The 120727-nt window shown below is 41.0% G+C and overlaps 5 protein-coding genes across 10 annotated transcripts; 3 read left to right on the forward strand and 2 right to left on the reverse strand.

Annotated features, from left to right (window-relative positions):
- Positions 1–4085: 4085 nt before the first annotated feature.
- znf385a (zinc finger protein 385A) lies at positions 4086–58250 on the forward strand. Of its 3 annotated transcripts, none has more exons than XM_071476188.1 (8): positions 4086–4826; positions 31456–31607; positions 38369–38479; positions 43717–43891; positions 50360–50719; positions 54018–54202; positions 54387–54479; positions 54843–58250. In XM_071476188.1, the coding sequence occupies exons 1-8, from the start codon at positions 4817–4819 to the stop codon at positions 55089–55091; spliced, it is 1335 nt and encodes a 444-aa protein (XP_071332289.1). In that variant the 5' UTR covers positions 4086–4816; the 3' UTR covers positions 55092–58250. The 3 variants fall into 3 exon arrangements, with proteins under 3 accessions (XP_071332289.1, XP_071332288.1, XP_071332290.1); XM_071476187.1 differs by lacking the exon at positions 4086–4826 and adding an exon at positions 23067–23191; XM_071476189.1 differs by lacking the exons at positions 4086–4826; positions 31456–31607 and adding an exon at positions 35176–35601.
- A 14903-nt stretch (positions 58251–73153) lies between these two features.
- tac3a (tachykinin precursor 3a) lies at positions 73154–75239 on the forward strand. 2 transcript variants are annotated; one of them, XM_071476193.1, is made up of 8 exons: positions 73200–73288; positions 73357–73438; positions 73864–73979; positions 74067–74166; positions 74370–74399; positions 74492–74545; positions 74683–74749; positions 75093–75239. In XM_071476193.1, exons 3-8 carry the CDS (start codon positions 73878–73880, stop codon positions 75109–75111), a joined length of 372 nt encoding a protein of 123 aa, XP_071332294.1. In that variant the 5' UTR covers positions 73200–73288; positions 73357–73438; positions 73864–73877; the 3' UTR covers positions 75112–75239. The 2 variants fall into 2 exon arrangements, with proteins under 2 accessions (XP_071332293.1, XP_071332294.1); XM_071476192.1 differs by having other exon boundaries at positions 73154–73438.
- A 54-nt stretch (positions 75240–75293) lies between these two features.
- On the reverse strand, positions 75294–82129 carry c1galt1la (core 1 synthase, glycoprotein-N-acetylgalactosamine 3-beta-galactosyltransferase 1, like a). Of its 2 annotated transcripts, XM_071476190.1 has the most exons (5): positions 81891–82128; positions 81268–81374; positions 80434–80688; positions 79084–79748; positions 75352–76696 (listed from the first exon to the last, which is right to left on the reverse strand). In XM_071476190.1, the coding sequence occupies exons 3-5, from the start codon at positions 80642–80644 to the stop codon at positions 76352–76354; spliced, it is 1221 nt and encodes a 406-aa protein (XP_071332291.1). In that variant the 5' UTR covers positions 80645–80688; positions 81268–81374; positions 81891–82128; the 3' UTR covers positions 75352–76351. The 2 variants fall into 2 exon arrangements, with proteins under 2 accessions (XP_071332292.1, XP_071332291.1); XM_071476191.1 differs by lacking the exon at positions 81268–81374 and having other exon boundaries at positions 75294–76696; positions 81891–82129.
- Positions 82130–83555: 1426 nt separating this feature from the next.
- Positions 83556–95938, forward strand: b4galnt1a (beta-1,4-N-acetyl-galactosaminyl transferase 1a). The gene is made up of 12 exons (XM_071476194.1): positions 83556–83672; positions 87520–87734; positions 87842–88024; positions 89411–89517; positions 89682–89719; positions 89833–90013; positions 90716–90808; positions 90906–91093; positions 91510–91650; positions 93725–93962; positions 94119–95322; positions 95394–95938. Exons 2-11 carry the CDS (start codon positions 87520–87522, stop codon positions 94328–94330), a joined length of 1596 nt encoding a protein of 531 aa, XP_071332295.1. The 5' UTR covers positions 83556–83672; the 3' UTR covers positions 94331–95322; positions 95394–95938.
- Positions 95939–97876: 1938 nt separating this feature from the next.
- Positions 97877–104331, reverse strand: slc26a10 (solute carrier family 26 member 10). Of its 2 annotated transcripts, XM_071476196.1 has the most exons (19): positions 104218–104331; positions 103848–104119; positions 103422–103532; positions 103065–103222; positions 102799–102963; positions 102540–102692; positions 102366–102448; positions 102133–102280; positions 101927–102040; positions 101272–101349; positions 101089–101184; positions 100356–100462; positions 99974–100043; positions 99623–99805; positions 99447–99501; positions 99169–99257; positions 99009–99063; positions 98725–98831; positions 98445–98632 (listed from the first exon to the last, which is right to left on the reverse strand). In XM_071476196.1, the coding sequence occupies exons 2-19, from the start codon at positions 104110–104112 to the stop codon at positions 98594–98596; spliced, it is 2076 nt and encodes a 691-aa protein (XP_071332297.1). In that variant the 5' UTR covers positions 104113–104119; positions 104218–104331; the 3' UTR covers positions 98445–98593. The 2 variants fall into 2 exon arrangements, with proteins under 2 accessions (XP_071332296.1, XP_071332297.1); XM_071476195.1 differs by having other exon boundaries at positions 97877–98632; positions 103848–104319.
- Between the last annotated feature and the right edge of the window lie 16396 nt (positions 104332–120727).

Raw genomic sequence — 120727 nt, forward strand, 5'->3', positions numbered from 1 at the left:
ATATGACCTAGGTGCAAATCATGCAAGAAGACTCTGAGTAAAAGGGAAAACTAACATTTCTGGACAGCCACAAAGTGCCTGCACGCCCAGGCTCATGAAATATGACCAGAATTTATGATCAACGAAAGTTTTAACAAAAAGTTTTTTAAAAATGTAACACTTCCCTCGAGCTGTTGTAAGGAAGTGAGTTAGAGTCTATCTGGCAGACTATAGTGAGTGTAGATTTACTGCGTGTTTCCCCTGTAGGAACGAATGAGGAAGATAGATCATAGCATTGTATGACTGGTGGAGTTTGATGTGCTCTCTTCCTCAGGTTTGATATATCTCGCACAGACTATTGCACATCAGCTGGCTAAGCCCTTATAAGTCCTTCATACTCAGCAGTCATTCCTTCCATCTGACCTGCTGCACCATTCTGCCACTAAAACATTTCCAGTACAACACTGGCATCAGCTGCTTTGTCAAGTTTGTTGTGGACTGTAGACAGCTTTATGCTTGAGTAAGGTTTTTCTGATACAGTCTGACAGGCCATCAATACTATACCAGCTGTGCCTCGTGTCTGTTTGGTTCCCTCATTTACCCCTGTGTGTTGACATGGCTCTGGGAACATACTAGCCTCTCAGTTTACATGGGATCATTTTTCATTATGTGACTTCCTATCTAGTAACAGGGTCACTAATGCTGGAGTATGTTGAAAGACTCCCAGTGTCTGTTTATAGGGAATTATCCAGTGCTGACAGGTTTACACCAGTAGAGGGCAGCATAGATTAACCAGTGGTCACTATTCAGGCTCAGCAGTGGTGTTCTGAATCCTCTCTTAGCTTCATACTGTTTTTGTACAATTGTATTTATCACCTTCAATCACCTCACAAGATCAACCATTTATTTTACAGTTAAACTTGGTTTGATTGGTAATGTCAGAGTTAGGCTGAGGTTAAAGTTAGGGTAAGGGTTGGTGTTGGGCATCTGGAAGTCAAGGTCAAAGTTGGAATAATCCTCCAGAGAGTGAGTGTGAGTCAAGAAAAATATGAGTAAGAAAAATCTGTGTGGGTGGAAAGGTGGTTGACTGGTAATGTAATGCTCATACAGATAGGAGGAGTACAAAAGTTAAGTATGTTGGTTGAATCCAGTGATCTTCCTCCATGTCACCATCATCTTATAAGGTGTCCTGAGGTGCAAAACACAATAACATTTGACAGAACACTATGACAAAACAGAAAACACAACAATAAACCATAAAATATAACAACATTACAGAAAACAACAATATCATAGAAAACTCAAATGAATTAAAAGGCCTTTTCACTTTTCCTATAGACAATGCCATGTGACCCACTGCTGGAGCACTTCTGCGGCTTGAAACTTTCCTGGTTAATAGTTAGTCTGTTTTATTTCATTATTTTGGTTAGTCAAGTGTTGTGTTTTTCATCTCTGTGGCTTCTTATCTTTGGCATCATGTAGATAATGCACCTATCTGATTCCCTCTCTTTCTCCTATGCATTGCAGGAACTTGTTCTGTTTATTATGTTACTGTAGAGTGGAACAATTCTTCTTAAGTGACTTTATTTTGCATGGAGTGTCTGACAATCAGTAGAAAAACCGCCAGAGGAAAGCTAATTTCAATCGCTTTATTTTACTTACTTAATTATTTAATTTACTTATTTTTACTTTTATTGTAAAATGGTTTACTGAATAATATCCTGATCATTTCTGAACATTTCCTGAAAATAATTACAAAAACAGGTCAGATGAAAATGCAAAAATAGCAAAGCATCAAGCATACAGTTCAACATATATATATATTTTTTAAAGAAAATCCCATTTTGCCTATAATTGTTCCTCAAATCTACATTTCTTCAAAAGTTTCTAAGGAAACAATTTGGAAACTATGGAGCTGTTTGCTCATTTCTTTTGTAGAAGCATTTGTGAGTGAAACAACTCTAACAATTCAAGTAGATGGGAAATGAAATAATGACACTTCATTATTCATTTAAGATCTTCCCCTAGTGGCCACTTAACATGTGTCCCGTGATGCCCTCCCATCCAGAGGTGATAGGGGTCAGCACATCATCTTCAGAATGATTGATGTGTAGCCAGTGGCAAACAAAAGGACCTAATAACCCAATTTCCTACCCACTTTCCTCTGTCTTCTTTCCGTTTCTCTCCATCACTCCTCTGCTCACATACCTGCCCAAAAATACCATCTGTCCTCCCCTCTGGTGACCCTCACCCCACCCCCGGCTCCCCTCTCCTCCCCTCTGCCCTGTCCCTCCCTCCTTCTTCTTTCCTATGGATGATACAGGATCTCCCTGCTCCGATTTCACCCTCTCATCATGACATCCATTAAAGTGGCGCTGGGCCCTGGGCCCCCGTTGGCCTGACAGCACATTAGCACTCGGCCCATTGAACGCCAACAAGGACCGGGTCTGAATTATTGATAACAACACAACTAATGAGGAAACCCTATCTCAGCTCTTTTGCTGACACACAAACACACACACAGGTCCTCATGGAAGGACCGACATGCATAGCTGTATTGGTGATAACTTTTGTGTCCCTTTTTTAGAAACTAATAAGTCCATTTCCTGCAGACATGATGTGGGTTAGAGCCAAGAACTCACTGGGTCAAATTCCTTTTCTAATTTGTCCGTAGGTCATTTTGCATTGTAAGATGTTTGGCCCTCATCTTTCTTAGCTCATTATTTAGTGTGTATGATAAACTACTTACCAGGTGTTTGATCTTGGTGGCGGTTGTGAAAGCAGGATGATTTTTGTGCACCTTAGCTAAGAGCTACCATATGTTTTTATAATAGCAGCAGCTTTTAGTCAATGGATTGTTCCCAGACTTACAATCTGTAAGAATTTCTGTGGGTGTTTGTGGCCCCTAAGTCTGCCAGTGTTTACATACAATGGATTAAATGTGTGCAACAGAGCTGCTGTGCAGAGAGGTATTGGAGGTGTCAGCCAGCCTTCTTAGTATTCACTCCAACACCCTGTGACTCACAGCCTCAGCCTGAGAGCGTGAGAAGGGTGGAGGGGGTAGAGATAGACAAGAAAGAGGAAGAGAAAGCGAGAGAAGAAGAGGCACTATGAACATCAGGCAGCATTTTCTGTAGCCCCAGGCTCACGTGTTTGTATCTGTGTGTTTGCAAGCATGCCTGCCCAAGGGGATTAATTTTTTGACAGCTTTGTTAAGCCCTCTCTTAAGCGCTGAGCTTCTCAATAACATTGTGGCTGTATGATTTTTAAAAGGTCTCTCTCTCCTCTGATTCCTCTATACAGGGGAAACTAGAGAAAGAGAGAGAAGCAGAGAGTGGTCCTCGGATATGGCAGCAGACGTGCTTTGAGGCTTCTTGGTGTGAAGGAAGTGGACCATAAGAAGCTGGCTGCGAAGCTCCTTTTCAATTAGTGACTGCATTGCTACGGTCCACAGTTTAATTCTCTGCAGCCCTTCTTCTGTGTCCAACTCTGTCTGTCTTTGTCTCTGTATTTCATCCTCCCGGTCGTCTCTTCTTGTCACTCCATGTCTCTTCATCCCTCTGTCAGTTTGTATTTAGTTTAATCTCTGCCCTTCCTTCTTCTGCTTCCTCCGCTCTGTCGCTTTCTATTTCATCTCTCCTTTTTTGCTGCCCCCCCCCCCCCCCCCCCGTTACCCACTCCACTCCCAGTCTAAATTCCACCCCTTTGACGAAAACACAGAGGTTGATAAAATGTGTAACCTTGCCTGGGCAGGTTAAGAGATGGAGAGAGAAAAAGGGTAGAGAGACAGAGCCACATAGATAAAAGGTTAATCCTTTAACAAGTCCACATACACATGGAGTCAAGAGGACAGAGAGGGGGAGGGGTAATAGACAACAAACGCAATAAACAGATCTGACAATTAGGCTGTCTGTGTGGGGGAGATGGGTGAGGGAAATGTGGGAAATGAAAGGGAGAAACAGTGGATGGGGGAGACGGCATTTTCAGTCAAGCTCTGTCTCTCCTTCATGACTTCCACTCTGCATGATGACAAGTGTCTGCCGCTGTTTCCATTGGTCGAGGCTGCCACCAATCAGAGCAGAGGCATGTAAGGTGCCTTTAGGTTATACCCAACCCCAAAAACAAGAAGCAGAGAGAGGGAGAGAAAGCCAGAGTGGAAAAGGGAGTGTGTGTTTTACAGAGAGAGACCAAAGCAGGCGCCGACTTTACAGTGCATTGAAGACCTTCTCTCTGAAGCTCCTTTTGAAATGATACAGTTGAGAAGAAACTGCTTGTCAGCTGTTTGTTGAAGACCACTGCAATTCCTCCTGGCTGCTGTGGAGAAGAAGCTCTTGGCTCTGTAGCCTCCCCCTGTGATTGGCTGTCACACTTTAGGCTCCCCCTCCTCTCTCTGACTCCCCTCTTCTCTCTCTCTCTCTCTACCCTCTGTTTCTAACCCCCTCTGTACTGTCCTCAGGCTTACCTGAGCCACAACTGCAGAAACGCCGGACCCCCTCCTCCACACACACACGCACGCACACGCTCTCTCTCTCTCTCTTTCTCTCTCTCTCTCTCTCTCTCACAAACACACACACACACACACACACACACACACACACTCAGCTTTTCACCTGGAGAGGGCAGGCGCAAGGGACGACATGTGCAGCAGCAGCAGCAACAGCAACAGCAGCAGTCTCTCCTCACATCTAGCGCTGCCTCTCTGAGTTGCCTCTTTCTGGAGAGTGGAGAGGAACTCTGAAAAGAGATTTTGGAGCCATTGTTCCTTGGCCAAAGCAGGAGAGACAGGGGCAGTGAGGGATCACTTGTCAACCCAGGGATACCAAAGGCAACACACAGCATGATTTTGGGTGAGTTGTCGCTTTTTGGTGCATGGGATTTTGGAGAGGTCAGTCATGTTGTTGAATCACTAATCCCTACTTAAACTTGGCCACCAGCAGCTCAGCTTGGTTTCTATTCCACACAGACATCTGTCACTACTAAGCACTGGCTGGGATGAACCCTTAAATCATGGCTAGCGTGTGTAATTACAATAATAGTGTGCCATTAATATGGCAGGTGTGAGTGATGACAGGGAAGGTCAAAGTGTTTCTAGCTGGACTGTGTCATTATTGGCTGTTTGATCACATGACCAGGCTCTACCATTCTCACATCCTACCAGTAGAGGTGAAGTGACAAATCTAGGTTCATACCAGCCAACTGATAACTAATGAAATGCAATTCAATCAAGCACATATTTATTTCGTAGGAATTTGTTACACTACTGCCCAGTTTCTATGTAACCTGTTCATATAACCATCTTAATTATTAATGAGCAAACAGGTCATCACACAAGGGGCCTTTAATAAAGAAAAACATGCAAAGATTCAGTCCTTTGCTTGAAGCACAGCACAGCTTTTAGTTATTATACAGTGTTGATCTGTTCTGAGTCAGCCAGCTCTTTCTTCTTTAGTATTCTGGTCTCATATTGGTCATGTCTGAGAGAGGGGATTCTGTGTGGTCTCTGTGCTCTACATAGTCAGCTTCCACATTCATGTAGAGGATGGGAGCTTGCCTCTAGCCCAGTGTAATGACCCATCCTGGATGTAACTGCTGTATGGATATGATAGGAAGAATGTGTGTGTGTGTGTGTGTGTGTGTGTGTGTGTGTGTGTGTAATAAGTAACGCACTACATGTCAGCTTGGGAAAGTGTTCTAGAGTCTTCCAATATGTGTACGGTGCTGTCTGTGAGACTGTTTGTGCTTATTGTGTGTGCATTTGTTTTAAGTGTGTATGTGTTGCTATGTGCTCTGCCAGAGAGGCCACTTTGTTTTAACGCATGCCTGGGCTGATTCAGGCGCAGCTCTGCTCCTCTGCTCTCCCGGCAGGCATGTTTTTCAAGCAGACATCTCTAATGATTATAGGGAGTCATGTAGTCTGAGGTGTGCGAGTTTGAAGTGCAAGTGCGCCTTGAAGAAAATGTATTCCACTGAGCTAAAGGCTCTAAGCAAGTTATTAAAGTGTTCATTGAGCAACTTTCACACTTTCTGAAGTTTTTCTTTTGTTTGTTTTGTATTGAGCTTCGTGTCATTTTGTGTCTGTGTGGGCTTCATTTCCAGTTATTGCAGCTGGTCAAAAGTGACTTCAGCCTCATTTAACACCTGGGCATGCACCGTCTTGATCAGGTTGCAGGTGGTAGCAGCTCCCGTAAATGATATTTGGTCAGGACATGTTAACAGAAGCATTAACTCCTTAACTAGAGCTTTACCACAGTAACAAACAGTGGGTAAACTCGCTCAACAGGACAATGGTTTGAGTTAAGGGTAGTTATTACAGTGGGTCTTTCTTTTAAACTTCTTGGCACAACAATTGCGGCACAAGTAATAAACATGGAATGTGACTTCTGTTTTCTGCCGTTGTAGGAACACAGGCTCCTGTCAGTGTCAGTTCACTGCATGTGTGACAGCTATTTATTCCAGACTGAGTGGTGTTGAAACAGTGATCATGCTCTCTATGTTTTTCATCTCATCTAATGCTCTGTAAAAATCTTCTCCCTTTACAGCAGCCAAAAAAAAGACAAACTGACATAGACTCCTCCTCCTTAAGTTCTCGGTCAGATAAGAATCTTCCATTATTTCTGTCTGAACATTGAGATTTTCTAGTGTCTAACATTCTGCTCCATTTGCATGATGATGTGGCTGCTGAGTGATTTGACATTTCTGGTTTCTTCCTCTGAAAAGGGCAATGTCATTGTAATGACCTTTGCAATTCTGGTACTGGTTGATCTGGACCTTCAATCAGCAAATTTCCTGATTCACCTCAGCGATATAAATCTGCGTGGTTGTGATAACATATCTCTGATGAACGGCAATATAAGTCATTTAAAAAACGTTCTATGTGAAATGTGAATAGTGTGCCTCTGTCTGTGTAAACCGAATGCATCACCAGCTGTGTCTGTATGGCTATTAGTCCATTCCTATCCTTTGTGTTGTATGACCTTGAGCAAACGACCTTTCTCAGTGCTGCTCTGTCCTTGATATTGTATTCACAAATCCATGATAACTAGCTACGTAGGCAATCCGTGGCCCTGGCAGAGGTCTTTGGCCGCTGTGATAGTGATGACAGTCCTGATGCTGATAATGGCTATGGATGTGTGGTTGTGCTCTATACAAAGCCGCGGGCAGCCAGCTTAGCTCTGCCTGACATGGGCTCTGCACCAAGTTAGGGGTATGGGGCTGCTGCTGATGCTGTGTGTGTTTGTGTGTTAAAATGTGAGTGTGACATCTGGACAGAGAACAGAGCGACGTGGCCTGAGAACAATGGCAAGCTAATAGAGAACATGATCGCTGGACTCCTGTTGATGTAGAGCTTCTCGGTTGGCTTTGGTGTCATCGTGATCAGCCGCCATTTTATGTAAAATAAAAACCTCCTACGCTTCCAGCTCACTGATGCCTGGAGGGAGCTTCTGGAATGGAATCTGCTTTTAGATAAGAAATGTCTGCAACGTCCTCTCACTGTCACCCAAAATGCTGCTGCATGATGACTGTCTGACAAGCATTACAGTTTGTTAGCTTCATCTCACAGTGTTTTGGGGGACCCTCAGTCACAGTCGGTTCATGTTTGGATGTTATTTCATGTCTCATCTGTCTTGTCTGTTTGAGTCAGAACTGACCTCCTGAGCTCAGGGCCATGCAGTCTATCTGTCTCTTTGTCTTTGTGTTTGTGCGCCTACTCCGGCCTCATCTGTCTTAATAAAATGTGCCTCTCTGTTGACCTGTCTGCATAGCTATTGCTCATTCCATTCTAGCCCTCCACCCTCCACCACCCCCCTCCACCTTCCTCTAACTGCCTGCACACACTCACCTGGTTCCAGAGGTCAACTCAAAGAGATACCTGAGAATATGTCTTTGAGCAGATCAGCAGTTTTTTTTCTCCCCTCCATTTTCTCCATGACTGCTCTACTCTCTTTGTTTATGTCAAAGTGACACAGTAATTATAACTCCTTAATGAGCCAGATATTTGGTATGCATAGCACAGTTAGTCCCTTTAGGCTTCTTTGCATATCCAAGATAAAACAGGAACGCCTTATTGCAGCTGAAACTTGAGAATTCTGCAGTGAAACATGCTGAACAAACCATGCATGGCTACTTCTTGATGTTTTGGCTATAATGAGTTCTAAACTTTCATAAGTGAGTAGCACCTGTGAACGATAAATCTCCCTAAATCCCTGTGTAAACTCACTGCTTAATCAGATACTCCGTAACATTTTTTTCTTGGAAGTGGGACACTGGCTTCAAATTCCATTATGTTGTTTTGCAGAATATCCCATTTCCTTTCACCGGGAATATTTTTTTCTGGCAAGTGGGGGGATGGTTGTTAAATAGTAGTGTGTGATGAGATAGTCTACTGCACTTGACCCAGTTCACCTTTTAATACTTCCTCCATGTGGCAAGGCACTCATTGATAAGACTTATTCCCATAATCATAATTAGAATAGGGCACATATCTTGGGAATGACCAGAGATGCAAGATTAATGTGACACTGTATTGTGTGTGTGTGTGTGTGTGTGTGTGTCTGTGCGTCTCAGATTATGGGGGTTTATATATGCGGATGTATAGAAGCAGCAGAAGTCTCTTCGTCTTGTCTCACTTTTGGTTTGTGGAGAGGACTCCTCAGTCAAAAAGCCACTATAACAGGTCTCTTCCCTGCCCTCCTGCCCTCCCTTGCTCTTCTCTATTGCTCCATTTGTTTATGCTGGAGTGACTCTCTGTCAGCAGGTTGTCAATATTGTCTGTAAGAGACTCTAATGAATAGGCCTGCTATTGGACTGGTGGGAAGGCAACCCATTGTGTCTGTGAGTGAGCGTGTGAGTGTCTGATCGTGTGTGTGTGTGTGTGGCCTATCAGCATGTGTAGCACTGCAGAGCAGAGGGAGGTGGAGGTGTCTGTTCCTCTGACTCCCACTGCTTCATTGGCCTCACTGCAGTGCCCTCTGTCAGTGACCATTCATTAAAAGAAAAGGCCACAACGGCACAGGAGTACGCATGGTTTCATTCGGTGAATTAGAGTGATGAGGTCTTTTTTACTCAGAACACACACAGAATGTAAACATGATGCAGTTTTTCAGTATGCACTTGAATAAAATGTGCAGTTTACACACACACACACACACACACACACACACACACACACACACACACACACACGCTCACACACCAGTGCCGGCACCTGCCACCACCAACAGCTCGGTGCTGTTGCTCTGTGAAGCACAAAAATGCACCTGTGTGTGATTATGGTGTCACATTAGTGCATTCACCAAGGCAGTCTGGCTGACTACTTACTGGGAATCCTGGGGCTACAAGACACCTGGGAGTTGAAGCCTGGGAAATGCTCTGCAAGCTTCAACAGTCACTCTGATCACAAAGTGGAAAGATGTACAGATGAATCTTCATACTGCAGCTCTCTAGAGTTCGCAAAGTCGCACTGTTGCCTTTATCATGTAGAATATAAATTGTCATCTACTTTCCTCATGTCTTCGCACAATTTAAACTCTAAATTTCTACTCAAATTTTGATATAACTTATTGATCTTTTGATTATCAGCTGCCAGTTGTTGTGATCAATGCTTTGTGAGATGCTATACTTTAGTACTTTTATGTATTTAGAGGCTACTAATGAGCTGAATTACAATATATTTCCCATGAGTATTTTCATGATATAGCACAGGTGCATACTTCTGCCCCCGCAGTTTTGTTGGATTACCTTGTGATGACATTTGCCCTATATCAAAACTCTAATTCTATTATTAAATGCTTGCATTTCCCCTAGGTGTGCACAGCCTTCTTTCCCTCGTCTCACTATAACAGAAAGGCATTTTGAGTTAGAACAGTACAGCAAAAGTCTTAGAATTCAGTTTAAATCCCCATTTTCATGATTTCTTTTATCTTACATCTCTGAATTAGTTCTGCCTTTTATCTCATGGTTTTGGATTATTTTCCTGTGCTGTTGTAGCACACTGTAACTCGAGCTTGTTTTTAATTCGTTGCCCTGTGTGAAGCATTTTGCAACTTGAGTTTTAGAAAAATGCGTCACTAATAAAGATTATTATCATTGTTATTATTACAGTATTATTAACACCAGCAATTAAATTTTACAGAATGAATTACAGACCAGAGACCAAAAATATATACACACATGAAGGGGTTTAGTATTGTGCATATGACACATACAAGTGCAGGTGCACAATAAATATATGGAAAAACAGTTTTTTCAGTCACATTTGAATTTTTAAAAAAAAAATCAGTTACAACAGTCTGCTGCTGCAGTGCTTGGAACAGCAGAATGTTATCTCCCTCTTTATTCAAATTTATGAAAATCTATGAAATACATGTTAAATTAATCTCTGGTCCAGCCTTTGTGTTTTCTCTTTAACAATCATGCTCATCGAATGTAAAGAGTCAAACTGTTTTATTGATCAATTAACCTGATAATTCAGGAACAGTGTTAGAGGGTGCAGGAATAACAATTTCTCAAACAGCAGCCAAGCATAAAAAGGTTGAGTAAAGCTAACGTTTGGCGGCAGTAGATGTTGCATTAATCATGCCTGCTCTATTTCTGTGTGCTCAGAAGAGAAGACGGGTAGAAGAGGAGGGGGAAGAGAAAGAGAGAGAGACAGAGAGAGAAAGGCAGATGGATAAAATGCAGTGAAAAGTGTCCTCATGAAAGAGAATTACCTCCATGGAGCTCTGGGGGGGAAGAGGAAATTCCTCTGAGTGCTGTTGAGATAGGGTTTCACACAAAGACCAAAAGAGAAATCAATTCTCCTTGAGATGTAGCAAGGTCAATTCATAGGGGCACGGCTAGAGAGGAGGAAGCTGAAGGGGAAGAGGAGAAGGAGGAGGAAGAGGAAGTTGATGAAGCAACCAAAGGAATGGGATAGAGGGACTGAGTGAATAGTGTAGGAGGAGAGAGACTTAAGGGAACAGTGAAGGGATAAAGGCAGAGAGGAAATGAACAAACAGCAAGATGAGAAAGACTGGATGTGGGGTGGGGGTGACCATTTTCCAGTTAAAGCTGGCCTAGGGGGAGAAATAGATGCTTCCTCCCAATATGCATGCATTGAGCTGTAGTCTCTCTGTATCCTCTGACTCATGCAAAGAGGAAATGTGAGCGGCATATCTGACACACTGTTGGGAATGTCATGCTATAGCTGTGCCTGAACTTTACTTATAGCCACAAGGACATCTCACTCCGTGAGCTCGTCCGTCCAATGAGCTCTTCCTTTACTACCACGGGGTTCACCAGGCACACAGAGTGAACGAATAGTGCTAGCCTTTGCTTCCAAGAAGCCTTCAGCTAGCTTTTAATCCTTAATGTTACATGAACAGCTCAAAATAGCCTAAATCTCCACCCTTAACGCCTTCCTCCTGCCAACTAAATCTGTTCCAATGTGTTTTAATGGTGTGTATAATGGCTTATGGGATGCAGAACAGCGTGGTAATAAAAAGGTGGCAGTAGGCTCAGGTCGGACCTGCCCTCCCTGATGTTGACAGCTACTGTAGCTTCAGCCAGCAGAAGGGTTATTTGGAAATGTTTAGTTCAGTGTTGGATGAGAGCCGGGGAAGCCTCACTTGCAGGTAGTTACGGGATCCGCGTGGCACAGGGCTTAGTGTGGCGTCTGGTATGCACACCTGTCTCCACACAAGTTCTTCCCTGAACAAGAGGCCCTACCCCTCAGAGAGAGAGAGACAGAGAGAGGGAGGGAGAGGGTGGGAGGAGAAGGGGCTCTGCCAGGACCTGCACCACAGCTCCCTGCCCCTGCCTTGGGGAAGCAGGGGGAGGAGAAAGGGAGGATCAGGTGGGTTAGGTGCCAGAGGTGTGGATTAGAAGGCTGTAAGGGACACAGGGGTAATGTGGTATCTGAGGTCATCCATTTGCAGTATGTTACTATGTCTGTTTACTTGGTAGTGTTTATCACATGTCGTGTTCTAGGCTGTCGGTTTCCTTGAAGAGTAACTTCTAATTAAAACACACATATATTGGAGCCATTTTTGTGTTTGTCACATATAAAGATCCAACAACTGATGTTTGGAGGAAGTGTGGAGATCATAGCCTCAAATCTCAAATCTCCCACTGTCAGTTTCTCCTAATGCAGTAGCAGTGTCCGTTATGGAATACACGGATGGATGAACCCCTGCTTCTATGTTCAATGCAGCACTCAGCTAACACTGAAACCCAGACAGTGGCTGTTAACGTGGTTCAAAAGAGCATTGATGAACTGTAACAAATGGGAGGCAGAGAGGAAGGATGGAAACAAGCATTTCCATAAAATTAGCATAGTCAGGATTGGTGCAATTGGCCCGATGAGACAGGAATAACAGCATAAACATAAGCGACTTCACATTGCATTCTTCACATCTGAATAATGTTGGTTAATGTTTGGGCTTGTAATGGGTTTGCTTATTAATTTAGCATCAGGGGTTTGACAGCATGTCTGAGCACAGCAGTAGCCAGCCTATATACATTGTAACAGCAGTGCTCCTGTCTCCATCCTAAATTTTCTCATTTGCGCCTGTGATGGCTTGTGTAAATGTGAGAGATTGTATTTACAGTAGTACCGAAGATGGTTTTTGTCTCTGTGCTGGGCCAATAATCACCAGCCAGCCACCGCCACAAATCTTCATTAGAGGATTAGCCGGCGGGGAGACAGCTTGTGTTCTTTTGCTTTTATTGGTGGCCCTGCGTCCAGCGCTTTCAGCCTCTCTCCGGTATCTCCCCCTTCCCGTCTCTTCTACTGAGACCTGTGAACATGATCACGGTTTACCTGAGACTCTTACACTCACAACCACATTCACACCACATGCACACCTGTACGTATGATCTCCTCTTTGTGCCTTTTTGTTTGTCTCAGTCTTTACCCTCCTCTTTTGATCTCATTCTATCTCTGTCTTTCCCCCACATATGCTCAAACCCACATAAAGCTCACACATCCTGTCAGTTTGTTCCCTTGAGGTGCATCAGCTTCCCGGTGGGCACTCATTCTCAAGACAGAACAAATTAAGGTCACAGCAGGGAGAGCCGAGCCAGCAAAGAACAACACGATCTGCCAAGTGTGTCTGTGTGTATGTGCGTGCATATATTTTTTTGTCTCTTGCGACCTCTAAACAGTGGCATGACTCCAGAGAGAGCCATTGTCAAATGGCTCCAGTCCCACTCAAAGGAAAAACTGCCCCTCATTGCACCATTTTGCAGGATAAAAGAAGCCACCCCCTTCTTTGAATTTGGGCTAGAAAACACAGTGATGAATGCTCTTTTGAAGGCTTTTTGATATCACCTGAAGAAGACCACAGGATTAGATTCTCTCTTGTGCCTACTGGGAGCGTTGTGACTCATATAGGGCTGTTGTATTGGTCAGTGCTGCTCTGATACCTGAGGGTTCCTTTTCACACACTTTGGTGGGGAGCAAAAACCAAAGCCAGAGCACACTGGAGCACACTGATGTCTGTTTTTGTTTTCACCCACACCAAGTACAGAATAGGCACTTTTCAAAAGGAAAGATGCCTGTTCCACAGAAAATAAATGTATATTGATTTAATTACATTATTTTTTATTAATTTTGTGGACTTTCTAACCTTTGCTTTATACTTCTTTGTACCACAAGCAAGTATTTAAACGAAACTGAGAAATTTAGAGTGGAAAGGTCTCTTTAGTGGAACTGCTGACAACTGGAAATCAGATAGATTGATAGAGAGAAGATAGAACAATTTTGAAAGGACTTTTACATCTTTACATGGCTTCTTGTTCCAGCACTTGACCGGAGGTATCTACGCTATCATTCTGCCTGGCCCCGGTGGGGTCCAGAAGTTCCAGAGGGCTCATCTCTGCCACCCTGAGCCTCAGACCTCCCCTCAAGGGCAGTATCGTATTCTGCCTGACTATGCGTGCCCGTGTAATCCATAGCTGCAGGGAGGGTGACCTTCACAGCATGCAGCCTCACAACAGGCTGCGACATAGGCACTCAGGGAAGAGGACATGCTGGGCAAAAAGGGTGCTGAGGGCAGGACATGGCCATTCTAAGATAATTACCTTTTCATATTACACTCTCTCCTCGTGCAAAGGCTATGATGAATATTAAAGTGACATTAAAGCAGCCAGTGGATTCAATTTTTTCATATGTTCTCATTTTGATGAGGTTGAATTTGACTTCTCTTTTTAAACTTTAAAACATCTTGTGTATCTATTATTCTGTATGTTCTAATGGAGTATACCTCAGTTTTGAGTCAAAGTCCTGTTGGAAAGAATCCATTCACTATTAAAGCCCCGTCCTGCAGTTCTGCTCTACGTCCTGGAGAAAAATGCAATTTATCATTTAACATTTGCTGTGTGAATCCAGTGCATCCTGCTACCTGAGTAAAGGTGAAGCCAGAGCCCAAAAAAAGTTATTGACAGTTATGTGAGGAGATGACGCAGCCAAATAAGTCCCTGCTCATGAATGATGCATGTCCCCACCGGCCCTGATGGAGAAAGAGAACGAAGCTGGATGACAGCTGGGGTGCTGTGTGTGCATGGTGCAGAACAAGGTGAGACTCTTTATGGTACAGTCCAGTCCAGCTTTCTCTCTCTCTCTCTCTCTCTCTCTCTCTCTCTCTCTTTGCTCGCTCTCTCACACTCTCTCTTTTTTCTTTTCCCTCCTTTTGTTTCTCTTACTCACTCTCTCAAATATACACAATTACAGGTGTCCTTAGTGGAGCTGTTACTCTCTACAAGTCTCAGCTGAATCTGTGTAGCCACACAGTGACCTTAAAAATGGTCTGCTCTAATGCTCGCTCTCTCTCTCTCTCTCTCTCTCTCTCTCTCTCAGTGCCTTTCTTCCATTCTCTTCTCCCCCCGCGCTGTCATCCTTTGACTCCCTCTCTCTTTCGCCTGCTCTCCCTCTATTTTCGTCAGAAACAATCACTGTATTTTCCGTCTCACTGCCCTGTGCTGCCGCAGTCTGAGGCTCTGATAGCAAGAGAGAAAAGGAGAGAGATGAGAGTAAAGGGGGTGGGCGTGGAATGTGTGCAACACACAGGTCAGACGCAGGAAAGGCTACATAATGGTTTGTTGTCATCGTCACTGTAGCGACACATCTGCCTGTCCTTTTAGAAGCAGTGGAGCAGCAGCTAGCACACAAACCCACACCGTCTGCATCACCAGGGCTTTCCATCACAGTGTCAGTGGCCTCACGCACACATGCACAGTGACATGTACAAGCATGCAAACTGCATACACATTCTTCATCGCTGCTACTGAGGGGAGACGGGCAGATTTGCTGCGATGTGAGCGAATCTTTAACCCTGATGCTCACAGCTGTGGTCATATCTAGAATAGCTCCGAGAACTACAGTTACAGCCTTTAAAATAAACATGGCATTTTAGGAGTGCACATTTTCAGAATAGTAGCAACTGGGCAAAAATAAAAAGGGGGAGCGAGATGGACATGACGGCAGTAGTCTGTTTCCTCTGGCTGTTTGTATTGTTGCAGATACAAACCAGTCTGAACCTCTTTGTCCTCTATTTTGGACACATTCACAAACATGCACACAGGCATATACATATGTCAGCATTGGCCTTAGGGGCTGCATCAATATTCATTGAATCTGAAACTCTGACTTGTCCCATTTGCTTAGACCTAGACAGACAAGAGAGGGTATTACTTGGAGAATAATTGCTGGTGATAAACTACCTCTTCAGGCACGGCTACACTGATTCGGACAGAGTGTTTGTGTAAGGGAAAGTAACAGTGATAGATCTCAACACTTTACGATCAGACCCAGCAAGCATTTGAATAAAACATTGTGCACGGGAACAACATTGTTGAGGAAAGCCATTAAGTCTCAGATTAGTAGCAAGTGGCTAATGCAGTCAGTCGGTGTGTAAAGCTGTGTAGCCCCACACCACTCAAACAAACACATCAATCTGACTAACAGTGTGTGTCAACATGCTCCATGATTACCATACTAATCCCAGAGCAGCACACAGGAGACCACAGGAGATCATTACAACCAAACAACAGCTTCGAGTATAGTCTCAGCTCAAACGTAGAATTCCTCTTCACACAAACACACACTAATATTCTCCATTTTACAGACCATTGGTAAAATGATGTTTTTGACAATCAACCAAATGTAAATGGCCGCTGAGACTCCTGTTGTCCTTTGCTATCACAGAGACAAACACACATACACAAACACACAAACAATGCATCTCAGCAGTTGCTATTCAGGCACCAATTTTATAGCACTTCAGCGGTAATGTCATGTAAATGTGTTGTGAGTGTTAGAGATTTCATGGTGTGTTAGTGGAGCAAGGAGTGCCTGCGGCGTAGAGAGGAGGACGATTTTTGTGTGTGTTTGTGTGTGTGCATGTGTGTGTGTGTTTGTATATTTGGAGGGTACATAGTGTTCAGGAGCTCTGCACTTTTGGCACGATTAAGACCCCCTTTTTCATTTTTATGATAATAAATGATGGATGCATGAAGGTGGGAAAGGACAGAAGGGTAGTGGTGGGGGTGGGGGTTGTCCTGAAGATGTTTGAAGGAATTTAATGGAACTTGGTTTAAACCAGTGTTCCATATGAAATGATGGTGTGCCCATGAAATAATGTGTAATGGCTTTCATGGACAACATGTCATCGTAATAAGCAGAGTCATTGTTCTTAATGGAGGATGCTGCTGCACCTTTCTGTGTCTTTCATGTTTGAGACACACACTATACTAGATTTGTTTTTGTGGCCAATGCTAAATTATTAATATAAAGGTTTAATTCATTTTGGTTTGGTTTTATTCTGTCATTAAATAACGTAGGCATAACCCAATTATCCAAATATTCACAGTCACATTGATACACATTGAGTCCAAGAGAAGGCACGCAAAAACAGAAAATACAAAATATAGCAAAATAGAACAAGCAAAAATACCATTTAAATCATGAATGCGTAAAATTTAAACATGACTCGAGTGGTTATTTACATGATTTGTTAGCTTTGTTAGCTTTGCTACAATGAAAAGTCTCTGAGGTCAAACAGTTGGCATTTTCATGAATATGTTGGATTCCTTTCCTTAAGGTTTCTTAGATTTACTGATTTTACAATTGGCCTCTGTTACTTTAAACAAAGTTAAACTTAGAAATCCATTTTTACTTTCACAAAGCATGTCCTATGCACTCCGCCACTGAAAGCAAGCATTTTTCACTAATGAAGAAATAAGGAAGGAAGTTAATTTTTAGTTTCTCAGAGCTTTATGTGTGTGAGAGAACCCAAAATAATTCTGCATTTTCATACCAGAACTTAGCAAAGAAAAAAACAAAATCAGGGACATAGGAGAAAATATCTGTGAGAACAAGGTTGGTTAAAACACTTAATCTGTTTTTGTTTAAATAATCCACATTCATAAACCAAATAAAGCTCAGAGACTAGCCTCCTGTCATTGATGTATTAAGCTGCTTTGTTTGACAGTAAAACCTGAACGCATTAACCTGGCACATTAATTATGTCATTAGTAAATCTATCCAGTCTATTCAAAACAGACTATGACATAATGAGCTTTGTGGTTTGTCGTTTTTGATGTGGATGCTCCGTTAGTCCCACATATTTTTCTATACAAATCTTTCAGTTGCATGACACTACACTTCATTTAAATTAATCCTGATAAGTTGTCAAAAAAAAAAAAAAAATCTCATCCTCATGATAAGGCAAACAGTAGCAAATTTAATATAATGGGTCAAGATTACCTGCCCCTTTTGCAATCTTGTGCATATTTGGAATATGAGAACTACTGTGTGCTTGACATCTTTCATCATCACCTGGTCTCCTTAGGACTGGAAATGTGCTGGCACTGCACATCTGAGTCTTGCTCTCTCTCTCTCTCTCCCACACACACACACACACACACACACACACTCACACACCTCCATACACTCACTCACCATGGTGCCATTGGGCTGTCCTCCAATATTAATACACGAGGCTGATGATGCTGTGGGACTGCATGTGTGTCACACTGTCACAGCACAGCAGAGGAGAACAGAGCAAGGATGAGAGAGAAGGGGGGGGGGGGTAATTTTGGATGCATGGCATGTGGAGTTAGGATCACCATCTTTTCTGCAGCTCTTCTCCAACCACACTGTTTGTTCAATTACCATTTACTGCAGAGAAAGAGAGGGACACAGAGAAAGAGAGAGAGAGAGAGAGAGAGAGGGAAGAGCAAGGGCGATGGAGGGAGAGGAGGAGGTGGAGGGGAGGTGCTCACTGATGCAGGGGATGAGGAAGTAGATGTGAAAGAGTTGGGGAGAATAGCGTGAGTACAAAAACAGAGGGAGAGACAGGCAGCAAGCAAAAACATTCTGTATACAGAGGGAGGGAGACAGCAGAGGACATGGGGCGAGATGTGGTGCAGAGCTGACAAAAATAAGAAGATTAAACACACACTGTCACATAAAGTTGCCAGGAACAGTGTCATGTCCTCACAGTACATGTCAATGCCAGTAGCACATACGTACAACAGGATCTCATATGTGCTTTGCTCAGAGCCCCACATGAATGGAAGTAAGACAGTGCAACATTATTTACTTGTATAACAGCTCTGTACATGCAGGGCATCTGTTATGAAACACTGCCACTGTTTCTGCTTTGATTAGAGTCATGGGCTGTGAGTGTAGCTTTTAAAAAAAAAAAAAACTTATTCAAACAGACTATTCCCAGCTCTCTGCATGAGGTCCCAACCGTACCAAATTGAGATATACAGAGATATAGCTTGATCCACCAGCTCCTCTCATCAATTCTCCCCCTCTTTCCTGCATCCCCCCTCCTTAAATCCTAATCCCTCCCTCCCCATCTTTCTTCAACTCCCCTTCATCCACAATCTCTCTCTCTCTCTCTTTCTCTCTCTGTCTCTCTCTCTCTCTCTCTCTCTCTCTCTGGCTAGCTCTGGCTCCAGTATACAGAGCAATTACAGAGATGATATCCACTGTCAGTCAACGGCTCACAGATGAAGCTGGGCCTCTTTAACATGCTAATAGAACGCCAGATTCAATCAGGCCTTTGTATGGCAGAGGGGAGAGCAGCGCTGCTCATTAAAAAATAAATCATAATAACAATGAGGCCCTGGCCGCAAAGGCAAGCAGTACCTAAGCTGTCGTGTTGAACGCTGTCTTCTACTCTGCTGCTTTCAGAAAACACTCTTGGACCACCATGCCCCTTCTCTACCCATCCTCTCTTTCCCTCCGATCTTCAGACGCACCAAGCCGCCAAATGCTGGCATAGGGGGTGGGTGTGAGTGAGGAAGAGGAGGTGGAGGAAAATGGGCAGAGTGCCTGAGGGTGAAGCCCTGTAGCCTTATGTTCAACAGACATGTGATATGAGATATGAAAGTGGTATAAATCCTGTAAGATATCAAGTTCTTAGACCTTTGGCCTGTGATACACCAATGTCTTTCAAACTCCAGTCCTATCACCAAGTGTCCCTGCTACCCCTGTTATAAGTTATGAGTCTGAACATTTGTATGACAGCGTCTACGGTAAGGTGTCCTTTTCCTGTGAACTAAGGAAATGTCGGGGCATAGGACAGAATATCAGCAGTGTTGTGTGCGTATGTTTTACAGTGTTTTGATTAACAGGGGTGAACCTCTGATGTAATTCAGCTGTCACATTTAACAAGCATATTGCGCCACGTTCAGCGTCTGATATCCTCATTATTCTCATTACCATGCTGCTTTGGATAGCTTTTCAAAAGCCCAGCGCTCCTTTCATCCATGATAGGCTTTGTTTAAGATCTCTCCACGGGATGTGATTCATAGATGCCCGGTCCCTTTTTATTCATCATGCATCAACACTAGAGAATGCAAGTTTGTGCATGAGTTTGTGCGGATTAATGTCCACATGTCTATAGACCAGAGATTTATTACAGCCAAGATCAAGCAAAGCTCACTGAATAATGCATCACCTCCTATCATGGAAAAATATGCTGAATATGCCTCAGCTATGCTTGAAGGTGTGGGAGGTGGTATGAAAAAGCGTAAAGCTTGCTCTCGATTTAGCTTCAATGTATAAAACCATTGAGGGAAAACATTGCTCTCTACCTTGACAAATGAGCTCAGGTCTGGTTCAAGGAGGTTTCCCTCTTTTATATAATGAGTTATGGCAGGGGAATTAGCATCCATGGGGGATTTTTGTGTGTTTCACACACAAAGTTTCAATTAAACTGTGCTGGTGCACAATATCAGCCCCGCATTTTCAATTTCAGTTGATGTTTTAACCTTTAAAAATGCTTGGTGGCTTTCCCTGATCCTCTGAGTGTGCACACCTCCCCAGCTGCCTGCAATTCTTTACAGGGGGAGGTGATGGATGCTGATTTAAACAAAAGTGTCATTTGTGGTCACACCAATGACAAGTGACATTACAGAGAAGACCCCCCAGCACTTAAAAAGATTGGGCTGTGGTTGGACTGCCTGAGGATGAACAGAGAGCACCATGTTAGAGGACATGCTCGTTTGTTAGGCCACTCCATATTCATAGACAATATACTGCAGGGCTACAATGAAAGCAGTGGCCGTCAACCATAAAGTCTCCTCCCCCACTCTATTAGGCTGATAGCATATTGCCCTTTACCCTCCCAGGGGATGAAAGAAATGAAATGGACCTGCAAACAGTAGACGGGGTATATTAAGGCTGGTGTTTCTTCAAACAACGCAGGTTTATTTTTTTAAATCCACCAACCCACCATGCCTCCTCCTTTTCTCTTTAGCCTTTGGGCTGGTGGTCTAATCTCAGAGAGAATCTGCTGTCTTTGTTGCTCTCCGCCGAAGTGTATTTTGGTTGATCCACCTGTTTGTGGCTGAGTGATAGAATTCCATACCTGAGGGCACAGGCTTCTGGGAGGTGCATGGGAATAAAGTCACTGGCTATTGTTCCACCTGGGTGTGTGACCGCTGCCTTGTATAAGGGAAGAAGGGGAGGTGATGGGAGAGAAATGTGGGTGGGGGGAGGGGAGGGGAGGAGGGGGGGTCTGAACAGGCTGCAGAAAGGAAAACAACGGACAACAGAGGACAGGTGGAGAGAGGGGGAGAGGCAGAGAGGGTACATGTTCCGGTGTACTGCCTTCAGACGAAGAATGTCACCTTGTCCTCTTTTTTTCTGTCTCTCCCTCTTTTTCTGGTCTTCTCTCTCCATCTTCTTATCTGTCTCTTTCTGTTGCAGTGCACTGATGTACAGAAAGCATTTTCTCTCCACTTTCTACCAGTGCCATGAGTCTAATCTCCCTCCACTGCAGTGGATCACCGCCTTTCAACAGACACAACAAAGCAGTGCTCCTGTTCGTCCTCCATCGCATTCCAACAGTCCATCCATCACTGACTAAGACATTGCCCTCAGCCAGCGACATTCAGAAACATCTTCGTTCAACTCTGTGATCATCTTACAAACCTGACTGGCCGTGGGCCAGAGGAGGAGCATTCATTACAAAGGAAAAATACATAAAAAGATAGAAACCTGAGAAAGAACGAGACAGCAGGGAATTTAAAAGAGGGCAGAGGTGTTGGAAGGGAGGAATATGGAATCTGCTGTGAAGCCTTTTTAACTGCTGGATGAGAGAGAGTTTATTCCCCATTAAGGTGTGATCATGAAAACTACTGATACTGCTGAGCTTTACATAACAGTTACAGCTGACCTAAACTATCTATGTGTTATAAGGGAACTATACAGTCTTTTTTGTTTGTTCATTTGTTTGTATGTACAGTTTTCCATCTCAGTGCTCCCTATAAGTTGTTGAACAGAAATATAACTTTAGAGTCTCAAATACTTATCACCTGTAGGCAAGACAGATGGGTCAAAAACGCTGTCACATGCTGTGGATGGCATCTTATATTGTCAGTTTATATTCACAGTAGTAGCAATATATTCTGACGGTGCGTCATAGCAAAAAATCATGCTTTCTACAGCTGCTGTTGACTGTCAAAAAAAAAAACTACAAACCTTCCAAAGCGACTTTTTAAGAACAGAAATAGTGAGTATTCAATACTCTAAAGATAGGTTTTTGGTGGAGTTTTATTTAAAGGTCTGTGTTTATATTAGAACTGAGGTTACATAAAATAGGGTTAGCTATACAACCATGTGGGTCAGGATTAGTGCTAAGGGTCGAAGTTAGGGAATGAATGTAAGCCCATGCCCTGACAAGGATAGCCACACAGGGGTGTGTGTTTGCACATATTTGTGTTTGTTTTATGCACTCATTGTGACCCTCTCTGTGTGTGAACACTGTAGCAGCGCTCTATGCCTTGTCTCCACAGTCGGCCTGCGTTGAGCTGCGCTGCACTCTTCTCTCCGTGTTCCCATCATCCCTGGCTGTCCTCTCCCATTAGCCCTGACAGCTATTTGTCTGTCATTACTGACCTCAAAACAGCACAAACACTCTCCGTCACCACACACACACACACGCACACACAGACAGACTGCACACTTGCTGTGCCTTGCATTGCAAAATGATTATGTGCCTGCGCTATAGTTCAAACTTAATTATATGCTATGCTTTCATCCCACAAGGTGCTATGGAGATAAATATCACATTGGAATGTAATGAGACTCAGGCTAATTCGGACATATTTTCATTAAGTCTATTAATCCTGTCCTGAATGGGTTGGTGCAAGTTGCAACATGAAGCCCAACATATGGCTACTCTCCCAAAGTACCATCATTATCAGTGCTATCATTGATTTAAGGTGGAACCAGAGAAACACAGGATACCAGTCATGTGGGAAGGAGTAGAGGTGTATCGTTTTACCAGCCCACCTTTACTGCCCTTAGATGGATAGATAATGAAAATCCAATGTAAAAACTGAAAGGAAAATTACAGAGGCAAAGGGATTTGGCCTTGCAGAGCTGATTGGAGAGCTACAGCATATCTACAGTATGAATCAGGACGGTCGCTGTCTACTCTACAGAGATCAGCCCACTAGATCTGTGTGCATGTGTGCGCATGTCAGTGTGCTAGTGTGCAAGTCTCTGTTTGTGTGTTGTACCAGCACAAAATCCTTTACCCTACAAGTAACGAAAAACAGTCTCCTAAAGTTCAGTTGCTGTTGGATGAGGAGCCAGCAGGAGATTTATCTGAAGGATTAAACGGGCGTGCATCTGCTTCTGTGGCTCAAGCACGTGCATTGGTCCTAGTGTGTATTCTGTGCATTATGGAGCTGAAGCTAGACAGGCAAGGTAGGCAGTGGTATCAGAGGCAGACTGTCTTCACCCTCATTTCATGGCACGATTTTCTGATTTTAGCTCCTACATTTCTTCCCTCTGTCTCTCTTGGAATCCCCAGTCAGCTCCTCTGTGTCTACCAAACAGACAGACTGGCAATTAAATCCTCCCAGCCTTGATTCAACTACTTAGGAGAGATCAAGGTAGGATATTTGAGGGGGGCTTTTTGGGGCCTGCCACTGTCATATTATCTTGGTAGGGTGTCATTACCAGCCCTTTCCACTCTGTCATTATGCACAGTATTCTCCTTTGGGAGAGACTGAGGGTTGGCTCTGCCTTATATAAAGTATTTCTGTATGTGATGTGTGTGTGAGTGTGTGTCTGAGGTAAATTTGTTACAGGTGATAATATTTTGGAATAGAAGCTGTTCTTGAAATGGACCTGTGTGGAATTAAGTTCTCTGATCAGATTGCAAACGGGCAAGAGATTGACTTTCTGCCGTGTGCATGTGTGTTAGGGAGGGGAATGATGAACTCTTTTATCTAAAAATGTAAACTATGCACGTGAGACTTACGGGTTTGGAAGCTTTGATCATTCATTTGCAGCTGTTTTAACTTTGTGTGACCTTCATGTTACTGGTACTTGGGCATTTTTAAAAAAATCTAGCCGCAGAACATAATGCCATGCATGCTGCAGGCTGTTCTTTACTCATACCTTACAGTACAATGAAATTAGTAAAATTGCTGTTTTCCAAATTGGTAGGTTGGATAAGATATAAAAGACCTACAATTAGAGTAGAAAGTTTAACACCCTCCCACTGATGCAGAAAAATGCACACAGACACAAATATGTTGCCTGTGCAGTTAGGCTGCACAGATGCAAACAAAACAATTCAGAAACAAAGCTAGCATTCATTTGTAAGCCATTTAGATAACCCATAATATTCCACTACTGGCACTGCACTGTTTTAGGTTGTTTGCAGTTTTGTGAGTGCTTGTGTAGGTGTGTGTCTGTGTGTTTGTGAGTCTCACTGCAGTGCGTATATTTGGATTAAGGACCAAGACATGTTCTGACTAATACTTAGCACTGTGCTGAAGTCATGAAGAGCAACTGCTGTATCGTATCACAGTAACTAAGCTTTCATAACCTTTTTACACACATACACATGAGTGAACGCACAGTCAGGAAGACACAAACACTCACACACACACACACACACACACACACACACACACACATACACACACACACATACCTTACATGCAACACCAATGTAGACACAGAGTCCAACTGGCATTTGTGGCAATCACACAAGTTTCAGCTTTCCCAGCTTTCCCCCTGCATAATCCTCCCATTAAAGCGTAGCATAACACCAGCAGTTCCAGGCAGGAAATCAAACAGATGGTTATCTTCATCCACCTACCTTGTGTGCATGTATTAACCTTCACAGGAAGCTAGAAATTAACATTCTATGATTAGAAAACATGGGGAAGATAAAGTTTGGTAGAAACATGCAGTTTTTAGATTTCATAATCATTTTCAGGCACTAAAGTAAGAACTTGAAGTGGCTGTTTTGAAGTTTACTGAGGGGCTCGGCAGCACACTCTTGTGGTCACTTAGAGTCAAACCTGCTCAGGTTGGACTCCAGAGGCGTGATGGTGGAAAACCTCACTGTGTGTGACTCTCAGCACTATGTGAGTCTTGTTGCTTTCTCACATGGAGTGCATCACAACCAGTGAGTCAGATGCTGTGAGACCTTAATTCACTCATGGCAGAGGCTGAGGAAGTTATCTGAGGGAAAGATGGTGCTGCCACAGTTGTCTGTGAGGAGAGCATGCAGGCAGGTAAGTAGCTCAGGATACAGCCACCGGGCAAACACTCAGGACTCATGACCTGCATGGCACTCTGACTCTGTGCAGGATCTTAAGGTGACAGGTGAGGCACCAGGCTGATCCAGTGCTTTAAAAAAATATTGAGAGGCATGTGAACGAGGGCGTGTGGAGGTTAACTTCAAACAGTCAGATGCTTTATGATGGAAGTGCCAGTGAGACATGCGAGTCAGAGGAATGTTGCCTGTAATGTGTCTGACTGGATAATCCTCTATATGTTTAAAACTGAGTGCACTGAGGTGTAAGTTTGTCTTAGAGAAAAAGTGAATTCAATCTTTTGGAACACTGTGTGTGTGTGTGTGTGTGTGTGTGTGTGTGTGTGTGTGTGCACGTGCACCTGTGTCTTTTATGTGTGTGTTCATGCATTCATGCCTTTGTCCATTGTGTATGTATGTATCCACCAACCTGAGTGTGTGAGTGTGGTGTGTGTGTGTGTGTGGGGAGGGGAGGGGGGTTATTTTCATTGTATGGTTCAGCAGGGCTTTTGGCCAGGCCTGTGATCCTGTTGATTGCGCCGGTGGTCAGGTGAAAGAGAGGCACAGTGTCCTGCTGGGCCTGAGACTGGAAGGGAATACTGAATGGAACAGGACCAAATATTCTTTCTCTCTCTCTCCCTCTTGTACCCTGTCTCTGCTGCACTCCATCACGCTGCCTGTATTGCTGAAATGAATTGGCTATTCCTGTAGTCCTGGGCACAGCTGTGTACAGCGCAGAATACACACTGAGCTGATCATGGGGAAAGCAAGAAACAAATTTAGAGTGAGAGATGAGAGAGCGTTGGTAAGAAAAATGGAGAGAGACAGACAGACAGATGGCCAGCCATGCACCATACACTACAACCCATATGAAACAGTAAACCAGCAGGGATGTAACAGAAAAACTGAAACTTTTGCCTAATTACAAATGCTGTAATAATAACGATAAGCCAGTCATTCTAGGTCATGAGAATTCTCCTCCTCGGTGGTTATGAAATAGTCTGGCAATCCCAGTCTATTTCATGAGTTCGTCAGTGTGCAGACAGCCACCATCCTCTGAACTGTCAGACTGGGTCTGAGGAGCTGCTAATGGTGTTCCTACAGTATGAGGCTAGTGCACTCCACTGTGAGAGAGAGAGAGAGAGTAGAAAGAGGAGGTTTGATGAGAAACTATGTTGGGGGTTATGTTGAGGAAGCTCCCAGTGCAGCTCTCAGTCTCTTTAAATCATCTCACTGATTCAGAGTCCTCTTAATAATGTATACATAAGCTGAGGGCAGGTTTTCTCAGGCTTCGGAGCCAGCAGTTAGACTGAAATCTCAATGCACTGCACACACTAGGCCCATAAAGTAAATTAGGATCACTGCGCAGTTAATCACTAAAGCTGCTGCTTGGCAGATCATTTTGATATTCCGAAAAAATATTCCTTAGTTGTCTGTTTCATTATATAAATCCTTGTCAGGTGCTGTATTATCAAATATATTGAATCTTATCTGTGTTTCTCTTGATTATATTCCAACATCAGCTATATTGACAGCACTGACTATAAACCGTGTATGTATGGGCCATGTGGAGGACAGGTGCCCGCTTTACGGCCCTGCAGACAAGCAAGTTGGCAGTCTGACTGTTACCACCTCCTTCTCCCTGCCTCTGCTGCCAACAACCCTGGCACATCTGTGCCTGTCCAGTGTGTCTTGTGCCAACTACCCCGCTCTCATTGTTCTCTCCTGAATGCACCCAACGCCCATGGGAAAGAAGGCTGAACACAGTGCGACACAACCTACACAGCCTGTTAGATAATCTGAAGACATGAAAAGATTCTCTTAGCCTAGATTCTAGAAACAGCTTTTTGTCTTGCAGCAAAAACAAGGAAAACACCCGATGGGGATTTTATAAAATTCTTCCTCTATCAGTTTCTGTTTCTAGAGTTAAACATTCACTGGAGTGAACAAAATCTTGCATGAGCATAATAACCTTTTAATATCATATATAATAACCGTATTGCTTTTCATGTGAAAACCATCATAATTTCACTTAATTCAATTTACTGATTTATTGATTTTGATTGCGTACGTACTTGTCTGTCAGTATGGAATATTTTCCTTGTTTTAACTATCATCGTATCGCAATTATTGCAGGAAGAGGGAAACAGGCACAAGACACTCACAACATAGCCAGTGACAATATGAAAATGCTATGATCTCCCATCTGTTATTTGTACTTTCCTTGTGTGTTATTTGTCTCCACTTGTTCACACACACACACACACACACACACACATACTTGTACTTCTATCTTTGTGAGGACACTCTTTGACATAATGCATTCCCTAGCCCCTTACCCTAACCTTAACCATCACAACTGAGTGCCTAACCCTAACCCTGACCCTAACCTTAACCTAAACCTAATTCTAACCATAACTCTAAAACCAAGTCTTAACCCTCAACATGTGATTTGAAGGTGTCTCAAAAAGTGAAGACCAGCCAAAATGTCCTCACTTTCCCATAATGTCCTCACTCTGTTAGTAAAATACTTTTTTTGGTCCTTACTATGTAGCAAGTACAAGTACACACACACACACACACACACACAGACCTACACGCACAAAGTTAGGGAATTAAATGTGTCCTATGGAGAAATAGGATTGGGGAGCATTGATGATATGTATTTCCAGAGTGGAGGCGGTGATGTGGCCAATAGCAGATTTATCAGGGTCATGCAGGCTGGCGAATTATTCCAAATAGGGGAATCAGTCACCCTCTCCTTTGATCTCTCTGCTGCCTGCTCTCTATTTTTTTTTTATCCCTCCGTCTTTCCCCCCTTACACTCTGCAGATAGCCTGTTTTGTCCTTTCTTACTTTTATCTGTGTAGGTGCAACAGCAGTGTGAGCATGGGTTTTTACCTGTTTTGTCAGTATGGGTGCTGATACACACACACACACACATTTTAATATTTCTGTACTGAGGAGGACCCTCGCTGACATGCATTCCCTGGCCCTCCATGTCGACAATTACAACTACATGCCCAAGCCAAACCCTCACTCTATATTCTCATGGTCCAAAACTCACAATCGTCCTCACAAAGATAGACCCATAAAAGCTCATGCACACTTCCACATGAACTGTAACACCAAGTCTTCTGGCGGTGTCCAACAGGCTGTTTAAGAGCTCTGATTATGGGCCCTGCAAGCCTGGTAGGATTCCTGGCATGTCAGAGGGTTTAACAACATCCAAATCACTGTCCGACCGCTCTCAGCTCTTCCAGACTGGCCTGTCTGTCACTCTGTGTCACACAGACATTCACACAGATCAGTCTCCAAGAGCCGGTTTGAAGAACAGAGGGAGCAGATATGGCAATACATATGGTAACACTGTTTTGTCCTCACATTATCACACATATAAGTAATGTGCGATAATTATCTTTAGCTTTACTTAAGGCAGCAGCTTATTTTCATTTCTGAGTGTTGAGTGTTGTTTTTATTTGTCTGTTTATCAGTAATCAAAGATGACGGTACATCATAATTTCCTGAAGCCAAAGCTTATGTCTCCAAAGTGCTTGTTTTGTTCAGCCAAAAGTCTACAACCCAGAAAATTTTTTATTGCCATAATATGAAAGAGAGGAAAGCAGCTGTGCACAAAAGCTGTGTGTTTGTTGTGTGCAGAGTAGCTCATAGTGTGTATGCTGTGGTTTTATTATGTCATGTGGTTGTCTTTTTCTGTTTGAAATACTTATGACTTACTGTTTTATTAGCTCTGGCTCTAATGCAAGGTTTTGTGAATGAGTAGAGCAGAGCCTAGTGGGACTTCATACAAATATGCACTTATTCACAAACTTCACAAACCCACTTATGCACAAAATGTTGCAGGTCACACAGACACACTCCTCCACCATACAGCGATTTTTCTTTGATTTACAGTGTGAGAAGGTCCCCAAAGAGAGGTTTAAATTAATGGGGGTAATTATACTCTGGGAGAAGAAAGCAGCCACACTCACACTGACAAACACACACGTACATGCACACAGAGTCCCTGATGAGACAGTCTCTGTCTTTCCTTCAAGGACAATAGCTCCTAGCTGTCCCGTCTGATCCTCAGCTCCGGTCACTACCTCAGATTTCAGCTCCTCCTGCTGCTGCAGAGACATGTTGTGTTCCCTGGTCAGCCAGTCTCTGTCTGTCTGTCTGCCAGAGTCTGGCTGACCCACTGCCAGTAACAGTCCCCATGTTCAAGTTCAGACTCACTGGGGAGCTGCAAACATTACTACTGTGCAACTTAAGCTCTCAGTGTGTCATTCCTTCCAAACAAAACACACACAAAGCTTACACAAAGAGGCACTGACATAAGACCAGGTATCAGCATGTGGTATACTGTCATGATAAATGCAGTCAAGAGGCAGAGTATTAGTCATGTTGTTAGTGGCACAGCCCCAGAGGAGTGGCTGCTTTCATCTGTCAATGGAGGTAGAGGTTGGAGGAGAAAGCAGCATCAGAACCTCAAACCTCTCTCATCACAACAAACAGCATCGAGGATGAACTCAGCTTAAAAGACAAACTGAGGAAACTGAATGTTTGTACTTCTGAGAAGTGACTGTGTGTTACAGAATATGTGAGACATTGTAATTTGGAACAACACACAAAAACTCATCACTTCCAACTTATTAGTACTGAGACATAAACACAAATGTTTTTGTATGATAGTGGAGTCAACCTGCAATGATGAGACCAAAACAACCCACCAGCTGGAGAACCAACAGGCACGAGGCCACTAACTCGTTTCTGGTGGTGTAAGAATAGATGTGTGCGTGTGTGAGCAGCAGCTTGTGCATTCATACATGTGTATATTTTTGGTTTGTTCATTGGAAGAAACTTACAAGCCTAACTAGATGTAATGATGCAGCCCTTTTCCACCTCGAGGCCCACAGATGCGCAGCAGAAGGCAGCTGGGCTTCAGCTGAGGCAGCACTTTCCCTCAGTCTTACAAAGTCAGTCTCTCTCTCTTTCTCTCCCACTCTTTCTAATCCAAACTTTGGAGACTGCATTTCCTAACACCGTATTCCTCCATGTAGCAGCCATATTGTTTTCTCTGATCACAGGCAGTGTTGACATAAAGCTTGATTAAAATGCAGAGGTGTCAAAGAATGGCAACATTTTCATGTGAAAATGTGGAGGCAGGTAGAAACAAATTGCAGTAGGAAGCAGAGTGAGGAAACAGCAAGTAACGGGGCGAGAGAGTAGCTTAAAGCAATCCCGAAAAGGAGAGTGGCAGAGCTTTAAGTCCCGGGGGAATTTGAAAGCCACAGAAATCCAGTTGCGGATATTAAGAGGCTTAATCTAAGAGCTTGCTGAGGCTGAGTTTTGCTGTGTGGGCCCCATCACTATCATCCTTGACAGAGGTTAAAGAGGAGACGAGGGGGGATAAGGAGGAGAGGAGGAGAAGGCAGATGGGAGCAAAGACGAGAAGAGGGAACTGTGTATCATTATGACAGCCTTGCATGCTTTTATATGAGAATTAAACACTGACAGATGCACAGGTGCGTGTTTTTGTGTGTGTATATGAGCCCTCTTGTACTGCTGTTCGTAAGTGACTGTGTTTTTCCATCCAGTCCAACAGCATGTTTTTATACAGTCAAAGCCAGGGAGCATGTGTCAGATGTGAGTGGAGGAATCAGAGTCTAGGATTCATTGATTCTATAATTAGACACAACCAAGTAATCCAACTCTGGTGCACGAGTCAGGATAACATAAAGCAACACGCTGAAATGAAACTCATTATCATCAAGCTGCAGATGTCTCCCAGGAGAGGAGAAGAGAGGAGAGGAGAGGAGACTGGCAGGCAAGTGGCGGAATCCCAGCTGCCTGTGTGACATTCTTTTCTCCTCTGTTGGCATTCCTGCTTCATTTAATGTGAATGTTTTAGTTTAATGAAATGCTTCAGTGATGTAAATTCTACAAAGCCCACAAAACCATCAGTATCGCAGCATTTCCCGTTGCACTTGGGCGCTTCAGACTTCTCACCTTGTCAGGAAAACCAGAGTGTCTGTCCACAGCAGTCACTGAAGCGTCCTTATCGGCCCTAATGCTGCTTTTTCTCACAGTTTAGAGATTGTGTGTTCCACTGGGAGGGCACATAGCTTTGCTCTGTTGGAAGAGAAATAATTATTTTTGCAATGCAATTATGGCTCTTCATGCTTTTCGGATTCAGTGGCACATTCCAGGAAACAACAGCACACAATTTGTAATGAGCTACACATTTTTTGCTGCCTCTTTCTCTTTTGTTTTTATATTAATATAAGAATATTACCTCGGACATACCTACACAATTATCTTACATTGCCCAAACAAACATAGAGTATAGTACATATGAGTCATAATTAAATTACTTGTATATTTATCTATGTCTGTCTTTTTGTGTGTGTAGGAGGCATAAACCGGGCCGGGGCGGCAGTGCCGACGTTTCTGCGGACCCCCACCATGATCCAGCCCCACCTGGACATGAAGCCCTTCCTGCAGTTCCCCATGGAGACCGCACCTCCTCCACACAGCATGAGCCTCTTCCACAACTTCAACACGGTGAGAGTTAATGCAGACACACAGATACAAACAAACCATAGATCACCTACAGATTTCTGAAGGGCTGTTTTGCAGCTTAGAGTGAGCTGCTCCACCCTCGCCATCTTGGCAGTGCCTGACTTCGCCTAACTCCCGGCTAATCCAAAAATGGGCAAAGAGGTTGGGTATGTGTGGAGCCGAGACTTCGGTGCTCTCCTGTCTTGTTTAATAACTCTGGTGCGCACCAAGGCTAATTAATTTGCTTGCTGGTTAGCTTGTTAACTAAGACAACAAGCCAGGTATGAGGAGGGATACCAATACTGCTAATTAGTGCTAACATATATAAAATATAAAAATATATATATATACATACATAAAATACCAAAGAAGCAAATTTGTCCTCATGTTGTTAGTCAGTAAACTACACAAAAAGCCATATTAATGTTTGATATTTGCATGAAAACCACAACCACAAACATGGTCGTGAGGTCATGTTCAGTGACTTGAATTAGTCGACACCAAGTAGACCGAGCACCTAGCTAACTGCGACAGCACCCACCTGTCAGTCAAAGTGGCCACGCTCTCAGTTATGGATAACTTTAAGCCTTAATGAAATTTAAATGGGGGAGTAGGTATGGAGACCAAAACTGTGTTTTATACCAGGCTGTAAACATATTGATTTTTTTTTTTTTTTTTCAACATGGGAGTCCATGAGGATTTTTGAGCTGACCTCAAGTTGCATTTCAAGGAACTGCATTTTTTTGCACTTTGGTGTTGGCTGCATTTTTCATCCCTGGAGCTTGACACAAACACACACACATACTGCAGTCTTTTAACTAACCCAGGGCAAAAAAGACTGCTCCACAAAATGTGGGAGCCTTGAACAGCATGCAGGATATTAAGGTTGTCATAGTAGTGGCTGCCTATTTAACTTCATGACACTGTTAACCCACATGTAACATATACATTTTAATGCTTTAATAAGCTTTAAAGTGTGTCTTGAAATTGTTAAATTTCTGCTATACCCACTGAAATGATATATTTCTGTAAGGGAAGCAGGGCATACCTAAGACTGTATTATTTCATGTACACACACTGTCTCCTATTCCTTAAATCAAAGTCCTGAGAATTAAAGAGGAGTGCTAAGGCCATCCTCATAGCTGTGCACTTCAAACACCACAGTTTGTTTGATGTGGTATTTATTTTAACAGAGAGGGATCTTCCTGTTTCCCCAGGCCCTGACTAACATCTTACAATTCAGATTAGACTGTAGAGACATTTGGCATTTCACCAACTCAGCATAATGTGCTGCCTGCTCCTGCAGACTCCATCAGGGAATGTCAACACATTTCTCATCAGCAATATGTAAAATCAGTGAACTTTGTATGTACTGTAGGGGGGGCAATGCTATTTCTGGATCATGTCTGCACCATTGTGATTCTCTGCATGTGTCAGCCTGGTATATTTGTCTGCAGTTTGCAAACGTACGATATAGCAATCTTGTGTAATTGTAAATATCTGGCAGGTGCATTGACCATGTTTGGTACTGCAGGGATAGTAACAGGAGTCCAGACACTGTTAAACAAATTTTAACGATACAGTCATTTTAATAGCCCTCCATGGGCCATGACATAAGTGGAAGCATTCTCACTGATCTTAAAACTGCAGTGCACCCAGCAGACATGGATTAATAGAGATACTGAAATTATGCAGGCACTCACTTTCTACTATTGCGTCTGTTAGCACAGCCCTGAAATCATTCTTGCTCGCTCTTTCTTCATTTTGTCTCGCTGCCTCTGCAGCACTCCCTCTGAATCTCTCCCTCTCCTTCGTTCTGTAACGTCCCTCTGCTCCCCATTTTCCTCCTCAGAACATTAACTACGCCTGAAGGTCCACAGGGATGCTGTGAATGTTAATAACTGTTGCTGCTGATGACTGCGAGCCAGCCCTCAGTGAGGGGTGTTTTACATCCCTGTGGCCAGGAGATGGGGCCATAGGAGAGGCTTGGAGGACATTATGACCTTATAGCTCAACTGCATACTGGAACAAACATATGGACAGGACTTCAGTGTTTTTACTGCACTGCATTCAAAACAGTGGGGAAATGACTGACTGACACACTCAGTCTGATATTTTCGTCAGTATTTGACTCGGTGGCGCCTGAAGTAAAGCGCAGAGTCAGCTGTTTTATCTGCAGCATGTATTTTGGAGCCGTAAAAATGAAAAAATAAAGATACAACTTTGGCTGCTGCTAATGATGGCTCTGTCTTGATGTTTTCATAGACAGGATGGTATGGCCCTCAGCTCCCTCAGAGATGTTTTTATGTTTTGCTTAGTGTTATGTAGCTGAGTAAATTTATACAGGAAGACCTAGAGTAAGGGAGTAAATGTTTGCGGCTCTGTTTACATCACTGACGATATTTTATGGCTTGTTGGGCTTTTAGGCTGAAGCATGTTTAAACAGTCAGGGAATGGTATTCTGCTTGGATCTCATCTCTTTCACATAGCCGTGTGAATGGTGGGTGAACTACAGGATTATTTCACATTAAATATGCCATTTCTAGTGTCTTTGATGCCTCCTGGTGTCTTCCTGCACCAACGCACTGTAATAAATATGGATATGCACAATATTTCAATGAAGACACAGCATAATAGCAGCAATAACACTGAGAAATGTCTCTGCACCGAGCTGGCAGCTAGTTACTCTACCGTTCCCTTTTAATAAGTGATCTGTGCTGAGTTTGTACAGTCTTAATGAGGCTCTACTTTACGTGGAGGGTTATTAGCCCCACAGCAGAGGGATGGCCTCTCCTAAAGCCATATACAGCTTTAATGGTCCTTTAATGTGATTTGTTCTCTACCTGCTTGTCTCAGCCAATGTGCCTCCAGACAGTGACGAGGCTGAATTATTTATCTGCAGCAGCTGGTCATGATGTAGACGTACGTTTGCATACTTCCAAGCCATGCCGCCTGCCCTCATGTGGACTTGCTGCAAAGTCAGGAATATCCGATGAAGGTGTCTAATCATGCTAAACCTTGGCCAGACTTGTTGAATCTCACCTGCTGTTGGTCCTCTTTTATCTTTATTTCACTCTCTTCTTCCTAAACAACTCACTCTCCAACAGTGTGGGTCCTCCTTCATAACACTTTTATTTCAGCACTAATCTTCCCAGAGTGAATGATGCTTTTTATCGTAGCTGTTGCCGCTACAGGTTTCAGACTGAGGCTGCAAAAATAGTAACTATTTCAAATATGTTGTCCAGTTCCTCATGGGGCCTTATGTGCAATTAAGTCTGGCTGAAAGGCATCCCATCTTAAAAACCACTGTAGCAAGAAACCATTGTGTGTATGCATGTGTGGTTAGGAGGGATTGGTGGGCAGGGCGAAAGCTCCACTGGCTGATGATGACATTTGATAGATGGTGTGAACTTGGGGAAGAGGGGGAGAGTTGAGCAGGAGGAGAGTGGGACACACAATCCTGGCTGCATTTGGACAGATTGGGTATGCATGAAGAAGGGGGAGAGAGAGAGAGAACGAGAAGGGGAGGAGAAAACTGGAAAGCCGAGTGAGGGGGGGAAAAGCACTACAGGGAAGCGTGAGACGGAGCGAGAGAAAGCAGCTGAGAGGAGAGGAGGTGGAGGCTGAATAAAAGGGACAGGCACTTGTTAGGTAATGTCTCAGTGAAAAGAGAGGGTAAGGGAGAGATTTGAGAAAATCCTTAAAGCACACACTCTCTTGCAGCATCTCAAAGAGAAGCAGAGTGTGTGCCAAAAAAAGGAAAAACAAAGAAATCCTCGCTGGCAATGCATCACTAGGCAGAAGTCCTTTTTTTTTTTTTGTGAGTTAGTTTGTATTCTGCATTGATAACAGAGCAGAAGGCAAAATGAGTGAGGAAGGTGCAACACATATTCTAAGTCTCACACATGCTGAGACCCACACACACACCTCGGGCTGTAGTACACACACAGGAGGACCAATGCAGCTCCAAGCTTCTACAGACACAGAGGAGAAGAAGGTGAGTACCTTGTGTTTGGTGCTTTTTTTTTTTTTTTTTACCCAACTGTGTCTTAATTTGGGCACAACTCAGGAGAGTACTGCAGAACTTGTGCTTCAAAGGCTGTTTTTATCTGGCACAGTGCAGACTAGACTGTGACTGCCAGAGTGGTCCCACCGAGAGTCACAGAGCAGCGTGTTCCTCATTGCTTGAATTGAAACCTTCCAAATATTTCGTTGGAGGGAATTGATCAACCACGCTAGAGGAAAAGAAGAGAAACAAAGAGAAGATGAAAGACAGAAGAAAAAGAGCGAGGGGAGGGGGGGGGGGGGGGGGGGGGGGTAACGTGAGCGATAAAGAAAAAGAAAGTAAAATAAAGACCACAAAAGAGGATGCTGGTGAGCTTAGGTGCAAGCTATTGTGCAGTGCCAGGAGATGCTTGGTTTCTCCACAGAAGAGACTCTGTGGTAACAGGAGGGATTAGGGTGTTTGGGTCTTAAGGTCCTGTGGAGCTGCTGACATGACCGCTGAGTGACACTAAAGTCAGTGATCTGTGTGGTTTACTTACCTCTGCCAGAGCTCTCACCACATTCAAACATCTCCATGCTCCAATTGACGTGACAAGTTTCCAAAACTCACCCAGCTGAGGTATAAATATACGTATATATTATGTACTAACGAGATTTTCAAGATTGAATGGATTCAGCTATACAGTATTAATATAGGAAACACAGCCAATTTTAAATTCAATTGCTGATATTCTCAGAATTTGTCAAAATGAGTGAGTGAGTTTTGGAAAATCCCTCTTCAGTTGCATCATAGTGCTCTGATCCTATTTCGTGAGGACATGTTTTGGAGAGGATTTGGGTAGGAGGCTATGTGAACCGCCATCCAAAAAGGCTTGTTGGCAGCTGGACAGGGTTTTTAACAGCTGAATCAACTGGATGGATCATTGCTGACCCACACCCAGTATACTGGACTGACTGGCCAGGGAGAGGCCCATGATTTCACATGTACAGTTACTCCACCAGGTCTGTTCAGCCTCTGGATAAACTTTCCTCAGCGTGGTGGCGATGGGTCACAGCATGGACACCCACAGCATGGAGCTGCGGTGACATTTGGCAGATGTTGGAAGAATTTGATCAAAATGTTGAGTTTATTGATGATATAAATGGGTTTTTTATTGGACTCCTAGTGCTAAAGTGGTCACTTTGTTGGTTTCAGCTGGCTAATGCGTGGTCACCGCTGAGCTATTTTTGCCTTTGTTCAGACAGTTATCGTCCACCATCGTCATTGCTCAATATCATCCTCCCTCCCGCCTCCTCATATCCATCTGAATTCACAGCAACAGCAGCAGCAGAGCCGACTTTAGGCTGTTTCTGGGGAGAGTAATGGAGGGACTCATGGAATGAGGAGTAGGGTAAAGAGAGCCAAATGAGATAAGAATGTGTGATGTGAGGACGTCCGGCCTGGGCCTCTCTCTCTCTCTCTCTCTCTCTCTCTCTCTCTCTCTCTCTGTGGCTCTCTACCATTTCTCCTTTCCTTTCTCTTTCTATCTGTCCCAATTCATCTTCCTCTCCCACTCATTTGCTCCTCCAGATGGTGTGTTTCTGTCCCATCCTGTCACCCAGCTAAATGTCTTGGGTCTCCTCCCCTTTCACTGTTTACCCTGTTTCTTTGGAGTTGCCAAGTAACAAGCACTGTGCAGAAATTCTAATTGTTTAAGGTTGACTTAGGAGAATATTCATTTCAGCCTCTCTTTTCTCTTTGTCACTCCACAGGCCAGGGTCCATTTGTATAGTAGATGCGACTATGACTTAAGGTGTATAGCGTAAGGTAAATCTCAGTGATTGGTGAAATTAAATGTACAGATGAGCCAAACTGAGCCATTTTGAGTCTGTCATCCTCTCCAAACCAACAGGCTTGCATCAGCCTTGGAGGACTCTCTGGAACATTCCCTCACTGCCTTATGAATTCAAAACACACACTCACATTCATATCCATATTGTTCTTCAGGCCAGGATTTTTATTTCTCTTCATTCCTCTTGCATACCCATACAGTACCACATCACTTTCTAAATGTTGCTTGCTTTATCTGCAGACACAGTGCCAGACAGTTGTCTGTGGTGGAAATCCTCACCAACCATTGACTCCAGACTAATGCTAAGGTCAATTAACAATGATCGCTGGATAAATTCAGCTTCAAACCTAGATAAATAATTGGAATGAAGCCCTGTGAGATCAGTGCAGGCAAGGTCTTTTGTGTCTGGGACAGAGTTTAAGTGGGAGGCTTAGCCACTGACACATGCTAAAGCAAGTCAGTTAAATTTATACAAGGTGCTTAACACCACACAGATGATGGACGTCCTAGCTGAAACAATTAGCACAGGGACAGTATGAAGCTGCCTGCTGGTCTAGGAGGCAACAGGTGTTTCAGTTGTAGCAACATGCTGTCAACACTGCTGACTGCTGTTTGCTGACTATAAACACAGACATAGAGTAAACACTGGACAGACATGCAAACACTCAAGTCTGTGCACTTCATCCACCCCTGTCATGTTGTAGGTTTAGTCCTTTGGGCAGTAAAGCTGTAGGCCTCTCTCCTCCACACTGGCCTCTGCCATCACAGGGAGAGGTCATAGCACAGTGACCCCTCACCATCATTATGATAGATTGGCCTGTCAACTTTCAGCAGCAGGACTTTGGGAGTAGAGGGTTGTAGAATATGAATTATAGCTCACAGATTTCTTCTCTCCTCTCGTCTCCTCCCCTCTGTCTTGTCTGTCAGATGGACCCGGTGCAGAAGGCCGTGATCAACCACACCTTTGGAGTTCCTCTGGTCAAGACCAAGCGGCCAGTCATCTCCTGTAACGTCTGCCAGATCCGCTTCAACTCAGAGGTACCGAAACAGAAACTGAAACTAAACCCAACACGTACACAGTGTGTCTCTCCCTTCGTCTCTCATTAATGACTAGTTTTCCAACGAGGCATCAAATATGCTGAACTCTGCTCGCCATACACATACACCTTTTACAATCATATATCATACACATTTTCCCAAGGAATTTGTCTGAGGTCTCTCTATCCTATTTGCTCTTCCAAACAGCGGTTACTGACACAGAGGATGTGGTATGTTTGTTTGGGTTGTGTTTAGGCAGTTTTGACCCCGCTGGAATTTAATTTGTTTCAAGAGTGTGGAGTTAGTAGAAGCAATAATCACTGCAGCACAAAGCCTCACAGGCTGCTTCAGAGACTGGGAGCGAGAGATAGGCTTTTCTCTCTGCTTTTTCAAAGAGATTTTCTCTTGCTCATCAGCACTGACAGAGCTTGATTGAGATCTTGAACATGTGGAAAGTTAATTTCACATTAGCTTGATGTACAGTAAGAACATCTTCAGTATCAACTGCTTTTTTTCCCCTACACACCCCGCGCATAATTCTATCAATTGATATTAGCAGCATTATCATCTGTTTGTCCATGTGGTGTAGTTTATCTGCACTCATAATGTGAATTTAATGGCACGTTATACCCATGGGCAACTTGCATACATGACTGATGACAAATTAATGAAAACAAAAATCATATGGAAGTGTTTCATGTGTAGTGAAGCTAACTGAGTCTCAGTTTTTTTCTTTTTGCTGGAGAAGAATGAGGTACATACATGACAACATCAGCGCCAAATGTGTGTAGTGTATAATTTGGCTGTGATTGTCCATATTCAGTGGTGCAGACTTCAGGTCTAGGGCGTACATCCATCCACAATACACAACATTAAGGAGTGGACCGGTGCTATATATACTCCTCAGGTCTACAATCATGGTTTCCATGTGGTCAGGGAGCTGCAGGGCTGTAATCTTGAGCCTAGTCTTTGCACAGTTGTCTGCTGGATTTCTTCATAGGCACAGGAAACCGTTAGACAGAGATGTTTATACAAAGAAATACTCTGAGCACCACAGCTAGCAATCAAATAGTAACTTCTTTAGTTAAGACATATCCTGTTGGATAAAAATAGGGGGATATGCAGCAAATCTGTGTAGAATTAAAAAATTTGAATATTTAACTTAATGGTAAAATATTGTTTTGATGATGACAGCTAAAAGAAAAAAAAACAAGAGCAATGTTACCAAAGAAACCCTTAATGTCTCAGCATACATACAGAACCCAGTTTACTATTTTTGCTATATGTTGCCTAATATAAACAAAAATAATCACAATACTGTTCGTTGGAATGCAAAATAGAGCATCAGGATGTGCAGAGTGGGGTGTGAGGAATATTGTTTATACATAGCAGACTGGTCACACTCTGCCTCGCTCCTGGACAGATTCCTCCTCCTCACAGTGTTATTAACACTATGAACAATTGGACAATTGACTTGACATCTGGCTTCCTTGAGTTTTCATTTTCCTATCTTTAACCAAGTAAAATTTCAAGAGATTAAAATCATTTTTTTTCAAGCAAGACCTGGCCAACAAGGCAGCATAAAAAACTGTTACAATAATAAATGAAAATAATATGAATACACTAAGATCTGCATCATGAGGATGCCGTAGAAGAGTATATACAAAAGGCAGTTGAAATGCATAAACAGGTAAAAAAAAAAGTGAAAACATAGCTTTAGGTTTCATGAGTGTTAGTCTCCCCGGTGAGGCTAATGTTTTTTTTATGTTTATTTGTGCGCATGGGTGGAAAGGTAGCGCTAGGTGACACATACTGCAACAGTGGCTTACTGTGTGTTCTGGCTCCTGACAGATAAAAGACTCACACACACAAACACAAATCCACATCCATGTGAATCCTCAGGATTGTGATATGCAGGACTAAACCACCTTTCGAATGTCATTGTCAGTTTCACTGCCAGTGTGCTCAAAAAAAGCACACACTGCAATATACTGTCTCAGCAATGTCAAACTTGCAGCAGGCTGTGTGTAGTTTGTGGTGTCCTGCGACTGTTTTCTTTTACATAATGTGAAGTCAGGACGAATATTTCATGGATGAAAATAATACAGCATGAAACGCTTCCAAATAATCCTGCGCTGCATTTCCAGCCTCATTTTCCCAGTTCAGGCCTTGATGGCCTTGATGTTGACATTTCTCTGTCTTTATCTGCCATCTGTGAGTTGATTGGGGTGCTTAGGTCAAAGACAGCAATGGGGGCTTACCATGTAATGTCATAATCAATCCATTTGTCTTCAAAGAATCCAGTTCTGCCTTTTTGCTCCCACCCTTCATTTCACACATCGTTTTGCCATCATTCATTCTTCCCATTTGATCTTTCTCTTCTGTGCCTCTCTTTTGTCTGCCTGTCTCTCTCTCCCAGCAACCTTCTCCCCCTCTTTCTATCTGTCTCCCTCTCTCATGCTGCATTATTTACTGTGTGGAAATGCCTAAAATTGCCTGCCACTGCTTATTATAAGATGCATTTGTCAAGGGCATGGATTAGTGTCTGGTTCTGACAGCCCCAGTGCATCTTGGGAAAGTCAGGGAGAGGAGACTTGGATGGGAAGGGCAGGAGAACTTGGAAGGGGGGTGGGGAGGTTATGGCCCACTGTCCCTGTGTCGCATGGTGGTGTGAGGTGAGGTGCTAAACGGTTGTTTTATGCAGAATAACCTTGGTGGCGTGCTGCATTAGTGACATCACAGGCTCCGTCGCGCTGCATTGACCAACGTCACAGCTGCTGCAGCACGACTTGGCTGATATGCATCCCTTATTATCTTCCTCTTCCTCTCTCCTTTCTCTGCTGTCCCCCTCTATTTTCACTCCCCCTCAATCTGTGTCCTGCTTGTTTATTGTCCCAGTCTATCGGTTATTTTCTCTCACTTTTAACTTCCTCTTCCTTTTTTCTTCCCCTCTCTCTCATCTGGAGCTGCAGCTGTGGCTATGCTGTAACATCACAGCTTTCCCTTCAGAACGATAGTCATGCTGGAAAACACTTGTTCAGTTTGAAGCCTCTGCATAATGAAACACAGGCTGGTGTGGTGCAGCTTTTCCTCTCTCTGAGATTTTCTTTTTTTTTTTTTTTTTTGGTCTCTTTTACATCATTCCAACTCTCAGTCCAGCTGTTTATATCACCTTCCTTGTCTTGTAGTTCCCTGGCTATGGGCCACTGCTCCTTCATCCTTCATCTTCTCTTCATCCTCTTTCCCTTCTCTCCATCCAGAACCTCACACTGACATTCAGCAGCTTGGCAGTTGATCCCCTTGGCTTGGTGGGAGAGGTTAAGGAAGCTTCTGTGGCTGCTTCCCCATATACCTTTCTATCTCCCCACATTCCCTTCTTCATCCGAGAGATCACTTCTCTTTTTGCCCCCCCGCCCACTACCCCACCTCCCCTCCACACCGCTCTCCACCTTGATCTGCAGGCTTTGCTAGAGCAGCTCCTTAAGACCCCTCTGACAGGATACAGTTACAGCCCAGTTTGTCATCATGATTTACAAGAAATACGTGATCTTCTAAGTGACTGCATGGCTGCAGTGCCCCCGGTTTACCATGCCAGCTCACGTCCTGGATGCCATCAGGCACACACATAAAGCAAACATACACAACTGGGCTCATACAAACATTACTCATCACTACCCCTGCCTCCTCTACCAAGCCAGTCTATCCCCACTCCTGAGCCTGCAGTCAATGTGATGTCCTAAGTGTCAGTCAAATCCTCCAGGCCTTTCAGCACCTATTGCAGCTGTCAGCCGCTCTTCAAGACCTTGAATCTCACTCTCCCTGGCACCTAACTGTAATCCAGCCGTTTAATAATCATCTTCATCATCAGCCCCTAGATAGAAGAATTATTTGGCCGACATAGCACATGGCATGGCGCATCTGCTCACTCTGTGTATTTGTGGAGATAGCAGGGAGCTATCTGACTCAAGGAGCCTGTTGGTGTTTTTAGCTGAGGCACACATGAGAGACGGGAGATAAAGAACGGGTAAACAGATGGCAAATAGGGTTACATGACCACCCCCTACCAACCTATGTGTGTGTGTGTGTGTGTGTGTCAGTGTATTTGTCTGTGTTTTTGTTTCACAGTCACCATACTGTGAAGGTGGACCACTGGCGACAGCTCAGTATAGCAGCTATGCATCTCATCTGCCATGTTGTTCACGACTCACATACCTCTGTGCAGACACACAAACATACACAGACTACAGACAGACTCTCCTGATGTCCTGGTAGTCTCCTGACAAATGACTCACCTCTGTTGTTTACCCTCTGAATAAAACACATTAGCTAGTAGCTAGCTTTTGTTTAGGAGATTAGCCACACTAGCTTCTGCAGCAGACCTCTGCACTATTTCTTTTCTTTGCTGGAATGCAGGATGATCTTAAGTCTTTGAAAACCTCCGGACTCAGAATCCACATTTTATCTTTACTGTGAGATATCACAGACAGGGTCTCTGTTGGCTGTTAGCATGTATATTTAGGCAAGCAGTTAAGTCCGGGACTGTGCAAGAGCCTGACCCTGTCCAACCAGCAGCTGAAGGCGATCACAGTATTTACATTTTAAGAGCCCACATATGCCCACTGATAACACAATATGTGCTGTTATAACATGTGTGTGTATGTGTGTGTTGTAGGAGGGAGGGTTGTGTCAGTGTGGGGCTTATGGGTCCTCCATGCAGATAGCGTGGCATCCCACTGACCCCAAGCTCAACTCCCCTCGGCATGTCTGTCAGCATGGCTGAAGTAATGAAAGCTGGAGCCAAGTACTGTCAGGGTGTATGTAGAGGTTTAGACTACAGAAGACGTATGTCACTTTGAGCTGAGCAGTCATGACAAACAGATTACCCAAAATAGATTTACTGGTAGTCTGAATATCCTGCATGATAATTTATTGTTAAGTCAAAAACCTGACTATAAGATGACTGAGGTACAAGAGGGTCCGAAAGGTAAAGGTCTCAGATGTCTCTTTCACTACATCATTGCATGACTTTGTTCCCCTTGCTTGTAATCCATCTATTTATCCACTGGAAACCTGCCTGCTGTCTTTGGCTCAAGTCCCCAGAGCATATTAAATACCATGCTATCATAATGACATGCATGTGTGCACAGGTGTCTAATCCAACGTGCAATGTTTTATTCACCTGTTGGCATCAGTGTTCACTTACACCAAACATGTATTTTTTCCATCTCCTCCCACAGAGCCAGGCAGAAGCACATTACAAAGGAAACCGCCATGCAAGAAGAGTCAAAGGCATCGAAACCTCTAAGAGTCGTCCTCAGGAGGGGGACAAGCCTCATACTGTGCCCCCCACCTCTTCCCCGTCTCCACCCGGAGCACCAGGCACGGTCTCAGACAGCGAGCCCAGTAAAGCGGGTGAGAGAGCAGGAAAAAAACTAGGAACCGAAAAAGTGCTTGTGTGAGTTTTGTTGTAGAAATAATCATTTCAATCCGTGCAGGATGTTCAGAGGCTTATCGTTTTGCTGGAAATGAAATGGAAAATATGCAAGAATAACAAAGGCATCTAATCACAGCGGCTTTGCTGTATATTGTTCTTCTTGTGAGCATCTTGGCTCTGTGTGTGAGGTCTGATTTGACTGCAGCATATCTTATGGACAACCACACACTCCCGCAAACCACAGAAAGAGTTTGCACTGACAGCAGTGTTTATGTGGAAAATAAAAATTGAATTTAGAGATGTTTGTTTCGTGGAAGATTGGTAGCTTAATAAAACTTTTAGATGCCAAGACTTCATTCTAAAGTGACAAAAATTATTTAAAAAAATGTTAAAATAAACTCAGAGTACTGAGGAAGTTACTTTAAAAGTAGGACACAGATGAAGCAATGAGTTCCTGTCTGTGACTTTGGACACATTAAATTTCATTTAGACATTAAATTGAGCTTTAACTTCAAAGGAGTGTGTCCAAGTTAGTCTGAATGCAGCAACAGTTATATAAGCACTAGCAAACGCTTGATGAAAACATGAATCAGGTTGATAGGAAAGTTAAACTAAAAACAGAAGGAATCTGACCCCATTTTCCAACAGGGTTGAGAAGCTAGAGCCAAAATTGAAATTTTAGTGTAACCTTAACCGAATATTTATTATGTATTGCACATACAAGACTGATTCAGTTCATTACAATCAGTTCTATCTTCTGGCAAAGGGGAAAATATTTACAACTAAGATTGCCTACTTGGCCAGAACGCAGATCGTAAAGACAGTGTATGTAGTGCAAACAAACATATAAATGTTTGCTGTCATGAGACAGATGTAATCATAGGCCTGTTTTTGTCTTAATCTAGGACAATACACTGATGCCTTTTATTGATCTTGTCTGGCCAAGAGCTGAGTAGCACAGAGAGAATGGACTAACCAACATGAAAGCCAGACGTCAGGTGTCTTGCCTTCTGAGTGATAGGTTGATCAAAGTAGAAGCATCATTACTGTACCACAGACAATCCTCTGTATTAGTCCAGTCTAACCACAGCATTGCTTTGTTCAGCTGGGCAATGCAAAAGTGGTTTGGTGTCTGACCATTGAGACTGTGAGCAGGCGAGTTGGCATAGAACACGGATACATACCAGATTTTTGGCATCTTTTCAAGGAACCCCATTGTGGTGTGCGTATGTTTGTGCATGTGTGTGTGTGTGTGTTTGCACAATCCTGAGTGAGATATTGAGAAGTGCAACACCAAAGAGTCAAAATAGACTATGTCCAGGGTGGTGGTAATGTGTGCTAAGACTGATTGAGAAAAATAAAGATGACGCCATTGTGGAAGGGCCACAGAAAGGACAAGAGATGGCAGCTGATATGACTTTAATGAAAACTAATTCACTGTTGGCATGTTCCTTTATTAGTTGGTAAGGATACAGGGCATGATTAAGACATTGCAAGCTCTTTCTTTAGCAGTATGTCTTAAGCTCTGACCCTGTTGTCTCAGTCTTACTTAACCTCTCCCTGACTTGATCATCTTCCTATTTCAAGCTATAATTTAGAGACTGATTGCTGTGTGCCTATGCCCTTCTCCTTTCTCCACCCATAATTTTCCATTCCCTCAGTGTCACCACTCTGTCCTCGGCTCAAACATGAAGCAATGAATAGACCGGTCATGTTTTGGTGACATTTACAAAGGTTTCTGTAGCTGACTGTTTACCAGACATTTCCACCTTATTGACGGGAGGACACAGAGCAAACACGATGAATGAAAAGATGAAACTGAGATCCAGCAAAGTCCAATATGCTGCCAAATGCCAGAGCAAAGGCCTTAGCATGTCACCATCTTCGACTCTTTTACTATCCATAAAAATAACAGTAATTTATTCTGGCTGATCCCAGAGTAGTAAGAAGCAAGTCTTTTTTCACTCACCCCCCCTCACAGGGGATCTGAGATCAGCTCCAGGCCAATCGCCATTAGTGAGACTTCCCGGGGCGAACTCCAACAACATGGGGAGCCAAAACAAGCCTGCCATGATTGAGATCTGAAAGTAGCAACATGTGAAAGAATGCCTTTTTCCATCCAAGCCTCTTTCTCGTGACCCTGGAACCTTGTCTCTCCCTGCTCTCCCTGAGTTTGTGTGTGCTTGTTTTTCTGTCATAGGCTGTCTACTGGGACAAACTTCACACTCAGTTGTGGACAAAACCCGTGTCCCCATTTTGGAAATAGCAGATTTTTGGTTCACAGGAAATGAATGCAAGTCTATGTAATGTCCCCAAAAGTGGCCTATGACAACGTTTGTGTGTCCTGCGTGTCATCCTGTCCCACTGCTCCATGGTGAGGGAACAGATCTCTGGGAGCAGGCTGCTGTGCATGACCTTAACTTGGAATGCAGCATCCGCAGAACGGACACTGTAGTTTGCGCTGTGGAGTCAAACACAGGTCACGGGTTAGTCTGAAACTGACTGGGCTATACACATATATCTATGCATACACATATACACAAACAATGTTGTTAGGCCTGTGCGTGCACACATTCAGAAGGACGAGGAGGAGATTTCCCACAGTACAAATCCCTTACAACCCAGAGCAGCCTTCGTTGTTGATGTTGAGTGTTTTTTCCTGTGAATGGTCGATTTGTTGTAATGGGATTTTATGCAATATCACAATATTCTGAGACATTCCCATATGGTATTGCTATGATGACCTTGTCCTTGTCTTTTACACTGTATAATTTCTCATTAACATATTAAACGTGGTCATGAAGCAGGATCAGTGATGGCCATAAACAGGAAACATTAAGACCTTGCTGAGGGCTAAAACAGTGAAAGGTCAGTTACGGTTTGAATGCTGATTCTACTTAAACCTTATGGCAAGCAGAACAGGTCATGAGTTTTGCAGCCCTTTAAGAGTTTGTGGTCAGTGTTACCCCCAAAGAGGAGGCTCTTGGCTTTGGGGGATTTGGCCAAGAGAACTGAGGGTTTGGCTGCGCCTGCAGGCGATGGCGAGGCAGCTGTTTACTTGGAGAGAAACTCTGCTCTTTCCTCCCTCCTTCCCCTCCTCTCTATCCCTCTGCTGTGTGACACTCCCACTCTAATGAAGGGCCCTGTTAAAACCACCTGATATTATAGCACTCTTTAGTCCACACAAACACACACAGGCGCACACACACACACTCAAGGTCAATTAAACAGATGACTTTCATGTGAGGGCTAGGGTTGCATGGCTGTGAGGTGACTGCACTATTGAGTTACACAGAGCTGATATGCTTTTCATGCTCTGTCCATATTTGTTGTTGGTCTTGCAAGTGAGTTTTCAGGGAATTCCGGGATTTTTCCGCTGTGGTTAGCTATTTGATTAAATATACCTGCAATAACATGAGTTGCTGATTAATATAATTTGCTTGTGTGTGTGTGTGTGTATGTGTTTGTGTGTGAGAGTGTGACTCAGACTTCGGATGTAGGCCAGACTGGGAAAAAGGCACCCAACTGCATTATGAATGAGGCACGGGTCTAGTAGGGCCAGTGTTATGTTTCGTAGCTCGTTAATCATTAAGAATGGGCATCGGGAGCAGCACTGGTGGCAGACAGTCATCCTGCCTCAGTAACCCTTACCCCTGATCACACACACATACACACACACACACACACATACAATGAAACAAGCCTGCTTACAAACTGCCATACCCACACTGAGTCAGTATCTCAGTCTTGTGGTAAACCTCCTCGTATCTGACTTGAAACTCAAATTACTGCAAGTCTGTATGATCTGTTTACCTTGGTTTTAATTGCACTGCTGTTTTAATTTGACATTTAAAATAAACAAAGCATATGCATCACCACATAATGTTCCACCTACACACAGATTGATTACAGCAATTACATTTTATATAACAACAACAAGCTTGCACATTGTTTGGTTTCTAACCCTATGGGATCACTTGCACTGTGCGTAGAATGGGGAACATTTGCTTACACCTTCACTCGTTAATACACTGCCTTCTACACCAGTTCCAGAATCGGATATGTTTTATATTTCCAAGAAGCTATTGCAGACTAGAAAAAAATTTCTCATTTAGGGAATCAGGATGAACATTGACTCTTGCAGTGAACAATGGAAGTTCCTTTGGTCTGAAATTGAATTGGTCTGTATTAAATCCCATGGCTTTAGCAACAAAACCGCTCCCCATGGACTGCATACTATATACATAGTTTTAATTTCCTGAGGTGGATTAAGGCAACACAGACACACCAGGCTGCAGTAAAGCATCTGGACTGAGTTATCTCCCTCCGCTGACCTCTCCCAGTGAATAATGCCTTCTTCTGTCGGGCTATGAGGCCGGCAGGGGCAAAGGTCAGTCAGCTGCCTTATCAATGTTTGATTAGACTTACATATCCCTACTTTCTGAAGAATCAAATAACTCTGAAAGTGGGATTCTCAGGGCAAGAAAACATTGAAATTTGACTGCTCTATGCTTTTCATTTTGGTCAGAAAATATGACAAAAAGAAACACTTTGCTGCTCATTGAGATGACTGATTTTGGGTTGTTGAGACAGACACTGGATGACTGGCTATATGACGCCAGCAGTCAGCCCACAGCCGAACTTGTGCTAAGGGGTATGAGTGTAGGGGACATCTACTGTGGTATGAGGTGAAACAGCGACTGGATATGACGGTTCAGTATGGCGCAACTCCGGGCTATCATGGATCATGAAATCCCTCACTACTATCTGGCCATCCACCTCCATTCCCCTCCACTTGGTTTTAACTCAAACCACATGTTAAGGACACTGTGGATTCTGGGTGTGTTTCTCAGCATTGTGATGAAATCATGTGCACTTCACCAACAACACTGAAACTAACTAAAGAACTTACTTTGGCTTCTCTATCATTCTGCCTTCCTGCATTTGCAGGTACAACCTCTGCAATCAACTCAACCAGCTCAGTTACTGTAGCAAAGTAGGCACATTTGATCACAAAGCTCTTCGAAAAGTACTTTCCCTCACTCAGCACTTTGATCCAGACCTGGTTTATGGACTCCTCAATGCCATAGAGAGTCCAAGTAAGAAATATTCTTTTTTTTTTCTTTTTAACCAAACATCTGTTTGACAAACGCTCAGTGCAGCCAGCAGCTCTGCAGCTGGAAACTTCCAATATGGAAAGAGAGAGAATTTCAATCTTGGAAAGCAAAGGAATGGAAAGCACTCAGAATGGCATCTTCATCAGAGATGATGCAATAGAGTAACCAGAGCAACTCTGTAGTTATACAATACACAAATTATCATAGTCACATAAGAATCTCAGATTGGAACAAAAACATAAAAATATCATAGCCCCCATGGGCTCTGTCATGTGACAACATGACAAAGCATGTGGAGATCCTTAAAAAGGAAATTGGGCTGTTAAAGTCAATATTTGTTTTCTTCCCAGAAATACTCCATCTTATCCCTTTAATACTATGATCCAGTGGGGCTTTTGCATTGCCTGCCTTTGGCTCTACATCCTGTGGAGTTTTAAAAAGGGGCCTGCTGGTCCCTACTGATGGGGGGGGGTTCTGAATACCCCACCCAAATTTAGGGGGTCTTTTTTCAGCCAACACCCACTGCTTTGTGAATACCGAAGGCATTGCGTATGGGAGTGGCTGACCAGAAACATGTGTTTGGAAATGTATGCATAAACATGCTCTGTGATGAAAAAGTAAGCATCATACCTTGAAATTAAAACTGCACAGAGAGAGAGAGGGAGAGGGAGAGGGAGAGAGAGAGAGAGAGAGAGAGAGAGAGAGAGAGAAAGCAGAGGGAAAAGCAAGAGTGAGGGGAGAGCTCACTTAATGATATTTTCTTTGGACTTTGTGTATTGCCTGTGACAAAGCAAGTGCCATTTTGCTTCAACCACAGCCAAAAAACAATAGGTGTGTGGGAAAGAGTGGAAAGTGCACAGGCTGAAGTGTCTATTCCTCTCTTTGGAAGATTTTCAATAAAATAACACCACATCAGTGAAAGAGTGGCTTGAAAACATCTCTTTACACACATGAGACATACGTTTTCCTCCTCTGATCCACTCTATGTGAAACTTGAATTAAAAGGAGTTCTTTCTGACCAGCTACAATCTATACAGTAGGAAATAAAAAGCACTTCCACCTGCAAGCACTTTACGTTGGTTTGTCTGATCTATGCAGCAGACCGTGCCGTCCACATTCAGTTGGGAGTGGTTAGTGATGTGGTTTGACATAGCGTTTTTTTTAGGGGAACTTTGCTTCACCACAGAGTTTAAAGACAATGAAGTCAATAGTAAAAAACTTTATTGTTTGAGTTATGAACTTTTTGGACTATAAAATCGGTGCTTTGATTTTTCTCCATACTGCTTTTGACTTTTGTTTCTTTCTTTGTTTCTCTCTTTGTTTTTGTAGATGAAACACGGCCACTTTCACAGTTAAATGGGCCCCTGCTGGCCCCGGGGCCCCTTCCCACTCTTACCACCCCACCTACCCCACCCATGGACTCCCCCGTGCCCTCAGTGTGCCCCCTCCTACCCAACCCAACTCCTCCCTTGATCCCCCCTTCCTCATCCTCCCCAGGCTGTGGCAGTGGCAGCACCAACTCAGAGCAGCCAGGATCCGGACCCCTGGGTTCAGGAGCCGCCGGCGCCTCGGCCTCCAGCAGCCCGTCCAACCCAGAGACAGAGGAGGACAAGGCCAAGAAACTGCTGTACTGCTCACTGTGCAAGGTGGCGGTCAATTCCTTGTCACAGCTGGAGGCCCATAACAAAGGTGGGTTAATGTGTGAGCTTTGATACACTAAAATTACTGTAGTTCTTGTGCACGTTCCAGAAATTAGCTGGGAATCAAGCCACGCCGGATTAACTGTAACAGGATCGTGATGAGTGTCATTTCAGCTTTGCTTGGATTCTGCTCCTCTTTTTACTTAAACCACACTGCTGTTGTTGCTGAAAACAAAATGTATCACAAGTATGTGACGCACAGGAACCTGACTGCAGTCACTGTAAGTGCACCTGTCTGGGTTCGTGAATTTGAGCGGAGAAATGCTCTTAGTAAGTGTTTCAAGTTGAGTGTGGCCCAGCGCTGAGAGGAACACTGATCAGCAGAGAACTGATCTGTTTGAGACTGACAGACACAACCTCTGTAACCAAACCCCTGCTCTCCTGGTTTCAGGAGCTCTGTCAAGGTGCCTCACCTGCTAACGCACCCACACCCGAGCACACTTTCTTTACTCACAAAAGATTCACGATTGATCTCGTCACTTGCAGCATGCAGTATAAAAAGTCTTCCACATAGCCTGAAACCTTTCTCTTGAACATGTTTTAGAGGAGGATGGCTAAGGTGGGTAACCACTGCATGGGAGATTTAGTGGCAAAACAAAAGAAAAATAAGCTGTTATGTGGGTGAGCTCACCACAATACCAGCTTTAACATTCAGTCAGACAGCTTTCACACATGACGACACTTTCTCAGGGCTCCAAATACCCCTGAGGTGCCTGCTGCCTGCTTTAATCCTTCATGCCCTACCAACTTAGGGCTGCCTGTGACCTTGTTTCCCTCTGAGGACAGTTTCTATCTGATGGATCTCCACTCTTTCTTTGGGGAGTTGTACTCTCCTACACATACATCTACTGTACATGAAGAAAAAACTACAGGGGCCCAAATGACTCCACATCAGTGTAACTCTATCCCACTTGCCTTGTGTAAAGTTTGGCCCAGCCAACCCAGCCAGACATGAGAGCAGCCAACAAATACCTCTTAATGTTGGATAAAGTATTAATCAATAAAAATGCAATCACTGCTGCCATTATGGTCAGATTAACCTGTGAAAGGCTTTTTGGAATTCATGTTTTATCATTCTGTAATTAATTCTTTATCATTTTAACAACTAGACAGCAATAAATTTGCATTACATCTGCCCACCAGCACATTTACGATGTAAATGCACATGGAAGTAAAACAAACCATCTGAAAATGATACCAGGTCACAGCCTGCTGTCAGCTAATTGGCTCCAAAATTCAACCCGTGGATGGGCAAGAGTTGAAACTGTCGAAACTCTATGAGGGAAATGATCTGGAAGTAATCACCCTTACTCATTCTCTAAATCAAAACAATGCATGTTAGCAGGGTTCAAAAATAAAAGCATATGTTGTGCAGACGCAAAGACATGAACAGAGTGCGTGGCACAGACTGAATGGAAGAAAGGACAAATAAAGAAAAGAGAAAGCACAATGTATGTAATGTTGTTTTAATAATTACACAACAGTTTCCTGCCAACCCATTGCCTGTTTTTGTGTTTTCAAATGTGCCTTGTCTCCTTGTGTGTTGGCTCACAGTGAGTCAACCTTACAAAGACAAAAAATCCACTGGGCTGTCCATTGTCAGACGAAAATAGAACAAAGGCAAAAACAGACACCCCAAGAGCACATTCCTGGCCACGAGTGAAATCCGTCATTCCAGCCCCTTCGGAGCCCACATCCTCCATGTTCCCCACCAGCCACACAACCCGGACAATTTTGCTCTCTTCTGTAGCTTAACTGTTCAAAGGGATTTTAGAGAGTGACTCAAATTCAAAGTCAGACCCAGTGATAGTGGGTTGAATTACTCTGAGAGTATAGAGGCATAGCAGTAAGGGGGAATAAGAAGCCCGAGGGTCAAGGGTGGGGTGGGGTGGGTGTGGGCGGTGTGGGAGGTGTGACTAAAACTTCTAAGAACAAAATGTAATTATTTAATGAGAAACTATTCTGGCACACTCTCTAGTGTGTTGCTTTGTAGACCACTTAAAAGGGGAACTTATATGTAATGGCACTTCTCTCAATGCAATCGCTATTGTAAATTCAGCCTGTGGGATTTGTTCAATTTAAGAATATATAGAAAATACTGAAACATGCAGCTCCATAGTTTAGAATCTCTTGTAAATTCTTTTCAGCATGTTTGAAACATTTATTGCCAACATTTGACAGAATGCCCTTTTTCCGCACAGAATACCACAGAATACATTTTTCTGCTGGAATCAAGGTTTTGTTATTAGCAGGGTGTGGGGAGACTATGGGGAGTTCACAAGTAATTGTGTTATTTCTTATTCTTGTTTTATGTCCAAGAAACACATCTGTTACATTTTTATTTAACTGTTTTGTGTCTAGTGTTACGCACATCTGTAATGAAACAGGTCAGTATTTTGATCACTCAGCTCTATTAATCATTGACAGAAACAATGACTGTTCAATCAGAAATATGACCGTATCAAGTGTGGACTTCATTGAGAGTTAGATTTTAGTTATCTTTACGTGTTCCCAGTTTTACAAAACACTGGGCTTCACATCTTGATAGTTTGTTAAAATTATGATATTTCATCACATCAATATGTAGTGACATAGTATGAAGCATGGGTGTAATGATCTTACAGCACAGCAAATGCTTGGATTGCAAAATCCATCCCAAGATAAGATCCATCCCAAGATAATAACCTACTCTTAAATTTCCAAATTTTGACATTTACGGTCAAAGTTATTGTTTTTAAGAGTGAAGGCTCAGTGGTGCAGCACTGTCTGTCACTGTTGGTATTGGCACATGTGGTTGATATAATTTACTACAGTGCGTGCTGTATGACCTTATGTCAGCCTCTCCACTGAATCAAACATAGACAGTTATTGCAATATTAGAGGGCTTTATGCTCATCTTCCAGATCACCAGCTGCACAGCTGTCTGACTGCAGCCCTCTAGTGGTAAACATGCAGTACTACAACTTTGTATTGCAACATGTTCTGTATGTTATGTTGGACATTTGTGGTAATTTACTGGAAAAAAAAGACATATGTCCATTTCTTTCCTTTTATGTTCAGATATTTGTCACTGTCACTGTTTCTCTGTTAGTGCTTTGAGCTACACAGAAACGCTGTCCATCCTCATTTACTTAAGACAGGTGAAAGCAGTATGACTCATATGTTATAAATAGTGCTACATCTCCACTTTATTACTTCATTTTATTTTATTATCGTCTAAAAATGTCATTTCATATTGGTTAATGACATTGCTGTGTTTTTGCTTGTGTGTGTGTTTCTGCCTGCAGGTACCAAACACAAAACTATCCTAGAGGCACGGAGCGGGTTGGGCCCCATCAAGGCATATCCTCGCTTGGGCCCCAAACCCAGTGGAGAGCAGGGAGGGGGGCCGGTGGACCCCAACACTCAGGAACGAACCTTCCACTGTGAGATCTGCAATGTGCGGGTCAACTCTGAACTGCAACTCAAACAGGTAGGAGGAAGAAGATTTCTAACCAGCAGTCCAGAGACTTAAGATATAATCAGTCCCAAAACTGTATATGTCTTTGCCTTTTCACATGGCTGGATATTTCATCCATTTTAATGGTCTAATTTAGGAAATATTCTCACTTAGGAAAAGTGGGACTAACTTATGTTCCTGTGTTTTCTCCTCTTAGCACATATCAAGTCGAAGGCACCGGGATGGCATGGCAGGCAAGCCTAACCCCCTCCTCAGCCGACACAAGAAGCACAGGGGGGCTGATCTGACGGTAACCCTCCAAGTTTCACTGTTTAAGTCCAACTCCTTCTATGATAGAGTCAGCAAACCTGAGCTCCACAGAGCAAATAGACAGTGATGATCAAGAACATAAAGTCTTGCAGGGCGTATTTGGAAAGTGTTGATCTGATACCTTCAAAAGCCTGCCAGTTGTTCTGTTTTGGGTTGTGTCCTCCTGAAAACACTAACTCAGCTGGGCTGAAATCTCTGCATTATGACAGATCAAAAGAGTCTGAAAAGTAAGGTCTATATCTGTTTTCCCTGCATATGTTGACCTTCTGGAACTAATCATTTTTATCCCTCTCTCTCTTCTCTCTCTTGTCTTGTCTCCTTGTTCACCCCCTTCTGTTTTTAGTCTTCTTTGACCTTCTCCAAGGATCTCACCAAAGCTTTGGGTGCGGGGCTCCTGCCCAGCCCCTTGGCTGTTGCTGCAGCAATGGCCGCTGCAGCTTCCTCAAACCCATTGGCCCTCCGTGCAGCAGCTCCTGGGCATCACCCACACCATCACCTACTGCAAGGCCCGCCTCTTAGCCACGCCATCCTAAGACCGGCCCCAGGGCCCATCCGCACCACCCACGGGCCAATCCTCTTCTCCCCTTACTGACACATCACCCTCCAGACTTCGGCCAGTCAGGAACAGCCACTCCAAAAGCACACTGTGAAGATACAAACATGATCAACAAACAGCAATCAATAGGGGAAAAAAATTCAATCATTTAAATATTGAACTGAGAGAAAAGCACGGGAAAGCGGAAAGGAGTAGAAGTATATGTCTCTCTTTCTTCCCTTTACCTGAAACTCTCCCTCCATTTCAAAGACTTCTGAGTGATCCGCAGATGGAATGAGCAGAGGAGAGATATTCATTATGCATTGAACTCCCTTGTACATCTCTCACCTCCCATGGTCCCTCTCCCTTGCGCTGTGGCCCTGTCATGGCCACCTCGATAGCTACAGAAGAAACACATGCAGACGTTTCTAGGAACATTACCCACATGTAGTGTTACATAATTATTCTGGGCCAGGTTGGTTTTCCTCTGTCATCACGGCTCAACGTGTTCTTCTCATCCTATGCACCTCAAAAACCAAGACAATAATGTTATGTCAGTAGGGTAGCTGCTTCCATCGGTCTTTGCTGTATGCGTCACATGTAGCTGTGGCGGCCTCCATGGTACTGTACATGTCCCCTTCTGCGCCGGAGGCCAGCAACTCTTCAGTTTCTGACACTAGATCCTCGCTAGATACAACATGACTTTGGCTGACAGGCAGGTGGTAGCCGCATCTGAACATGTCTGATGGTTGGGGGGGGGGGGTCAAGAGAGCAGAAAAGTGACTGTGGGGGATTGCACTCCCCTGTCATTTTCTGAAAGGGTGAGGTGAGAGGAGGGCTGGCACGGGTCAGTGGATGGATTGACCCCAGGCAGCATGCAGACACACACATGCCCGAATGAATCTGCGTTTTAAAATAGACTGTACCAACAAAAATTGCTACAGGGCACATCTGCCAACCTTAGTATTAGTCATAGAAGAGCCTCACCAAAGGGGAGAGATGATGGAAGAAGCAGCAGAAGTAACACATTGGTACATACTGTACAGCTGTAATGCGTTTGATGGCAAGATTCTGTGATTTTACTTAGAGTAATTGAAAATACTACACTGCAAAGAGCAGAGTTCATGTGTATTTGCTGTGATTTCTGTTCACATCAAGCCATCAAAAATTGACATCCTCAACATCACCCTGGTCTTCATAAACAGGTTGATTCACTATGTAGGTGGAGGTGCATTGATGTATTCATGTTGTTTCTGCATGCAGCCGCGCAATAAGGTCCTGCAGGTTCAGGCTTCTGCATCATTGGGTTGACCTCTTCCATCACTGCCCTATCCTCCTCACCTCCCCCATATCCAAAGGGTCATATGAGTCTATGGTAGAGGGCACATCATAACACTGGCAACCATTATGCTGGAAGGGAACAAATTAAAGAGAGGAAGACGAAAGTCAAATACATTCTTGGAGAAATGATCTTGAGCCGGCGTGACAACCGAGCCAGAAGCCCAGCAAGGCCGCCCAGAGTGGGAGCCGAGACGTCCAGCCCAAGGCATCTATCAATACTTCCTGTCTTACAACTGAAAGCCATGAAATGCACCATGATTTGTTTTCTTTTGCAAAGACTGGTGAGCACTTTCTTTTGTTTGGTTTGGACTCTTTGTGTTTATATCACACATAAAAAAGAGCAAAATAGAAAACACATAAAAAATATTTTTGTAGGTAGGAAATGTTAATAACTGCATCCACTAAGTGAAAAGTAGAAAGGGGTGGAATTATTGGATGGTGGATTATATAAGTGTTGAATCAGACACACTGACACACAGGCTGAAAAAGTGACTCAGCAGGGAGCCACAAAAACTAGCTAAGCAGCAGCAGACCTGTCTTGCTCGACAGCTTGAAGCTATCACCCTTTTCTGAACAAGATGTACACTGTGCCCTTTCATTGAGAAGCAATGAGCTCTAATGTCTTACCTTTGTCTGAATATTGCAATGCAATGAGCAATTTTTATCAGAGTGACTTGTTATCATTGTGACATGTTGTGACATGTTGTCTGGAGTTGTGTGTAAAACTAGGAGCACGCCAGCTGACAGACTTTTCTGTTCTTCCGTGAGGAGTGCTAGCCCTCCAAGGGATTTAAAGAGGGACAGAGAGAAAGAGGTGTAGCTGGGCTTAGGTAGCGACCCTTCATATTAAAGGGCCTTTTTACTATGGTAATCTCTGCTTGGGGAACAGGGTACAACGCCAGGTATCAAGGGATTAAAGATAGATGTGTTCAACAGGCTTTTTTTTTCTTAGTTGGACTTACTGAATTGCATTATAATTTTTTTGTGTGTGCGAAATGTGCTTAAGTGAAAATCCTGAGGAACATTATCAATGCCATTACTTAAAGAAGAAGCTGGCTTGGTGTCAGCTTCCACCGTTGTGCTCTTTTTGTTGCTGAACGAAACCTCCTTTGCAGAGTTCATTTTGTGAGTGAGATACTATTCCAGGATCTGTGCTCTCTTTCCTGTTGGTGTGTGTACTATATGTATTCTAGTGTGTGTTGGGACCGGCTCTCTCCCCACTTCCCACCAATCAGAAGCAACCTGGAGTTATAAAGTGGCCTAATACAGTGATGGAGACAAAAACATGCACATGTTTGGTTTAGGAAGATTGATCAATCACCCTGGATTCTATCAGACTACAACGACCCAACCTAATCAAAGTACTGAAACCTTGTCCCTGGTAGGTCAGTCAAGTAGCAACACCACAGATATGTTCATATTGTCCTTGATATGTTCTTTCTGTGGTAACTCCCATCGACCCATCCTCATTATCCACATATGGGAAATAAATGTTAGATTCCTATTTTCTGGGCAGGTATTTCATGTTAGCTGTGTTTAGGCTACTAGCCTTAGCCTTATTCTGCCCTCAGCCTCTCCCAGAGCAGAGAGAGAGAGAGATGGAGAGGCTATGGTGTAATTTTGTCTTGCCAATAAAGTTATTTTTGAATTTCATTGTCAGAGGGGACAAAGAGTTTGTATGGCGAATTGTAGCAATACCTGACTCATTCTGGCTACTCTTGTTTATTGCAATAAGAAAATTAAACAATAAATGTGTATGTGAGTAAAACATTATAAATGTAATTTAAATGAAAAAGAAACTTTATGGTAAATACTATTGGTATCAAGAGAAACCATGGTGGAAAAAAGTAAATGTCAATAAATCATTAAATGAAACTTATGTTTGCAGAGTTTTTATGAATCAGTTATTGTGTGGTCCAGCACTTTCTATCAAGTGCCAGAGTTCATAAAGGAAAAAAAAATCTCATACAGTATCTCTAATACATTCACACATTATCTCTCAATGCATCACAGCCCCAGTCTATACACTATATATGCTGCTAATACATTATCAAATTGCTAAAAAAGAAACCAGAGATTATGTCATTAGGAGAGAATTTTTGAAGCCAGTCCATTGACAGGGAATTAGTATTTGTTTTTAGGATGACATAAAAAAAAAAAATTTAACCACTGTAAATTCAGGACTTATAACTTTTAGTTGTGAATCACAAAATGTATGCCTGTAAAATCTGCTGCCATAAATTAGGAGTTGCTCTGTTATTAACTCACCATGGAGAAGCTGCAGAATTTGTCCCAAGAAAGAGTTACAATCTCGCCTCTGTTCCTTTCAAACAAAGGAAAGACTTCCAGACTGCTCCAAGAGGTCACAACACAAATTTCAGGGGTGGTGGATAGATGGGAAAGGAAAAAAAGAACTACCCACATTTAGATTTCAGTTTGTTTGTCTTTACTTTGCTCGAATTGTTGCTTTTTTCCTCTGAAATGCCCCTTCAGGGCTACAGTCTAATATATAGACTCAGAAGCAAGTTTATTGGTACACTTTGTCAGGAGGATTCCCCGTGAATTTGGCCATCTCATGGTTCCAGCCCAGGAACTGCCAAACCACTCCCAGTCCCTATGTGTTATAGATAGAGGGCAGTTGTAATGTGTTCAGAACAAAATGTTTGCAATTTACATTTACAACGCAATTGCAATTTTGGGTTTAGGAGGTTATTTAACTGTCAACTTATAATATTTATATTCAGTGTAAAAGATAAATCACTGCTGAGTTAAATGACTTACTAATTGTTATATCCTGGAGCAGGAGAAGTTACTGCCTCTAAAAACAGGACTGCAGCTTCTCCTAGGAGTTCAGACCATGCTGGCATTAGCAGGCCACAGACGCTGCCAAGGACCCTATTGTAAAAAGAGCATGGACTGGTGCTTTCTTATTTGATTGTTTTTTTCAGTTTTTGGCCAAGATAATCTGCACTGTAGATATCCACTGTTGGAGGAAAAAGAAATAAATACTTGGACTTGGATATTGAATGGCCTTTGCTGCTCGATCAACCTCACACACACCTGTACAATCTGTACACCTCTAACTATCATGCAGTCCAGTGCATCATCAAAACTAATTATGACTTCAATGCTAAAACCTGTAATTTAATTAACACCTATGGCAGTGTCAACACAAAATGAACATTATAAGCTACACACAAGTAGGCTTTTTGTTTCTAATAGGTGTATGTAATGAAGTGGATAGTGATTATATTTGGTATCCTTAGAAACATTTTTTTAGTTTTCAAACTGTTTAGTTTGAACAATTGAGCATTTCACCAAGCAACAGGATTTTGTAATTTGGGAAGACATTTAAACATAAACACTGCAACTTTTTAGTGAGTCATGCATCTTGGCTGCTATCAGACATGGCTGAATCCCCTTTGTGAGCAGCAGATGCAGCGAGCAGGCGGTGGGGTGGGGTAGGGAACTGGTGCTGTATTGTACTGCTCTCATGAAGAGTAGCATTGTTCCGTCTGGAGAGTATTGCTGATTTCCTGTAAGAGACAACCCTCATATTGTACCCCAGGGACTTTTTTTTTCAACCATTTCTAACCACAGTGACAGCAGTTTCTCTGCATCTTGTAACAATACACAGTTCAGCCACTAGATGGTCCTCCTGTTATGACTGGGAAACAGGTCCACTTCAAACAATGCAGTACATAGCTGAAAAGAGGTGTTTATTCTGCATCTCATGAGCAGTCCACATTATTTGCACATCAACTTTGTGTAACACTGTAGTGGTTAAGATGTATTAATGAAAACTCATGATCAAGGACACTCAGTCCTCATGCACAGTATTCATAATGTTCTGAATACAGCACATTATATAGAGTTTCCCTTTCAGCTCTGTGAAAATATATATGTGAAAGAAGAATACATAGCCATGTGCTAGAGAAAAGGCCAAGAGCAGATCAGACAGATGGTTGCTATGCTATACTTTCTTTATTGCCACACTCATCAAAGACACCATAAAACTAAATGATCCATCAAATTTCACTCCTCAAAGATGGATCTTCAGATGGTATGTTGTTAGGATGGAAGTACTGCAGTCTGTGGTAGAAAAAGTGTAACACGACTCAGATGTCACAGGCAAGTCACACACACATTTGCATACTTGCTTGGAAGTATGGGAAGATGATCATTTTTATAAATATTAATTTGATTTATGTGTAGACATAAGAAATTAGTATTAGTATTAGTAAATAACAAATGGATCATTGAAAGTTATGAAAAAATAAATGTTTAAAAGCCTGCCAGTGCAATTAATTGTACATGTACACTTAGGCTGCTTTAAAGATAATTATTACACACCCTTTTTATGAAATGTTTGTTAATCATCCTAAATTAAAAAAAGGTGGTTCTCTACATTGAATTTGAAATACCTCCACCAAGACATTTTATTTTGCCAAATATTTATATATATATATATATATATATATATACACACACACACACACACATATATATATAATTAAATTACTTTTAGAATAACACAGAAAGAAGATATGAGCCCTCAGGAGGTTTATTTCTCTTTTTTTAGCACAGATTTGGATTTTATTTTTTATTTTTTTCATTTCTACAGATCACAATTCCTAAAAGCAAAAGCATAATGGCATGGTTCTGTGAGGCATACCCAGAAGCTCTTGAGAGCTCTATGCATCAACATGTGGCAATAACACAGAGAGATGGTCAGACAGAGATCTTCAAATGGAATCTGAAGAGGTAGAGATACGCACCTGCACTTTTCTCTAAATGGAAGTCTGCATCTGAGAGCAGCGGGTATTTTATTTGGTCTCCCTTTCTTTCTTCCTCACTGGCTCCTTCTCTCTTTAAAGAGATTTTCGTTACACATGTTCTATGCAAAAGGAAGATATGAGACCGAGCTTTGATATTAATGTGAAAGCAAGAATGTCTTTTTCTGCTTGTTAAAATAAGATAAGATTGCCAGTTATTTGCTGATTTTTGGCAAGATTTGAGCCTTAAGGAAAAGAAAAAAAAGAGATGATGGAATCCGGATCAAATTTGTGTATGACAAAGATGTTATAATTGCTCTCTGTGCAAACGATTCCAAACTAATTTAGATAACACATTCTTTCAAGGATTGAATAAGCTCAGAAAAAGGATTCTGGATTTTCTGCATTTTCTTTAGAATTACAAGTAATCTGCAGAAATCGAAAAGCAAAGGATAAGAATCTTTTTTAATGTTTACCACACATTTTCACATTGTTGACAGTAAATTTTGTAGCATATTTTAATTAAAATCAGAATATCAATCCTCTAACTGAACCTTTATACAAAGTATTTTATTGTGGGTGTAAGGTTACTTCTATTGAATGAGACTGATGCTGTTCAATAAATCAAAATTGTCTGCACGAAGAATCAATCATTTACAGGATATTAGTCCTGTTAGAGTATAAGCAAAAAAGCTTTTAAAAGCTTTTACAAAATAAAAAAAAAAGTCATGACAGCCATTAACTTTTATGAAATATCTTCTGTGCCAACAGTTTCCACTGCCTCAAAGTGCGTACACACTGTGCTGCATTTCAACTACAGAGAGAGCAAGTGCAAGCATGTGATCATGATGTCACATCCCAAAGATGATACCATATCAAATGCAGAGTGGCATGGAACAGGACATCATCAGCATGAAAATATCTCTCTCTCAGTGCTATAGTTAAGGTTAATCCAGGCGTGTGCCCTCCCGTCTGGCTCCATGAACAGGAGTTGGCAGGTTCAGGTGCATCAGTGAGGAGATAATTAGTTCAGGCTCCACAGATAGTCTGGGAGGAGAGAGAGAGAGGACACAGTGGAGCAAACGAGTCTGTAATCTCATTTCCTTAACTAGTCACAAAATTGTGTTGAGACCAACTGCAGCGCTTGGTCTTAACATTTCAGCTTGTTGTCGTTCCTCAAATGCTGCATGTCATTATCAGTGTTTATGAAACTACTTGGGGAGTTACACCTGTATATACTCCAGAATTACACAGCAGTATATGCTCATCATCTCAGAAGTAAACATTTTCTTTTTATTTGATTTTAAGACTTGACTTTGTCCAACTGCATCATGTCCATTAAGTCTACCTCAGTGCCATTTGTGTTCTTTGCTTTCTATATTCCAACCACTCTCACCCTGCTGTGACAAACACTTATCATATATCACCCTTCGCCATAGTATTTCTGAGGAAACCTGAAGACACAGCACTGGCATCTGAGGAAGGCATTAGAGGCATCAGCCCTCTGACTAATATCTGTCCTCTTCAGGGAAATTAAGTCAATCCTCAGCAATACATGCAATAACCAATCTCCCACTCAGGGTCACACAAAATAGCCACATTCCCTCAGGTAATATCTGGATACAAGAGGACTATGTCATACAACACTCATTTAGGTGCACAAAAGTGAACCTTGAGCTTGCCTTTTCTTGTCATTAAGAGCTCTAAAGTGATGACTGTTTCTCTCACATCCTAGTCATGTCTCAGTAGTTTGAGGGCTGAGCTAACAGCAGCTAGATGGCTCAGTTGTGTGGGCATGGAAGCAGCTCGAGACAAAAGCCACAGTTGTCTGCAGAATGGTCTGCAGTCCTTCATGCCAGAGTAGGCGGTCAAGGCAAATTGCCCTTCTGCACTGACGCAGCACAGGCCATGACGGGAGTGAATCTAATTAACTGTTCTCAAGCAGTGAATGGAGACCTTTCAATAAAACGAAAATTTACGGTGTGGTGACACAGATTTTTGTCCTTGAGCGAGAAGACGATTTTAGGAAAGGAATTAAATGTACTATAAATTAGCATGTTTATTTAAAGGCTGTTGGCTATTGCTACATTGTCTGCATTAGCATTAACAGCTCAACTCCATTGCCCTACTCACTGAGAGCTCACTCCAGCAGTGGAAAGTAACTAGGGTTTTGATTCATTACACGTCACAGCATTTTATTTTCAAATACAGGACTCTCCCATATTGTATGGGATTGGTGACAACCCTAAAAATAACCCTCTGTTTTTTTCCTACTGAAGTCAGCATGCTAACCAGTCAGCCCCAGCCCAGTCTGACTTTCTCATCACTTTCCGATATCAAGTCACTATACTGTCCATTCTGCCCTAAAGAAGGAGGGCTGCTACTCCTCTATTGTAAATGCAACTATGGCTGAAGCTCTTGGCAAAACTGGTAAGTTAACAGCTGTTATTGCAGACATTGGCTATGTAGCAGTAGCCAAACCTACAATTAGCTTTTTGTCAGGAGGTGGAAAGAACTAACTTACACTACATTGATGACAGGAAAAAACTTCCCTGAAGAGTAACCTGAATTCATTGCAGTAAGACTGAAGGGAGTGTGATGTTAAAAGCTCATGTTCTGATTATGTTTCCTCTGAAACATATTGTCATGAGGTCAGTGAATTCAAAGGCAGAAGAATCTTTTATTAATCAGTTATGAAACACAAATAGTTGAATTAACTTGAAATTAATAAAACTCGTATATTCATGTTACATTAATGAGAAAAAAACATTGATTCCTCTAAATGCCTGTATGATGTTTACCATGTAGATAAAACAGTTTTTATTTAGTCAATACATTTTTTGAAGCAGGGATTTTGACTTTGATTTTGACGGGTGTCAGTAATAGTGTTAAAGATGGCTCCATTCTACTCAGGTGACCCAATATGCAGTGTGACAGCAAGCCAGCATATTCAATACCAAGACCCTGAAACGAAAGCATCTGAATGAAATTCTGCCATCATTAATTCTATTATTTATTATTACTTTTTTATACAGTATTCCCACAGTGACATCTTAAAATGTCTTGGCAAACCTAAAGTTAACAACATGCAGGCAGTCAGATGAAGCAAACAAATACCCTGAGCTAAACTGCAGCACTATAATTATTGACACTGACACTAAACATGAATACAGTACAGGTGCCAAGGGATATGATAGATCAAGTGATTTATAGGGGCGGTACATTTTTATTTGCCACATTCAGACTGGATGATCAGGATTGAAACAACAGGTTTGAAACAAAACGGATAATGCAGTTCAATATTGTTCATTTTTATTTTGAAATGTATTCATTTTAACTACAACTAACAAAAACATTAGGACCAAGTATCACCTTTACACACTGACCCTCTGGTATTCAAGCTCCTGCCCAGCTGATCTACTACCGTCCATACTGTACAGCTGCTTGCTGATGTGATTACCGAATGGGCACAGTGAGTCACAGATGTCTTTCCAAGAATGTTCAAGCTAAATCTCCCACAAAACATCCAATGTAAACCCCGGAGCACTTCAGGAAATGATGGCGATGAAAATGATGGCGGGACGAGTGGGGAGACCGGGGAAACAGTGACACTGAGGCTTGATGGTGAGACACAGTGTGAAAGATAGTGTGTCACCTTTAATTAGATGATGAGTTACTGACGGAAGGAAACAAATAATGTTATCATTCAAGAGTATCCTGTAGTGACAGCCACTCACTAATTATCTTTCTGTCCCCAATGCCTGTGTCTTGCTTCCCTCAGATCCAAAGCAATGTCTCACTTTCACACACTGCTGTTGTCAAATATCACACTAAATATCATAAATGATAAACTGACATTTATGAACAAGTGTTTATCTTTGAGATTAAGCATCTAAAAATGTAGGAGGAGGAAAATGAGAGAAGTTGTGTTTTATATCTGTTTTAATGGAATTGCAGATGCCCCCTCTTAGCTCCTTTACATTCTGTTCTAGACAGGTGTTTTCAGTGATTCTGGCTGATTGCACCTCTGTTCAGGCTGAAGTTGGACAGAGCTAAACTGAGAATAGACATTTTTCACAGCAATTTTTGTCTTTTTGTAGAGGGAAAATGACACTTAATGGAACTTGCTATCATTATTAATGATGCATATTCCATTAAGTGTTCCAGTAGGTTAGCATGCACAACACCAGGGCTATGAAATTATCATTATTAACTGCACCAATGTCAAAATGTCACGGATGCTACAAAAAAGTTAGTTGGGTCCCAGTTACATATTGTATAATACTTCTAATGAGGTTCTGAGAAAAGTGACAAATTTAGTATACTTTACAAAGTAAGTATGCTTTTGATGTACACTATTGTTCCATGGTGCAGTCCACCTGGGAAATGGAGGAGATGCTCACAGGTGAAAAACACTGAAACATTTCATGGATGTTGGTGAGACAGTTTTCCATGATCCATGCAGAACTTGGAAAATAAAATAAGTATAAAATGTCTGGAAGAAACTCTCTTGGCTGTGCATGGCATCCTGAGGATACTATTTGATTGCCTATTGGCTGAGTTATTGCATTTCCTGTCACAGTAGTTTAAAAAGATAAAGAACATTAATTTATGTATACAAAGTGCAAAATCTACTGTGACAATAGTATAGTACATGATACCTAAAATTCAACTGGTATGTAGGATTAAGCATGTGAGTGAACAGTAATAAAAATCATAAAAGTAAGTAGATGACCATAAACAGCCTGTGCACAGTCCTGAGAAGAGGTCTAATCAGGCCAATAAGTGGAAAAGTGGTGCTTGCAAAGGTTTTAAATGTTAAAAGCAACTGGCCTTTCACAGTAGACAGCCTTGTATTTGTATATACTGTATTATCATGAACAAATCACAGTATAGTCATTATAATCAGGACATGGTGCTGTCAGATAACAATCTCATTATACAGTTGTGGCAGATTTATAATGAATTATGATGCATGCAATTATCAGATAGTGATGCATAATGAGTTCATAATATGCTCCCCATCCTCACAATAGACTTTAAGTCATCCCAGTGTCTTATCAGTTTTTATCAATCTTGGCCATCCCTGACATCCTCTGGCTCAGATAGTCAGTTGTTACAGTAAGTGAGGTGGAATAAAGGTGTAGTCCATCCATCTGCTGTGTTGCTGACAACCCTCTGTTAAGACAAACCTAAAACACAGTCGATAATTTTGCATGGACTGAGCAATTTGCCCTCATGTCTAGCGTGACAGACGTGGTGCCAGCTGTGTTTACCAGGACACTGTGTGTTATGAACGTAATCACTTTACCAGCCCCTGCCTGCCTGTTATGGATGGCACTTGTCATTTACAGAGGAGAGCCCAGGGCCATCAGTCATCTCTGTGCTCGAGTATGTGTGTGTGTGTGTGTGTGTGTGTGTGTGTGTCTCCTTACTGAACAGAAAAAAAATAAAAACGCTACAAAAATACTTTTACGTTTTGTAAAGCTGCGATCTCATTGTTGTTCATTTATTAACCATTCATTCTGTATAGCATGAAAACTAAACAGATAAGATAATGTGAGTGTGAACATTTCCTAGAATCTGTCTTCTAGAATTTTGTCTACAACTTTTATTTTTTCTTTTTATTATTACATTATAAAATCCACTATATTTGCGTATAATCCACTACCTTAAATGCAACCAACAAAACCTGAAACTGTTGTGATGTCGTCCATGTGAGGAGACCTCTGTTGCTGTTTATAGCTGCTTTAGCTTTGCCTTCACGAGAAACACAACCGTGTTGATGTGTCAGGACTGATCAGTAACTGACCCCTCATACAGTGAAAGCAATAACAGCTGTTTCTTGAAGGTAATGTGGCCAGCAAATTAGGTGAGTGCTCCATGAATAATGTGTTTCATTGACTTGGTCTCTAGTGAAAAAAGACAAAGTGGGGCTCAAAAATGCCAGCAGGCATTCATAGCCAAGTTTTTTATTGTCTCTGAAATTACCTCCTATGCAGGACTCACCTTTGGTCCAGTCTTATCATTGTGGCAATCTATAATATGTATTCTGCTTTGAAATTCAGAAATAATGAGCATACAGTGGGCAGGAGCCAGTGGTGGATTGTAACTAACATGGAACCTACTGACCATATTAGCAAATAAAGAACACAGGACTGATCCAATCCCCTCAGGAAATGACTGGGATAATTGTAATAGAGAAGAGTTCAGATCAATGTAGCCAATAGTATTTCCAGCACTGTCATGGGAAATTTTCAACGTTGTCTCATGGGCATCTGTCACATCAAAGCTGAATAAAACATGTGCATGATGTTGGTGTGTTTATATGTGTATTCAAGTTCTCTCCTTTAAATTTTCATTACTGCACCCATGAATGCACAGCATGCTCTCATGTAGAAACAGGAGAACACACACTTAGCAGGAAATCACGAAACTCCTAATATCAAATATTCAGATTCAATCAGTGGATGAATAATGTGGCCGTGAACTGTTTCTTGGTTTCCAATTTCTGTCCCAGTCACTATGTTGCACACTTTGATCTCATGATTCCATAATTTCCCTCGACACAATTTTATGAGCAGGTAGAACAAAATGAAATAAGCCACAGAAAGAGGTCACTTCTGGGCGCAGTCATTCAGTCTAATATCAAGAGGTGTTGTGAAGCTCAATTGCAATATCGCCAGCTCTCGTTCACACTGTAGTAATGAGCTATAAATTATATGTTACATCTTCATCATTCCCCCCAGAAATCCAAAAAACAGACATCTCCATCATAGGTCCAATACAAAATATCAGAGAAAAGCCTGGTCTACTGCTCTCAAGATGGTTATGACTGTACCAGAAGAACAAATATGTTGGTGCCTTCTACTGCAAATTCCAAGGTATAATAACAAAGTTAACAGACAAATGGTCAAGTTTAAAAGCCTGCAGCTATACAAGGACACATAAACAAGACAATAAAACAGAGGAGAAAATTACCAAACAAGTCAAATTAAACAGTGTCCATGCCCTCCGAAATGACATATAGAAGTGGTTTCTGATTTGATGCCACTGTCAGCAGGATGACATTTATTTGGAACACCTGCACACCTCCCTCATTCCTAGTGTTTCTGCTTTTTTTCCTCTCCCTCTTTCTTGTTTGTCTCTCTCTGTCCATGTGTGTTTGTTTGGGTGTGACGCTCTGGTCCCCTCCCGCTGCCAAACCATCTACGCACGTTACCAATCAACTCATCAAACTCCTGCAGAATATATTCCTCGACCAGTCTTTGCCAGATTGTTCAGTTTGCCAACATGGTACTAAAGCTACAGCCAAACTTAAGCTCAATTTTGTCCTTGTTTGCCTGAACCATGTTTAATTTTGTTGGATTTTCACACAAATCAGTCTATAAAGTTTTTACTAAGAATGGTACCAAAAACAAAAAATATCCAGTGAACTGCAGCTGTTGATGAGAGAAGCCAGAGGAGAATGGCCAGACTGCTTGGAGTTGAGGCTAGTGGTCTGGCCACAAGTGGTTATCACAACTTAGAAAGAATCTTTCTAACTGTGATTCACAGAAAAGCATCTCTGTGCTCTGTGTGCTCCGTGCTGGCAACAACGGCAAATCAGGTTGCTCTCCACTTTGCCAAGAAGAGAAATCTGAAGTTTAAGTGGCACTGGCTCAACAAAGCTGAACAGTTGAACACTGTAAAAAAAAAAAACCTGGTCTAATGAATCTTGGTGGTATAAGGTCATAATATGGCATCAAAAACATGAACCTATGGACCCCCCTTGCCTTGTCTCAACAGTCCAGGCTGGTGGTGGTCGAGTGGTGTGGGGAATGTTTTCTTGATACAGTTCACTTTGCACCATCCACTTTTGGTGAACAACTATTGCAGTGGCTACAGTTTCAGGTTTTGTTGCACAGTAAGACTGTGGAGATTACAAATACATTAGGTTTATTACACTGAAAGTGGTTGCTGTTTATTTTGGGTTACAACAATAGTGACATGTGATCAGTTAAAATGTGAGACATATCATTTGTTAACAGCCTGTCTTTACAATGCAATAAGGAATATTAATGTGTGCATGCTATACTACTTACTATAACAACTAATTTAACTATCTTACTTGTTGCATCTCTTTGCTACTCGTGCGGCATTAAATTGTGAAATATTATTGAACAATAGTCAAACTGGATGCAAAAACCAAACTGTGAGTGGTAAGAGTGGTAGCCGAAAGGTTTGGAAAGTTGGCAGGAGGGTAATAAAGGGAGGGCAGAGGACATAAATCAAGCATGAAGCCACCGTCACATCTCGCCATAGCAGAAAAATGGAGCCATTCAGCACCCAACCGCAAATGAAAAATCTTCATAACTCAGATATGACCACGTTTAATAATAAATTGTCAAATTAAAAAAGCAAAAGCCTTTGGCAAAAAACAAAAATTCTGCATCAAACTTACAATACCAGTTCATCTCATATATAAAACTGAACCTCTTCAGGATAGAAAAGACATTTCTAGAGTTGAAAACACAACATACACAAGCGGCTGATTGCACCCATCTCAGCAACTACAGTGCAAATCACAGCCTGTATATTGCGTCTGTGATGAACATTATGCTAATGTGTATTCTGGAGTATGCTCACGGCATGATGAGTAGACAATAGGCAATACTGTTACAAGATAGACCAAAACAATCCCCCAGTATAAAAAAAGGAAAGATTCAAGGGCCTGAACAGCATCAGAGTGCCTTATTTTCTCCTATAGGCCTCAGTCCAAACTATTGTCACTGAGGAATTAAAGGGGACAAAAAAACTTTTGACAAGGAGGAATCAGAAAAACACTTTTAGGAGCTCTTTGGAAAACAAATGGGTTTGGCAACACCATAGCGCACAGCTTCACATACCCGCTGTGGTCTAATGCAAAGACCTTCAAAGAGTATCAACATCCATGCCAGTCTTAAAGAAACAGCCTTCAAATTAACATTTAGATGGAAGTGACACTTCTGGACCTTCCGAGTCAGAGATCAGGGAGGAGTGGGTGGAATAAAAAACTGCATCCATCAAAGTCATTTTGCATGCCCCAAGGAGAGGTAGAAGTGGATTCTAAGTTAAATTCCCCCATTAGATTGGAGCCCATTAACTCAATTATTGACAGGTGTGCCTCATGAACTTACTTTGAGAGGCCTGGAATCATCGTCTACATCTGCTTATTTTAGTCGCCACGTCGCCACAAGCAACAGCAAACAGCAGGGATGGCCACTGAATGTGCGAGGGTCTGTTTTTCCTGTTGATTGTGTTCACACATGCAGAATCCCCTTTGGACTTGCTGGCTAGAGATTCCAAGCTGTGCATCCAACCCCAGCCTGTACACAAATATAGCTAAATCTACACCCTGTAATTTGTCGCACGTCTTTGCAATCTCGCTCTCGCCTCTCACACTCTTTTTCTGTCTCCCTCTGGTCACTCATCCTTTCATAACATCTCTCCCATATAAGGGCTGTGGCGTCATTGTCTCCTCTCAACTCCAGGGTGGAACTTACTTTATCTTCTCCCTCTCAGGCCATGAATGCCTGCACAAATGGATGATTGGCAGCTCCATTAGAGAGAAAGGAGAGGAATAACAGTGTGACTGTACTCCTGCTGCTCTCCCTGACCAGATACACAACTATAGAGGAACAAATTTGTATTCTTGTGTCCTCATATGGACAATACAACAAATCAAAGTGCCAGACTGTTTTCAGTTAACTTGGCCTTCTACTGACTTTTATAAATATGTTCCTTCTATATTTCTCTCTTTGTATATGTTCCACAGCAAGGATATGTCAATCTATTCAGCCTTTTAATCCGTTAAGTTAATACGGCTAAAGCAGGATCAATGGGCAAAAATATATAATTAAACTTTTAAAGTAGGTACAGATAAAACTAGAGAACAAATCCGAATGGCAGACTTATTAAGCCCAGCAGCGTTCATTAACTTTTTACATTTAATCATTTGCAAAAGAAGATTCAAATGTCTTCAAGTGACCAACTGACTGATAGTTACACTGCTTAGCATTAGACCTCAACATGACATAAATTTGTCATGCACACTGCATTGTACGCATTCATATCAAATGATCACAGCATGAAGCGGAGCTGTGTCTTTTACCTTTTGTCTTCTCTCATATTGGTCCATCTATAGCCACCGTGGGCTACCTGCTGTTACTGAGCCAGCCATGAAAGTCCTGCTGACCTGTCAGAGCGATATTGTCCAATCATCTTCACAACTGTCTGCAGCTCTGAGGGGAGCTCATACATAGTGGGAGTGCAACCGTTTTCATCCTGAGTCAGATGCTGGGAATGAATGACATCCAAATGCAGCAGAGGGTGCATGTGATATTGTTCAGCAGTCCACAGGGCATGTATCTGTGACGTATAGGTGGGAATCCATCTAGCCTTGCAGCACATCCAACCCAATATCTATTTGCCTTTCAGCTGGATGAGAAGCTTCCCCTGGCCTGGCATGTTGTGGATAAACAGCCCCTGGCACTCTTTCCCTGTGCTCTCTGTTAGTCCAAAAACAGGGTCGCTTTGATTACCAAGGGAGATTTAAAAAAAAACACTCATCAATAATGTAAAAATGCAATTAATGACTTCCCCACTTCTGTCTGATCTCCCACCCTGAACCCCTGCACTGCTGCATATACCTCACTTCACCCCCACACTACTACATACAGGAACAGGACAAATATGGAAATGGGAAGTCATTACTAAAGCGCAGCAGTGTTAACCTTTTGTGAAATGCACCATTTGGATTTTTGCCTGGTGCTTTGTTGTTGGTGTCATACCCTCTTCTATCAGGCCTAAGTCTCCAGAGGCCAGAGCAACCTGCAGCAGTTCCTCCTGCCTCTTTCACAGCTATGATCTCAAACTTTGCTTTGCTGAAATATTCATGCTTGTTTGAATTCTGCATGTGTGCACAAACATCAGCATAAGTGTAATTGCTTGTGTAATTGCAAAGAAAAATGATAGGGTTGATATGAGCACTGAATTTGAGTTGTTTTCAACTGTTGCTGATGTAAGGAAAATACATTTTTGATAGCTACACTTAGACATACAAGAATGGGCCTACTAAATGTTATCTCCCAGTCTATGTTGATTTTATAGGAAATGATACCTATGCTACAATCCCAGAGCAACTACATCATGTACCACTGTTTGGACACTGTTGGTGCTTATACAGGTTACAAGACGGACATTTCATCCGTCACCATCTGTCAGAGCAATTTAACAGAGAACAGAAGCCATGGGAACAATTTCAAGTGACCTTCAGAATCATGTGTTACTCATTGTGTCAATACTGGTGTGAAGATGTGTCTGTCCAAACAGCACTTCTGGATTTTAGTCATCATGACAACTCAGCGTGTCTTTCTGTTCAGTGGGTGTACTGATAATGCCTGCTTTTACAGCATATTAAATAGTGCTTTTGAATTTTGTCAAATATTCCATTCAAATCTCCATTCAGCATGTTGGCAAATTAACTTGCTATTCCATTAATTAACCAGAACCTGCTGAGATGTAGGTGGACATATGTTTTTTGTTTCACATTTTGTGTATGAACATGGGTAGTCAATTGTAAACACACAGCTGTGTAGCCTGTCTAGCCACATTCACCACCATCTTCTAGATAGTGACATGCAGAGGCAGCAGCTATCTATATAATTACTTCCTAAAAAGATTAGTATCTCCTCAATGACCATGTCAGCTGGTAAGTGGAGTGGAAAGGCACCTAGATGAGTATGTAAGCCTGATGGTGATGAGATGGATAAATGAGACTTTGAACACAAGATTTATAACTTAAACTGTGTGATAAAGTACAATTAAAAATACTTGTGTTTATTTTTTCCCCTTATAGCCCTTATAAGGAAGTTCCCAAATATGTTCAGGGATGTGCCACGAACCTATGTCCTGGTGACGTTGCCTACAATTTTTTTTTTTTTTTTTTTTTTGATGATGATGTGTGTGTGTGTGTGTGCGTGCGTGTTTAGTAGGGGGGCAAAAGCTCTCAGCAGCTGCATCATGACCACCAATAAGTAGACTACGTAGCCCCCAGGACAACGTGATATAAGACCTGGTACCCCACCTACGCTCCAGTTGCTGATTGGCGTTACGCAGGTATCCAGTTATTATTTATTACCTCAAAGCCAGGACGCCTCATTTATCCTCACCGGATCTCACTGCAGGGTCTGCCCGTTCCCACTCCACTCCGCACCAGGGCGCACGCAGCTGACTCTTTTACCAAATAATCCGCTCGACAGAAATCAGGTAAAGATAAAAAAAAATGCACGTTTGAATGCTTAAAGTAAAATGTTTACGTATTTCTTATATTTTCAACAGTTTTCTTCTTTTATGGAGAAGTGGATTTAAGGTTTACCATGACTTTATTGGGCGGGAACACAAGAAGATTGAGTGACATTATTGGCGTCATGTTTTTGTTTCTTTGCTAGATATGTACAAGATAATTGAAACAATAATTTACTGATTATTATTAAAACGGGTTTCATGAACTATATCTTTGTATACCCTCAACCGCGCACTTTTACGCACCAATTACGCAGCGAGTTATGCGCAACAGGTCCAAGGTGTTCCTTGATGAAAATGCTTTTTTCACCGATGTATTATAAAGAAGCAACCTAATAAAAAAAATAGATCGATAAATAAAAAAGATAACTGTGAATATCCTTGCACAGGTGGTGCTGAGAAAATGAGGAGAGGTTTGCTGCTGGTGACTCTGTTCCTCATCATGAAACTTCGGTACAGCCAGTGCAGATGCGAGGAGCCCGGATCGCGCAGATCAACTTCAGATGTAGGTTTCCTGGCGCGCAATGACCAGAACGATTTTCGGGAAATCTTTTAACAGGAACTGATTTTTTTGTGCTTCACATAATTGCAGCAGACCGTGGGCTTGGACAACCTGAAGCGGAACATTCTGAAGAGGTATAGCGATTTGGATTATGACAGCTTTGTGGGTCTGATGGGCAGAAGAAACGCTGGTGAGTCTTTAGTGATTACATGTGTTTGTGGTAGTAATAATAACAATAGTAATGTTAATGATAATATCTGAAAACAAAGCATCAAAAATTGCAGGATTAAATTCTGATCTTAGAGTTAAGAATTTAGTTACTATCATTTGTCCATTTTTTTCTCAAAATCGCTGTTTCACAAAGCTGTTATTCTTCCTTTATGTTTTTATCAGATGCAAACACTGTACAATCACCCCAAAAAAGTAAGACCTTTGTCACTTACTAATGATATCATTAAGTGTTTGCTTTCTTGAAAAAGCTGGAAATATTTAATGCTTCTTATTCTTCTTATTAGGAGAAATGCATGACATTTTTGTTGGTCTTATGGGAAGAAGAAACTCAGAGCCTGGTGAGTGTGGCAATTTACAAGAGTCAAATATCCACAATAGCCCTGTTGGCTGGTATGGGCGTTCAGAGTTAGATTTGATGCTCATCATACAGACAATATGTCTTTATGAGACTATCTTGTATTGTCTGCTCTTGCAGATAATGGTGCCTGGAGGAGAGAGTATCCAGAGAGGAGAGGCATTTTTCTCAACAAGTGCCGGCTGAGGTGAGTGCCCTGTCTTTTTCACTCAGTAGATGGAACATCACAAAGTGTCCACTACTTGAAAAAAAGAAAGTTAACACTTTACCTGCCTAGTAAAGGATACAACCATATTGGACAAAAGAGCTTCTAAAGATTTCTGCTGTTCAAAGTTTAATGTCTTAAATGTACTGCTGACTCAAATGACTATTTTTATGTACTCTGTTTGCTACCAAAAAAATCCCCCCACAAAAATCAAAAACATTTCTAAAACATAAGAGGCTGTTAAGTCTTAGTTTTACTGTGTATTAAAGAATTAATTTTACACATTATACTGATTATATAAATGTGGTGTATGTGTTTGCTGCAGGTTTCTTCAGGGGCTGTAGACTGAAACAACTCTCATCTGGCTGCACTGACAGATCACAGATCACACAAACAATCAACGAAATGTCTGATGGAAACGATTAAACCATGATTCACACTGTAAAACTGCCGGCTGGCTTATGAAAGTGACCATAAACTACACAGATTGTATTTGTTTTACCTGAAGACAAAACGTAATTAGAAGTGAAGGATGATTATTTCTTTATCATGTTATTCTGTTTCTTCAAAGTTCAAAATAAACATAATTTTTATACATAATTTATTCATTTAAAACATTGGTGCATTTTCCTGCAGCTGTTTATGAGTGATTCTTCACGCCTGGCTCCAGTGCAGACAGTCAATCACACCTGCTACAGTGTTTACTGCTGGGTTATATAAAATGACTTGACAAGAGAAAGACATTGGAGTTTTGTAAAATACTGTGTTCATCAGAAGCTACAGTGTGTTCCAACAGAAACACAGAGGGTTTCAAGTCCACACTTGTACATCAGTCCATCTCATATCTTTCAAAGGTAAAAAGAAAAGATTTTTCACAGCAGTTGTTCTTACTGACATAAACATAGCACTGCTGACTGTGGATTAGCAGAGGATTAAAAACGGAAATTAAAACCCAACATGCAAACAAAGACACAAAGACTACTTACATTTAATTTTTGCACGTTGCTTCAAAACAAAAGAATAAATAAAAATTTTAACATCAGAATAGCAACACCAGAATATCAGAAAAAAAATTTACATCATAAAATCAAAGTGGCCGAGAGGCTATATAATTTGCAGTTGTCACTTCATTCGAAGAAGATTTTGAAATGAAAATGAATTTTTTAAAAATTATTAACTCCTTTCATACATCTGTCACTGCATTTCTGGCTCAGATCAGGTACTTGTAAAAGACATTAAAATAATATTCAATGTGCCTTCTCTTGCATCACTGCAAGCACACATCTGTGACTGTGTAATGTCACAAATTCACAAATCCTGACATTGATAATGTCAAATTTAATTTAAGCTAAACCAAGTGTTTAAAAAACTGAGCCACTCACAGCTCCCACTGCATCACACTGTGCTTACAGTGTCATAGTACCAGTGGTATACTGTGTCAGAAAGAAACACTAGTCAGCCAATACAATGCCCAGGGTAATACATCTCTCTCACTGAGTGCAAGTTGCCACAAGTGTTTCTAATGTAGATTCATCAAACACATCACAGTTAAAAAACACATTCAGCCCCATCTGACACACAGAATTAGCGCCGTCTGTCATGTGCGACTGCAGTTCTGTTCTCAGTGAGGTGCGAGTTTAGATTGTCTCTCACTCCTTTCTCTGTCTCCACTTTGGTTTGGTTGCCACTAACTGAGAAGGCTGCAGTTGTGTGACTCCTTCCATCTGTCACCTCTTGAACTCCTTTAAGTCCCACCGTCACAGTGGACTGTGTGAGAGTGCCAAGATTAAGACCCTGTCGTAGGGGCGGCCGGTAGCGTGGCCTGTAGCCGTACGCTCTCAGGTGGTAGGTGTAATACTCCAGTGTGTACATTAATTCAGCTTCCACATAATGGAACGAGACTGCCAAGTCAGAGCAGCACTGTGGACCCTGAGGAAGAATAATACACAGATTAAACAAGCAAACACACAAATATATGCATGTCTACACACAAATAAAAATATATAAGTGAGAAAAAGATTTTAAAATAAATATCACTATACAATTGCAATTCATCACTCGTCAAAAGATGCTAGAATTTTTGGATAAATAATTCTGAAGACATTTGCCAAGGCAGCCTTCCTAATTCACCACACGCAATCTGATTCCACGGGTTTTATTACTCAGCTGAACTCTGCTTTACAGAGAATCCCACTGGCATGGGGAGCCTAAGTAGTTGAGATTACTGGTACCAACTCATTCTAAGAAATCTACAGGGGATTTATTCTTGTATGAAAAAGGTAAATGTAGCAAATTCTTGTTGTTGCATTTGTTTAAAGGATTAGGTTGGTATTATTCTACAAATCCCTTGAAAGACCAAAACCAACCAATGGGTTCAGCTTTAGACAAGCTAAGTAATTTACAAAAACAGGCAGGGGAGTTAATTATGTCTTTTTTTTTTCAGACTATTTTCTGTTGTGGACTAATACACATTTTGTGCTCTAGTGAGTATTTTCATCAGCAGGACAGTGTGCAGGGGCTTGACTCAAGAAAAACTGCAGGGCCCATGTTTAATGTGGATAGGTCTGTTACCCACTGAAACAGTGTGGCTCTTTTATGGGTTTTTGAACAACAGCGGAGGTCTATGGCACAGAGGAACAACCTACAGTACAAATCAGTGTACGCCAGGATTTGGCAACATAGAAATACTTGTTTGTGGGAACAATACATTGTTGGTTGTGGTCTTTTTGTTTTTGTTAACAACAAGAATAATATAAAGTATCACTAGCCATCTCCTTTTTATAAATTGTCATATGCTGACAGTTCTGAAAAAACACATTTCCATTTCTACAGTCTGATGACAATAAATAATTACTCTAATATTAATAGTAAAATTGTTTTCTTGTTTTCCTTTCAAAGACAGGGAACAAAGCAGCTCCATACACTGTCAGGCAGTGTCTGACAGGATCAGTAATGGACCTGTCTCATTATAATTGCAAAGTACAATAAATTAGTTGCATCATCAGCGACAAATTGACCAATTTTCCTTTTGTTGACGGGATATTGTCTCTACTGCATTCATCTACTTTAAAATGAACTCATTTATCTTTCAATTCACTATGCAGAGGTCAGATATAAATGTGCCAGGTAATCACATATTCATTTATTTAGCTATTATCTTCTGATGAGTGATTTATAGCAACACCTACATTTTGTTTACATCATCAAAAGCAAAGTGAACAGTATACTCACTCCCTACTGAACATTTCAAAATGAAAGAAATGTTCCCTCACCTTAAGTGTAGATGTACGCTAATGATATTAAAGGATTTTCAACTCACCAGTTCACTCAGTGGCATTCCTTCTTAGCCTGACTCTTAGCCTGACCTTTCTAATAAGATTAATCTACCCCACAGGATGTCTGTCTTATGGAGGACTTGTCCATAAACCACCTCATGTTTTCACTATTAGTGCCAGTTTTAGGCAATTTGTATTTTTTGGCCCCCTCACAGTGTAGATATAGACTAGACATATGGGGGGGTAACATGATATGCACAAAGACGTCTGGCAGGAATCAAACTGGGAGCACTGCAGTTACATAGCATGCCTTTTTAACCATTAGTCCCATGGACGCCCCATTTTTAAGCATTTGAGCACAGGTATGATGTATTTACTCTTACAATTTATTTTTCCAACTCATTCTGTAGTACCAAATCAAGCCAGAAATCTGAGTGTCACATAAAGACAATTACAAAATACAATACTACCATCTGAAAAACAATGCAAGAATTAAAGAATTTCTGTCTAGACAGGTTATAGAAAAACATATTCATGCACTTATTGTCAGTAGGCTAGACTATTGTCACAGGTCTTTGTAAAAAAAAAAAAAAAAATCAACCATACAGCTGCAGCTCATCCAGAATGCCCCTGCTGGAGTCTTCACTAACACCAAGAAAGTGGAGCACATTACTCCGGTCCTTAAAACACTGCACTGGCTTCCTGTGTGTCAAAGGATTGATTTTAAAATCTTACTACTTGTCTCTAAAGCACTAAATGGTCTAGGTCCTAAATACATCTCCGATCTACTTGTACCATATGTAGTATCCAGACCCCTCAGGTCATCTGCGACAGGTTTACTCAGTGTTCCCAGAATCACTTATGACTAATTATGACTAAATATTTTAATTTTATTCATTCAAATTTGTCATTATTGTTTTCAGTGTTCTATTTTTAATGTATTTACATTTCCATGTAAAGCACTTTGAATTGCTTTGTGTCTGAATGGTACTATATGCATTGCCTTGCTTTGACTTGCCTTACAGAAGTGAAAGTACTTGCCTCAACAATTGGGTAGTAACAATAGCTCCAGTACCAGAAGCTCTTGGAGAACTTGCCAGTCAGATGGTGCTCTGGCACAAAGGGATGGAAAGTTTCTCGATGCAAAGTATCTCTGGAGTCCCCAGCCAGAACGCCCATCTTCTCCAAACACTGCCCCAGTGCTAGGTCTTCTACAGGGGTGGTGTGTGTGCAAACTTTGGTCCGAAACCCTTCCACAAATCTCTTGAGGGCCTCTTTACTTAGTACGTAGCCTGCTCCTCCACTCATGTAGCCTTGCTTGGTGTAAGGTTTGAAGCGTTTACCAAAATAGATGGGCTCTTCAGGGGTGTGGTTGGACAGAATCCAGCGCAGGTTGTCCACCACCACATAGGTGTCATCATCGGCTTTTAAGAACCAGTCTGCTTCATTCACATGGTGCTCATATACATAATGGAAGGCTCGGATGGTCTTCCAGTAAAGCTGGTCACGGCCCTCCTTAGTGCCCAGTCCCACAGTGGGGAAGTCTGGGTCCTCCACAGAGCTCATGAACACCACCACATTGCAGTGGCGACTCCAGGTGGCCCTGACATGGCGAGCCCTGCTCTGCAGGTTATATGGCCCAGTCATCACCCAACAGAGAACACGTACCTTCTGGTACAACACATCTGCCGCCCGGCTGTCTTCATCTAGAAGGACAAAACAAAGGGTACAACATATAACAATTGACTCCTAACAATTGTTGAATCAACCAATTAGCTTGCTTGACACACAAGCCCTCACAACTTATTGTTGAGGTGTTGGAGGTGTGCATGTGAGTTTCTCTGTGAGCCTCTGCAGCCAGTGGTTTCCTACAACACCCACTTCTGTGTAGGTCTGATGTTTATCGTGCCTCTTCTGGCACTCTTCATACATGAGCACAACTTCTCCTCATCCAATCAGTTTACTCCACATTTGTCATGTGTTCTATCCCTTTCATGCTTTTTGCTAACTTTCTATGAGGACTCTCAAAGCTTTTATGGAATCAGTGCAAATGACCCCTTTCCTTAAAAATGTGTGAAATCACAGCTCAAACAACGTTGAGCAACTTTCCTACACAACTTATCTATTAGTCTGTCACTACACAATTACTGTGTTTGAGCAAGTGGTGAGAGTTAAGCCAATTACTCTGTAGTGTATACAAAGACAAGATCTTACTGAACAGTAGCAATGTTTGCACAATTAAATATGATGAGAATACATATGAAAAACGCACTGTATCTATTGATGTATATCTAATTAAACAAATATTTCACTATTTCAATTAAATACAAATGCAGTTATGTGTTGTGCTTGTCATGCACATATGTTTTTCAACAGTAATGTCCAGAGCACCTGCATGTTGAGGGTGGAGCAGGTTGACGAGAGCAGCTCCCTCTTTCCTCCAGCTGGCTGGACTCTCCCCCAACACTGTGGCTTTTTCCTGGGCCTCCGACAGCACAGGGTAGCTCCTCTCAAACCACACCTGACGCAGGAAGAAGTAGATGCTGCAGGCCCCCACCAAGAAGCCCAGGGAGAAAGCCCATCTGGAGCTGGGGCCCTTCATATCGACACACTCTCCAGAACTGTGATGTTCCAGTTATAGCATATCTACATAGAACCACAACGCACTATCCTCAGTTTGATGTGGTCAAACCTGAAATTTGTCAGTAAATTTCCATCTTTAACATGCACAGACTATACAAAGTTGCACATTGAACTGTGTTATGTAATCATGAAATGGTTTTAAAACTGTGTGTTGTTAAAACTGAGTGTGGTAAAGCTTTCCAAGTACCTTCAATATTATTTTGCAAATCATGGTGACAGAAAAGGCTATAAACTCCAATGATATCTGTACAGCAAGACATAGTTTTTCGATGTGTGCATTAAAAAATGCAAAGACAGGATGTGGTTTCTCTGGTAGCTTTCAGTCATACTGGATACACTTTTTACACCCAGACTACGATACATTTTAAGCATTGCCTTGCGGGGACCAATCTCCCTAGCCACAGTTACTTCAATCAAACTTCACGTCACAATAAATTTGGACATGAGAATCTAAAAGACAACAGGGACAACTTCACAAAGCTGGAAATCAACAGGTCTAGACCATTTGGAGTAAATACACTGACACTGAACTAGTGAATTTCGCTGTGAACCAAATCCTTTTTACTTTCAAGTAGGACCTACTGTGAATGGGAAAATGTGCCCAAGTAAAATGGTGTTGTCCCACTGACCACTGTTTGGGTTACTGTGTCTTGATGACGTCATCACTCATGCCTCCCCCTTTCGCTTAGCTGAGAAATTGTATAAATACAATTATACACTGTATAAATACTACAAAGCTGCACACGTGAATTGTGTCTGTGATTTTTACAAGGACTATAGTGAAGCTCTTTATCAACATCAACATCGAATGTTTTCATTTGACTCTGTTGCCTCACGGATGAGGTTAAAGACCCCGAGTCTGAGACAGATGTTAATGATTAACATGACTAAAGTTGTTTATGGCTACTTTTACTCTCCATGCGTCCTGCTCCCTTCAATTATTCTGACGACCAAAAAAAAAAAAAAAAAAAAAAAAAAAATCAGGCGACAAATCCCCCGTTACCCCGATCGAGGCATTACAACCATTTAAACCAATAACACATGACACAGATTGCTGCGACAGCGATTTAAGGCCATGTGGAATCCAGATCTGTATCAATAGGCCACACCGTGTTGTTTTAATACACAACCGCAGGTCAGTGTATTTCCAGTCAGCCAAAATAGATTCAATTTTACATCTACATCCATATGTGTGTGTCGTTTACCTTGGTTGTGAGATGGGTCATTTGTGAGCACGACATGCTTGCGGAAAAACAAAATAAATAAAAAATAAATTAAAAAAAATCTCGTTAAAACGCCACAAGCCAGCTACACCTGCCAGTCATGTCGTCACATGCTGGTCACGGTCACCCGTCGTGTTGTTCTGACAGACGTCGTCAGCTGTTTTGAGTCGCCAAATGAGCTGATCACTAAGTGTTTAGCCACCGCACGGAATTACATTCTTCAGCATCACGGGCTTAGCTGTGGAAATGCGGCCTCTCATTGGCTGCCTGGCGGTGACGTGTAGAGGAAGCCGCTTTTCACCTCGTCTCAAATGCATTACCGGCAACTAGCTGACAGTATTATTAATGCTACATGCATTCATTATTATATTTTTGAAATATGATATTTAATATAATTTAAAGGATGATCAGAGAGCCTGTGAAAAAGAGAGGTAAAGCTGTTGCTCTATCAATCTTGGCCACAAGGTGTCACCCTAAGAAAGTCTACAAAATTCCCACCTATCAACAGTCACAATTGCATTATATTATATCATTATATCATGTGTATCTTTATATATTCATGTGAGTTTTAAGGGCCACCCACAGACTGTATAGGTCTGGGTGGAAGCATCTACCAACAAGCCTACTCTTGACTTGACTTTAAAAGCGTAATTGCAGTAAGAGCACTCTTAATTTTCCAAAACAGGTTGCAACAAGCAACAAGATGAGGTTTCTCAACTCTTGATGCTCTTGGAATAAGAAGGTATAACAATCTTCAACTAGAATTGTAAAATGCGTTTTTAAAAATAATACATTTTTAAAGATTAACAAAAATATAGAGTGTAGCATCAGATAAGAGTAAAAGTAATACTGTGCAACGGCATCCCAGATGCATATACTGTGCAAATGACTATACAATCATTTGCATAGCTGTGAAAATTAGGCGCATGACTGTCTGTGCAGTGTTTGAAATGAATGAGTACAATGTTTGAGATAAAGTGTCCTCCAGAATAAATACTATTTATATAGCAGCATTTGGCAGCAGCATTATATGTATGAATATGTACAAAGTTTGACGGGTAAGAACTGCGCTTAACCCACATTCAAGTAAGAAGTTCTGCCTGAGCTAATCATTTTCAGTTTCAGTGTGTGCGCAATTTGAGGCTTCCACATGTGTAAGTTAAATATTAGACCATGATAGACTTTTGCACTTATTGTGATGTGACAAAATCATGATGCTCACATGTGCAGAATTTAAGTTTAACACAAAGAAACCTTCTCCTTGAGCAGATGGATATGAAAACAGCTCTTGGTGTCCAGTTCATTCCGCACAGTGAAAGCCAGGAAGCGAGCTAAAGCGTGTTTTCTGAACGGATGGAGACTTTGCACTTGTACCGTGAAATTGTATTGTATAATTCCTTTTTTTTTTTTTTTAAACACCCAAACATGCAGATGGTCCAAATTTCATATGTTTTGTGTGTGATGGGAAGGGTTGTTGGGACAAGATCAAGCCACCTGTTTCAACAGATAAAAATAGCTCACCCACTACTATTGTAAAGCGATTTTAGTGGTCGATAAGAAGTTGCTGTCCTGACACTGCTCTGTCACTGCCAAGCCCCTTAGAGGATGTTGGGCAAGAGGAGTGGCTGTGAGCCGCCTCTACGGAACCTTGGATCCGCATGCACAGGAACACGCCTTTACGATTCTGCTGTCACTCAAGTAGTGGAAGTGTAAATTAAGGCAGATACGGAGATACGGACTATTTGTCTCTCGAAAACAGCAACAGTAAGAATATTCATCTCTCTTCCTCCTGTCTTTTTGTCTGCTATGTCTATGAAATGAAATGCTTATTGCTGTGAAATATTGGTTGCATCGCTTTCCCTCCTATTCTTGACAAGTAGGCTATTTACCAAAGAGAAGGAAACAGTTTGAACGACGTGTGCGCTCTGCTGTTTTTGGAACGAAGTCTTCCAATGTTAAATTTCGCACCTAACTGTGATTGCTTCAATATATAATCATTTTTCAATAAGGAGTTTAATTAACGGATGTATGTGAATGTGTATATGGAAGCTCAGCCAATTTAATAACTCTTGACTCGCAATCAGCCACTACATGTAGTACATCAAGTAGGCCTACCATTGTTTTGTTTAATGTTTAGGCAACTATTTATTTATCTTCACAGACACACCATACCGACTGATTGTAGAGCAAAGTAATAAAAAATGAGGGAAAGGACCATCTTACTCACCTGAAAGGCAAACCTATCTCTATGTTTAATACAGTAACAGTACAGTGAGTAGTAAATAAAAGTAAGTAAAGTTTATTTAGTATAGCACCTTTCACAGAGCAAAGTCACAAACTGCTTCACAAAAGTAAAATTATTAAAGAACACATCATAAAAGTCGTAAAGAAAGGAAACATACAATAAGATATAAGCAACAGAAAGACATTAAATATACAAAAAAAATACAGAAACTACACTGCACAGGGAGAGACAAAGCCCAATAGCATGCATCTCCTCAGGGCAAATAGAATCAATATGTTAACCAAAAAGTAAAAATGTGTGTGGGACCAGACGCATGTTGAATAAAACTGAAAGACTCAGTGACATTAAGGAAATCAGCAGCAACGCTCCAGCAAACATCGTCTATGTGAATATTAAATTCTCTCATATGCAATGGAGAAAGCATTTATCATTGCCATCCTGAGGGGTACAGTACAGTTGTGCTTGTAGGTATGCTGACACCCAGAGCAAAGTACATAAATCAAAGTCCAATAATTAGGCTAAGTTGTGTGGTGTATTTAGGCTGGTTTTTAAAAAAAAAAAAAATTATTGGGGTTACTTGCAACACATTGTGATGAGATTGGCAAAGGTTACAAATCAGTTGTAGTAAAGACAATTTACACAAAACACACAGCATAACACATGAGGAACTTTAACAGTCCACGTAGCAGCTGCAGTGAGAAAATGGTAAGATCAGGAAGTAGTTTGTGTGCTTGAACAAAACCCCATTTTGTAGATGGAACTCAGTTGAACTTCATTAGATCCACCTAGCTAAAACTAACGCAGTCTAATACAACAGTCCTGTAGTGAATCCTCCTTAATGAGGGTTAAGAGGGTTCCAGAATGCCATTATCTACAATAATTTACTTTACTGTCAAAAGCTGAGCAGGAAGGGGAAAAAGAGGTAGTGCTAAGATTTAAAACTTAACCGACAAAACAAGATCTTGCAAAAGAGTTTGAGCTGTTCTTCCAGCTTGCATTTATTTTTCTGGATTTCACCCTTGGGGCACATTCACCAGCCAGTCTCTGTCACCACAAAGACACCGCCTCACTACAACCTGCAACCCAGACTGAGTAAGGTATGTCACCATTTTTATTCTGCCTCAAAGTGTCAAAAAGTTAACTAATGTTACTTCCTATCAAGGAAATTTCAAGCAAACTTTTTTCACTTTGTCATTATGGGGTATTGTGTGTAGAATTTTGAGATAAAAAATGAATTTAATCTATTTTGGAATAAAGCTGTAACATAACAAAATGTGGAAAAAGTGAAGCGCTGTGAATATTTTCCAGATGCACTGTAGCTAAAATGAACATGTCAGTATTTTATCTCAGTTTACAATACCATTAAATAACACTGTTGTTTTTGCTGAAAGGTAATTTAACTGAAGTAATGTAGTGAGGTGATAAGTCTAACTTAATGCTTTGTTTTCCAGTTGGCAGTTAGAGTCATATAAGACTTTATTCAGACATTTCTAGAACCACCCTCTAAGTTCACATGTTTTGTTGTTTGTGCCAAACAGTTGCACAGATGCATTGTTAATGACATACTGTCGTGGGGATTTTTCTATAAGGTGTGACATGTAAAAGGCACACATTGTAGAGGGTGTGACAGTTTCTTCTCCATTTAGAAACTCTGACGAAAGATTCCTCGTGGTGTCTACATTTTTATCCCATTTATCAAGAACTCAGAAAATGTTTTGTGAGAGATATTTCAAGACAAATATTTATCTTGTTTTACATTGTTTTTCAGAACCTGTACTGATATTAATCCTCGGAGGCACAAAAGCAAAGACATGAGAAGGTGCACACCAAGAAGAGCAGGAACATGGTCAAAGAGAAAACAAAATCAGTGAACCTGCATGTTTACACTCATCAAGAAGTGCAGTGACTTCAAGTGGGACTTGATCTTTCATACACACATGCACACACACACACACACACACATTCACTCACTCAATATTGTACTCCTGTTTGAATTAAAAATTGTCATGTTTTTATTTAAATAAATATTTAAAAATGAACTGCATAATGAATGTTGTCCCTTTTCATTAATTTGTTTATTATTATTATTATTATTATTATTATTATTATTATCCCTATTTTCCCAATAGGACTAGACTGCTGGGGGATTCCAAATATGCATTGGTCTCTCTCTCTCTCTCTCTCTCTCTCTCTCTCTCTCTCGACTGCTTTATGCAATTAACTTTGTATTTTTTTTCTCTCCCGTAGTTTGTGCTTCTCCTCTCTCTCTCTCTCTCTCTATGTCCTCATTCTGCAGGTATCTCTGTTTCTGGAGCAGAAGGATCCAGATATACCACTACTGATATTCACTATTTACCACTGTTATCCACATTATTATTGATAACACCATTACCTATTCTGCTGTTCCTGGTCTCTCTCTCTCTCTCTCTCTCTCTCTCTCTCTCTTTCTGCCAGTAAATTAATGTAAATTTATACTAAAAAGTCTTACAGTGTACCCCCCTTGATATAAATGGAGTTAACTAAATAAAAAAAAAACATTTAATAGTGAAAACACCTAAGTATACAATGCAAGTCAACAGCTGCAGCCTCCAGAATGACCATAAAGTTGAATCTACACAAGATGAACAGTATAACCATGGTGAAGGGAGGATTTATTGCAGGACTATTAGCTATGGCTATGTGAACCTGCCATAAACCGTCAGATGAATGGTTCAGGTTCAGTTATGAATGCAGTCACCATGGTGAGTTGGCGAGGCAGGGTTTTTATTAGTTTTATGAGGGCCTTTAGTTTGAGTGTGGTCTAAATTGAAACAAATGAATACAAGATCCTGTTATTTGTGACATAACAACTAAACATGTTAATTCAGTGGACACAAAGTTACATCCCCTCATAACAAACTTTATTCAAATACATATGGGCTTAAAAGCAAAGCTCAGACCTTTTTATTTTTATTAAAGGTGATTTAAATGATCAATACTGATCAATGGACAGTTGTGTATTACCTGGTTCACATGTCAAACTATCAATAACATGGATCTGCAGGGTGATATATGAATTCTAGGTCTGATAACCCTAATCTGGTTAAAATTCAGCTTTTAGAATTTGAAATTTAAGAATGTTCAGTGATTTTTAAGGTCTAATATTTGTAGGCTACAGTACAATACATAATCCAAGTTGCTCCTGATAGATTTCAAGCCAGCATTGAAGAACTGAAAAATCATATGAAATTGTCAACAATCAAGTCAAATTTAGTTGTTCCTATGTGAAACACAGGGCCTATGTCTTTCACCTGCACGTATTGTTTGCCTTATCCAGAGAGACCTACTTGTATACCATTTTGACATTTGTTTTAATCTTTATTCTAGATGCGTAACACCTCTAAGAGGTGTCTTGGAGTGATTTTCTTCAGTGTTGCTGTGCTGCTAGTCTTGTTTCATGATTGGTGCCCTGGGTCCAGTTCAGGAGTGGACATACGGTCAAGACAGGAGAGTACAATAAAGCAACTCCTTGATGGGAAAATCCATGAAATCACCAGTGCCTATAACAACATAACCTACCATATAAAAGAGGAAGTGGCATGGTGTGTTATTTGTCAGAATGACTGTTGTTTTGTCTAAATTCTGCATTTAATTCATATTTTTATCTTCATCAATTCTTCATCAATCTTCGATTTTTTTTCTGTTACAGTCGTTTGGCTCAAAATGTGTGTGTATGTCTGGCTGATGAGGATACTATTAAGCTGCCATTCTCCGATCTGCTCAACCCACGTGTGTGGGCCCACAATCTGGATACTGCATTTTTAGAGTCCCATCCTGACCCTGAGGGTGTAAAGCGTCACAGAGCTCAGGAGTACAGCAGCTTTCAGAGGAAGTAAGGTTCAGTTGATGAGAAATGACTAACAGTGAACCCTTGTGTAATCATCTAACAGCTTGACTATTTCAGCAATAAGTCTGTGTGAAATAAGGTTTGATTCTTTGAACCACACGGTGTAGTCATGAATGACCTATTACTAGTTTGGTAAGACATTCTGTAATGTATCAGTTGACAGCTAACCTACCACAGACATAGCATTTCAATGCACTGACACTCAAGTCTATTTAAAGGCCTTGCTCAAATGTGTTTGCTCTCATTAGTGTCCTTAATGCCAGTGTCTACAATGTCTAGTGTCACAGTCACATGCACCGTCTGCTTTATATTTAACATATTCTCTAGTACTTTGCATTGCAAAATAATCCAGCAGGCAGCAGACCAGGAGGGATGTTGTTAGCTGCATGTAGTGCAAGGACAACAATTACATAAACAAGTATATAAACTTGATGATAGTGAAAACCTCAAATCAGCAGGCCATCTGTTCCATACTTTTGGTACATAAGCACCGAATGCACCATCTGAGACTTAATGGGAATCAAACAATGGTCAAAAATAGTCAATAAAATCTTAGAAAATAGTATAAAAACACAATTTCTCAGGGCCTTGTTTTGTCTGACCAACAGCACAAGACCTAAGGATATTTCATTGATATAAAACAGAGAAGAGCAGCAAATCTTCACAATTGCGAATCTAGAACAACCAGATATTGACATTTGTGATTTCAGCACTAATTGTCATAGTACTAACCAAAGTTTGGTGCACATGCTCTCTATCTCTCATTCATAAGCAACAGCCATGAGCGGAGGCATTATGTACTGCCCATCCATACATCCATCCCATTCTCATGAACACAATAACCAAGAACACCTCGAGTGAATTTCTTCAAATTTGGTGTAAAGTTTTGGCAATCAAAGGTCAAACTGTCTCTCTCCCTTTTGCTAGTTTAAATGTAAAAAATGGTCGCTGCACGAGGTACATGGTTCAAAAGGGCTGTACTTAGTCTCTTAAATAATCAATAAGCATTGACATGTTATGCTCCATGGCATTGAAGGGTAGAAAACATTGTTCTGAATCATGTTGGAGCCCATAACCAGAAAACATGATTTCAGTGGAGGAAATTCTGGAAGGTGGCTCTCACCTGGATGCTGTGTACTGCAGTGTGCCATCTCAGGTGTGGGTGGTCCCTGTGTGTTTAGAAATGTGGCCCATAAATGCTTAAAATTGGAATATTATATCTGCTGATGCCAGTTTTGTCCAGTGAATGATTGCGTGTGCAGTGAAATCACACCGAACTGGCTTCTCTGTCAATATTAGGAGTCTGGTATTGATTGCACAGTGATGAAGCAATGCAGCTAAGTTTCTATCTAATATGTTCTACGTGTAAAGGTCCTTCATTCCGGCAGATGTGCTTATTGTAGCCGAGGCCAACAGTCCTCTTCAGTATCCTACCCAGGGGGTGGAGGTGCGACCCCTCAAAACAATCATCATTCCTGGTAAAAGCATATTTAACATGGCACAACACACAATACCAAAAGAACAGATTTAAATATTGCCTCCTCACCTACTGCTGGTGTTTTACGCACTATTTAAGTCTGTTAAAATGCTTCATCATCATCCCATGTTGATATCCATGGTAATAACTCCTCTCTTTCCAAAGGTTTGGGTCTTAAAGAAGAAACTAAATCAAACCATATGGTAATTTTTTCATTTTTTTCCCCCCTAGGTTAGACATACTCTATTTTTTTACATAAATATTAAATGTCTTTGTTATGTCTTTTCCCCAAAAACTTCCCCAAATTTCATAACAGGTTTCTTTGACAGCAAAACTGGGGACTTTTGATGTTGCTGCTACAGTGGACAATGTCTCTGTCAAAGGACATGGAGAGCAGCACATGATATTATCGAGTCCTCTTCTCTTTGCTCTGAACAGGCAGCTGCAGTTTGTAACCTACAGAAACACAGTTTTCCATCCAAAGACAGCAGATACAGGTAAAGTTATTATGTGGATACTATCTTGAATCTAACAGTAGAATGTCATGCGTACCTATTCAACATTATAAATGGAAAGTAATGAGATACTGCCCCATAGGTGAAAGAAGTGCCTCATGGCTCGCTGTCTGCCAAGTGAAGTGTACAGCTCACAGCCGAAGCCAGGTTAGATGTGACAGCCAAAAAGTGCTGTCACAATGTAAAACTGAACAGAGAAGGATGGCAAGAGTTTGAGACACAAATTAAAAACTTTTTAGCCAGTTCAAAGTTCTCAGTTTCCATTAGCACGTTAAAGTTTTTTCTAGACTGACTGCAAATATCCCCACCTTCATGAGCTACATTAGTCACTCACTGGCTTTCTCTTCCGGCCAACAAAGTCTCTCTCAGAAAAGGGAAGCTACAAAACCATTAACTGATGGAAGTTTCTTCTAGTAACACATACTTCCTCTGCTCAGAGGAACATGTTCTGTAGCATTCATTAACGTTACAGAAAGTATAAAAGCCACAAATTACTTTACTCTAGCGGCAGGGACATGCACACACAGAGCTCTGCAAAAGCACATTTATGTTATTTTTGCTTCTCTCACCTTTTTAACAAATTCACATCCATTACAGATTGAATTATCCATTGTAATACAGCTGTAAATGTGATTTAAGGCGGTAATTCAAGCCTGTAATCAGAATTGTCATTTTGATCTACAGTTAAGTTTGAAACTAAAGGTCACCAGTCATATTTCACCATTAAAGTTGGACATGGAACCATCCCCAAACTTTACAACTCTGGATACCAAAGAGGTTCGTGAGCAGCAGTCATTATCAGTTCTATTTGTTCAAAGTGTCTGAATGCCACATTGTAATTTATATATTGTTTGTGTTTTTTGTTTCCATTTAGAGTACAATATTAGTGCACTTGTTACCATCGCCACCAAGACCTTTCTACGCTACGACAAACTCAAAGATCTCATCGACAGCATACGGCAATATTATCCCACTGTCACCATAGTCATAGCGGATGATAATGAACACCCTCAGCCAGTGACTGGGCCTCACATCGAACATTACATCATGCCATTTGGAAAGGTAAAGAAGTTTGAATATGTCTCTATGAAGTATCATTCATTGTGATCAGTGTGTCATGTACTCTATGCCAGTTGGGTCCTGTGTCAGAAAAAGAAATGTAATTAAAATGTTTTAACACATTTTCATTTTCATCTTTACTTTTTTAAATTCTGGTCTGGACCCAGACCAACACATTTATATAAGACTCAGGAGCAGACCAGTAGGCTAACTAAGTATACCTTTAGCTGCTGCAGGGAAAGTACAGATTCTCACAACAAGAAACTAACCACCTTGTTTTCTAACCACACGCACACACACACACACATACACACACACACACACACACACACAATGTGTATACACATATTTGCACACTGATTGTAATGATGAAACAGTGTAGGAAATGTGTTTTGACCCCATTCATCTGCTGTATACAGGGTTGGTTTGCAGGGAGAAATCTGGCAGTGTCTCAAGTGACCACCAAGTATGTGCTGTGGGCGGATGATGACTTCATCTTCACTGCAAACACCAAGTTGGAGAAGATGGTGGACATCCTAGAGAAAACCACTCTAGATCTGGTGAGATGCATGCCCAGATACACTACAATGTGTGTTACAGATGTGCTGAGTTGTTGGCGACTGTGTGTATTATTGTATCTAGAAATACTGTGCTAATTTAAAAAAAATTATTAGAATCTCTGACCAGCACCGGTAGTGTTAAAATCACTACACCTCCCCTAGAGAAATAAATCCATTTGAATGCGATTTAAGATTCTATTAATCACTGACACGACTCCATAATCCAGCTCCAGATGCATCCGTGATTCATTTATCCCCCCTACTCTTGAGGCAAGGGAATCAGGTCTTATGACCAGGGCTTTGCTGTCTGTCCCTCGATCAAAACTCAGAACAGTGTTGGAGCTTTCACTAAGCTGGGCTCTCTGGGCTTTTAATGTTTGCAAACCTCAAATTATTTTAGTATTATTTCATGGTAGACTACGTGTTGGCCTTAATATTGTTTTTGTTGACTCATGAAGCACTTGCTCTAGAAGGTACTACATAGTAGATAAACTTTATCAAGTATTGCATTGTCAGAGAGGACTGCTTTTTAACTGCCTACGGTTTACAACCTATTGACATTGGCACACATTAACTTCCCTGGTGATGATCTACCAGGCCTAAGCTGTGCTATGAAATGTACTTGTTGTCTCAGACATTTAAAGCAAATGAAGTACATGTACAGGACGATAACAGTCAGCTGTTAAGAACATTTCCTTTTTTAATCCTAGAAAACTCTTGCGTTACTTTGTCTCTGTGATTGAAATTCTCCCCAGTTCTGAAGATGTGTTCTCTGATAGTGGGTATATATTCCCAGGTGTCACATGGTTGCATAATTTTTCCAGACTTTACTCCAAATAAGGTGAAACTTGATCCCAAAAATTTCTATGCGCAGATGCTGTTGGACACTAAAATCTGCATTGTCACATGTTTTTACCTAATTAATATTCATGTATCTTGTCCTTTTCTCTACTTAGCTCATCCTTGACAAAAACTTAATTTGGGCAGTATTCTCCAAGTTTATGCTTTTCTCCACTTCCCTATCAATAAGACCTTGGTTACCCCAGCATGATAGTCTAAATCTCTGGATGTAGACTATCAGGGAGTAACCCGTTGTATAGCCCACTGTATAACACAGTGAAGGCCATTGTGGCCCTAAACCCTGAGACAATAAGATGAGCACTGGAAGTGAGAAATCTCCTTCACAGTCTGTACGTTTAGGGTCATTGTCCTGCCGTACTGTCATAATTTCAGGAGATCTATGTAATAATAAAAGCTCAGAGTCCTACATATTTAGTGTAGAACTTAGCATTTTGCAGACTGCAGTTTCTTCAATATATATGTAGAAACAGGAGAAACAGGAAGTTGCATTAAAGTCAGTTTAACCTCATTGTAACCACAGTTGTGAATCAATTTCTCCCCAAAACTAAAAAAAAAGTGGTTTTGTTATAGGGTAAGCTTTGTGGTTTTCACAATTTAATTAACCATGTTGTTTTTTTGTTGAAGAGGTGAGGAATCCTGCATCAAACAGGTATTCATTACTGTGTGTCTTTTTTTTATCATGTCAGCAGAGATAATTGTGTTCAGGGGTCAAACACATTACCATATTTTTTTCCACTTCCCTTATGAAACAAAACTTTGGCCATGAAGGGTGTGTGCTGCATCGTTTCATGTACATGTACAGATTAGGAGTAAGGCTCTTTGGCTTATATCTATGCCTTCTTTTAGATGGCGGCCTCAGTGGTCTAAGATGTGTATCACTGAACTGCAACATGCCTGGAAGGAGCATGTTGGGTGAATCAAATGTTATGGACGGGCACTGTGTTTTGATAAATATGCTACGAAGAGTTATGTGCTAAGTTGTCTATACTGATTATTTTGGGAATTTTTGGAGTACAGAGAGGAAGTTTTACCAGATGAAAAACAGTGTTCACACTTGTGTTTTAACAGTAAAATATTTTAAAATAGCAATAACCACATTCTCAGTTTCAGTCTTTTTTCCTCATCTGCATTATATAATGTTACTGTTATATATTGGAAACACTCCTATTTCTTGTGTATTTGTTGTCCTAACATCGCTGCTTTAATGATTCAGGTTGGCGGTGCAGTGAGAGAGGTGACAGGTTACACTGCAACATACCGTCACAAAATTTCAGTTGAAGAAGGGGGAGAGGAGGGTGACTGTTTACATATCAGAAAAGGCTACCACCATGTCATTGAGGGATTTCCTAACTGCGTGGTAGCTGATGCTGTCATCAACTTCTTCATGGGGCAGACAGACAAGGTGCAGCAGGTGGGCTTTAACCCCCGTCTGGCACGAAGTGCTCATCTGGGTGAGTCTATCTATATTTAGCTGATATCAAGCTATTCTCTGTTTATAGCTGTTAATGACAGCTGAGTTTCTTCAAATTCGAAAGACAGACAAGCAACAAACTTGACAGAAAATAAGGCAAGGATTGTCAAGTCCCAATTTTGTTTTGACTCTGCAGAGTTCTTCATCGACGCTTTGGGTTCCCTCCACATTGGTTCCTGTAGTGACGTAATTGTAAGCCACGCATCAAAGATCAAGCTACCCTGGGGTCAAACAGACGACCAGAAGGCTTACAAAAAATTTCGTTACTCCTCCTCCACTGCCGATAATAACCTTCATAACGAAGTCTTTTACTTCAAGAACAGGTTCAAGTGCATGACTAGTAACTGAAACCTGGGCCTCCAACAAGTCTGTTTGCTGCCTTAATGTGAGAAATGATGGGACATGGGAGTTTTCGCGCAGTGTGAAGACAGAAAATGTATTGTGTTTTTTTTTACCATGTGTTAAACACTTGATGGTAAACAGTTAGATTTTGTTCTGTGAACAGATCACAATTCTTTGCTGTAGAATGAAAATCTAAATATGAATTCAAACAAGGCTTAGGTAGTGAGCCAGTGATCCCAGATGCTTGGACTGTCCTTTTTATTTCCAGGAGGCTATCTTAAGGTTGCATTTGAGCTACCATGACCTTGGAGAAGCAACATTTCCAGTTTTTTTGCTCACTTTACACTCACTAACGAGTTGCAAAATTTTATAGCACTTAAACTTGATTGAGTTACTGTAAGTTAAAATAAACCTTTGTGATTACTCAACATGGAGTAGCAACTTAAATTCTTATCATTAATCAAATTCACACTGTCATCCCCACAAAGAAAACAGTGTGGGCCATGGATTCATCATGGTTCATTACTCAGGGAACATTTATGTTTTTAAGATGTTTTTTAATGTATTATGGCAGATACTGTATTTGTTCATTAAGCATGACATGAGCATGTCTTGCTGTGCACATAAACCTAAAAGATTGTGAAGTTGTAAATTCTTGGTACCATTGTATAGTTGAGTTATTGAGGCACTAAGCTTAGCCTAAGTTTGTCATCAATTAAACTTTACTCTAGGGGGAAAATAAAACTTAGCCTACTGATTGTAACTGTATTTATTCAAGAAAGAGTGAAATTTAATTCCACTGCTACCAAATAGATAATCTTGAAAATCTGTGCAGAGTAATCTTCAAATATTTAAAGCATCTACACCTACATAAATCAGATTATAATATAATAGATCATATCCCTCATTATTTCTACCTGTTATTCAGTTCAGTCTTTTTGTACTTGTTCTTTTAATTAACTGGCTCAATACTTTGACATTTTTATGCAAGCCTTTATGCAAGCCTTGTGAAATGTCTCCAACACAAAGTTTTTAGTTTATTTTTTATTATATATAGTCTATTAAATAGACTAATACAGGTTTTGAATTGGGAATTATTGCATCCTTTTTTAAAGATGGGATATTTTTTTGAGAGTTATACTATCATATGTCTTAAAATATAATTGTATAGTAATTATACTATTGCATTTTAAGCTGTTGAAAAACGCTACTGAAAAGGTACTGAGTTTCCACAATGGACATTTTACATGAATGAAACAGTAGCTAATAACATAATAATAATAATAATAATAATAATAATAATAATATAATAATAATGCCTGCACTGAGACTTCTCACTGCCTCATTTTACTGTCAGAGGTAAATGTTGTGACTCTGTCATTGTCATTAAGGTTACTGGTTACACCACTGCTTTTCTAGAGTTATTGTCTGCTGTGAAATATCTCTCTGAAACAAACAGTGATGTATAGCAGTAGAATCAGTTATGTTTTGTTTGACTTAATTTAACTGTTGTATTAATGATTTTTAAACCTGTCTCATGTCCTCATTTTGTAAGATGGTGTGTGGATTTGCTTTAATAAAGATGTTAATAAAGTTCATTGTCTTGCTGAAATACTGACAGATGACAGCTTTGACTATAGTTTTGAGAAAGATAAAAGTCTATACATCTATATAAATTTTATTTAACTATATATGTTCCATTTGTTGTTTAAAAATGAGAGCATAAATACAGTTAGCAACAACTAAGTACATGTGTGTAACTTTACGCTTCTACTCCATTACATCTTAGAGGGAAATATAAGACATTTTAAAGATTGAAGCAACTGTTTGCAAACTATTTAGCTTGGCTGGGGCTCCTCATCATGTTTCAGATGTCTTTGAGTTTTAGCAGTTCCACCAAAGACAGACATTTCCCTTCTAAACCTCTAGGATGGTTTCACTTAAATAGCTGTTTGGGGCCCAAAGATTTTCAAATCATTCAATAATTCACAAAAAAGCACAGATTAGAAAAAAGCCCATAAAATGAACACAGGTTTGTATAGCAGAACATTTCTTCTTCTTTTCCTCTTTCCTCTCTCATTAATCATCTTACGGCCCCTCATCTTGTGACCTTTTGGTGGGGGCCCGACCCCTAGCTTGGAATCCTCTTGACAAAGATAGCTGTATGAAAAGCAGTTGAAAACAGCTGCAACATGCCTGCACATTGTTGCATTAATAGTCTAATAATGTTATGTTCTACATTGTTGTAGTAGTACTTTTAGTTGAGTAAAGGATATGAGTGTTGAGGATTTGACTTTGTTACTATGGTGACAGCTGACTTCTAAATAAAAAGAGACTGTCATTCCAACTTTTCACCACAAGATGGAGACAAAACACTAGATTAAAAGCCATTAGCTGCCGGTTGAATTATCTTCTGCTTTGCCATAAGGTACCTAGAATTATTATTGCTCCATTAGTAACGGTGGTAGTAGTAGCAGTGTCAGTAGAGACAGTAATAGTAACAGTGTGAGCATCAGTTCATACTAATAATAAGCACTCTTGACATTAAGAGTACATAACAGGGATTACTTGTTTTGTTGTGTTTTTTTCCTCTCATGTTTCTTGCCCTTAGTTTTTAAAATAAGACAGAGCTACCGAAAATGATTGTCAAATGAAAATTATTTCTTTCTCTCTTTTTCTTTTTTTCATTTAATGATGTTTGGATCAACGACTATAACTGAAAGTAGATGCTGTACACATACTCAAATTGCGCCATTTTTGCAGCCTCACCTGTAAGCACATAGGTGAATCAAAGCTTTGTCATTAGATTGCTCACCTTTCTGGATTAGTTTGTTGTGTGTTTGTGTGTGTGTGTGTGTGTGTGTGTGTCTGTGTATGTACGTGTTAGTAGGTCTGTCGGTAGAATCTGGCTTGGTAAACATTTGGCCAGAGCCTTGCACCATGTTTTAATTGAAGTGGACTACTTCCTGCCAATTAGTGAAACACTCCTTGAGCTTTAAAGGGAAAACCCAAAGGGTACAGTGTCTTGAGGCCTCTTTGAAATATGCACTGGAAAAAAATTAATAACTTGGCTATCTAGCATCAAGCAGGGAAATAATTAGTTTTTTTTTTTTTTTTTGTCCTGGTTTTGAACCCACACTGCACATAGTTTTATCAGGTCAAGGTAACAGGTTTATGTTGGGGAGCAGTGGATGGAAACCTTGAACTGTTGGACAGCAGAGGGCAGCATGGTGGTAAGGTAAGACATGATTCACCAGGACAGATGACTAGTGGTCTCACTTTATCAATTTTATTATTTTCTGTGTCAAAATTGAATCCTGTATTTATCTCTTTCATCATATCTCAGCGCAGACACACAGGTCTACAGCACCTCACCAAAAACAAAGACTGTTCTTCTTCTCTCTTCAAAATCTGACAGAGTGGCATGCTTCACATTCCACACTGTTTCCACCTAAAATGTACTCATATTTGATGACCACTCTGACCCAGGAAACCTATAACCCTGTTTTTTCTGACATTTATTAAATTCAGTTTTGATTCACTGCAAAGTTCTGTTTTTCAAGATATATTTATTGTCAAAATAGCCACTCAATGTCACAGTTGCTGACAAATAGTCATTCACAAAATATTTTGTGCAGTCTCTTTGGAGTTACAAGACAGAATGTTTTAAAGCTGTATGGGATGGCATTTACTGTACATATCTGCATATTTAAGCACATATTTCAAAAGATATAAATATACAAAGCATTTTAACAAACTATTCAGTGCACTTTATGTGTATTTATCTGTATTGCAAACACAGAAACTAAATAAATATTACTAAGCTAATGTTCCAGCATATATGACAATAAAAAAACAACAATTAACAACTAATATCTGTCATATACAGTTTTATAGTCATAAGTCAAACATTATATATTTGCTTTTCCAGGTTTGTTTATGCGAAATATATGATTGTCCGTTGTATCTGAATTTGTGACTGTTTGCTAATATCAGATTAAAGTGTGCCAGTCCAAAGTCCAATATCTGAACACTGGTAACACTGTTATGTAATAATTATTTTAATTCATGGCATAGTGCTACAACAGGCTACTGTTTCTTTGAAACACTGGTATACAGTACAGTCTGGACCAAATGCAGGAGTGCTCCTTTACAGCTGAGAGACATGATCTCAGCTATTAATACAAATGTAGAAGTCATGATGTCCTCTGCCATTCTGGTCCCAGACACTTGGTTGAAAGGAGCATGATTGGTCACTGTCCTCATGCTTCATACCCAAACAGTCATGGTGTTTTCTGGAGGTTTTTCCTACGGCAGACAACAGCAGTATCACCATTTGTTTAGTAATTAGACATTAACGTCTCTTGCATAATTGTAAAAATGTCTGCCTTCTAGCTTACCTTCTGCTGTTGAATATACATCACAGCATCATGAACAGTGACGAAAATATGTTGAGGGTTCATGTAGTTCATTAGACCACTTGATGTTAGGATCTTTAAGACACTCTCTAAGGGGACAGAAATCATTGATCAGTACACACTCTATGCAGGTGGATTTTGACAAATCTAATATGTTTATGTATCATCCTTCTAAAAAAAGAATAAAAACTCTGCATGAAGTAATATCAACAGAGAACATAACAGAAAAAAGAACAGGTAAAGTAATTCTGATACATAGGTCTTACCATTGCAGTTTGCCAAATAAACACGAACTCCAACTTTCTGGCATTCGGTGCACATCTGTAAAAAGCCATAAGCAATTGATCATGTTGACAGAATGCACAGACAAATGGACAGAAGCCTGTACGGGGAAGTGTACATCATGCCATGCTTTAGCAGATTAACCTGTGTAAAGAGTCTTGCTCCAGCAACATCAACGAATATCACACTGCTACAGTCGATTAACACTGCCTGGACATCACTCTCAGATGTTTCTGCAGAACAAAAACGTAAATGTAGCTTTCATGAAATTATCTGCAGCAAAGGAATATGTATAAAAAATTTAAATAGGGTAATCTAAGAAAAACATAAAATTAAAAATGCTTGCATATTAGTAGTAGTTTTTGGAACTGTATGCATATTTAGTATCATCCACACAGGCTACAATAAAAGTCATTACCTACCTGATTTAAAGAACTCGTTTTCTGAGGAAAAAGATGTGTTTGCTATGCCTCTTTCCTGAACAATGAGTATGGAAAAACAAGAACACGTTGAAAATAATTTAATTTTACAGTGTACGCAAACTTTAAAATCTGTATATTTCATGTCTCTGCCCATTTAGTGATTGCAGTAAATTTACCACGGTGTTGATGGTGGCCTCTCTCTCCCTTTTCTCCAGGGCTTTCCTGGCCTTCTCCCAGCTGCGGATCTTCTCTGGCGTCAGGCCCAACAGCCTGCTCATCTCCTCCCTGAAGAAGCTACGATTCCCGTAGTAAATAGGCCCGTTGTATGTCAGGATCTTCACTCCAGGCACCTCATAGCACTGAAGGAAAACCAGCATCGTCTCAACATCATTCTCAGATATCCGCCCTGGATTGTCTCCAAAATTATAATTTATCGCTTGTTGTTTGAATAAGTAATTAAAATGTATGTGCCTAACACTGCAAGGAATAATACCCAGAAAGATCAAGCAACAGGAGCATCCTCTCACCTTGCTGTGGTTCTCCAGAGGTCTGTAAATTTCTGTGTTGCTGGCCCGGCCAAGTACTGAACAACCAGCCCTGTTGAATCATTAATTTTAAGTTACAGTGACACATTATGATACATGATCTACTGAGCCAGCAGATATTAAGTGATGTGTCTCTAAAAAATACTCAAAATGTCCTTTACTATAAGAGGATTCATGGCCTTGTTTCTGAGCCTTTATAGTCCCTGTGACACACTTAAACTTTTTTCTGCAGATGAGTGTGATGCCATTTCATGTTTACCCTCTCAGATGTATATGGTATATTCTTACAATAGAGAATTGAGCAAGAGCACAAGCTGGATTGCATCATAATATCAATCATGCGCAGAGGGAACGGAACCTGTACCTTTGTGTGCGACAGATGACAGTCATCATAGAGAAAACCACTCCGATGGCTAGGCCAAGATCCACGTTAAGTACCACTACAGACAGCCAGGTTACCAACCACACCATCTATCCAAAGACAGGATCACAATTATGTATTGTCACATCAGGATGTAGCAATTGCCAATGGAGGCATGTCAGTGACAAATATGGTGAATTCCTGCCAAGCAATCAGTGTGAAATGGGAAGGATGAAGGTGATTTATCTGCTGCGCTACCTGTGCTCTAAATCGAAAGACCTATTCTCATTGGCTGGAGAAGTGTTTATTTCAAATAACCTTGCAACTGTGACATAACAGTTATTGTTTGAAGATACCAGCTAACTGATACAAACTCTGTGGAAAAAAACTGAGAAAACAGATGTGTTTTCAAATAATTACGAGAATGAAGTCGATCGATTTTCCTGTGATGCCATTTCAACCACAATTTACGTAAGGGGAATGTTGCTGAAAGCAATCCTGTTGTACTCTAGATAACTCAAGAATTAAGTGCAGTTTTTTTTATGTTTTAAGCCTGACCACTCCCCAACCACGATAATATATAATAATATCTAATATGCAAAGTTACTGAAAAATCCAATTAGCTGGGGAGCAAATTAACTATCTCCCCTCCGTTCTGTTGTGCTTTACACTACTGTATGGGGACCACATTGCAGAATACACTTTTCAGTCTTATATTGTTAGTAATGGGTCTTACAAAATCTATCTTGCTGATTCTCCACAGGTCAGGTAAGTCCTGGAACTGCAGAAACATCTGCCTGAGGCTAGTGACATTGATGCATGCCAAGACTGCCTGAGGAGAGAGATAAAGGATGAGGTGAGTGAACTTTCCCTCTCTTTCCATGCCCCATGTTTGTAGAAATGCAAACATTAAACACACCTTGGGAAGGAAGTAGAACAGAGGTCCAATCAGTAGCAGGACAATCAGAACAACCAGACTAGTGAACAAGCCAGAGAGCTGCAGGAAGACACACACACACACACACACACACACACACACACACACACACACACACACGCACACACACACATACCCACACACACACAGACAATACTCATCCTTTAATGAAAGTCCCAATGTGACCAATAAGCTTCACTCCTTATTTTGAGCATTTTCCGCATTGACAATATGCAAGTTCAGTATGCAAGCAAATCATAAATCAGTTGAATATAAATGTATATATAGAATATATATTAAGAGTTTATACAACCTCAATCTGTACTTTTTTGGCAACATAAATCTAAGTTACATTCAAATACAGGACAAGAACAGTGAGTTATATACAGAAAATAAGCATTTGTATTTCTCTGTTCAGTAGACATAATTTTCTTATAGTGTTTGTCTTCATTTTAAATGATATTTTGATTGGTTTGGAAGAGATGGTAAGTTCCAATTATCAACAGTGTTTTCTTTTTTTTTTCTACCCTTCTGTTTACATTTGAATTTTTACTTGCACCATTAAGAGCCTAGCAGTGGCTTGTGAGTATGACCCAAATGAGGATGCACAGAAGTCACTGTATATCACGTGCACTACCTGTGTGTATCCTCCAGCACTCTCCAGTATATTTGTGGTGGCTAAAGTGGCTGAGCTGGGGAAGCAGGTGAAAAAGGAGGATACTGTGTTGGAGATGCCATGAGCCAGCAGCTCCTGAAATCAAACACAGGTTCAACACAGAACGTTAACAGATTAGTGAGAATTTAACATTTCAGCATTTAACATTTAACATTCTCACACTTTACCTGGTTGGGATGTATGGAGTATCCATGTTTATCAGCATAAATCATTGCCAGTGAGACTGACACTGCATAACCAACAAATGTTATGGCTACTGTGTCTCCAGCAATGTCAGGGAAAGTGTGCAAGGCAGGCATCCGTGGCCTTGGAAACCTGAGGATGAAAGAATCAAAAGTCAAACTACTTGAAGTTACTTAGCTCATCAATTTCTTTTTTTTTTCCAAATCTAAAAAATTACCCAGCTGGGATGTGGCCAACTATTTCAATGTTGTAATAAGAGTCCAGCGAGGAGGCATAGGCCACACCTGTAGCAACAATCACCTGAAGAATGAAGCATAAAACCAAAGCTTATAACTTCTTGATGTTGTTGTAAATATTATACACTCTGCATTCATAATTCCACCTGACTAACCATGAGGATCTCCACAGGAATGGGTGTTCTCAGGCGCTGCCTATAACGCATGTTGACCTCCTTAACTGGGACCAAGACAGCCAAACACACCAAGGAGATCAGCAGCTCAGCCATATTGGTGTGAGGCAGGTTCTCCATCACTGACGCTAAATTCTGAACACACAAGATAGTGAGCTGTGAGAAAACAGACAACTAAATGCCCAAATAATAACATGTTGGATACAAATGAATAAGGACCTCATTGTGAAGCACCGTTTACCTTGAAGAGGGAGAAGGTCCCAGTGTGGCGAGGGAGCCGCAGCCCCAGCATGCTTTGCAACTGTGAGATGGTGACATGGAAGGCAGCAGCACTGGTGAAAGCCTTAACAATTGGCTCTGACAGATAGGTGGACAGGAAGCCCAGCTGAAGACCACACATACAGAGCTGGGGCACAAGAGAGTAACATAACATTGGTTAGTCTTAACAAACAGCGAGATCTGCCATCTCATTTGCATTATTATTTCATTTTGTGTTTTCTTTCTTACCATCATGATCCCTGAGAGGAGTGCTATGGCTGAGGCCACTCCAATCCTCTGGGCCTCAAAGTCAGCTGCTTCAGATGAACTTGAGTTCAGTTCCAGAGGAGTTGGAACCAGCTGCTCCACCACAGAGCCAGTCATCAGACTCACCACTGCAAAGGTACCTGATAAAACACCTAACGTCTCAGTGACAGTGGAAAACATAACTGACACTTGAACTTGAGTTAAAAATGCATGCATCAGATAATATAACCCTTTACAGTATTTTCCATAAGACAAAGACATCACCTATGCTGACTGAAACGGTGATCCCTATGTTTTTTCTAATGTATGAAATAGATGTAATGTGGGCACAAGTCTTACCTGTGGACACATGGCGACCTGTGCCAAAAAACATATAGAGGACCACAGGGAAGAAGGAGGTGTAAAGGCCATATATTGGTGCCACTGATGTGAGTAAAGCGAAAGCCATGCCTGTATCAGAAGGAATATTTATCAATAAACAGTTTATCAATAAACAGTTTATCAGTGTTTTGAATGTAAAATCTGTCCTTTTATGTTTATGAGGCTGAAGCATGCACACAGGTAACTTTAAAAAAATGAAAATATTGTATTTATCTCCTCCGTGAATGTAAATTTTGACCTTATAGTTGTAGTTTATTATTATTATTATTGTTGTTGTTGTTGTTTAAATTATTATTTAACAATGATACCTAAATTAATACGCAAATAATCCTATAATAATATTAAACTGCACTAATCTCCTAATGATAAGTAGTGCGAGCTCACCTTGTGGAATGTGAAGGATACCAACTGTCAGTCCAGCTATAGTATCTCCTAAAAGCCATTTTTTGAGCCTGTATCTCGGCAGCCAGTTGAAAATGGGGACCCTCTCCCTCAACAGGTGAAGGCACGCTCGCCTTGAACACCTGCACCTCCCGGCGAGCTTTTCCCGAAGCCGCAAACTTCCATTCGTGCTACCCTCGGAGCCGTAGGCCTGTTTGAAGCGGTCCTCCGTGTAAATGTCCCGGTACACGGCCACAGAAGCGCTCATATTGCCCCTGTTGAGATGAGTGATGATTGTTCACCATGCAAGCTGTTGTAGAGTCAGCAAAGTTGTTGTCTATTGCAATACATATATAGCAGACTCTGCCCTGACCTCAAGAGCCATTGTATTTTCCTGTCAGACTCTTCGTAGCCAATGACATGGCTCAAAGCTCAACCTTTTTTGTTACAGTGTTGAACAACTTTTTTTTTCCCCACATCTTTTCCCTGCCTCAGAAAACATAAAGGTGTGCTAGTCCATTCCTACAAAATTCCTCTGGGTCCTACTGCTAAAGGGATTTTTTCAACAGAAAGCAGAACCTCAGACACACAGTCTGCCTTTCCTTCACTCACAGCCCCTCCCTCCAAAAACACACACACACACACACACCATCCTTTGCTCTACACAGCCCTATCCTCCCTTACGTCCTGCCTCCTGAGAGCTATGCGGGAGGTACAAGCTCAGAGGAGGCACAATTAAGTCATACAATGTATAGCACTGTGAAACGCCTAAAGGGATCAAAGTCATATTGTTGGTGGGGATGAGGTGTAACCTCAAACCATGTCTGTTAGCGAGGAGTTCATTTCCGAGAAGGATGGATGTCTGTAATGGGTGGGAGTTTAAACTGTGTAGCTATAAGAAAGAGAGTCTGGTGCCCATGAGACCCTCTGTGAAACTCAATCACACATGGCAGCCTGGTTCATGGATCAAACCACACCTTGACTCCAATCAGAGATTGCGTGTGATGAGTGAGATGTTGTTCTTTGTCAGGCAGGAGTGAATACAAGGGAGCTTTGGATAAATACAAGATAAAACAGATAAAACAGGACCAATGTGTCTATTAACAATAGCATATTGTTTTGCAAAACGCAGCTTGGAAATCTAACCATCAGATATGATCAAAATATAGATGGTGTTCTTGAAAGTATGAGTAAGTGTGAGGCAGAAGGAAATCACAATCTCAACAGACGTTCAGACTGACTCTGGCAATTATGAAACAAAGGAAATGGAAAATATATCTCTGGTTTAAGCCCAGATCTGGATGCTGTGAACGAACTTTCCCATCTCATGAATGACGTCTCCCACCCCAATAGTCTACGTGAGGCAGTGCAGGCAGTGCCACCATTTTCTATTGTTGCGCAGGACAACACCCAAGGATTTTGGTTTGAATGGGCCTAGACTTTGTCTAGAAGGGCAGAGTTGAAAGCAAGAATTTCAAAATTACCACACATCAAAGCAAAGATGGTAAAGCATCCAGTATTGCATTTGTGAAGTTGTTTTACCTTATTGTAAGATAAAGTGAAAATGTCATCGACCATTCAGCCAGCTAACAAGAATACAAGCAGACAGGCTGCTGTTCATCATACAGATGAGAACAATGACAATATACTATAAATACCGTGGAGCCTGTAAAAGGTAAATATATGAGCAAAAATCTTTTTTTACCTTTTATGTTTAATGACACTTAAGCTAGAATTATACTTCTCCAGGCTGCACGTAGAGGAACCTGCATAATACATTCAAGTGGCAGTTTGCGGACACTTGGTCTTGTCTCCTATTTGACCGATGTCCTGAGATGTGGGCTCCTCTGCAAGCTTCTGCTACCTCTGGTTACCCATGACACCCTTCTAGGTTTGCAGAAATGTATCTTCAGAGAAGCATAATTCCAAATTTAGAGAGTAAAAAAACTCCTCCATGACATGCTGGTAACCCACTGCCTGACATTACATCACCTTAAAAATCTGTGATAGCTCTTATGTAACTATTATGTGACTATTTACACATCCAGCAGACACTGGGCAACACTAACATTCATTAAGAGGTGTTTGTCTGGCAACCTGATAAATGTAAGTTCAATATTCACTCTCCACTTAGCTCTGTCTAACTTCTGAGGAAAATAATCTGATCTGTTTTTGCCAACAACAGAGTCCTCTTCTGGAAATTAGATTGATTCTAAAAATGTGCTGGTATTAAACCAAAACAACAAGCTAAAAGGGACTACAAAGCTCTGTAGAGTTGGATGATAACTGTAAGTTAATCACTGCAATTACATTTAGTCATTTGATTCATTGTTAATATATTATGGATATGAAATCATTTTGATTTTCATACACCGTGTCACCTCATCAGCCAAGATGAAGCCATAATTAGCGGAGGGGGATTTGGTAATCCCACATACAGCGACAATGTAGGAGACAGGTCAAATGATTTAACCCTGATAAATGTCTCCATTTCTTTCTAATGACTATTGTTGATTCTAAATTTAACAAAGGAAAACAATAGCTAATGTAGACCAAAATTGTGCCTGTGTTGTAGTCATTCCATGCTAGAGAAAACATTGCTAAACATGTAACTGGAGTCAAACAAGGTGTAGGTGAGAGGTCCAGTGACGCCTTACAAAGGTAAAATGCTGGATGGACACCCTCCAAAGTGTGATGTGTTCTTGCCTCGCTAATGTTTTAAACAAAATGAAATAAACAGACATGCATGTAGAGAGTTGTTTTTGTTCCAGTGTCATATTCCTAGAATTTCTGTGTCTCTGGTGGAGAGGAGATGCAGTGATATAAGGAACTTCCTTTAAATGCCAGGAATGTGGGCCATTGTGTTGATCAGCTCCAGAGGATTTATGAACATACCGACGGCGTGGTGTGTCTGCGGGCTGTTTAAACAAGATATTAATCAGTGGTAAAAGGAACAATGTGTTGAATGGAAAAGGATATGGAGTGTTAACCCCAAACAAGACAAAAACTCTTCTGCTCCATCAAAACACAGACAGCTCCTTATGAATTTAGACAATGAAAAAGTGAATACCTGAGTGGCACAACAAGCCAAAAAGCCAGTTATACAATCCAGTGTTCATTCAATTAGCTTAAAAGCACCAAAAAAAAAAAAAAACAGGGTAATAGCACCTTTTTGTGGGCACATAATGTGTCAGGCGATATGACCATTTTTGTCTGACACACATACATATTTTAAATGTGAAGTCACATTCTGTAAGGTCACTTCCAGTGTTTGAATGTGTAAAATTAAATGAAAATGAATAATTTTCTGTTAATCTGTTGTATGTGTTTCCATTTACAGTGTTGATATTTCTGAAGAAAACACTTACGCGGTGTCAAGAGGCTTGTAAAAATATACACTTTGATGGCAAATGTAGTTATGTTTGGCAGCATAACCTCATGATCCCACTTTGCTTGTTGCATTAGCGTTAATCAAATTATAAAAATATCTCATCCACCCTGTCTCCTTCATGCTGAATGTGTGTCCTGATCTTACAGGGTCTTTCTGTTATTCTCGGCCAGGGAGAGGCTCCAGTCATTTTGTGGCCTATAGTTCCTGCTATTGTTCTTTATCTGCTTTATGGGATGCTTGTCCCGACCCCCCATGGCATTTTACTTTGGAAATGACCTTGTCTATGAGGCTGACTGCTGGCAGCCAAGCCTCTCCTTGTGTCCCTGTCTCCTTACCTCTCCCATCCCTTTCCGTTTTCTGCTCCTCTCCATCTATTAGTGCTTGTCCAGGTATTTACATTGTTTGACTTGAAGAATCATGCCTCTCTGAAGTATTCTTCCTGTAGGTTCATGAATTTGTTGTGATTCGTCACTCATGCTATACAAAGTTTCTGCAGGGGTTAAGAGCTGAGCACAACCCAGGAATTTGTCTAACAGCCCTTTGATGTGTAGTGAAAAGTGAATATTTTATAGTTGCTTGTCAAGCTCTATTATTTAGGCAATACAATAATCAAACAAATCTTGCATTCTGTAACTGAAGACTTTTTATTCCTGTGATAATTCTTCTGTTTTTGACTGGACCTGTAATTAGCCATGTGTTGATTTATAGGGCAACACACTATAATCTAATTACTTTTTGTCAAAGATCTGTGCAGAATTTCCCTCCCATGTTAATATTCCTAATTCTTATACAGCTGAAGCCATGCATGATTTTGAAGCATCAAGGATTTTAGTGTTTCGCTCACACATTCCCTGTTAAAACATTTTTTTTTTTTTTAACTTTGCGTGAGTCCAGTAGGTTTCAGAGTGAGTTGCTGATTTCCTGTCCATTCTTGATGAACGTCTCCTGACCTCCACCACACCTACGCTGGTCATGTCCATTCATCAGACATCTGGGTCATACATCTCCTGGGCGGGTAAGGCAGCACCCGCCTACATTCAGGCTCCCCAAGGAACTGCGCCTCAGCATGTGCTCACAAAGCATCCTCCACAATTAAGTTTTGTGATCTCATTAAGGCAACAACAAAGATGATCATTTAAAGACACAATCCATTTTAATCTGGGTTAAGCACATGATCATACTGCCGTTCCCCTCTGTTTAAACAGTGGGTGCAATATGTACAGGAATTGTTTGGTCTCCTGCTGATGAAGGAAATGCGGTATGATCTCTTCTGCTCATCCATGCCAAAGACCAAACATACCAAAACAGACAATAAAAAGGTCAATGCCTTCCTAAGCAGCCTGTCTATCATCTGAAGAGGACAAAAGGTGAGACCTAAATTCCCATCCGAACTTCCTTCATCTGCTGATAGTCCTGTCTGACCCCTTTCCGGATATGGTGCCACACATGGAAAAAACGAAACAGTATTTCTTTCTGACATTCCAAGTTGCCCCTCTTGCTGCCTCACAATCTCCACTCTCCTCCAAAATAGAGGTATATGTTGTCATTCTTTACATAAAATCTGCTATCAGGAGATTCAGCAGTCTGGTTCCTCAGTTTTTGTCATTTTCAGAATAGCAGTTAGATTTACTAAACCATGCAGGGGAGCTGTTTTGACCCACAGAGGGCCTGGGTTGACTGGAGAGTCTGGTTAAGGGATGTGTCACTTCCTAGCCCATGCCAAAGCATTGTGCAGCTCAAGTACACAACGGCGACACAGCCTTGAACCACATTGTAAGAGCCACTGCTGCATTGTCTGCTTCACCTCAACACTTTTGCCAGCACTAGATGCACTTTCAGCCATAGAGCACTTATAGCATTCAACACAACGGCAACACCCTACTGTAAATTTTTCATAACTGGTGTAGCTAAACTAGAGAAGAATAATAAGCCCCAGATGCCATACACATAAAATACTGGGCTGGAAAACAGAAGAAAGAGCTCCATCTTAAAATGTTGTGTTGCTACATGTGAGTACATCTCTTCATAGTACTTAAAGATACACAGTTTCCTCTTAAAAATCTAGATAGTTAGAACATAGAACCAAATATTCAGACTGTGATGGGATGTTTGAAGGGAGTGGGAATTTGCTCTGATCTGCCATAGTGACTCTAGTATTTTGTCTCGTACGTGAGCCTCTGATGTAGTGGGTCCTTGAGAATCACCAGTGCAGCCAGGCTTACCTCACACAGAGTTCATGGCAGGTGTGTTGCGCTCATTGCCCAAACTGTTGACTCACCAGCTTTTAGTAGTTGGAATTTACAACATGTAAGTAGTTTTTAAAAAAATTATTATTCAGTTTTTAAGATAGCATGATATCTTAAAAACTGAATTAAAAAAATAACTGCTTACATGTTGTAAATGTGGAATTTAATTAATGGTACACAAAGCATTGAAAATAATATTTAAAACCTTTAACAGCCAATTGTCTTTCCAAAAACTGGTCACTTTAAATAGACCTCCCTATTACTCACTGATTTCACAGTTTTTACAAATCCTATATATAAAGTAGTTTCAAATGTTCATATTTTTTGTAATTCACTGAACCCCTTCCCCAAACAGAAATATCAGAGACACTCAGCCTGCCAGGCCTTTGAGCCTCAGTCAGACTCAGACTCGGGAGTTTTTTGAGGAGTGAGGGGTTTGTTGTGCATCAAAATCGGCGATTAGCAGACATATCAGGACGGTTAGCATAGTTAGCATCTTTTATTTGTTTATGTTGTTTGTTAGCGTGTAACTGGCAGTGGCTGACACAGTGTTAGTGGATGTGCTAATGCAAACTCTCTGTACTTAGGTTTCAGGTTTATTATGCCCATCATCCCTGCAATTTCATGGGATTGGTCACTTAGGTATGTGACATATGAAACCCTGGCTGTCTGAAATTTCTTTTAATGAGAGTGTCATTGATTCCCTGTGGTTCCAGGGTGGAAATACACAATCATGGCATTGGCTATTTATTTTGCTTGTTGATTTTGAAAAGTCTTATAAAAAAACACCATATGGACACATTAAAAGTGCTATACAAGTGAAGTTTGATTGATTGATTGATTGATTGATTGATTGATTGATGTAACAAGGATAAAATAGATTTTCATGGGGGGTAGAGTGTTGCAGAGGCAGTGTGGATATCGCTGTGGCATACACATTTTTTGGAGTCTAATGTATATATCACTTTTCTAAATCATCACCCAACAGCAAAAATGAGAGGACATACTTAAACAGTGTGGTTATGTGTTCAAATGTAAGCAGCAGCATTAGCATGTTCGGCTAACCATCTTATAGTACTCACCCACTGCATGGTAGCTGGTTGTGAAACTCATGAAATAGCTTTATGTTTGGAAAATACATCAGTTAGTCCTTATCCTCAGACCTTTTTCTCATGCAAAAATATAAATATAGACAACAAAGCATAAATCTTAACTCCAAGTACGCTTTTCTAAAGTAATCTAAGCATCCGTGTAAGAATTAAATTACAGACCCTTCTAACTGTGCAAGTATCATCACTATAATTCTAGGACTAATTCACTCTACACTTCAATTCAAGAAATATTTACCTGTCACCTATCATTAGCTGATGAGGATGTCAAAGATCTATCCTATCTGTTGCTGATGTTGATTAGCATGCTATTAGCATGATAGTATGTATGTAACCATTAAGTGTATATCCAACCGTTTTACATGGCTCTTGTTTATGGACTTAACCTCATTGTACTATTGTACATCATACAGCTTCCAAAACACAAGTTACAGTTCTTATGTCATCTGTCAAAATTGACAATCAGCAGTTAGAAATGTGAAGCCTAGCGATGTCTTTTTGAAATTAAGAACCTATAGTTTCCAAATTTAAATCTGCCACCATTGTCTTTGTAAGCCTACCTAAGTGTTGTGCATGACCAGAGAGATGCACAGGTGCACAGACAGTAAGAGTCCAGTGTGGGTGAAGTGACCCTTTAGCTTTGAACTCCTCTATAGCAGAATTTGTTTGACACAAGCTGACTGCTTCTAAAAAGCAACTTATCATGCATTTTGAAGACACGTGTAAGAGAAACTAATAATAGATGGGGGGTATTTCCTTCCAAAAACTTCAAAAACTATGTATTTAATGAAGATTAAGACTAAGAACCAAAACATATTCTTTAAATAAAGTTAATCACAAGTAAATTGTGCATGACAGTACTCTCTTACAGTTGTGATCACATCCCTGTACAGTCTGTTATGTAACCCCTATCGCCATACTGTAATATTCCAATGCTGGATCCTGACGTCAGCCTGAAAGCACTATGAAGTAGTTCATAGGGCTGCTGCATCACCAGACACCCTCTACAGCACGTACCAGGCTGAAAGCAGTAGGGTGGAGGGTGGGGAGACGTGGACCCAGGACTGTACTGGAGGTTACTGCCAGACCACCTTCCTGCCACACCGTGCCATCACTCATGCACACACATTTGAGGCCAGACAACAAAGGACAAACCAGAAAGAGGTGTATTGTATTACTGCATATTGTGCTACAAGTTAAAACCAGTAAAAAAAAACATTGGATGAAGTTAATGTGGATGCATTCTTAGGCAGCAGTGTGCTTTTTATTACCTTCAAAGATCTGCATCTCCTCTTTTCTTAAACCAGGGGAGTATCACATGCAGAAAATTCTAACTGATGAGCCAAATTAGCAGAAATGCTGTGTTGCAAAAAGGTTATTATGTATCGTGACGCAGAGAAATGATCACACAACATAAGGCCAGGTGAGTGTCAAGTGAAGGATACAATGAAAAAAATGGCACAGGTCATACAGTGTTTTTTTTTTTTTTGTTTTGTTTTGTTTTGTTTTGGGTTTTTTGGGGGTTTTTTTGTTATACACTTTCCCATGAGGTGTGCACCTGGGCTGCAGTGTGGTCTGGCCCATTTTTACTCTTCACTCTAGACGAATGAGCCCAGCGTCAGTATTTTGTGATGCTTACACTGAAGAGCTTTATTTTTCTCTTTTTCATTTTCCTCTCTTCTTCTTTCATAATTCCCCCCCTTCCTTTTCCCCCTTGCCACCACCTTTCCCTTCCATTTTTCTCCTCTCCTCTACCCTCCTCTCCTCTCTCCTCCTGTTGCCTCTCCATCACCTTTCCCTTGCTCCCATCCGTACTTATTCAGCATCAAAGGCCACCCGTGGCTCCGGCTGGGTGGCCACCAGCTTCTCATTTCCTCTCATGCTCTCCAGCCATTCAGCAGTGGCGTGCTCCGTCAGGGCTGAGCGGACCCCAGGGAGTCCACCAGAAGCCTCTGCTCGGCGCTCACCACTGCTTCCTGCTCATTTAAGAGAGAGCCCTCAGAATGGAGCACCATTGTCCTGGCTGTTATCTGATGGCCCCACTCAACAGGCAGACAAAGCCAAGAGGCTGGGGGCTGCCCCCACCTCACTAGTTGTGATGAGGCTCTCTTGATTTGTTTTTTGTTTTTTTGTTTGGTTTATTTTTTCTTATTTTTTGTTAAACATATCAATAGATCAAGGAAGGAGTTCTGCAAAGACTGATAGATGCATGAAAATACTGCACATTTTCTAGATTGAAATTGTAGCCAGCGAGACCACACAGACCTGTTGAGAATAGTTATTAGTCATCCATGCAGGTCAAGGTGCTAAGTGTGTTATACTGGCAAGAGATAAAATGAATGTGGTATTTGATAAGTAAAGCCTTTTCTCTGCTTTGATGACACACGCCCAGTTGTGTGGAATCAAGTTAGATTTATTACACATCACAAACAGGAGCCAGATTGCAGCCAGATGTTACATATACAGTACATGCTTCCTTGCAACCAGACATACAACATGCTTGCAAAATCAGAACAGCAAAAAAAAAAAAACAGCACATCAAATGGAAGAAAAGCTAAAACAGCTGGATGCTGAATGTTTAAAATTATGTTGAAAATGTTTCAGTGCAAAGATATTGTATAGGAAGATGTGGAGTCTCACCTTAACAAAGGAAGCTTTGTATATGTTTTTGTGGGGAAAATGAAGGTAGTAGCACAAAGTGCTTCTTCATGGGGTGGCAGGACAGTCTAACATGACACAAGCCTGTCAAGCTTGTTCAGAGCAGACAGATTCAAAATCCCACAACAGGAAATGAAAAAATAAAAAATAAAAAGATAACAAAGGCTTAAATAAAGCTTAAAATGAAGAAATAAACTTTACATTTGGTTAAAAGCTTGTTTTTTTTTTTTTACTCTCTAAGACTCAAATATTCCCTTGCTTTTCTTAACTGATGTTTTTGTTTGTTGTTGATGTTAATTCTGTTTTATAATTTATTTTTTGCTGTTCTTGTGTTTGTTCTTACCTGGTTGTTTGATATTTAATGCCATAATTGTAGGAAAAAATGTTGCTTTAAAAAGTATTAAATAAAAGATCAGATTTAGTTTAGTTTTTAGTCACAGTAACAACTTTGAGTTTGAGTGCTGACTCCTCACACAGTCACAATCATTTTCTGTAGTCCAGTCAGGTGAGTTTGCCTTGTAAGCAAACTGCAGGGAGTTAAATGCCGCAACAATAGTACAGCTGCTTGTTTTTATTATTTTCTCTGATACCTGTGTAGCTAAAGATTTGAGTGCCACAGATTTTACACTAATCAAAATCTTATGGATTGCAGGAGCTTTATTAGGCAAAAAATTATCTCAAAAATACAAAAGAAATTGTCCTGATTATTTTACTGGGGTATTGGCTGTGGTCAGATCAAGTGAAGTCATCTTTATTCATACAGCCCAAACTCACAAATCATTTGCCATAAACGGCTTTACAATCTGTACAGCATACGACACCCAAAGCTGTCCACATTGGTGAGCAGTAACCTCTGTTTTCAGGGATTTTTTAACATCACCATTTGCAGCTTTTGTTAAAAATATGTATCAAGTAATTTAATCTTTTACAGTTCCATGATTTGTTATTTGGGAAATATAAAGAGCCTTTATATAAAATAAACAAATCTGCAGAATTATTATTCAGTCCAAATAAATCTGCAATTTATTTGCAACAATAACGCACAACACAAAAAAATAAAGAAACACAAGAAATATACTGTAACAGCGTGGAGTAGATACAATATGGAAGCAGTGTCCTCTTGTGGAGAGCTACGGTAAAGCAAATGCATCAAAGTTTTTTCCTCTTTATCCTTTAGATTTGTTTCATTGAACTGTTTCTTTTTTTCCCCCCTGTGCCATTTTCCTCTTCTTCTTACTGAGACACACACAGAGCGGTAAGGGGGTTTCCTATAGAGACATCATTGTTTGTGCTGTATCAAAGGGAGATTTGTTAAAGGACCTTTTGGTGTGCTGTGATATCATCCACATCAGTCAGGACTGCCCATGCAGGTGCCTGCGACCGGGGGGGTGGGGGTGAGGGGCTGGGCTCAGTGGCTGCTCCGATTTCATAGGCTTCTGACCTGACAGGAAAGACTGTAACAGTAGAGGGGCAGGTATCACAACAACAGAGGAGTCAGGTTTAAGTCAACTTTAAGCAAATAATAAATTAGATCCTTCTTTCCTTTCAAATCTGTATATGAAACTGTAAATATTTGTCTTCTGTGAAGTAACCCTGTTTTGTCCTGTGAGTCTTCAATCAGTCAGTATCTTTCAGTGACTTTTGTTACCTCCTCTACAGCCCTGTCTATTGGGGTGGTAATAAACTGCATAGTACTTCACAGTGCATGTTAAACGATTAAATATAGTTCTAACATTTCTGGGGAAATAATGTTGAGCAGAGTGGACTGATTCCCTCTAAATCTGTTGATGTAATTGATTAAATTCAACACATTTTAACTGCCTTTCTCTTTTACACAGTCAAGCATCTTATTTTACAGCAGAGAGGAGACATTGTGCAAAACATATTTTTCATGAGGTTACATTTTGAGTCAGTATTATTACTGGAATGGTAATAGCGTGGGAGACTCATGCAGGGTAATTCAGATATTTCAGCACAGTATTTGGGTATTTGTCAGCAGGGATTATGAGCTGCATGAGTGTACAAGATTAAGTGACTGCTGTATGGAAATGTACAGCATGAACAGAGTACAGAACATCTGCATTTATTGTGTTTATATTTGATATAATAGTGTGTTTCACTTATTAAAACTAATACCAATATTTTATTTTCATTCATTTACTCTTAATGAGTCAACCTTTTTCAGAAAAATACCACTGGCAGGGGAATTTAAAAGAAAAGACTTGGTAAAATTAATTGAAAGAGAGGAGGGATTCCAACTTTTCTTTCTTATTCTAAAGCATGCTTTGGAGCATGGTCTGAGCAACACTTGAGCATATGTCTGTTTTACCAGCACACTGAAGAAGCCCAGAACTGACACATTAAAATCATGATGGACAAGTCAATACACCAGATAAGAAAAAGAAAGCTCATAAAACAACTGAAGAACATTCTAACTCAAACTGATTCATCCATCTACATCTCCCCTACTTTTTCTCTCTTCTTTTTTGAAGATCAAGCAATGGCAAAAAGTTGAATAATTCCGCCTCTTTGATCTGCACACACAAGTGAGAGTTCATTTCCATTTTTGATTTTTTTTTTTTCCTCCTTTCTGTAAGAGTGCCAGCATCAAGATTTACCTTGGTGTGCAAATGTGCTGGAATAGGTTAAAAGGAAATCTCGCTGCTCTCTCAAAGCACAAGTGCAGATGTTATGAAGTTAATTAAAAATTTAGCAATTCGTTTCTCCCGTCCCAATTTAGGCTGCATCAAATAGAAGAAAACAGACGGAAAAATGAGAGAAGTCCATGCAGTCTGTCTTTTTACATGTATGGTAATGTCAACAAGGAGGTACACTTCTGTAATATAAAATTCAGGATAATACACCAATCTTTTAAGCATTTTACTATTCTTCATATACCGTGTAATATAAAAAATGTATTACATCTTGGATGTAATATATATTCTAAAAAAAAATGCATTCCTCAAATGTAAAAATTTGGAATACAACTCATCATTCTGACTTCTTAAATTCCCTCATTTCTAATTCTCCACATCTGCAAGTTTGGCCTATGATGTTCTGATGAAGATCTGAGATTAATCCAGTCAGTTATCATCTGTTTTCCCAAAGACATTTCACATAGCCTGCCTCCTTTAGAAGACAGTGATAAACACATTTTAAAGCCTCCCCCATTCCACCAATCTTCCCAACAAGCATCCTTGTTTACTAAAATTGCATCAGTATGTTGACATAGGCCCAGTATCTTCTACCATCTCTCCCATCTCCTCCCAAATAATAGTGCCATCCACGGAAAGGATGTCAAGTCTCAAGGTGCTGCCCACCCCTCTCCACTCCCCCTGTGTGGATGATGCTCCAGGATGGGAGCAGAGGGAGGCGGGGGGTGTATTTTCTGCACAGGTGTTGCAGCTGCATTCGTACATAAATTCCTTTCTGTGTGAGCACTGCTCAGTGTTAGCCTCTCTGTGCTGCTTCCCCCCAGTGGGACCCCTCCTCCACTGAGTGATATTACAAGCGGCAGCCGTGCGCCTCTGATCTACAAGCGCTGGGCTCCCTCCTGGTCCTGGGTGAATAGCGCTTGACTTGTTCAATTTGTTTAGAAGCCGCGTTCGACGCTTTGAAGCCACACATTTTAGCATAAATCATAACCTGTCTCCTTGCTCACAACTGCTTTGAAATGCAACATCTGCTTTTGAATCCCCTGCTTTACAATTAGTTAAGCAACATCAATAGATTGACTCCCTGTAATTTTTCTTGATAATGAACTGCTATGTACACGTGCAAGGGCATTAGTGGTGGGCCCATTTGATTTTTCAAGGCCAAGGTCTTGAGACAGATCAATCTTCATCAGCCTCACTACGCTGGGACACTGTGAACTTCCTGAAGTTCTCAGCATGTTCTGAGTACAATCAGACACACGTGGTAAATTGGGTTACCCACCATGGTAACCTACTTAGGAAGTGTCATGGTTGTGGGGCATGTTACCGGGCCATGTTGTTTACTCTTTCATCACACTCTTCAGGTTCCCTGTTTGTTGGTTTGTTTTGCAAAGCACAGCCTTCTGTTCAGCTGTGGGAAAAGTGCGGAATCAAAGTCCCGCAGAGCAGCCTGACGTTGACACTGATAAGCTTGGCCTGTCACTATCCATTTGTCTGAATGACAGTGATGCTCAGGTTGGATCTCTGGAGGAAGTCGTACACGCACACAGAACCCAGGTGCATATGCTGCCGCCGCTGCTCTGCCGCTGAAAGGCGGAAAAGTCCCTCCAAGTTTGCTTAATAAAGTTTGTACAGTTTTAAAGTTAATATTGCGAATAAAAGGAAATGCACACAATATTGGCAGGAGTTTTTATTTGTTCATACTCTACGACAGTTCGAACTCTCACAAACTGATCCATCAGTTAGAAACCTCTCATCAGGTGCATTAAGAATTCTTTTTGCAGGTTGAAGGGGAAAAAAACAATCCCAAAGATTTTATTTTCAAAGGCAAGCATTTGATCAGTAGTCATCAATTAAACTTACTGAGGTGCAAATTACACCACAAGGATTAGATGAAAGAGCCTCTGTGTCATTTTCTCCCCTCCTCCTCAAAGCTTGGCTTGGTTCGCGGTACACACAAACAGCAGGCTGATCCCTGGCATGGTGGTGACAGGGTGACACTTCCCCTCACATTACGCAGGCTGAGCTGACTGAGGGGCTTAACAGATAGTGGCATCACAGGCGTACATTTACAAATAAATCTACTGCTCTGGCTGTGCGGCACTCCTCTGCACATGTAGCCCTTGTATCTCTGCTCCTGCTTTGCATTTCTGATATCAGCTTGAGCCTTCCAATAAGATCCGGTTACCATACAGACGTGAGTCCCTCTTCCCAGATGGCATGTTTGGGCCTCTTGGGTAATATTTATGAAACTGGCTTCATGACATTTTCAGTCTGATATTGTGTTTTAACGCGATGTATAGGCCTTCTGCAAAAGAAGATTTTTGTGGAAAATATTATTGTTGCAACAATAATATTCTGCACAATACTTTTCCAATGTGAGGTCAAATAGGGTTAAACATGGTCGTGATGCATAAAATTTGTGCAGTTTTTTTATATTTCCTTCTGGAGTCAGTCCCATATGAGTACAGTAGTTTAGATCAGACGCCAGTATCAGGTGACAGGTGCTCACATCTCCCACAGCCACTGAACAAAGCTATAAGATCAATTGGCAGAGGTCTCTGCATGCAATACCCACATTAACTTGATGGCTGTAAATGATATTGTCAAGTGTTACAGCTAATTATTTACCTTTGTTCATCTTTGTTTAAATATGTTTGGAGATGCTTTATGATTGATAATCCCATTGTTTCTTTTTATCTTTTGTCTCTACATTTGCTTTTTTATTATTCATTTTATGTGGCACTGTACAGACAGGCAATTGTAGGGAATTCATCTTTTTAGGGAATTTACACAGCAAACCCTATGAATAAACAATTCATTTTTTTTCCTGGTAAATTAGTTATCATTAATTTTAAATGCTGTGTTGGGGAAATGAATTAACATAATGCTCAGAAAGGGTGCAACAGTGGATACTTTAAACACCAACAGGAAATTAACAGGATGTCAGACAATTGACAGACACACTGTCAGTGTATCTTATCAAACAGCAGTCACAATCAATTTTATCAGCCAAGTATTTTGACAGATATAAAGGATCTTGACTCTGGCTTTCAGCAGATGCAAATATAGTCATATGACTCAACAAAAACTACAAAGCAGACAAACACAAACCTATATTCTACAGGAAAATGTATGAAAATAAATGTATTTATATACATCTACATGAAAAGTAAATAGTTGCTTAAAAATTTAGGCATTGTGGTCTGATAGATAGCATGTACTATAATTGTATATATTGTATGTACAATTATAGAAATACATATTAAAATAATAAATCCAGAGGATCTGTTTTATGGTTTAATGAATAAATAAATGTAATCTCAACCTCTTGGGAAATACTCTGAATCACTTTCTTAGTGTCAATATGAGGCTATAGCTAGCAGCCAGTTAGCTTAGCTTAGCATGACTGTAAACCGAGGGAAACAGTTATCCTGGCCCTTACAAAATCTACCTACCAGCACTTCTAAAGATCATTAATTTACATATCATAAATCTTGTTTAATTTACTTAAGGTTTTAATGAAATTTGTGATCTTTGTTTCCCTGTTTACAGTCTTTATGCTATGCTATGCTAATCCACTGCTACATCCAGCTTTATACTGAGCAAAGAGACATGTGAGTGGTATCCATCGTCTCATCTGTCAGCACAAATGAAAATCTTATTTCCCCAAATGTTTAACTATTCATCTAAATAGCTGTAAACTATAAATGACTCCATTTATTTCTCCTTTACAGTTAGCTGTGAACCATACTTCAGGCTTTAGTAGACGTGTCACTTATTATCTCTTGATTGACTACACGTCTTTTCATGCAACTTCGCCACAAGTCTCTTTTCAGATCAAACGCCATATTTTATAGGCCGAAACCTTCAAAGCATGTCATATCCTGTCAAGATGATGAAATGATTATGAAGAACCATGAAAGTGACATTTGGCAGATGGACTGTATTCATCTTTATCACTGCAGAGTTCCTGTACTACTTTCCTTTGATAAAACATGAAACACATCCTCGGCTCAGATTTTCAGTCTGTGACAAGTGTTTTAGCTTCAGTGCTGATATATAAGTGAAGTTAGTGTGAATCTTGACTCCATTGAATAAAAAGTTGAGTTTGGTTTGTGGTTTCATTTTCATTTGGTGATGTGAAGTTGTCAGGCAACACAATATTTTGTTGTTTTTTGACCAAAATCGGTTGCATTGTGGATTATCTTGGGCCACCATACAGTATTTTAGTAGATTACATTAGTAGTGTAAAGGGCAGTTCAGTTCATTTTATATAACATCACCACAAAGGTGAAGAAGGCAGTGATTCCTTCAGTCTATTCCTTTTATATGTGCTTCCCAAACCCCCTCCATCTTCCCTGGATCTCTCTCTCTATCCCCTTTCGTCTTTCGTCTCTGGGAGTATGGGTGCATGTCAAGTGATTGTTGAATTGAAATATTGATGTGGAGTATCAAAGCGTGGTGTAGCACTCCTGTGTTTCCAGAACTAACCACGAAGCGCTTTGATCAGATACTCCTGTGATCTGACTTCTGAAGTTGTTAAGAGTGCTGGAAAACAAAATGCAAACAAACTTCAAGTGCTCTTGGTATTGATAAAAGTTTTCTTTGACAAGTGGAGATGCGTGCTGTCTGCCTGTGTCTGCCCAAGACTGGAGATTTTGGGGTTTTCGTACATGCTAATGGACAAGAGATGAGGGAATTATTATAGTTTTCTGCTTCTCACGCACCTAGCAATGTAAACTGTGGTACAGGGGTGGGAATAACTGCAGAATCCTGCTGCGATAGCAAGGTAGTTGAGTAGCAATGCAAAAATATTCAATTC

Source organism: Trachinotus anak, unplaced genomic scaffold, assembly GCF_046630095.1.
Source record: "Trachinotus anak isolate AG129_WGS33_773 ecotype Australia unplaced genomic scaffold, CSIRO_AGI_Tana_v1 ptg000004l, whole genome shotgun sequence".
NCBI lineage: Eukaryota > Metazoa > Chordata > Actinopteri > Carangiformes > Carangidae > Trachinotus > Trachinotus anak.

Bases quoted from the DNA above. Each gene is read 5' to 3' on its own strand.
- znf385a (XM_071476187.1), top strand. From the start codon at position 23,167: ATGGAGCTGAAGCTAGACAGGCAAG. The intron at 43,892-50,359 runs GTGAGAGAGCAG...TTGTTTTTGTAG, and splicing joins CAGCGAGCCCAGTAAAGCGG to ATGAAACACGGCCACTTTCA. The intron at 54,203-54,386 runs GTAGGAGGAAGA...TTCTCCTCTTAG, and splicing joins CTGAACTGCAACTCAAACAG to CACATATCAAGTCGAAGGCA.
- tac3a (XM_071476192.1), top strand. From the start codon at position 73,878: ATGAGGAGAGGTTTGCTGCTGGTGACTCTGTTCCTCATCATGAAACTT. The intron at 73,980-74,066 runs GTAGGTTTCCTG...ACATAATTGCAG, and splicing joins CGCGCAGATCAACTTCAGAT to CAGACCGTGGGCTTGGACAA. The intron at 74,167-74,369 runs GTGAGTCTTTAG...TGTTTTTATCAG, and splicing joins GATGGGCAGAAGAAACGCTG to ATGCAAACACTGTACAATCA.
- c1galt1la (XM_071476191.1), bottom strand. From the start codon at position 80,644: ATGAAGGGCCCCAGCTCCAGATGGGCTTTCTCCCTGGGCTTCTTGGTG. The intron at 79,749-80,433 runs GTGCTCTGGACA...TTGTCCTTCTAG, and splicing joins GCTCCACCCTCAACATGCAG to ATGAAGACAGCCGGGCGGCA. The intron at 76,697-79,083 runs GCAAGTACTTTC...ATTCTTCCTCAG, and splicing joins GTTACTACCCAATTGTTGAG to GGTCCACAGTGCTGCTCTGA.
- b4galnt1a (XM_071476194.1), top strand. From the start codon at position 87,520: ATGCGTAACACCTCTAAGAGGTGTCTTGGAGTGATTTTCTTCAGTGTT. The intron at 89,518-89,681 runs GTAAAAGCATAT...CTCTTTCCAAAG, and splicing joins CAAAACAATCATCATTCCTG to GTTTGGGTCTTAAAGAAGAA. The intron at 91,651-93,724 runs GTGAGATGCATG...TTAATGATTCAG, and splicing joins AGAAAACCACTCTAGATCTG to GTTGGCGGTGCAGTGAGAGA.
- slc26a10 (XM_071476195.1), bottom strand. From the start codon at position 104,112: ATGAGCGCTTCTGTGGCCGTGTACCGGGACATTTACACGGAGGACCGC. The intron at 102,041-102,132 runs GTAAAGTGTGAG...GTTTGATTTCAG, and splicing joins ACTCCATACATCCCAACCAG to GAGCTGCTGGCTCATGGCAT. The intron at 99,502-99,622 runs GTAAATTTACTG...CTCATTGTTCAG, and splicing joins AGGCCACCATCAACACCGTG to GAAAGAGGCATAGCAAACAC.